The 137,171-nt window shown below is 37.7% G+C and overlaps 3 protein-coding genes and 4 long non-coding RNA genes across 16 annotated transcripts; 5 read left to right on the forward strand and 2 right to left on the reverse strand.

Annotated features, from left to right (window-relative positions):
* The first annotated feature begins 26,508 nt into the window (after positions 1–26,508).
* Positions 26,509–61,588, forward strand: LOC130215797 (uncharacterized). Of its 10 annotated transcripts, none has more exons than XR_008835744.1 (6): positions 26,516–26,683; positions 35,635–35,860; positions 37,304–37,388; positions 38,600–38,687; positions 60,828–60,894; positions 61,239–61,588. XR_008835744.1 is itself a non-coding variant. In XM_056447638.1 (5 exons), the coding sequence occupies exons 1-5, from the start codon at positions 26,622–26,624 to the stop codon at positions 61,259–61,261; spliced, it is 342 nt and encodes a 113-aa protein (XP_056303613.1). In that variant the 5' UTR covers positions 26,511–26,621; the 3' UTR covers positions 61,262–61,588. The 10 variants fall into 10 exon arrangements, 1 of the variants encoding a protein (XP_056303613.1); XR_008835745.1 differs by lacking the exons at positions 60,828–60,894; positions 61,239–61,588 and adding exons at positions 45,507–45,547; positions 51,820–51,970 and having other exon boundaries at positions 26,517–26,683; XM_056447638.1 differs by lacking the exon at positions 35,635–35,860 and having other exon boundaries at positions 26,511–26,683; positions 60,828–60,911.
* LOC130215799 (uncharacterized) lies at positions 27,994–30,833 on the reverse strand. The gene is made up of 5 exons (XR_008835746.1): positions 30,460–30,833; positions 29,168–29,229; positions 28,805–28,879; positions 28,667–28,725; positions 27,994–28,110 (listed from the first exon to the last, which is right to left on the reverse strand). It is a non-coding gene; the product is annotated as an uncharacterized LOC130215799 (long non-coding RNA).
* A 2,472-nt stretch (positions 61,589–64,060) lies between the features above and the next one.
* Positions 64,061–78,330, forward strand: LOC130215796 (interferon-induced very large GTPase 1). The gene is given in 12 exon segments (XM_056447637.1): positions 64,061–64,329; positions 65,640–65,719; positions 65,825–65,941; positions 65,944–66,051; positions 66,054–66,121; positions 66,123–66,256; positions 66,258–66,399; positions 66,401–66,422; positions 68,943–69,010; positions 73,268–74,511; positions 74,513–76,689; positions 76,692–78,330. Coding segments are annotated over 12 exon segments (5,529 nt in total). The 5' UTR covers positions 64,061–64,267; the 3' UTR covers positions 77,999–78,330.
* Positions 78,331–84,067: 5,737 nt separating this feature from the next.
* Positions 84,068–92,063, reverse strand: zmp:0000000606 (interferon-induced very large GTPase 1). Its single transcript, XM_056447618.1, is given in 5 exon segments — positions 84,068–89,357; positions 89,528–89,571; positions 89,901–89,902; positions 91,242–91,806; positions 91,896–92,063. Coding segments are annotated over 5 exon segments (5,400 nt in total). The 5' UTR covers positions 91,945–92,063; the 3' UTR covers positions 84,068–84,617.
* A 3,605-nt stretch (positions 92,064–95,668) lies between these two features.
* LOC130216174 (uncharacterized) lies at positions 95,669–98,561 on the forward strand. The gene is made up of 3 exons (XR_008835772.1): positions 95,669–95,905; positions 98,295–98,335; positions 98,414–98,561. It is a non-coding gene; the product is annotated as an uncharacterized LOC130216174 (long non-coding RNA).
* A 22,780-nt stretch (positions 98,562–121,341) lies between these two features.
* LOC130216528 (uncharacterized) lies at positions 121,342–124,014 on the forward strand. The gene is made up of 4 exons (XR_008835813.1): positions 121,342–121,620; positions 123,234–123,274; positions 123,353–123,679; positions 123,809–124,014. It is a non-coding gene; the product is annotated as an uncharacterized LOC130216528 (long non-coding RNA).
* Positions 124,015–126,896: 2,882 nt separating this feature from the next.
* LOC130216196 (uncharacterized) lies at positions 126,897–130,323 on the forward strand. The gene is made up of 4 exons (XR_008835773.1): positions 126,897–127,167; positions 128,780–128,820; positions 128,899–129,219; positions 129,349–130,323. It is a non-coding gene; the product is annotated as an uncharacterized LOC130216196 (long non-coding RNA).
* The last annotated feature ends 6,848 nt before the right edge of the window (positions 130,324–137,171 follow it).

The following is a 137,171-nucleotide window of genomic DNA, read 5'->3' on the forward strand; positions in this document are numbered from 1 at the left end:
GGTTAAATAAATCATAAAAATATTTACTAACAATATTTGCTAAAATCAGATGATTTTATCTTTAAAAGAGTTTTACCGGTGACCTTGTGGTGCAATATATCCTTGTGGATCTGAATTTCACAATTTTATTCACAGTGCACCATAAAATGTCTAGTGGCAAAAAGTACATACAATATTTATGTAACCCCACGCCAGCAGAGGGAGCCCTCGCCCGACTACTGACTCAGCTCCGCTCTCTCTGCAGTCACTTCCTGTTTGTGTAGTATTTTAGCAAGAGCTCAGGCCATGCTTCCTGGCGAAGTACTGCCAGTCTACCTGCACTACCAAGCATTTTCCAAGAGACTTTCATGACTGCCTGCCTGTGTATGAACCTGCCTGCCTTGATCAAGTACGTTATCTGTCTTTGCCTAGTGGTGGGCAAAGCGAGGCTTTCGTGAAACACTGAAACAGTTGAAGCAAATGTGTCGAAGCTTCGAAATGTTTCGAAACCCCACTCTACGGTGACACCTAGTGGTCATTTTTATGTATTGCACTGGAACAGCTTCAGCAAAGAACAATTGAGCAGATTGAGGTATTAAACCCCACTTTGTAAGAATGAACCCTCAAGTGATATAGTGGAGTGGTTAGGGTTCCTGACTACCATGCGGGGATTGTTGGTTTTAATCCAGGCTGATATAGCTGTTTTGAAATGCTTTAATATCAGTTTGAGATGCTTTGTTCGAACATCATTTTGTTTCAACATTGGTCTGACATCCGAATAAACACTTTGTGAATAAATGTGGCTTGTTTTGGTCATAAAACAGGGCTGTTGATAGATCATATACAGTTGTGGACAGAAGTTAACAAGAATTATTTATATTTTTCATTAAATTTCCCATTTATTGTATTTTATGAACGTCTACCCCAACCCTAAACCCAACCATCACAGTACTGTAAAAATATTAATTATTGTTTTACAGTTACAAAAAAGTTCGCTAAATTGATGGCGTATCTGCAGCTGTATCATATCTAGAGTACACCATAAACAGTAACATGATTAAAATCCATAAAATCATTATTTTGGAGTATTTGTACAAGTCGGGAATCTAACCCAAAAGTCATTTGAAGTCTGTAACAACACGCACGTGCACGATCCACTAGGCCATACAAGACAGACATTTTCAACTGACCCTGTCAGTCAAATGCAGATTCTCCAGGTCTCAAAATACTTCTGAACTGATCAATGCTTTGAATCGCTTTAGTCACGTAACCAGGTGTTTCGAAACATTTTAGTCATGTGACCTGGGTGTTTCGGATCATGCTTTGGTACAGTGTTTCGAAACACTTGCGCTTCGGGATCTCTACACTGTGTCGAAACATCAGTTTCACATCAACTATCCCTATCTTTGCCCCCTTGCTCTGTTTTGGACTGTTTGTTGTTATACTGAACCTCTGCCTGCACTCTCACTACATCGTCTGGATTTGCCCCTGTGTTTGTTGACTGGATAGGACTGCTTTTGTGCTGCCGACTTTCCACCTGTTTACTCACTGATGTCTCTGCCTAAACCCTTTAATAAAACTTCTGCATATGGATTCTAATACTGTCTCAGACCCCACGTTACAATACAATAATCCAGCAGAACTTTCAAGCCTGTAAGCTACATAAACTAGACTCAGCCATGAACTGTCTCAAGGCCAGAGGACAATTGAGCTCTATGTTTCTGATTTTTGTGAACTGTTACCAGGTGGATTTTAATGAAGTGGTGTTAAAGGACATTTTTAGAAATGGACTTAGTGAACCATGGAAATCAAGCCTGCCATGGGGAAAAATACATTTTTCACTGGCCCAGTACATTGACTTTGCGTTATTGATCAGTGGTTCTTCTCTCACTGTGGGTCCAGTGGAAGAACACGGCAAAACCTCAGCTCCCACCACGCCAGGGCCTGCTCCAGCCACGACAAGGCCTGTTCAAGCCACGCCATGGCCTGCTCAAGCCATGCCAGGGTCTTCTTCAGCTCACAAAATGGCCATCTCCAGTCGTCCAGCTCACAAGATGGCCGCCTCCAGTCCTTCAGCTCACAAGATGGCCGCCTCCTGTCTGCCAGTTCACAAAATGGCCGCCTCCAGTCCTCCAGTTCACAAGATTGATGTCTCCAGTCCTCCTGTTCACAAGATTGCTGCCTCCAGTCCTCCAGCTCACAAGATGGCCGACTCCAGTCCTCCAGCTCATAAAGTGGCCACAACCAGCCCTCCAGCTGACGCATGGGTAAGCGCTAATCTGCTACTAGCTCACAAGATGGCTCCCTGTTCCAAGTCTGTTCCTGCTATAGTCCAGTCCAGTTCATGTTCCTGAAATGCCATGACCTGAGCCACCAGAATGGCCACCACAACCTGAGTTGCCAACGCTGCTGCCACCACCAGAGCTGTTGCTACCAGTACTGCCAGATCCGCTGCCAGAGCCACTGCCGCCAGTACTGCAAGAGCTGCCAGAGCCGTTGCCGCCAGTACTGCCAGAGCCACTGCCAGCTTCCTGAATGGCCGCCACCGCCGCCTGAGCTTCCTGAATGGCCAGGGGTATGAGACCCACTCGAGTCCCACGAAAGGCCAGAGCAGTCACCTGAGTCCCACGAAAGGCCAGAGCTGTCACCTGAGTCTTACGAAAGGCCAGAGCCGTCACCTGAGTCCCAGGAAAGGCCAGAGCCGTCACCTGAGTCACACGAAAGGCCAGAGCCATCACATGAGTCCCACAAAGAGCTAGAATTACTACCTGAGTCCCACAAAAGGCCAGAGTTGCACCTGAGTTCCACAAAGGGCCAGAATTACCACCTGAGTTCTACAATTGGCTGCCAGAGCCATGTGACTTCCCAAAGCTGCCTAAACTGTTTGAACCCAAGTCCCCTGATTCACTGGGGTTATACAAACTGCCAGTGTCTCCTGAACCTAAGCCTCCGGACCCACTGGAGTTAAAGGAACTGCCAGTGTCTCCTGAACCTAAACCGTCTGACCCACTGAAGTTAAATGAACTGCCCTTGTCCCCTGAACCCAAGCCTCCTGACCCACTGGTGTTAAATGAACAACCAGTGTCTCCTGAATCCAAGCCTCCTGACCCACAGGAGTTAAAGGAACTGCCAGTGTCTGCTGAACCTAAGCCTCCTGGCCCTCTGGGGTTGAATACATGGCAAGTGCCTCCTGAACCTAAGCCTCCTGACCCACTGGGGTTTAATGAACTGTCAGGTCTTCATGAGCTTGGGCCTCCTGACTCACTGTAGGTATAGGACACGTCTATGCCTGCTGAACCAAAGCCTTCAGACATATCTCAGCTCCACTCATCAGGCCTTCCGCAGCTCCAGGCCCTCTGCAGCTCCACTCTCCAGGCCCTCTGCAGCTCCACGCTCCAGGCCCTCTGCAGCTCCACACTCCAGGCCCTCCGCAGTTCCATGCTTCAGGTTCACCTCTGCTCCACGCCCCAGGCCCGCCTCTGCTCCACGCCTCAGGCCCGCCTCTGCTCCACGCCCCAGGCCCACCTCTGCTCCACGCCCCAGGCCGCCACGCCAGCAGAGGGAGCCCTCGCCCGACTACTGACTCAGCTCCGCTCCCTCTGCAGTCACTTCCTGTTTGAGTAGTATTTTAGCAAGAGCTAACACTGTAACATAAACACTGTTTAATTGTTGTTTATTGTTTTATTATTATTTTTTACCAGAAAAGCTTTATAACAAAACAGATTACTTTAAAATCACTATAATAAAAGCAAACAGAAGAAAAACAAAATAGTGCACATCAAGCTAGGCCTTTTAATGAATAAAAACTTTAAATGAAAAAGCTTTAAATTAAATAACACGTTTGTGCCATAAAAGCTTTATATCAAATAGGGCAACTGTTCCCAATAGATTTTGTGTCAATAAAAAAATACAAAAGCCACAGAGCCTAATGAGCTTAACAAATTGACTTTAGAATATTAAAACAACAGTGCACAACAAGCTTGGCTTTTTTTAATTTATTTTTTTATAGAATTAAATAAGCTTTAAAGGGTCACGAAACACCAAAACACATTTTATGAGCTGTTGACAGTCATATATGTGTCTCATGCGGCTAAAAACACTATTAGGACACATATATTTCACAAAAAACGTGAAAATTGATTGTTTTTGCGTTATTCCAAGCAAATTCAATCTTCCGGTTTGAAACTAATTTTTGAAGCTGCGTCACGCCAATTAGATGCTTGCGTGTATTCCAGCGTGTAGACTGGCTGTCTGTACCTGCGAGTGCATCGTGATGTCTCTGAGTGTGCTGCATTCATTCATGAGAAAGACTTGGTTCAAACCAATCAGCGCGCTCTATTGTGTATGCTGTGCAACTTCATTAATATGCATGATAGCTTCGAAAACTGTTTGTACCTGTACAGTGTTCAGACAGCAGAGAGATGCCCAGTGTTGCCAACTTAGCAACTTTGCTGCTAGATTTAGCAACTTTTCATACTACTCTAGCAACTTTTTTTTATTTCAAAAAGAACCTAGCAACAAATTTAGCACTTTTTAACATTCGTTTGGCTACTTTTAGCAATTTTTAAAAAGTTACTCAAAAGAGCAGTGGCTGCAGGTTTCACTCAGTAGAGTAAATGGCTAGCTCAGATTGTTTTTCATAACTGTTAATTTACTGATATTTGTTAACAAGTATAATTGTTGGTAATTTAGGTAGCAATAAATTCCAATAGTGCTATCATTGTTCTCACTTTCACAAATGTGTTAATTTTAAGTACACAAGCTGTGATTGTTTAAAATTTTTCATTAAAAGAATGAAAAAAATTCTTATCAAAATGTGTTTGTATTACTTTTACAAATAGTCAACTCTATTTTTCATACAAATCTAAATGGACATATTTTAAATACTGTTTTTGCTAAGATGGCCAGTCAATTTGAGAAAACAATTATTTTGTATACTACATAAATATGTAGTTTTGAGTTGCGATTATGCAATGACGTTATTACGCAAAGTAATATTGTTATTTTTTCTTTAAAACTAAATAATTTTGATTGAATAATAAAGAAACAAATCTAACTCCATAATCTAACGGCCGAAACCTTCACTCAAAAGCAGACTTGAGGCACACTTGGTTTTAAAGAGCCCATATTATGGATTTTTGGAAAATGCCCTTCCATGTAGTGTGTAACATAGCTCTAAGTGAAGTGAAATATCCAGCTAAGGCTTAAATTTGTAAGTGTACAGTGTTTAAAACTATTGATTCATCATTGACTCATAGTGCTTTAAACGAGTCGTCTTGATAACGAGTCATTAGGTGTTTCGTGATGACAAGGCTATGAAACACAAGTAGTTGCACGCGCAAACCCAGGACATTTGAAACCTGCGGCCCCGCTCACTAACACAATGAAGTCAAATAAAGTCGAATGAAGTCACGCTGTGCAGATGGATATAGGCCGTAAGGTGAAGCAGCTTTTCGTTTCATTCCGTTCCCATATATGGGGCACTACATTATTTTTATTCCAATAAAAGGGTCAATTGGTAAAGAATAAAAAAATAAAATTTCTTTATGTAAAATCCAGCAGTTCTTTTTTTACAAGTGTTTAAAGTCGGCAATAGTCCCATCCTCGCGTAATCATTTTTTAATGGTGAGAGATGCGGCTTCGCATCACGTGCTTCCCGCTAGACCAATGAAATGGCTCAACGTCGGAACGACATGTAAACATAGTGCAATATGGCAGCACCCTTGTCGTCACTATCGAGTAGCGAAGAGGACGAAATTACGGTCAAACCTCCACCGAAAAGCAGTAAAAGAGTTTATAAACAATGCTATATGCATCTTACTTCAATTAAGAAAGAAGAAACTAAGGATTTTACATGCACACGGTGGGATACGTTTAGAAACAGCATCAAACGGTGGCTTGGCTTGCAGGGTGAGAGTCAGAAAATCACTGAGACATACAAACATTGTCTAGATATCGAGTTTGACAGTGTGCTCGAAGACGCTGGGTTTCACTCGACAGGCAAACGCCAGAAGGACCATCTTTCTCAAGCAAAGACGCTGTTATAAATAAATAAGGTATAAATAAACAAAGCACACATAATCACACATTTGAACTTTAAAGTTACATGCCATATGCTGAGAACTTTCACATACATCAATATTTACATTACATGTACATTTTAATGTTAATTGTACAGACCGTTTTTGCATACACCTATGCCTGAACAGTCAAAACTTTTTTTTATCTTAATACATATTTATTTACAACTTTATTTAATTAAATGTCTGTTTTTTTTACAGGTCAGTTGCTCAAAGCAGCTGAAATGAAGGAAGACACCAGCATTCTTGTGCATATTAAAGACAAAGACTGTGTGTCTCTGGAAGTACGATATCACAAGACGTGTTACAGACAGTACACCAGGTTCTTGACAAAAGGTACTGTAACAGATACACAGACCTCAGAAGAACAGTAAGTTGTTATATTGCATTTTAAAATAATTTATAATTGATTTGAATGATTGCTAATTTCAAATGAAAACATTAATCTACATAGACTGCATGTTACAATAATTCAGCATAATAAAATGTCTAGTCATTTGTGAGGGTAAAAGAATCTTGAAATAATTTACAGTCAAAGTATTTTCTTTCTGGAGAATTAAAAAACTATTAGCTTGGACAGTTGCTTTTAGTTTGTACATGCACACAATGTATGCATTCCAAATATAGAAGCCAATGTAATATTTACAGAACATAAAATAATATTTATGTTTTTTTAATAGAAATGAGCCTGCCTATGATGTCAGCTACAAGATCTTTTCTGAGAAAATCATACGCCATCGAATAATTGTCAACCAAGAGGTCTTGACAATGACACAGCTAAGAAGAATCTTTGTAAATATTGTAAAAAGCCATGAAGATATTGATGCTTCAAACTACAGGTAATTAAAATAAATTAAAAGTGTCTTTTGCAGCTTTGGAATGAACATTTATGCAATTTTCTTTTTTTTTCAGAAAAATGTTATAAATAATAATAGTCACATAATCCTATTTTATCATAATAATAATAAGACAATGCTTTTTTGGGTTTTATTTATATTTTGTGATTGTGATAATCATTTACTGTTTTTTTTTTTTTTTTTTTTTTTTTTTTCAGGCAGGATAAATTGAAGAGGAGGCTTTCCTGTGATTTCCCCTAGCTGGTGTTTTACTCTCCTAACAAGCGCAATATCAGTGAATTGGTTTTTGGTTGAGACACTTTCTGCAGATAAGCTGGTAGACAGAATACCTCATCCATCAGGTACAGAAACAACCGAGTAAACTGAGGCAACTAGTCAAAGTGACGGTGAATGCACAGCAAGTAGAACAGCTTGCACTACAGAAAACACGAGGACACTTTATAGTGCGGCATTGATACTAAAGAGAATTCTAGATGATTCACCTTGTATGACATGCCCATGGCCGCCCACATCAGATGACTTATAGGTTAATGCAGCAAAATCTGTTGTGCCATTCGAACTGTACAATTTAACTTCATGGATTATTGGTGCAACTGAAGAACCAGCACTGGCCGATTATGTTGATATTTCAGATGATTTGAACCTAAAAGTGATCTATATGTGTCAAGACATTGTGTATCTTGCATCTAAGGGCCGGAAGCAGACACCTAAATCATTGTGTCTGGGTCTAACTGTGCGCCATTTAACAGGCTCATCACAAATTCTGTCACTTCTAAATAGACTAGGACATTGTGCATCAAGAGACACAGTTGTCAGTCTAGACACTAGCCTTGCCCAACTTCAGCTGGTTGAGGGCAGAGACAAAATACCAAAGGGATTCTCAAAGAAGCTTCCTACAGTACTTGTGTGGGACAATATTGACTTTGGTGAGGAAACACTGTCTGGTCGTGGAACTACCCACCACACATATGGGATTATGCTGCAAAGTTCTGTCACTATAGCCGAAACCCTAACAAATAGACAACCACTACAGAAGGGAGTTACCTCATTCAAAGCACCACCTAGCATCCCTGTTGAACAGTATCATCAGTCTAAAAGACAAGGACCACAGAACTTGTTTCATCATGAAAATATTCCATTACATGCAGACAAATACAAATTAAACACAGTGTCTGCTGCAAAAACTGAACTGGCATATGTTTTTGTAAAGGCCATGGATGCTGAAAGATGCACAGTTCCAAGCTGGACAGGCTTCCATACATTAATTCAAGGTGACAACACTCTGCAAAAGTCAGCACTGTATTATCTTCCTGTTATTGAGGCTTCACCGACAGAGATGTCAACAGTGAACACGATTCTAAAGAGAAGTGTCCATATTGCTGATCAGCTAGAATTGGATCATATAGTGTTAGTCTTTGATCAAGCTATATATGCCAAAACTCAGCAAATACGCTGGAAAAATGATGAATTCACTCAGCGTGTAGTGATTAGATTGGGTGAGTTTCACACATGCATGTCTTACCTGGGCATTCTGGGAAAAAGGTTTGGAGATGCAGGGATGCAAGACATACTTATTGAATCAGACGTTGTTGCTCCAGGATCTATCAATGAAGAAATCAGTTATGAGTGGTCATCACTATAACCGCAGCATGAGGGCACACAAACTTCTGTATGAGAGTCTGCAGCGCATTAGATTTCTCAGTTTCTTAGACTCTTTGCCACATCAAGATCGAGATGAGTGTTGTAAGTGAGATCAAATGTGCATTCCCGAACAGGACAATGGACATTTTGAATGAAAATGAGAAATTTGACCAAATGTGTTTTCAATATGTAGATTTTGTGGAAAGAAGAAGTGTTGAAAACCCAACCTTTGCCGTCTGGAGTTCGTACATCGACATGGTACAGATTCTCCTCCAGATTCTCCTCCTGTTTGCAACACGTGAATCAGACTGGCAGCTTCACCTGTCAACAGTGTGCTTGATGATGACCTGGTTTTTTGCATATGACCATGTAAATTATGCTAGGTATTCAAACCTTCAAACTGGCTGGAAATGACAATTTGCCCTTCACACATCCTTCTTGCCACAGAGAGCTCAGTGTTAAAGGCCAGTGGACTGTTCAGCGTCAAAGTGTACATGGATTTGCCTCGATTGCTTGTGACCAGGCCATTGAGCAAACATGCAACAGAGATTCCAAGACAAAGGGAGGATTGACAGGATTAACACAGAATAGAGATGCAGTACATCGCTGGATATTGTCTCAACATGAAAGGGCTGCCATAGCAAGACAGTGTGAGGCAATGGCTGGTAAATCACCTGACATAAGGAAACGAAAAGACCTTGACACCACACGCATTCATGGTGATGAAAAAGCTGTGACTAGAATAATTTCTACCATAGATTCCATGCTAAATCCTTTTGACTCACACCAAGATGGCATTGTGTGTCTTAACTCTGGAGTAGTTGCAGCTGAAGAAATTATGACCGATTTGCTCACAGCTCCTGAAAAAGGGGAAAGTGCTGTTCAGGAATTTATGGACCATAGATTGCTATCACCATCAGTTGACATATTTGCCCCCATCAAAAAACTAAAACTAAAGACATTCAGTGATCAAGCCAAGACAAAGAGGAAATCTGCAGCAGACAAGGAAGTAATTTTACGTGCAGACAAGAAGCTTTTCTCCAGACTGCTCATCATAGGTCAAAGAAGAAAGATAGACCTGAGGGAAATTCTCTCCTACTCCTTGGGAACTGTGTCATATCCTTTATCCAGTGCTGATGGTTCTCTTGCAAAAACAAACAAATCAGCTCTCATGGATGTATTGGAAACCAAAGGTGGAGACTGTTTAGTTGACAAAGTACCAGTAAATGGAGCTATACTTTTTGATGGCATGGTAGTCATTCAAGCCATTCGGTCCATTCCAAGTACCTTCGGGGAGCTTGCTGACAGCATACTACAGTACTTAGTCAAGCTTGCTCTTAAGCACAACTGTACACGGATAGATTTTGTGATAGACAAGTATCCAGAAATGAGTATTAAAAATGTAGAACGATTACGCAGAGCTGGTGGTGGCACACAACAGGTGAAAATTTATGGACGAGATCAAAAGACACCAACACAATGGAAGAAGTTTCTGTCGGATGGAAAAAACAAAGAAGCACTGGCAGAAATCTTCTATGTAATGTGGCAAGATGCTGATCTTACCATTTTAGGTAAGGACTTGCATTTATACACATGGAGACCTGTGTCACTGCGTGGCTGTAACAGAGGGCTTACAAACTGTCAGTGCTGTTGAAAATCTGACATGTGATCATGAGGAATGTGACACCAGGTTGTTTTTTCATGCAAAACATGCTGCACAGGAACACCAAACTGTAGTCATCAAGAGCCCTGATACTGATGTGGCAGTGATTGCATTAAGTCTGCAGCCAGATTTACCATGCAGATTGTATTTTTTCACTGGGGTTGGCAACAAAACGAGGATCATTGACTTATGTAAGGTGTCATCAGCTCTTGGCAACAGTGTATGTTTGGCACTTATTGGGATCCATACCTTTTCAGGCTGTGACTCTACAAGTGCCTTTTATGGCAAAGGGAAAAAAAGTCATTTTCTGTTGCTTGTGAGAAAGAGGAATACCTGACTGCATTTAGAAATCTGGGTAGCAGTTTTAATTTGGACCAGTTTAGCTTTGAAGTGCTTTGCAAATATGTCTGTCACCTATATGGCCAATCATCTGCTAAAAGTGTGAACAATGCATGATACAAAGCATTCTGCATGGCATCATCAGCTTTGCCAGAACGATCCATGCCTCCAACAAGTGATGCTTTGTAAAAACACAGCAAAAGAGCAAACTACCAAGCAGCCATAATGAGACGTTCTCTTGAAGGCAAAATGTGTGCCCCGTCACCTGTTGGCAATGGGTGGCACCTCGAGGATGGGGAGTTAACAGTGACGTGGATGACTAGAAATCCAGCCCCTGATGGTGTGTTACAGGTTGTCCACTGTAGTTGCAAGCAAGGCAAATGTTAGACTGGAAGATGTTCCTGCATGTCTGCAAACCTGTCCTGTGCAGATTTATGCCAGTGTCTCAATTGCACAAATGTTTTCCAGGAAAAAGAGGAACGAGCTGTATGTGAAGATGGTTCTGATGAAAGTGATAAGGATAGTAGTGATGAGTAAAGGTGATATGTGTCACATATTAGTCGAATTTGAGCTGTAATGAAGCTGCTGTGAAATGTGTCATTTTGGCGCTATTGAAAAATTTGTACAGCAGTCCAGCATTAAAGTCATTTTAGTCAGCTTGGACCTAAAACTGTTTTTATTTTTCATTTTGTGTGATTTCTAAGTGCCTACTGAACATTTTATGAATAAAACATAAAAAAAAATTTTAAGTTCAATTGTCTTCTTCAGTTTTATTTGGTGCCAATCTGTGAAGTTGAAGTCCGTTTTAAAAAAAAAAATGCTTTATTTCATGGTCATAGTTCAAAATTGAGTAGATTAGTGCACCAATACTTGTCTTATATATGTAGCTACATCTATAAATGTGAATTTGACATATGTTTTGTGTTGATAAAATGCATTTTAATAAAGTTATACTGCAAAAACTGCAACATTTTTTATGGAGAACTTTTAACATAAAATCCATAAGGGTGTTGTCTATGTAGAAACTCATTAAAAAAGTAGTGCCCAGGTGAGGGAACGAAAATCAATTTCTAGACACTTTTTCTAGGTTCACCTTATGGCCTAATATTATTGACAGTCTAATTAAAGATGAAACCTCAGTAATATAGCCCAGCCTTGAGCAGTTCGAGTGCTTCTGGAAATTACATGCTTAAAAAGAAGACTTCATCGGTTTGTTAACGGAAGGATCAGCAAAGACTGTCTGAACATGGATCAGTGCATCATGAATCAGTTTCTACCCCCATTTCACAAGTGTAAGTACGTGCGATTAAAGTTGTTGCCTCGTTTACTCTAGCTTGCAAATTATGCATTTAGTTATGTTTTGTTACTTGTAACCGCGTGTACTGTATCAGGTTAACTCTTTATTTTCTCATTTCGCGTGTAAAACCACGTTGAAAACGCGACTCGTGCCGCTTTGTTTACGGATCACCAGCTATTCCTACACACATGCAGCAGTCAAGTTACAAAATATTTCAGCTCAGGTTCAAGGGAGCTGTTAAATTGCACCCAGTAAGCTGAACTGGTGCTTTAGTCTAGGCAAACGGTGTGCGTGTGTGTGCGTGTGTGTGTGTGCGTGTGTGTGTGTGTGTGTCTGTGTAAAAAGAGCAGGTAGACTGTGACGGGCTCCTCGCCAGTTCTTGGAGGTTTTGCTCAATAAAATAGTTTGTCGTCTGTTTTTTTAAGTCCATCGTCTGTATTTACATTTACCCACTGGCAGCCAAAATCCACACCTTACACTATAAAGCATGTATGCACTGTGACTACTTTTATATTTTTGATTAGCTGCTGGGCATTTCACTCTGTCTCGCGTTGAAGGCTGTCAGTTTCGACCAATCACAACAGGCTGTCATCGGTCCAATCAGCGCAGATTAGCTTCGCGCTGAGGACGGGTTTGGGTACAAATGAATCGCTGAACGAATCATATGGGAGTCGCTGGGATAATTAGGTAAAAATAAATGCAGATTATAAGACCATGAAAGTGTTTTTTGACCTTGAATGCATATTAGACTGTTGTTGGAGACCCTTAAAACCTAAATATGACTCTATTTCATGTATAATATGGGCTCTTTAATTCGTACACCCACCTCAACCCTAACCCCAACCCCCAGTGACATTACTCGTAGAAGAAGCGCAAGGAAGGAGGAGCTGGAGCTCAGCTATGCCCAAGTGGCTCTGCTGTGAGCACTATTATGAAAGGCCGTTAACAAATGCGTTTACATGTTATTACGTGTTAACACGTAATTTACGTGTTAACACATTTTTTTTTAAACTACACTGTAAAAAGTAAAGGTGCTTCAAGTACCCTGTTGAGTACTCAAGGAACTTTAAAATGTATTTTAAGTGCCTCAAAGCTCTTTCTCTCAAAATGGGGTTCCTTGAGGAACCACTGACAGTCTTTGCAGTGCTTGCAGGACCCTTTTGCAGTAACTGGGATCCTACAAGCACTTTTTGTCAATACTGAGGTTCTGGAGTCACTGTTTCCTTACACTGACCTCAAAGCACTTTGAAAGTTATTGGAGGAAGTCAATTTTCAAAAAAGAGTTACTGAAAGATCTATGAACTTATATAATGTTTCCTGGTGGATCTCTCCTCTAAAAACTAGCACTTAAAGGAACCAAGAGATTTTTTTTTGTCATAATTAAATAGACAATTGTGGAGACCAGAAAATGAGATGGATGTTCATTTACTTAATATTTACTTAGTTATTTGTGCTTTTAGAATGATATGAAATTTGGTGTGTGTTTTTCTTTTTTGTGTGGCACTCACCGTGAACATAAGAATATCAATGATTAGAGTCTAAATGTTAACTTGATTGCAGTTAGGAGACTCACTGGGAAATTGTGAAAAAATTAGAAAATGTAAAAGTAATTTTGGAGGATAAAATACAAATGAGCCACAACAGAGGAAAAAAAGATACAAAAACATCCACAGGCATGTACAAATATGAAAATGATAATTATTATAGGGGACTAATTAAATTTTCTGTCTCTTAACCTCATTAGACCCTTGAATTTTGACATTTAAAACAATAATATTAACAACAACAACTGCTGCAATAATAATATTAATAATAAAAAAAATATTAAGCTATCATTATTGTTATTTTTATAAAAATAGAACTATATAACACAGTTCTTCCAAAGTCCACTCATGATAAACATTTCAGATATTACTAAACTTAAGTATATAGGCTATGGGCTCTGGTTTATTAATAAAAAGTATTCAAAAGTATTCCTCCAGTTTGTTTTGATAAACCAACAAAGATAACTTGCTAATGAATGCACTATTTTGTACATTTTTATTTTTCTGAATTAAATGTTTTTTTTTTTTATCTGTTTCTTGGATTAATGGAATGGAATTAATTTTGTTGCCAAAAAAACAGAAAAAAATTAACCGGAGCTAATAAAATAATATAAACATGACGCGGACGCGCACACTTGGATCTCACCAGTCATCCTGCACGCGCAGGTGCAGATCACAGGAGCGTTTTCAAATAGCGCTTTATAACGGCTGCTTTCCTCGATTTTGTGACTGTTGTCATCTCTAACACACGGAAGGTGAGTATGTTAGCAAAATAAACATACAAATTAGATACGATTTGCACACAAATATCTACACTTACACGCATTATTATGTTGTGTAACCTGTTTTAGGAACATCCCTCGAAGCGATTGCTGTTGTATAAGATTGGGTTAATGTTATTATTTTGCGATAATAACAATCGGCTGGATATACATAATCACTCAAATTACACGTCTACCTCACACAAATATAAATAATTTGATGTAAAATATTGATTTATGTCGAAATATTTTATTGTCATTGAACACAAAGCTTCCATGAAAGCCATTGCAAGCGACCGTTAATTTCAAACTAAACAGATAACGTTATACATTCGTACTGCTTATTAGACGGCTTTTTTCCACAAATATATTAATTTATTTATTTATTGTCTTCCCTTACATATACAGTGTGTAGCAAGTGTCTTGAGCAGGGTTGCTATATGATTTTTTTAGCCGCAATGCTATCTAATATTCTTTCCTTATATTGTTTGTGAGTAATATTAAGCATTTGTTATTATTTGTTATCATTTTCTCATTTGCTTGTTCCCTCAGACTATGCAGAGTCACTGATTCGATCCAAGACCAACGACGAGATGATCTCAAGGTTTCCATATCCTGGATCAGGCCGTATCCTGAGCAGCTACTGTGGTGGTCATGAAGGAGTGGGGAACATGAGACTGATTCCTGTGACGCTCCAGAGACAGACGAGTCTTCGCTGAGGCCAGCTTCCAGCCTCCGCCACTGAGACTGCAGCTCTGCACAAGATGTTTGGCCAGCGGAGAAATTAAAATGGTCATGCCCAACTGAGTCTGGTTTCTCTCAAGGTTTTTTTTCTTCACTTTCGCCAATTAGTGAAGTTTTTTCCTCTCCGCTGTCGCCACTAGCTTGCATGGTTTGGGATCTGTAGAGCTGCGCATTGTTGGATTTGCTCTTCAGTATTGGACTCTCAGTAGTGATTTTTAAACCACACTGAACTGAGCTAAACTGAACTGAACTTAAACACTACAAACTGAACTACACTGTTCCTATTTACTATGACCTTTTATGTGAAGCTGCTTTGACACAATCTACATTGTATAAGCGCTATACAAATAAAGGTGAATTGAATTGTTTCTGATGTATCCATATTAGGTGTAAATCATTGTGACAGATATAGACTAGAAATTTAAAGCTTGCTGTATCAAATCCTGGTAGCAAAGGGACTTTAGGAGCCAGGTTTAAAAATGTCCGACGCACTTCACTTGCAATGCAGATCATCATTTCTGGACAGCTTTCTACTTACTGCTGTGGACATGAAAGGTTCAGAAGACTTTTTGCTCTGAATGAATGGCTATTTACATGGTGTGAAGACCAAAATCTGCTCTTTATTAACAATTGGAATCTTTTCTGGGATCATCCTAGGCTTTCCCATGCTGATGGGCTGCACCACAGCAGTACTGGAGCTGAATTCCTGTCGGACAACATCTTCAGGATGCTTTGACTAGTAAGTGAATATCCACATTTTAGCCATATAGACTCTTGCTCATCCCACTTTAATCACAGTAATGCATATCTGGCTAACTCCATAGAAACTGTGTATGTTCCTTGTATTATTAAATCAAGAATTATATTTTCTATGTGTTCTAGAAAAAATCTATTAATTTAAATTAATACATTTAAAATTAATAGTTGTTCAAATAAAATAATATTTATAAAGTGTCCACCAAATTATACTTTTTTACAGAGTAGTGAGTTTGTTAATACCACCTCACAAATAAACATGGTTTAATGTAAATTAAAATTTTGTCATCATTTACCCACCTCTAATATGTTCCAAACCTGTTTGATTTTCTTTCTTTAGTTGAGCGCAAAACATTATATTTTGATTGAAGCTGAAAATCTATAACCTTTAAAAATAAATTATAACCATTATAACAAAAGTATGGATTGTGGTTATAGGTTTTCTGTTTTCAGTTCAACAGATGAAAGAAACTTAAACAGGATTGCAACAAGTGAAGGTTGAGTAAATGATGACAGAATAAAATTTTTTGGGTGAACTGTCCCTTTAAAGTGGAAGTGAAGCACTCAGTCAAGTTTACATTAATTTGTAAATTGATTTAGTAAAAATATATTAAACAAACTCGATTAATGTAACCATTATTGAAGAAAAGAGCATGTTTTACAATAGTTTATATTTTTTAGAGCTAAGGTGCAGCTATTTTGGAATATCACTGTCTGACGTCACGAGGTTGGTTCTGTTCCCTCAGCTGAACAGATACAGTGGAAGTAATGGACTGAACACGGAGACTGGAAAGCCTAATTTAACACAAGTTTTGGATGTGCATCACAGAGCTGGTGCAAATACAAGCATTACATTTACAGTTAAAGTCAGAATTATTAGCCCCCCTTTGAATTTTTTTATTTTTTTAAAATATTTTCCAAATGATGTTTAGCAGAGACAGGAAATTTTCACATATGTCTGATAATATTTGTTCTTCTGGAGAAAGTCTTATTTGTTTTATTTCAGCTGTTTTAAAAATTTTTAAAGCCATTTTAAGGTCAAAATCATTAGCTCCTTTAAGTTATATTTTTTTGATAGTTTACAGAACAAACCATCGTTATACAATAACTTGCCTAATTTCCCTAACCTGCCTAGTTAACCTAATTAACCTAGTTAAGCCTTTAAATGTCACTTTAAGCTGAATACTAAAAATTAGGAAATTAGGGGAAAAAATAAACAAGGGTGCTAGTAATTCAGTGGGGCTAATAATTCTGACTTCAACTGTATGTCCGAAATATAAAAATACATTTATACATTTTTAAATTTTTCTTTTATTACCGATCGATTGATGTGCTTTGGTCCACTCTCTGTTTTACGATGCCTGATGGCCCTCAATGTCTTTAACAAGATCTGGTACCTGACGTAATGGAGGCGGGTACTTTCACTTTTCACTATACAGCCCCTCACTTCTGTTCAAGTTCAAACCAAACTAAGATCGGTGCAGTTTTTCACATGACAGGTTTTTTCGTCCTTCATATTCAATATTGAAAGATTATTGTAATCGTTGCATTAGTCTGTATGTAAATCACCATGTCAGGCAGCGCTGCACCAGTGTGAGAGAGTAGACAAAAGCGCATCAAATGAACAAGCGAACATATAAAAAATTTTTATCAATTAGACACATGTCTAATCCTTATATTTGTACCAGCTCTGCGATGCATGTCCACAACTTCATGCATTGTGTTAAATTAGGCTTTTCAGTCTTCATGTTCAGTCCATTACTTCCACGATATCAGTTCAGTTGACCCCAACCCCGTGACGTCAGACACAGCGACATTCCAAAATAGCTGCACCCTAGCTCTAAAAACTACAGTAAAACATGTCATTTTCTTCAAAATGGTTACATTAATCAAGTTTGTAATATATATTTTCATTAAAGTAGAAAATAATTCGCAAAATAATGTAAACTTGACAGACTGCTTTACTTGTATTTTTATATTTAAAAAACAAGACCAACTTTATATTAAGGCACCATAACTACAGTACTTAAAGTTAAATTAATAATATGGTACAATGCACTAATTAAGTACTGTATATACATGTTTTTACATTGTACTTTTTTAATCATCTGCATGTAAATGCATCTATATTAATTTCTGTATTTCAAAGGCCACTTAAATTTAGTCCAAAATCAATATTTGACCATAATTTATTAAAATTTTTAACTCATATAATTTTCTCTTTATTTAATGTGTTTTTAATAAACTAATGGCTAATAACTACAACCTGAATAAAATAATAATATCACATATGCAGTACACTCAAAATTATAGTGCATTATCTGTGTGAATGAGTGGGAAAATATGTGGGGTGCACTAAGGAGAGAGTGGTTTCAGACACAGCTTTTGTGTTGTCTTATTTCTGCTTGTGCTTAGATATTTGATAGGTTTACATTCTATGGATTTTGCCTTTATTGATGTATATGAGCACTCTGCAAGAAGTGAAAAAAAAATCTTTTTATATAAATTGAGACAATTCCTAACTTTATTGATGTTTCCTTTTGTTATTCAGAATGTTCTGCATATGTTTTGTGAATATGTCTTGATAAGTTAAAAAATGGCTCTGGGAATATTGTGAATTTCCTTTGTTTTCATAAGTTCTCAGGTTAACTATTTTTTTTTACTTTTATAGGGACACCTCCAATGTGAAGCAGTAGACAGCTAAAGATGTTGCTGGCTGTTATTGCTAGACATTATTTAAATTTTATTAATTTATTAAGATTATTTATGGAAAATGCGATTGTATTTTTAAAAAAACTATGAACAGATTTTTCCTTGGTTACTGTAAGAGCTTGTGTGTCAAGCGCGGACGGTTTTCCCACACTCCTCGTAAGACAGGGAGAGGGGGTGGGACTGGACTACTGATTTCCAAAGAATGGAAATTCACTCAGAGACCGTCCCTGCCAAAAATTAGCTCCTTTTAATTCCATGCAGTCACCATTATCCACACCTTCTACATAAATGGGGTTGTCATCTACCGCCCACCGGGTACATTAGGTCCCTTCTTAGATGAAATGGATGTTTTTCTCTCATCTTTTTCTGATTATGACACTCCCTTGTTGGTGTTAGGCGACTTCAACATTCACATTGAAAGACATCAAGCTGCTGACTTCCAGACTCTGCTTGCCTCTTTTAAACCTCAAAAGAGCACCTACTTCTGCTACTCACAAATCAGGTAATCAGCTAGACCTTATTTACACTCGACATTGCTTCGCTGATCAAACACTAGTAACTCCACTACAAACATCGGATCATTTCCTTCTGTCTCTCAACATCCACATTACTTCTGAGCCACCACACTCTAGTTGCCTTTCGCAGAAACCTACACTCTCTGTCACCCAATAGACTATTCACCATTGTTTCAGACTCTCTTCCTCCATCTTGCAAACTCTCTGCACTAGATACGAACAGTGCCACTGATACACTCTGATCCACACTAGCATCATGACTAGACAGACTATGTCCTCTTACATCCAGGCCAGCCTGTGCCAGTCCTCCTGCACCCTGGCTCTCTGATGTTCTCCGTGAGCATCGCTCAAAACTTTGGGCTGCAGAGAGAATTTTGCGAAAAAACGAAAAATCCTGAACAGCTCATAACATACCAAACTCTTCTTTCTTCTTTCTTGACTGAGGTTACTTCTGCAAAGCAGACATACTTCCATCAGAAAATCAACAGTGCCACCAATCCTCACTTACTTTTTAAAACATTTTTCTCCCTCCTCTATCCTCCTCCTTCACCCGCATCCTCCACACTCACTACTGATGACTTTGCTACATTCTTTTGCACCAAAACTGCAAAAATCAGTGCTCAATTTGCTTCACCTACAACAAACACGCAAGATACACCACCAACACCACACACACTCACCTCTTTTTCTCAGCTCTCTGAGTCTGAGGTGTCCAAACTCGTGCTATCTAGCCATGCAACCACCTGTCCGCTTGATCCCATTCCCTCTCATCTCTTGCAAGCCATTTCTCCTGCAGTCATACCAACACTGACTCACATAATTAACACATCTCTTGACTCTGGTTTATTCCCCACTTCATTTAAGCAGGCTAGGGTACCCCACTGCTAAAGAAACCCAACCTGGATCAAACGCTACTTGAAAACTACAGACCGGTATCCCTGCTTCCATTCATGGCCAAGATTCTGGAGAAAGTAGTGTTCAATCAAGTCCTGGACTTTCTTACTCAAAACAACCTCATGGACAACAAGCAATCTGGTTTTAAGGAAGGCCACTCAGACTGCACTGCTCTCGGTCGTGGAGGATCTCAGACTGGCTAAAGCCGACTCTAAATCATCTGTCCTCATCTTGCTGGATTTATCAGCTGCTTTTGACACTGTAAACCACCAGATCCTGCTATCTACGCTTGAGTCACTGGGCGTTGCAGGCACTGTTATTCAATGGTTCAGATGTCTTGGAGGGGAGAGGTGTCCAACCTACAGCATCTAAACACTGGGGTACCTCAGGGCTCTGTTCTTGGGCCACTTCTCCTCTCCATCTACACAACATCTTTAGGACCAGTCATCCAGAAATATGGATTTTCCTACCACTGCTATGCTGATGATACCCAGTTATACCTCTCTTTTCACCTTGATGATCCCTCGGTTCCAGCTCGCATCTCAGCCTGCCTGTCAGACATTTCACACTGGATGAAAGATCATCATCTTCAGCTTAACCTCGCGAAAACGGAAATGCTGAAAGTTTCTGCCAACCCGACTCTACACCATAACTTTTCAATACAGATGGATGGGGCAACCATTACTGCATCCAAAATGGTAAAAAGCCTTGGAGTAACAATTAATGACCAGCTAAACTTCTCTGACCACATTTCTAGAACTGCTCGATCTTGCAGATTCGCACTCTATAACATCAGAAAGGTCCAACCCTTCCTATCTGAACATGCAGCTCAACTCATTGTTCAAGCTCTTGTTCTCTCCAAACTGGACTATTGCAACTCTCTACTAGCCGGGCTTCCAGCTAACTCTATCAAACCTCTTCAGCTGCTTCAGAACGCAGCAGCACGAGTGGTTTTTGATGAACTGAAAAGAGCACATGTCACTCCGCTACTCACACATTTGCACTGGCTGCCAGTTGCTGCTCGCATCAAATTCAAAGCTCTGATGTTTGCTTACAAAGCGACCTCTGGCTTTGCTCCTTCTTATCTGCTCTTACTTCTGCAGATTTATGTGCCCTCCAGAAACTAGCGTTCTGTGAATGAACATCGCCTCGTGGTTTCATCCCTAAGAGTGAAGAAATCACTTTCCCGATCTCTCGAATTCAATCTGCCCAGTTGCTGTCTTCAAGAAACGACTAAAAACTCAACTATTTAGTTTAACTATTACTCTCTGGGTAAACCACTAACTGTACTCTCTCAAAAAAATTAAATAAATAAATATTACATTACTATTGCTTTGCTTCTTAGACTTTACACACCTGAAACTTGCCTATAGCACTTATTCACTGTTGCTCTTATAGTTGTGTAAATTGTTTCCTTGTCCTCATTTGTAAGTCGCTTTGGATAAAAGCGTCTGTTAAATGACTATATGTAAATGTAAAATGGTGCTTCAAAGCACTCAAGGTGGTTCCTGGTCATTCTTAATAAGAGGGTTCCTCCAGGAAACCTTGAAGTTCCTCAGAGAACTGCCCCCTTTGAAATGGTGCCTAGAGGTTCTTTAGAGGGTTCCGCCGGCGTGGCAATGTGAAGAACCTCAAAAAGTGCCTCCAGGAGCCTTTCATTTTTACAGTGTTAAAAAGAGGGATCCTCCAGGAACCCTTGAAGTTCCTCAGAGAACTGCCCCTTTTGAAATGGTTCCTCTAGGAACCTTTAATTTACTATAGTGTCATTTTTTAAAGCATTATCATTTAATAATTTCTCCAACCTGCTCATTTTAAAATGTATATCAGTCAATGCAGTCAATGATCTGTAGTAGATATTTTGTATTATGAAAGGCCAGACATCTTCTGCAATGTTATGTTTGATGGCCAGGAACATTATAATTCTTGTCATTCAGCTGCTGAGATTTCTTTGAAAAATGTGTCCAGAGAAATCAGTATGAGCTTTATTTGACAAGTGTGGGCAAACACACAAGAAATGTTTTGTGTTTTTTTTTTCAGGAGCACAGGATACATACAAATCAACACTAGAACACAGAATGACATAAGTGGATATAAAATAAAAAAAAATAAACATTTTGGTTAAAAAATCATAGACAGTAAGGGTTGTGTACATGTATGACCATAAAAAAGCAGGTAGCAACTGATCTAATAATAAAGATCTATAGAGATAAAGATGTGTAGAGATCTGAAGGTTGGGCAGGTGCACAGCAATAATCCTCTCCGCCGTCCTGACAGTCCGCTGCAGTCTTCTTATGTCTGATTTGGTGGTTGATCCAAACCAGACAGTAACTGAAGTTTTGTTAGATGAAGTGGCTGCAGATTGTACATTCTCATACTATATGTAACAGGTCATTAATAACTAAACACATCTTCACAGTGCAAAGTTCTGCAAACAATAAATATATATTACAAGCATAAATGTATAACATAAAATTATAAAGAAAAACAGTATTTCTATAATATGTTAGTTTTACAATATGTGCATTATTTGCAGACATAAACCTCACCAAGATAGATTACTCTGCATTAAATCATTTATGTGTTTAGCAATTAATGACTGATCATTGACTGTAAAACATTTGTGATTTAAGTGAAATGACATTATACATTTTAAAATGAGCAGGTTGGAGAAATTATTAAATGATAATGCTTTAAAAAATGACACTAGTTTAAAAAAAAAAACGTGTTAACGTAAATTGCGTGTTAACGTAATAACGTGTAAATGCGTTTGTTGCCAACGTTTTGGCCTTAATGTATGGCGTCCGGAATGGGTCAATAACCTGACGCTGCATCGTGCACTCGTCTCACCGAACGTCTCACTGAACGTCTCACTGACGTCTTAAAAAATATTTTTTTTGCTATTAAATCCATGCAATTTAAGACGCAGACGTGACGTTGACATCACGTTGACGTCACGCAGACGTCACGTAAATCACGTGTGGCAGTGAAGTGTCAAGCCAGACGTTACGCGTGATTCACGTGTAGCAGTGAAGTTATTTATTTATTTTTTCGCTAACACGTATCAACACGGCTCAGTGCAGTGTGTGAGCCAGTGCACAATTTTCTTGCCCTTCATACATTCCTCTCAATGGACGTGACATCAGCGTCTGACTTGTTACATGACGTCTGCGTCTACCTTTTTTTTTTAAATATATATTTTTGAGCAGTTTTTAGTGCGGCTGTTAGCTTTTTGCCGGCTATCTTATACAATATTCAATAATGTTCTGCAAATTAAACATAAATATATTAATATATAGTGATATTTGTTTTCAAGATAGCATAAAAACGTATAAAAAATGTATAAGATAAATAACAAATGTCTCCGGAAGTAAAGTTTAGGTTGTTTATTAGTATAATCATGTCATTTAGTTCCTTTTTAAATCCTTTTTTAATTCGTTTTACATTTGAGTCTTATTGTGTTTTCTTTTTTTACATGTTTAATGTAGCCTACAGCATATCAGTGATGACCAACTCATCGATCGCAATCGCCTGTTAGATCTGATACTTTTGCTGTAAAAATATTAGAAAAATAGAAAATTACGTTAACCATTATTGTGTTATTTTTAAAGCACCTGTCTTCATTTTACGTTTAAAACGTAATAGGATTCTTTGAAGAAAAAAACAACTTATTTTATTATTCTTTTTTTTTTCTTTTTAGAAAGAAAATTAATATTTTTATTCAGCAATAATGTTATGTTGATAGTATTTATTTTTTGATAATAATTTGCCAGGATTCAAATCAATCAATCAATCCTGTAAAAATATAATTGAAAAACTTATTCAATAGCACAACGTTAATCCATTGAATTATCAGGCGACATAAAAATGTTAAAAATTAAACTTTGCATCACATAAATAAACAAAGTATATTAAACTAGAAAATAATAATTTTAAATTGTAATAATATTTTCTATTAACCAAACCCCAAAATAAATAACCAAAACAGTGTATAATCCTAAAACGTTAGCCTACTGTTATTTGAAATATATATATATATATATATATATATATATATATATATATATATATATATATATATATATATATATATATATATATATATATTATTATTATTATTATTATTATTATTATTATTAATATTATTATTATTATTTTTTTTTTTTTATTATAATTTTTTTGTGTGTGTGTGTGTGAAAATGTGCTTTTAAATGTTAAAGTAAAATCGCCTGTAGGCGATTTAAACGGTTGATAATTCAACACGAAACAATGTCATATTGCTTAGAGGCAAAACAGCGCCGTGGCTGTGTTTGCAGTTTGCTAAAAAAAAAAAATCTTTTTTTTTTTTGATAAATAGAACATTGATAAATGAACCCACTTTTCATTTACTAGTCTGTTATAAGCCATATCACACCACTTAAGTTTTTTTGTTACTTTTTTTGAAAATGTAATTTTCTGCATGTCTTCAAAACTGAAAATATGATTTATTTTCTAGAGTGAGTTGTTATGCAATGTGATACAAAGCTACAAACATGTTGGACAGAGTGATTACCTTAGGTGTGTTGTCAAGATACTGGAATATTTTAATTCAATACCATGCAAAATATTGATATTCAATAGGCTACTCTTTTTGATATAATAACAACTTTATAAAAAATAGTACAAAAAATTACAATAAAGATCTATATGCTAAAAATATGTTTACTACAAATTACTTTAGAGGGATTTTTTTTCAGTTTTCCTCAAAATGGTTGATGTGGGCATTGTAGCACTTTAAATACATGTAATGCCCGTTTCATTCATACTTGAGCAGAAATTATATATGCCTCACAAAGAAGATGAACAGTCCAGGAAATCCCTAATATGGATGAAGGCATCAGCTATTGCTGTAGTTGAATAAAAATAAGATCTGAATAAACATGACAAAACTTTGATCATTTACACGACTGCGACAATGAATGTTTTATACAGAATTATTATCCCCCTTTGAATTTTCTTTTCTTTTTTAAATATTTCCCAAATGATGTTTAACAGAGCAAGGAAATTTCCACAGTATGTCTGATAATATTTTTTTCTTCTGGAGAAAGTCTCATTTGTTTTATTTCAGCTAGAATAAAAGCAATTTTTCATTTTTAAAAAAACATTTTTAAGGCAAAATGATTAGCCCCTTCAAGCTATTTTTTTTTCCCAATAGTCTACACAACAAACCATCACTATTCAATAACTTGCCCACCTACCCTGCATTTAAAGCCTGTAAATGTCACTTTAAGCTGTATAGTCTTAAAAATGTCTAGTCAAATATGATTTACAGTTATAATGGTAAAGATAAAATGATTCAGTTGTTAGAAATTAGTTATTGAAACCATTATGTTTAGAAATGTGTTGAAAAAAATCTCCGTTAAACAGAAATTAGGCTAAAAAATTAGGGAGGGGGGGGGGGGGGGGGGGCTAATAATTCTGAGTTCAACTATATGTGTTCTTACAGCCATTTTAGGTATTTTAATAAGAAAGTCGATTTATAATCCCCTGCTAACTGACATAGCATGTTACAGTAGAATGTAGCTATAATAAGCTAGATCCATTAATTCACTGTGATTTAATTACAGAAACAGAAGTGACTGGCCATATCATATCTCGATAACTATGCCTAGATATCTACTTCATATTTAGAAAGCTAGTACAATTTAGATTTTACTGACTAATGTATTTACATTGGTATGATCGATTACAGTTATTTTATTTCAACAAAACTTTTATACTGTGGAAACAAATATTAAGCTTCATCAGTAGTTAGAACTATTCACTTTCGCAAAAGAGAAAAAAAATATTATTACCTCATCAACTTTTGCTCCTTAAAACAATGAATAAATGAAGTGCAGAAGCGGAGTTTTTTAAAACCATGTGACAACAGTGCCACTCCCACCTGCCGGTAGAAACAGGTACTGCTGAACAGCTGATGATTTAATTACCCGACACAAACGCGGAATGTTTGTGATGTATGTGGTAATTTTCAGTAACGTTACTTAGATAAAATAAATGTGATACAACATATTTAAGTGCAACACATTCCAAATCAGGGGCCTTTGTCAGTACATCAGGGGCTGATTTTCTGCTTTTCCTGCAGGTGCTAAACACACTTGATATGTGATGATATGGGAGAATTAAGAGAAACCTTGACTCTAAAATGTCGATTCCCTTCCATGTTTTCTGTACCTGTTAATATAAAGTTTGTATGTACCTGCAAAAACATTTAGGCTATAAAAGTACAAAATAATAATAATAATAATAATAATAATAATAATAATAATAATAATAAAGTGAGCATGCTCTTGACTTTTGAGGTGTATTTTTTTTTGTATAATTATGTCAGAACACCTGTCAGTCAAAACTTGACAAACTGTACAACTACATAAAATTATAACTGTACGAATATTGTTTATGTTATTTAAATTGACATTTAATTATGGCATACCAAAATGTTTATATCATTTGTATAAATATTTATAAATATATACCAGTTGAAATAAAAAGCTGTGAGTAAAAATAACTCAATTGCAAATTAAACATAACTGAAGATTTAAGTGAAAACAATAATAGAGAACTAATAGGTAAAATAAAGCTGGAATAAGCAGCGGAACAGTAAAGTGGCAGACGACACGCAGACGTCACGTTCAGGCAGCTGAACATTAAAGTGGCAGACGCAGACGTCACTTTCGGCAGACGCAGACGTCACGTTCGGCAGACGCTGACGTCACGTTCAGTGAGACGAGTGCACGTTGCAGCGTCAGGTTATTGACCCATTCCGGACGCCATACACGACTGTCTCCTTCGTTCGGTTATCCATGGCACTATCCACTCGCCATAATAGCACATCCCGTGTGATATCCTTAAATATGACACCCAGGTAGGCTACAATGTTTATGTGATATGAATACCAGTAAAGCTTGCTGTTTCACTTTATTATGCTCGTTTCTGCAAATCAGTAGTTATGTCTGATTGTTTGTTCAAATGAATAGGTCATTTGAAACCATCAAAACTGCTTGTCTAAGCTTTTCTAATTTATGATCGCACTCAATTTTGACGCATTGGAAATTCTCATGTCCTCCTATCCCAGCAAACATTTGAACGTCCGATGGCTGTTGCGTCATTGAAAAATATATATTAAAAACGCGAATTAAAATGACGTCGCGGACATTCTTCTGGACATGAATAAAACGTATTTTCTGCACGTTATCTGAACCTGTAAATATGCCATATTCTGGTTGTTGTGATGCTGCATAATTTAAGTGTTTTAATAGCCTAATGCATATAAAATAATCATACTTAATATTTAAAGCTGTGAACGGCAATCGGGTTCTTAAAGGGTCCGATTTCGGTCCAGTCAGACCTGAACGTCTTTTATAACGTTGTACATCATAATTACATTATTTGAGCGTTTATGCTATAGTGTTACAATTTAGCAAAAGTATTTATTGTGCATATTAGAATAGTTATAACATAGTGACAGATTTACATCACTGTTAAACAGACACACCTAATAAGTTAATAAAACATCAACAAAACACAAATATACACAACACAAGTGAAATTTTATTTTATAGTCTTTTATTTCTAACATCCTCCAGCTCTTCCTAGAATGTGCTTGCTGTGTGTCTGTAGCATCTAGACTGCATCACTTCAAAGCGTCTGAGGGAGAAGAATAGGATGATCCTACAACTAAAAATTTACAATAGATCAAGGATTATTGTCATGATTTATGAATGAACAGCAATGAGCAGAGTAGCAATTGTATCTAATGTCAATACATACACATTCCCATACCACTCATCATTTTACAAGTGTCCATATCCACATATTTACCCATATCCACAGTTTTGTGTTAAGCAAAGACTGTCATTTATGGCTTACACTGAAATTATAATTTAATTTAATATTTTCAGTCTGGCTGACAGCCTGAATCTGTACAAACATTTTAAAGCATCTGAACATTAAAACAGCTATGTATATAAGGAGACATACAGTAAGGCATAACAGATAAAATACAGAATTTAAATAATGTTAATAATAAGTGTTAACTTTTGGGGTAGTAAAATATATTTTCCTGAAATATTATGCAGAAGTAAATACAAACAATGCAAGATAAATATGTACCTGTTCATTACATTTTTACCTAAATGTGACACCAAAATCACAGTCAGAGCAATCCCACTAGACAGAGACACACATTCTGTCACTTTTCAAACTTACACAGACCAAATTCTTCACTTCAGCTTTGATGGTCACAGGATCTCGCTCTCAGAATCCAGCCTCTTTACAGAATATGCAGACCTGCTGGATACAGACCAGTAGCTAACATCAGGCTTATGATGGCAATAACTTTCCAAGTTGCAATTATTTACTAAAGCTTTTATCAGGGTATGCAGTAATAATATCACAATATTCACCATAGGTATAAAAACTACTTTGTGTATTGCTATATTTTATACAAATGTTTAAAAATGTAATTGCAAATGGATTACAAAATACAGCTGGTAACACTTTATAATAAGGTATAAGTAGTAAAGTTTAGTTATTGTGTTAAAATCAACAGTGAGAAACAGAGATTTATTGCAGTTACAATATCAATGCTAGTTAGAAAACAAGTACATTTTATCAGTTATTAACCTATAATGTACAATAAGGCTATAATTAGAGAATTTTCAAGTAATTGATCACGCACGTCACAGGCCAGATTAACATGAAAATATGAATGTTTAAAAATAACAGATGGCTAATAATCCAGTTTGTGGTGAAATTGTGTTTTTGTGCGTCGTTTGACACTAAAGGCTCTAGGTTTGCAAACATGAAATTCTGAAATACACTTTTAAGCATTCAACAAGTTTCTCACCTACACTGGCTGTTCTCAGGGAGTGGGATGACAAAGGATCATTTGCACTGGAGACAATTCTACATAGACAAACAAAACAACAATTAAAAATTTAATAATGAAATTATTTAAGGAACAACAAATAAATAAATGCAATACCTTATATTGTTCTGCCAGTTGACCCCAAGAAAGAGTCTTGAATTCTGTCTGACAGATGACTGACTGTTATTGACCCTGCAAGACAAATTTGAACCTTAATGCAGTTTAATTAATTATAGTACAAAAAACATTTTAATAGAGCAGTTTAAAGAAAAGTGTTAGACTTTAACTGCTAAATCTCCACGAGCAAATAACATCTACATAAAAATGTAACATTTTATATTAACTGTAAGAAACTTTTTTAGGTACGGATTCATAAGTTTTGCTCTCGTTGTTAATAACAGCCTTTTAGCAGACTAATGTTAAACAGAATCATTAATACTGGTGAATGCTGAAAAACATATCTACAATACTTGTACTTACACGGTAGCAGATTTGTAATAATCGTCCAATTTTTTGCCACGTCCTCATATCCTCTTGTGATGCTGGACAATAGAGGAAAAGATTTGAAAAGTACACTCTTGATAGGATCTCGCGAGATGACATTAGTCCTATCGCAAGATTTGTTTGAATTTGGTGCAAAAATGTTATTAGAAATAATAAATTTCAATTATGGTTTTAGAAACAGTGAGTTTACATTCACTTAACCGCACAAGGCACTTTATGAATGTATTTTGTCACTTGACAAGATGTAAATATGTATTTCATAAAGATATATCTGCTTTTAATGGGTCTTGAGATGTTTGAAGTCTCTCCACAATCTTTTAAAACTTACTTGGGACACGTACACATTATATTGTACACACGTGCAATATATTTTCATATTTCATAATCTAAACGAGGGTAATGATGGACTATAAATGCACGTGTAAAGGGTGTAGCTTGTGGACCTAATCATGACGAGGTATATATTGAACCTACATTAGAACTGCTGGCTAAAATGAGAATCAAGATTTTTTGCTTAAAATAAAGATTGCTATTTTCTCACGATTCTGTAGATGTAAAACAAAGGTTAGAGTTGGCTATTATTATTGTTATTACTCAAACATATGGTAAAAAAAACTTTATTATGTGTGGGTCTACTGTTGGTTAAAATGCTAAATTTTAAGACTTGAAATGGTGAACTTGAACAGACATTAAATTGATCCTGGTCACTAATTCACAGTAAAGTGATGACATCAGAATACAGCTATTCACATTTCTGAAGTTTAATTATTATGTTTGAGACATATGCTTGCAATCTGTCATTGACAACATTGTTAGACCAATATTTTGTACTGGTAAAATCAGACATTTGTCATTATCAGATTACCTTTTGCATTATATTCAACATTATATAGGGTAGAGTAGTTGTACTGACACTGTAATTTATTTATTTTCATGCATAACACTCTGTGTTCGCTAATGCCGAGTTCAGACTGTATGATTTTTAAACTAGTCGTGTCACGGATGTTTTCACACTGCATGACTGTCTGGGCTAGCGATCTGTCGGTGCTTTGTTTACACTGCAAGATTTATCGACGACAGGGTGGTTCACACTGCATGGCTTTAAAATAGGAAGAATCGCTGACAACTTTGTCCAAACTACATCTCACAGCCAAAACACGTGAGAAGACATGGAAAAAACGCGAGGTCACGTAATATATATCTCGTTATTAACTACATAATGAGAAAAAAGCCTTTAGTGGGCTAAAAAATGTACTTATTTTGCTCACCTGGCTTTGAAGAGAGCAATTTCTCTTAAACTTGTTTTATTCCTCGACCCGGTTGTGCGTATTGCTCAGATGACATGTCAAACAGACACAGGTGCTCCTGGCAAATGTCCAGTAGTTTTTCCTCAAATTCTTGGGTCCAAATAAACTGAAAAGGAGCGCTTTTAACTTTTCCCCCAGCCTCCCACTGGCTTGCAGGAACCCACAGTAGTGAATGCTGCTCTCTCATTGGCTGTAGGTGATTGCCAATGATATTTTTAATCAGACCTCGAGCCGACAGCTCCAGATATTTAGCATGTCAAATATCTCACGGGCATCGGCGACTCATCTGGATTCTCTTTGATAGTTCATACTGTGTGATTGTTATTCGCGTGAACGAGCACCGATTTGCCTGTGATTTCAAGCATTTGTCGGTGATTTCTCAAAACCAAGTCAAAATTGGGGCTAAAATCATGCAGTCTGAACTCGGCATAAGAAAGAATAAAAAACATATCAAATGCTTTTCGCAATCATTACTCTATAATGCAATATGATTATTTAAATGATGTGTGTGCTTTTGGTTTCATTTTCACAGCTAAGTGCGGTTCATACTTTCCGCGCGGCTCCCAAACTTGGTGCAACAAACTGAATGTTATTTACAACTTTATCACCTGTTATTCACAGCCTATCCAGATTCTGTTCACTAAAGTAGACTTCATTCACATGCACACGCCTGCCCTCTCTGTGGTAACAGGTCACGGTCAGCTCATGTCACGAGTGATTTCGCGGCCGCGAATACATCATTACATTAGGACAGAAATGGCATTTTTGAGAGAATTATACCTTATAAATACAGTTTGTGACTCTTTCAACACTATTTCAGCACCATTGGTGTCCACGTTGTTGAACAATGTATGTAAAACAATGGGAAGACTTGTGCGGCTGACCTTTGCTTCTCTCCTGAACCTGAAAAAATGATTAGCAGAATCGTAGAAATGCTGGATCAAGATCGTCTAGGGGGTCGAATCGAGATCGTGATCTTTTTACGAATAAAGATATGTACAAATGTATACATATAAGAATTTGCATGACGATTTAATAAAAGAAAATATTTGGTTGTGTTATATATATTATATATAACAAATTATGTTTAAACTATATGTTGCTGAGCCTCAAAGTTACAAAATATGTTTTGGGTGTATTTAAAATACACGCTACCACATATTTAAATGTTTAACTAATGCTACTCCTAATAACATTTGGACCATAAGTTAGGCTTGAAAGCATACCTATAGTTGAAGTCAGAATTATTGCCCCCACCCCCGCCTGAATTTATTTATTTTTTCAAATATTTCCTAAATGATATTAACAGAGCAAGGAATTTTTCACAGTATGTTTCATAATATTTTTTGTTCTGGAGAAAGTCTTATTTGTTTTATTTCAGCTAGGATAAAAGCAGGTTTTAATTTTTTTAAAACATTTTAGGTTAAATTTAGTAGCTCTTTAAGCTATATTTTTTTTGATAGTCTACAGAACAAACCATTGTTATACAATATCTTGCCTGATTACACTAAACTGCCTAGTTAACCTAAATAACCTAGTTAAGCCTTTAAATGTCACTTTAAGCTGTATTGAAAAAATATCTAGTAAAATACTATTTACTGTCATCATGGCAAAGATAAAATAAATCCGTTATTAAAACTATTATCTGCAGAAACATGTTGAAAAAATCTTATCTCCACTTAACAGAAATTGTGGAAAAAAATAAACAGGGGGCGTAATAAATAAGGGGGGCTAATAATTCTGATTTAAACTGTAAATGTGCTCCATGCAATAATATGGTGATTCTAGCTATTTTAACAAGCTTCAAGAATTGACATCCAGTCTGAATTAATGCCTTAGCAAAGGCACAACACATGATGATTTGGATGTTTAGGAACGATGCTAAATGCTTATTGGCTGTGAGTGAGAGCGGTCTTGATGGAGAGGAGCAATAACGTCAATGGGCTCTATTTTAACGATCTAAGCACAATGTCTAAAACGAATGAAGCAAAAGCACTATGTGTGTCCGAATTCACTTTTAAGCATGGAAAAATGTATGCCATTGCATGGTCTATAAAGATTGTGCTTATTCTCTTAATGAGTTATGGGTGTGTTTTGAGCATAACCTGCATTAAAAAATTAGAGTCTCATCTCACATTCCCTTTAACAGTCAGTTGTGTCACGCCAAGGCAGACTTTGTAAGTGGAAAAACTGAAAACTTCACTAGTGAGAAAACAACAATTAAACAGATCATCTGTGCAAGGATAAAAAAATCTAGTCTAAAGAACAAGCTATTCTACCTCTTTACTTTCATGTAGTAAAGAAACGGTGTTGGGCGCACTCTACTGAAGACATCCATTAGTCTACATATTTAATTTCTTAATTTTGTTTGTTAAGCGCAAAGATTTGTATTAAAACTATTTTTAAATTCAGTTCTAATTTCCAGCAAACGAATAAATGAACAATAATGAGGTGTGGTCAAAAAACATTCTCTTTTTTGCTCTTTTTTTGTCATTCTTGCTAATTCTTCTTACTGATCAGCGCGCACATGCCTCGCTGCACCTGTTACCTGTCTCCTCTAATTTCCTTGCTATTTAAGCTCTCCCTTTTCCACTTTCTAGTTGCTAGTGTGTCCTGTCGTTATTCAGGCTATCTTGCTATTTGCTGCGTTATTTTGTCTTGATTCCTGTTGTTGTCATTCATTGCTTCATGTTTTTGATTCTGTTTTTCTCTCTGCCCAGTTTTTGCTTGGTTGTCTGTGATTTTTCTTTGTTTTCTCTCGGATTCCTCCCGGCCAGCCACCTACCTTTGACTTTGACTTTGCCTGTCTGACCCTGAGCTGGCCTGTCTTCCATTGTTCCATTTGCCTCCCGATCAATGCCCGCCTGCCTGACTTCTTTCATGACTGCCGATTTGAACACAGGTTGCTTGGTTGCCTTTCGCTCTCGCCAAGCGATCACATCATTATCACTTTTGAGACACAAGCCTTGGCTCATTGTTGTTTTTAATCGTAAAAAATCCTTTGTTTTGACAGCATTTGCATTTGGATCTTTCTCTCTGGGTGTGACATTACACACTAGCCATTATAGATCCTGAAGATGTCACGATATGCTCAGCAATGGAGCTTCAAGGAGGTATGTTGGACCGCCATGAAGAGGAGCTATTATAAGCTCAATGAACAGTCAGTGGAGAATTAGAATGCCCAGGTAGCAGAGCTTACGGAGGGACTTCACCATCTCAGTCAGAGGCTGATCTACCCGCGTCCACGATGGCCTCGCCCACTGCAGAGCCACGAGTCAATAATCTGCCTGTCTATGCCGGTGAGTCCACCCAGTGTCGTTTTTTCATTAGCCAGTGTTAGGTGGTGTTTTCCCATTAGCTCACAACATACTTTTCTGACTGTTCAAAGGTGGCATTTGTTATCTCACTCCTGACTGGTTGGGGCACGTGACTGGGGTGTGGCAGTATGGGAATCCCAAGACTTGTGCTGCTTAGATTTTTCAGCTTTTAAGGAAGAGATGATTAAGGTTTTTGATCGTTCTTTTGATTGGCTGCTGGCATCCCTTAAACATATGGCATCTGTTGCGGGGTGCGAGATTTTTCACAAAGTTGGACCTACAAAATGCTTACCATCTCATCCATATAAGGGAGGGTGATGAATGGAATACCGCAATTAATATGCCTACTGGGCATTTTAAATATATTGTTCTGCCATTTGGTCTCACCAATGCTCTAGCAGTCTTTCAAGCACTCATCAGTGATGTTCTCCGAGACATGTTACATCCTTGTGAATATTTTTCACACTGTTTGTCTCCTGCAGAATAAAACTATGATGTTGGCAACTGGGAACTGTTGCCAGTCCAGTTGGCTTTGGGGGAGTGGTGCCACTGGCTGGAGGGGGTGGCAGTACCCTTTATTGTGTGGCCTGATCATAGGAACCTGCAATACTTACAGAAAGCTAAATGTCTGAATGTCAGGCTGGCCTACTGGGCTCTATTTTTTGAGCGCTTCAACTTTACCTTGTCTTATAGACCGGGCTCCAAAAACACCATACCTGATGCCTTGTCTCGCTGTTTTGGTTCTCCAGTAGGTCCTTCTCCTCCCAATACCACCATACTTTCCAGATGTGTGGTGGGGGGCGGTCTACTGGGAAATTGAGGAGCGTGTCAAACGAGCCCAGTCTGGGGTTGAGGTGTCGGGTGGGTGCCTGGCGAGTATGCTCTTTGTTCCTGATGCAGTTTGCACTGCCATTCTCCGGTGGGGACCACTGTTCTAAAGTCACCTGCCACCTGTGGGTCAGGAGATCACTGGCTGCCATCCGCCAGCGGTTTTGGTGGCCCTCCAAAGCTAAGGATGTTCGTCGGTTGTGGGGGCATGCTTGGTCTGTGCTCAAAACATGTCCTCCAATTCTCCATCTATTGGTCTATTACAACCTCTCCCCATTCCTTCCCGACCCTGGTCACACATTGCCATGGACTTTGTGGTAGGCCTCCCTCCATCTAATGGCAATACAGTGGTTCTCACAGTGGTGGACCACTTTTCCAAGGCAGTCCACTTCATTCCCCTTCCAAAACTTCCATCTGCTAGAGAGACGGCTTGGGAGGTTGGACCACGTCTTTCAGATTCATCGTTTTCCGGAGGATGTGGTCTTTGACAGGGGGCCCAAGTTTGTTTCCCATTTCTGGAGGGAGTTCTGCCGGCAGATTGGGTCCTCTGCTAGTCTGTCATTAGGCTTCCATCCACAGACCAATGGCCAGATTGAGCTTGTCAATCAGGATCTCGGCCGAATGCTCTGTTGTCAACCCCTCATACTGGAGTCAACAGCTCACATGGGCAGAATATGGCATGCCTGGGGGAACGGAGGGGTTGTCAGGACACTGGGTTGATCTCTCTTTTTCCCTCACTCTCTCTCTCCTTGTCATCCTTGCAGCGTTCACTCAGCTGACCGCTATTACTGATCAGCACACACATGCCTTTTCGCACCTGTTACCTGTCTGCTCTAATTTCCTTGATATTTAAGCTTTCCTTTTTCCACTTTCTAGTTGCTAGTGTGTCCTGTCGCTATTCAGGCTACCTTGCTTTTCCCTGTGTTATCTTATCTTGATTGTTGTTGTCATTCATTGCTTCATGTTTTGATTCTTTTTTTTCTCTGCCCAGTTTTGGCTCGGTTGCCTGTGATTCTTCTTTGTTTTCTCTTGGATTCATCTCGGCCAGCCACCTACTTTCAACTTCGCCTGTCTGACCCTGAGCTGGTCTGTCCTCCGTTGTCCCATCTGCCTCCCGATTGATGCCCGCTGCCTGATGACTTCTCTCACGCCTGCCGATTTAGACATTTGCGTTTGGATCCTTCTCTTTGGGTGTGACACAGACATCTCCAAAACTGGTAGTGTTTTTTTATAATTATGTAAAAAATAATAGTTTTTATTAATATTCATTTTATATTAATTTATATTAATTTAATATTAAATTTATTAATATTAAATATTATAATCCTTTAATTTAGTTCATATGTAAAGATATTTGCTGTACACCCTATATGTATTAAGCAATGTGTTTGCAGGTTTTGGACCTGCATAGGTGCATAACTAACATGCTCTTTAAATAATAAAAACTCTGCACAATTTACTTTAGACCAGCATTTAGTAGATTAATAGCGCAGTCTATTTCAGTTGCCTTAAAATAGCAAGGCGCCAACGTTTTAGACCAGCATGCCCTTGAGTGCTTCAAGTGGCACAAATCAAATGATAGTTGTGCTAGGTCTGAAAATAGCAACAACAACAAAAAAACATCTGTGCCACTTTTAGAGGAATTGCTTTTTTTAGGAGAATCATAAGAACTGCTCTGTGTGATCAGTACTCAGAAGATGTGGCTTGCTTTTAAGTGAAAAGCTGAAGAGTGACTCCTTTTAATTGTATTTTTTTAATACTGTTGGCTAGTTTTACTTCAATAATTTGCCATTTGACTTTAATTATATAGTTAAACAAGTGATAAATAGCATGGAACATGCTGGATAAATCCTGGCTGTGCTTGCGCCCTTTTTATATTTAGCATTTGACATACTTGGACTGTATCTAAAAGCGTAGGCCACTGACTTTATATTTAGCATTGAACATACTTGAACTGTATCTAAAAGCATAGGCCACTGACTCGCTGCCTTATAAGGTGATGAGTTATAGGCCGTGTCTATGAGTCAAGTCACAAAACTTGCGACTGACTGAGCGAACATAACACTTTAGTGATAGACAATAAATTAGAGCCAGAGCTTTAGTGATGATTAAATGAATATTTAATCACTACAATATTAATTTCTCAATAAACACAGCATCAAACATGAAGGGAATATGGTTAAAAATGTTCTTTTACACAAAAAAATTACCACCAAATAATGAAATAAAATATTGGTAATAGCTTTTGATGCCAACTATTGGTCAAAAAATTGTGAACTAATAAATCAGTCGTAATGACTTCATTATTTTTCATCTATATTGATTAAAATCATCTTAAAATGTCTGCAGATATTTATTGCAGCATGCTCTGCGATACTGCTCCTCATTCTAAGGGGGTCATGAACTGAGAAATCAAACTTTTCTTGATTTGTTTTTATATATACTATTAAACACATTCTGTAAGATTCCCTTAAACTCTGGCATTACAGAAGACTGCCTATTTATCTTCGCCCATTGATTCACACTGTATTAGGTAAAAAATAAGGCAAACACAGGTCCCCCTATTAGGGAAATCCTAGACCCACTACTTGCTTGTTATTTATTATTATCATTACTACTTGATTTTACAGTGTATTGTTTGATCAAATGTTACAATTCAGTTCCAGATTTTCAGAAAGATTGAAAGTAAAAGATGATGCTGTGCAAAGAATATTGGATCTGATAGTAATATTGCACCACACAAGTGTAAGTAACAAGGTGTTTTTAACTCTTTCACATTTCATTTTAAATACTCCAGGGGCCTCATGTACAAACACTTGCGTTGAATTAATACTAAAACATTGTGTACGGACAAAGCTGTAAATGTGCGTACGCAGTAAAAAAATCAGATATATGAAACACTGCGTACGCCGAATCCCACGCATATTCTCTTTGTACATCCGAATTAGAATGAAATTGAGAGCAACATGCACAAGTGCAAAACCCCTCCCTGCCTCCTCCTCCTTATAAATATGGCAATGACTGCACTTTGGCAAAACCAAATTAAAGTCAATGGCAAAAGCAAGCAAGAAGAGAAACTTCACAGAATGTGAATTGGAGGTGCTCCTATCGGAGGTAGACCGGAGAAAAACTGTGTTATTTGCAAGTTTGTCCTCCGGAATAATAAAAAAAGGATAAAATAGAGTGGGAGAGTTTAGTTGACACGGTTAACGCACTGGGGTCTGAACATTGCACTGTGAGTGAATTAAAAAAGAAATGGTCCGATGTAAAGGTGCAGGTTAAGAGGAGAACAGCGGCGCACCATCAAAGTGTGGACCGAAGAGGCGGGGGAACAGGGGATGCTGAGCTAACACCCTTTGAGGAGAGTGTAGCCTCAATTGTGGGTGACACTTTACTGTCTGGAGTAGTATCCGTATCTGTGGGAGACACAGATGTATTAGAGGAACACTTTGATACGGCGGTAAAGCAGCACCCCTCCGCTCTTATCAAGGCAGCACCACTGGCATTTCAGCTGCCCAATCACCCGCTCTACAACTGATCGAGTGCGAGAATGGGCATCATGTATCTGCGCTTTTGGTCAGTTTGTGGGTTGTTGAGGGGGGTTAACAGCCACGTCTGGATTTGGGGCGGACCAACGCACATTCTCATGTTAATTTCATCGCTAGTAAATCCAAACGTGAGTGTGAAACCTGGCGTACGTAAAGTTTTTGTGCGTACACAGCATTGATACATGAGGCCTCAGGTGACTAACCTGCATGAGTCATGAATCACCAGCAGCCCTGACGATTTACAAATATATAACTTTTTGATTCTTTTTTCTCTTGTCTGCATTTATTGACAACATCCTAAATTTATTGTGAAATATCTCATATTCTGATTCTCAAATATGTGTACGAACACATATACATAATCATATAGACAGCTTAATAATGATTGTATTATTTGATATATGACAGGTGATGTGTGGTGCCATGTTAGTGGTGAGATCAGAACTGCTGGATTTACAACATGCTAATTCATCAATGTCTCCTGAGTTGCATAAAAGTAAGTGGCTGTTTAACTGGGGGATGTAATGATTGTGTATATTTTTGTTACCTATACAAGGTAATCATATCATAAGCCGCGTTTCCACTGACGCGCCAAAAGCAAGAAAGCCAGGGCCAGTCGTGTTTCCACAGTCACTTCCGGGGCCTGATCGGGCCAAAGCAGGGCTTCCAACGGCCAGCCTTTTTTGGCTTGCTGAATACCTGAGCCAAAGTGAGCCAGCTGGGGCTTCATGGCAGAGTGAAAGTAAGGCGGTCTGGTAAAGATGGTGTGCCGCCATTACACTAATTGTCCAATCACGCACATAGGCTACATGAGGCAAAAATAAATACAGGCTAAGGGAAAAACAGGCAACTACTACAAAAAAAACATAGCTACTGGTCAGTTTAAGATATTTCATAAAATCTTATAGGCTGTTGGTCTTTTTTCATTCTTATGTTTCCTTTTTAAATTTAAGAGTGTTAATAAGGGATATTTCTTTGCTGCATCCTCCTTGATGTTTTAATAGCACATAATAATCTTTACACCACATCTCATTCTAAAACGCTGCTGCTCCGTCTCAGTGTTGATGGGAAAAAACAGAGGCATCTGAAAATAGAGGCAGGGCTGCAGAAATTCTGATTGAAGCTTTTTTCTCAATATTAAGTAGCCTACACACAGTTCAGTCTTGCATCCTCGCCTTGTAAGTTCAGATTTTGCAAGTTTGATATACAAAACAAACTCCAGAGGACACGTCGGGTAAATCTTCAAAGGGAACAGTTTACTTTATAACCTCATTCACATCACCCTGGCTATGCTGTTTCACTATCTTAAAAATAATATGAAAGCATAATATAAGGAACTGCCTATTTTCATTTTGATATTAACAACTTAACAGACACTAAATTTGTTAACTGCATATTTATATGACCGTCATCTTCACTGTATGCATATTTATAACAAAACACAGCCTATAACATAACTGCCGCCTTTCATTTTTATTGAAAATATGAAACACCCTCTCTTTTGCTGAATATCAGTTTTTATAATCAATAATGGTCATTATAAAAGTATAACGTACAATAAGTTTATACAATATAGGAAATAAAGCTAAGCAATCGGTCAAATGTGCAGAATCAGTGTACGTGGTTCCCCTTCAGATGGGGAACTTCAATGCTATAGTGGATTTAATCCACTTACGGGAATTTTTTTCAGAAAGCCAATTGTCTGAAAGAGTAGTAAACGGGCCAATGAAATGCCAAATTAATTGGCAGCGTAAGCTTGCGCACCTGATGCTTGTTGCAATCAATTTTGCAATAAAAGCACGGGGAAAGCAAGGAGATGCATCCTTTTCGCTTCAGAGACTTCTACAGCCTTCTGAGAGAGTCGATGAGGGTTCCTCCTGCTGATATCCAGCAAATTCGAGCAAACGAGAGCAGTCTCCTGGTCCAGAGTGTGTACACACAGCAGCAAAGGTTCAAGCTGGGCTTCTCCCTTACCTGGCTTTCTTTAGGTCTGGTCCTCCAGAGCGGTGCGTATAGTTGCAAGTTTCCTAAAAGAGCAACACAGTCGTGCAGCACGTCCTTTTCAGGGTGGCGCTCCGACTGTGTGTTTCTGGATGCGGTGGTTTCCTGTCCCCGAGCCATCCACATCTGCTGCTCCTCGCCAAGGGCACCCACCTACGAAAGCTGCCCCGCCCCCGATTGCGCCTCCGGTGAAGCGGGCGCATTGTGCACTTCGGAAGCAAGCAGCCCAGAGCGCCGTTAAGTCAGGTAAACAGACCGAGAAACGTCCTGAGACAGGTCATCCGGAGAAGAGAAAATTTGCTCTTTTCCCGCTGGGAAAAGCAGGAAGAGAAGAGGGGGAGTTCACCCACTCCGCGCTGCCCCACTGCTGGTACTTCAGCGATTGTAGCAACAAATCCATTAGCGAGAGCTCTGCCTGCCTGGTTAGCGCGGGCCAGCCCTTCGTGGTGGCTCATATGCACAATCAGACTCGGCTATGCGATTCAGTTCGCTAAACAGCCCCCCAAGTTCACTGGTGTGTATTTCACCAGGGTCAGGCCCTGTCCACCCCTGACTTGCAAAAGAAGATTGCTGTCCTCCTGGCGAAAAATGCAATCGAGCCGATCCCTCCAGCCGAGATGGAGAGCGAGTTTTACAGCCCGTACTTCATCGTGCCCAAACAGTGGTGGGTCACGGCCAATCCTAGATCTGTGCTTTTGAACCGCTGTTTGCACAAGCTGCTTTTCAGAATGCTCACACAGATTATGCACAGAGACAAGGTGCTCCGGCACCTCCACCTGTTGGGGCTTTAGGTCAACCGAGAAAGGAGCAAACTCGCCCCCTTGCTCGGACTCGGTCACCATGACAGCGCACCTCTCCGGAGAGCACGCTCAGCTAATGCTGAACGGTCTAAGAGAGTTCGACAGCAAAACAGTGGTCCCACTGAAATTATTTAAGAGGCTCCTGGGGCATATGGCATCCGCAGCCGCTGTCACGCCGCTCGGATTACTCCATATGAAACCACTTCAGCACTGGCTTCACGATCGAGTCCCCAGACGCACACGGGCACACACCGAGTCACTGTTACTGCACTGTGTCACCGCGCCCTCAGCCCTTGGAACGACCCCTCGTTCCTAAAAGCCGGAGTGCATCTAGGACAGGCGTGTTGTCCAGTCATGTTGTTGTGTCAACAGATACTTTCCACCGTTTTTTTACGGTGCTGGAGCAGCAGCACCTGCTGGTCAGGATGGACAGCACGGCAGCGGTGGCGTATATCAACCACATGGGGGGTTATTTGCTCACGCCGCATGTTTTCAGCTCGCCCGCCGTCTGCTCCTCTGGAGTCATACGCGGCTGAAATCGCTGCGCGTCATTCACATTCCAGGCGAGCTCAACCGTGCAGCCGACGCGCTCTCACAGCAGACTTTACGTCCCGGAGAATGGAGACTCCACCCCGAGTCTTTTCAGCTGATATGGGCGCGATTCGGGGAAGCCCAGATCAATCTGATTGCTTCCCCCGAGAACGCCCATTGCCAGTTGTTTTTTTCCCTGACTGAGGCATGGATGCACTGGCCCACAGATGGCCTCGGGGTATGCACAAATATGCATTTCCCCCAGTGAGCCTGCTCACGCAGTTACTGTGCAAGATCAGGGAGGACGAGGAGCGGGTCCTGCTAGTTAAACAACAAAACACCACAAATGGAACTACACTGCTCCTATTTACTGTGACCTTTTATGTGAAGCTGCTTTGACACAATCTACATTGTATAAGCGCTATACAAATAAAGGTGAATTGAATTGAATTGAATAGTTGTGCCCCTCTGGCTCAACCGGATCTGGATGTCAGAACTCTCCCTCCTCGCGACGGCCCTCCCCGGGCAGATCCATTTGAGAGAGGACCTATTCTCTCAGGGACAGGGCACCATCTGGCACTCTCGCCCCGATCTTTGGAACCTCCACGTGTGGTCCTTAGACGCAAGGAAGACTTAGGTAATCTACCGACTGCAGTGGTTTATACCATCACTCAGGCTGGAGCCTCTTTCACGAGGCACGCCTATGCCCTGAAGTGGAGTATATTCACTGAATGGTGCATCTCTCACAGAGAAAACCCCCGAAATTGCCAGATCAGCACTGTGCTTTCTTTCCTCCAAGAGAAGCTGGACAGCAGGCTGTCGCCCTCCACAGTCAAGGTGGCTGGCAGCAACGGGAAGGCGTAACCTCTTCATCCGGTTCCTTAGAGGCGCTAGGCGGATTAATCCACCCCGCCCCCCTCTCATGCCTTTTTGGGATCTTGCCCTTGTCCTCACGAGCCTGCGCACAGATCCCTTCGAACCACTCGACTCAGTATCTTTAAGATTTCTGTCCCAGAAGACAGCTCTGCTAGTCGCGTTGGCATCGATTAAGAGGGTCGGGGACCTGGAGGTATTTTGGTCAGTGAATTGTGCCTGGAATTTGGGCCGGCTTACTCTCACTTTGTCCTGAGACCCTGCCCAGGATATGTGCCCAAGGTTCCTACCACACCGTTTAAAGACCAGGTAGTGAGCCTGCAAGCGCTGCCCCCGGAGGAGGCAGACCCAGCCTTACTTTGTCCAGTTCGCACTTTGCGAATTTATCTGGACCGCACACAGAGCTTTAGATCATCTGAGCAGCTCTTAGTCTGTTATGGTGGTCGGCAGCAGGGAAGTGCCGTATCGAAACAGAGGTTGGCCCACTGGATAGTGGATGCCATCGCCCTCGCTTACCAGAGCCAGGGCAAGCCAAGTCCCCCTGGAGTGCGTGCGCTCTCCACTCGAAGCATCGCATTCTCTTGGGCGCGTGCACGCGGCGCCTCTCTAACAGGCATCTGTAGAACTGCGGGCTGGGCGACACCTAATACATTTGCAAGGTTTTACAATCTGCGGGTGGAGCCGGTTTCCTCAAGGGTATTAGGTAGCCCTAGGTGATTGAGGAAACAACTCGGTTAAGGTGTTGAAACACGCTTGCTGCGCCATTCATCCTAACACAGAGATACGCGCGCTTATTCACTCTGTCAGTAAAGTTCTCCGCTTAGATGAGCCCTGCAGAGATTCCTCCGAGGCCCCCAGCACTGACTCAGCGGAGGAATCACTCGCTGGCCCATTACGCCGTAGGTCTGCCCTCTGGTCAGCCCGTGTTTTGGGTATAGGTGCCTACTATGCGTGATCTCATTAGGCGATCCCATATGCCTGTTCAGCCATGGTGCAGTGTTCAACAAGTGGCCTCCGCAGCGTCCTCCCTATCGGGACTGCACGCTTTCCCAACGTACGTACGTCGTATTTAAATTCCTAGAAATTATCTAGATGCTTGCGGCTCCTGAAAAATATATCTAAATCCGTAAATCTTCTATTGAAGTGGGATAAGTAAGGGCCAGGAAACACGTTGGAAGACTGCATCTCTCTATGATGCAGGTGCGCTCACGCTTGCCTGGCAAACCTCTCATCGAAGAGGCGGAGGTAAGGTGCAGTCATTATGGCGTTTTCCAGACATTTCCCATAAGTGGATTAAATCCACTATAGAATTGAAGTTCCCTATCTAAAGGGGAACGCTCTGGTTACTAAGTAACCCTCGGAAATGCTATATTGTTCCTTAGCTGTGAGTATCAGTCTCTTCAGCTTAAAAAACGATGCATCTCTTTGCTTTCCCCGTGCTTTTATTGCTAAATTGATTGCAACAAGCATCAGGTGCGCAAGCTGATGCTGCCAATTCATTTGGCATTTCATTGGCCCGTTAACATACTCTTTCAGACAATTGGCTTCTTGAACGAAATTCCCGTAAGTGGATTAAATCCACCATAGCATTTCTGTTCCCCCAAACCCTCGGGGAACGAGGGTTACTTTAGTAACCAGAGCGTTACTTTAGTAACCAGATTTAGTAACCAGATGTGCGTTTCCAGCAGTGTAATGTGGACAGAGAGTTGTTCAGAAACGCTGGGTGAATCGCTAGTGTGGACGCGGATCATTTTCATTCTAAAATGCCATTTTAAAGCTAAAACGTATTAGTGTATATGGGCCTAAGGCCGGGCTTGACACTGCACTCTGACCACCAGCCACCACCACCACCCCCCTCTCTCTTTTACTCTCTGTCTCTCTCCTGATGAGTGGAATAACATGAACTAGGGTGTCCCTATGAGCTCAGAGCCCACTCCCCGGACAGCATACCAAATATGCCCAGAATTTAGTTGATTATCTGTGTGGAAGCTCTTGAATTAATGTATTTACTAACATGAACTAATTATGAACAATACTTGCACAGTATTTATTAGTCATTATTAACAGTTTCTAATGCATTATTAACATCCAGGGCTGTGCAGTGGGTAGTGATGTTGCCTCACAGCAAGAAGGTCGCTGGTTTGAGCTCCAGCTGGGTCAGTTGGCATTTCTGTGTGGAGTTTGCATGTTCTCCCTGTGTTCGCATAGGTTTCCTCCAGGTGCTGTGGTTTTCCCCCACAGTCCAAAGACATGCGCTATAGGTGACTTGGGTAAGCTGAATTGTCCGTTGTTCATGTGTGTGGATGAGAGGTTATGGGTGTTTCCCTGTGATGGGTTGCAGCTGGAAGGGCATCAGCTGCGTAAAACACATGGATAAGTTGGCGGTTCATTCCACTGAGGCGATCCCTGAATAGTAAAAGGACTAAGCCGAAAGAAAATGAATGAATGTATTAACATCCAAATTCATGCATGTTAACATTGATTAATGCACTGTAAGTTAATGTGAACTAACAATAAAAAATATTATTACTATTAACTGACGTTAACTAATATTAACTAATACAACCTTTTTTTTTTGCTTTAGAACTGAATAACTACAATTTTTTCTACAAAGAGAAAAAGAATAGAGTAAATGTTCTAACTACATAAGCAGCATGTATCTAATGTAAATAACGCACATTGTCAGATTATGTGTAGAATTATTATTATAGACTAAAATATTACCCTGTATTTTGCAACTAAAATGATTTGCTGGTACTTTTGTGTATGTAAAAGCATGTGTATGAAACATAAAATAAATGTTTTTTGTTTGAAAACTATTACATTAATGACAAGCACCACACACCTCTTTCTCTGGTTCAGTGCCAGCCTTTAGAGGAAAGATTTTAAATCAGCAGTTGATCACATCATGCATTGAACATTGAGATCACACCAGTGTGATAATATGCGTCAAATGGTTAATCTATCTATGAAGAATAAAAAACCAGTTCATGACTCCTTAAATTGCAACTTGCTTTATGGTGCATCATTGCTGCATTGTTGCTAATATATAGCAGTAAATAGATATATATGTTATAAATGTAAACATATTAATTAATAATGTATTACAGGTACTGCTATATCTTTGTGTTTGCAGCATTGATAAACAAAGGTGAGTATACTGTACATGAACCACTTTTATTTTTAATTTTCATTGAGTGGTGTCAACATACATATAGTCCTGGAGAGTTTTTGCTCCAACACAAATCAAACAAGATCACTGGAAAGCTATAGGCAAGTGTTTGATTAGAGTTAAAGCTAAACTCTGCAGGACGCTGGCAAGTGTGCCATAAGCCTGCTTTAGAGTGAAGGTCTTGGCCGTTAGTTCGCCCCCTGGGGGCTGGCTGCAGTACAAGTCATAAAGCCCACCTCCTCTGTGTTAATGAAGGAGACTTGAACCAAAATAAAAAAATGTATAACACTTGCACTAAAATGTCCCGAAAGATGGTTCTGGTAAATTAAGGCACTGGTTATCATGCTGATGTAGGTGCAGATCTTCATTTTTGTAAACAGTTTTGTTTTTAGCAGTAATTAATGCTGGGGCGTGGCATCGTGATTGACAGCTGTGATTGACAGATTCTCAAAGCAGACCGTCTGAGCTTCGGCAGGAGACTAAAGTGTTATTATTCAATTTCTGTGTTATTTTACTATGATAAAATGAGTTCAGCAGTAACTATACTTTCTGACATACAGGATCTGGTGGAACACTATTTATTCTGTAAGGCCAAGGCTTTTTTCTGGCTTTATTAGTTTGCTGATACACGCCTAACCACCCAGATAGCAAAAATACACTCGGGCAGTTCCGGCTAGATTGTCGCCTGCCAGAGACCCTCGGCCCTAACTCCGTCTGCTGGACCTACTTGGGCCGGATTCCTATAGAACTTACTGCCCGATTCCGGCCTGAGTTAATGGGGCCAGATGCGGTGGCCATTAGCGAGCCGAAAGTTGCACACCAGCATCCGAGCCGGAATCGGCCCGCGAGCAATGTGCACTGCGGCCCCGGAGCTGGCGTGATTAAAATCTTCATTATTTAAAACCTCACCTTTGTTAACGTTAGTACAACCATTTGTGTTGATATAACAGCAAATGCAGGCTACTATGTAACCTTGAATAAAATGCAAACAGCATACATATATATCACAAATAATCAAATAAAGGACAAAATAATAATAATAAATGTTTATTGATTGCACAAGTATTAAACAATAATAATAATATTGAACAAATTTGTAGTGCACAAGAATTAAGAATTTCAATATAAAAAATACAATAAAACTGCACAATAACGACACATTGTAAACAAATTTAAAGGTGTAGTAGGTGATTGTCTCCAGAAACATGTTTGTTGTGCTGGTTTAAAGTTCACAGTCCAATAGTAATGATTAAAGTAAATGATATAAATATGTTTATATGTATTTTTATATTCTGGGTAAGGCATAAAACTAAAAAATGTTCATCCAATTAAATATTGTTGGGCTGACATCTCCCATAATTCCGATAAGCAGCCCAAACTGTCTGTCAGCAAATGCAGATTCTGACTTCTGCGCATCTGTTCACGCGTGGCTGTGTGCATGAGCGCTGCATGCTCACGAGACAATCACAGATGCGGTGAAATCAAATGCTGAAATCAAACCCTGAATCAATAATGGAGTTACTTTTGCACGCTGGAGGAAGGATGACACCATAGCTGAAGTATTTCTGTTAGACAGGTAATGTTTTGTTTTAAAACTATTTTAGTCAGGCTAAGCTGATGTTAGATGTGTTGTGTTATGATGGCTTATGGCCCGTTTCCACTGAGTGGTGCGGTTCGGTTTGGTACGCTTTATGGCCGTTTCCACTGTCAAAAGTCATACCGAACCATACTGTACCACTTTTTCGGCATTCTTTCGAAAGACTACCAAACACGAGAAGGGTACCAAAAGGCGGAGCTAGACGCGCAGCTGAACGCTATTGGTTTAAAGAGGGGCGTCATTCGCTTACGCACAAGCCAGAATGAAAACAAAAAACCCGCCATGTTTAAAATACATGCACAGCCAAGAGATTACAGCGGAATTATATATACATATAATAACGAGCCATGGTCGAGGTCCGGGCTCAAATAAACCTCATCGTGTTGATGAACAGCCGCAAAGCCATGGAGTAGAGCAGAATCTACCCTGTGCCTCGTAGTTTTTTACGAGGCAGTCTGAAGCGCGAGCGATTTCTCTTTCTTCCTTGCGTTCACTGTGCGTCTATATCTGAAATAACAAACTTCTTGAGCTGATGATAATAACCAGCACTTGATTATTGACGTGCTTTTGAAACCCGATCCTGTCAGACACTGACAAATGCGAGAGTGAATCGTGAAAAAACAAAGGAGAAGCCGAAAAAAAAAGAACACATTTTTCAGCAAACATGAACAAAATGCCATGTATAACTATTATCTTCACCTTTTGGACTAATATGAACCGGGAATGATGATGAATTACTATCTAACAGAGGCTACATGTGCTGGTGAAGATTACAGACACAGATTTTTTCACAGGTTTTCACTCACTGTAGGCTATATTTTGTGTTGTTTTTTAACCTAAATACGGACTAAATGTATGCTGTGTGTAGTTCTTCTGTAATTGATAACATGTCGGAGACTGTAAGGGGCTGTATATGTTTATATATTTTCATTTATTTATTTATTTTATATAATTACAGACGTTACAGTAGGCTGTTTCGCACTGTCATTGATCTGCAGTTATAATCAACTCATGTTCATAGAAAAGTTAGGAATAAACATTTCTACAGAAGTATTTATGTGTAAAGCATCTGTTTTGTGAGAAGTGCTTCTCATATGATATGTGAGCGACCAGCACAGCTTTACTGTAGACATTTCCTCGAGCGAGAATGACGTCGACTTAAACTATCTGTCATACACCACGCCCACCAAAAGGGTACCCTTGTTAGTGGAAACGCAAGCTTGATAAAGGCGACCCGTACTGACCCGAACCGTACCGTACCATACCAGTCAGAGGAAACGAGCCTTTAAATGCACAGACGTGTTGTTCAGCCACTGAAATTGATGCGAAAGATTGATGTGACTTTCAGTTTTATAAGGGATCTTTGACAGCATCATAATGTAGATTTTAATGTAGATTTTAATGTAGATATAATGTAGATATTTAGTTTAACAACAAAACATCATTAAATAGCGGTATTCCGCCTAACCTACTTTATTGAGTTGAATTTGCTTTTATATTCACATTGCTTCATTTTTGAACAATGACAGCCTTCCTATATTGTTTACCATGCTACTCTGAATATTCGCTCTGAAATAGCATGTAAGTATGGCTTAGTAATAAATAAAATCCTGCACGCTGCTGGCCAAACACTAACTAACTGGCGAATGACATGAACAAGTGGGTTGTCTGCTGTTGTGTCAGGAGGCGTGGCTTTGAATCAAAGTCCCTCCCCGCCGTCCAAAGATAATGTTAAGCGGTTAGCATTTTGGCAGATCACCTACTGCACCTTTAAGTAACGATGACGGGGAAAATACAGGTGATCTCTATCTAGCAGTAATTCTCTTTATGGGTCTAAAATAATAATTAGGAAGACAAAACTAATGTTAGCCGATCTCCACATTGATCCCTGTAAGGTTTTTTGAACTTGATTTACAGGACGTCTCTGCGTTTTGAGTTTCGGCATGTTATCGAGTTAATCTACTGAATTTGCTGTTATAAAATATTAATGTTCTAGAAACCGAATTTTATATAACAAATAGATCTGTAAATGTTATAATTATTTACATGTATCATGTATCGATGGCTTTTTATTTGAAAACTCCTAATAAACATTAAAATAAATGTAAATTCCTCTTTGCCAGATATAATGAAGGCATCGAATAAACCAAATGAAAGGCAAAAAATAATAAACAATACACCAGCAATGTTGCAGCAGCTGAGAGACATCAGTTGATGTCTTAATACTGCAAAGTTTATTGTACAAATTGACGAGGATTATTTTCTAATTGCAGGGTTGGGATGTGTAGGGCCTAAATATCCTGTTTTGAAATCTTGCTGTAATTATCTCTTAAACATATGCGCATGGTAAATCGTTATCTATGGTGTGTATATTTTGGGTCGAGTTGATTACTAATTAAAAATAAAAACCTTTCTAAAAATGTATGTGTTGTAAATTGTTCATATTTTACAAGTGTTATTTCTACCCCTATGAAGGTAACAAATACCAACAACCCTGTTATAAGAGAAATATTTTTTTGTGCTCATATTAGTCTAACTCAGGCTAGAGTGTATGAAAGATCATTTATTTTTGTAGTCCAACATGTATAGCCTTTATTAAATTATAACAGCTTACATCACACAGTTTTTAAACCGTATATTATTGCATGTTTTAAATGTAAGTGCTTATATTTACATTAGTGAGCCTTTGTTGTAGTGCAGATAACGGCAGTCAACTGAGAAGTTCGAGGGGCGTGGTTGATTTTATATCAACCATTTGGTTGGAAGCTCAATTCCGCAGCTCCTCCTCTGGCTCCATCAGTCAGTCCTTCTGCGCATGGCTCCAGTTTCAGTAGTCTTTTGTGACACTTTTGCCTTCAACACGTTCAATGGGAAATGGCGCTGTTGTGTTGTCCATGTTTTATACAGTCATTGAACACTGGACCTCCAGGACCAAAGCTGCCCATAAAGAGCCCCTATTATGCATTGTAAAAGGTCATGTTTTGGTTTTCTGGCTCTCCAACAACAGGTAGATTTGCATGCAAGGTCAAAAAACACTTTCATTATCTCATAACCTCCTAGTGTCCACATATGTGGACAGCACATTTTTAGCTCTTAAGTGGCTATTAAAAATACTTTGAATGTTTTATTTTTTTACAGACATACACTGTCATCCTGCAACTGTTTTGCAGCATATGAAATGTCCCAAACCCTATTTTCTGTCCAAAATGGGGGGGGGGGGGTTGTTTTTAATCTCTGATAGTCAAAGCAAGTAAAAAAAAAAATTCTATGTTAAATATGCATAAAAATTAAATTCAGGAAAAAGTGTTTCATGTAAATTCGGACCACGAGTTTACATATATGGACATCATTTTTCTCTAAAAGTACATCATCTCAAAAGTTAATACTCAGATTTTTATTCTAATTAGATTCCAATAAGCCAAAATAACAAAGAAAAATTTAAAAAATTCATGTAAAAAAAACACCTTGGGCCTTAAGAGGTTATTTTGCATGTATGTTTTATTAATTATCCCAACAACTGAAATATAATTTGTTCAGCGATTCATTTGTTCCAAAGCCCTCCTTTGTGTGATGCTAATCTGTGCTGATTGGTTCGATGACCCAGTCTGTCGTGATTGGTCGACTGCACTCAGCGCGAGATGGAAAGAAATGCTCACCACAGTTATGAAGTATCCAGAGTGTGAACCCAAGGCAGTTCATCACCAGCATATTGCTCTATTCTTAACCATAACCCCAAGTAATAACAATGACACACATTCAAGCGACATAGCAGCAAAAGTTGAACTACTTTAAAAATTGACTGTGGCCTCTCTGTGTAAGAACAGCTGATTGTGGCCATAGCAATGACAGATGCCAGGGAATTTTCAGTTTAGAAATGCAAAAAAATTGGTAAAGGAAGTGACACGCATCTTGTTTTTAACACAGTTTAAGACGGAATATGTGAATAGCCCATAGAGAGTTAACCAGAGAGATACAGTACAAGCAAAGTGATTACAAGTTACAAAACAAAAATAAAAACATATTTCGGAAGCTACAGAAAGCAAGGAGGCAACCGTTTCCATACTTACAGGTTATGCTCTGAAGGGAGAAGAAACTGGTCCATTTATGAACTGTTTACTGACGAGGTCTGACAAAATCCTATACAGTATGTTAATAGTCTTTGCTGATCCTTCCTTTAATAACAGATGGTTAGCAAATCCCGTGCTTAAGGGTAGGTTATATTAACCATCAGAACAATGACAGGCACAAACACAGCACAACTTTGGCTTGGCTATACAGTGATATTGTTGTGAAAATGAACTTTAATTATGCTCCACAACCCCGAATCTGTGGCCATCTCACAGTGATCTTTCTTCAGTCATGATGCAATCCCATGCCCCGTGTTTGAATGCAAGGGCAGGTTCAAGGGTGGATCCGGCACCTCATATTTTGGAAATGTTTATTGTCGACCTTTTGATTTGAACTTTAAACGGTGCACTGTCAGATTTAAACCTCAGCTGAATGTTTTCAATCACTTAAAGGTGTGTTACACACTGCATGGGAGGTCATTTTCAAAAACTCATAATAAGGGCTCTTGAACAAATGCGCACTTATGTAATTTTTATTTAAAATGGGTTGGAGCTACTGTTTATTAAAATATATATCTCATTTTCAGTGTGTCTGCAGGCCACAGTTGAGGGTAATCTTGGAGGTTCTGCAGTCCTGCCTTGTTTTTCTAATAAAAATGATTTCAAACAAGAAGATATAACAGTTTACTGGAGACATAACAGCAGCATAAAAGTTTTGGCATTATCAAGGGGAAGCCTTCAGTACACTGTAAACCCGAATTAGTTGACTTTACTAGATTGTTGCGTGGAAACCCGTTGCACGAAATAAGTTTAGTTTTTACATATTTTGAACTAAACAGGTTAAGCTGTATTACAAGAAAACCTTTAGTGGGTGTAGCAAACAAATCAAATTTGGATTAGTAGTCTTTACTAAAAATCATTAGTTAACATTACTAATTTATTGAGGATATGTTTTGTAAAATAACTATTAAATAAAACATCATATTAATGCTTCAAAATGATTTTATGCTATAAGAATTGCTATATTTAAGTAATTAAAAGAAATAACATGATTTAAAATACTACTGAAGTTTTACAATGCTTTTAACTTTAAGCACAAAAAAATCAGACAACAATTTCTCAATGTTTTTTTTATTATCGTTGAAGTTCAAGGAACATTTCTTTCTGGCATTACCAAACATTGATAATTGTATAAAAAATGAGGCAAACCTCTAAAGCCTTCACAACAAGAAAACAAGTGAATATCTTAAATGATTCATTGTGTATTGAGAACTCAAAACTAAGCTTCTAAAGTTTTTACAGTGAATCAAACAGCAATTTGATTCTTCAATGTCTGGAGCTTGGGCTTTAAGACACTGTGGCCCAATGTGAGGAGAACTTGTTGGACGAAGAAAAAAGTGTTCTTCATTGACTTGGGGTAGTTCAGATGCAGGGCATAAGCAAGTCCAAAGAGAATGCACACAGCTTTTGGCAAGTCTTTAATGTCGTCCAGTTCTCCCTCAATGATGATCTTAACTGAGGCTTCTCCCTCAACAAGCAGGATTCCAGGGTGGTGGAAAGACTGATCATCAGAGTCCTACCAACAGAGAAGAACAGTTATGTTTCTTTTTAAATAATCATCAATAATGTTAAACTAATAGACTTGTAATGACAGAGCCACATAAGACAATAAATGAATTGTTTTGACTGCTATAATAACACTTCCTCAAAGCTTTAATTCATTCTACAATGATAATTTTACTTAGTAACCCTCATTTCAAAATATTTATTTTTCTCCCTATTTAAAGTCACAAAGCCAATTTATCTTTAAACTGAGGTTGGAGTTTTGAAACAAGGACACAAAAAGTCAGAATTCATTAAAAATACGTTAAATTGTGTTGAAGCTTTATCATTTTGTGGGTTGAGTATATAACATGTTTGGGAAGATGTTTTGCTACTCTTAAGTTTCAATGTTTTAAACTAAGTGTAAAATTTTAACTAAATGTTTAATAAAATAAGGAAAATTCATTATTAGAAAAAATGTTGTCACTGTCCTTTATAGTGGAAATGAAGCACTCAGTCAAGTTTACATTATTTTGTACATTGGATTCCACTTTATTAAAAATATATTAAACAAACTCTATTAATGTAATCATTTAGCAGAAAACGGCATGTTTTACTACAGCTTTTAGACCTAGGGCGCAGCCATCTTGGAATGTCGCTGTGTCTGACATCACAGGGTCGGTTGCGTTTCCTCAGCTGAACAGAAACAATGGAAGTAAAAGAGTAAACATGGAGACTGTAAAGCCTCATTTAACCCAATGCGTGAAGTTGTGGACGTGGAGCTGCTGCAAATACAAGCATCAGATGTGTGTCTAACATGAAAAGTATATATATATTTATTCTGTTTTTATTCTTTCCTCTTTTAATTACAGATCATTTGATGCGCTTTGGTCCAGAATAAAAACAGAATAATATATATACTTTTCATGTTAGACACACATCTGATGCTTGTATTTGCAGCAGCTCCATGTCCACAACTTCACGCATTGGGTTAAATGAGGCTTTACAGTCTCTATGTTTACTCTTTTACTTCCACTGTATCTGTTGAGCTGAGGAAACGCAACCGACCCTATGATGTCAGACACAGCGACATTCCAAGATTGCTGCGCCCTAGGTCTAAAAGCTATAGTAAAACATGCCGTTTTCTGCTAAATGCTTACATTAATCAAGTTTGTTTAATATATTTTCAATAAAGTGGAATCCAATGTACAAAATAATGTAAACTTGACTGAGTGCTTTATTTCCCTTTTAAGATAACCTCAGAGAAAATAAGTTACTTACAAAGCATGGCTTAAAGAAGTCTGCAGGCTTGTCCCCCAGGATAATTGGTAGCCCTTTAAGGACCAAGGTCCTAATAGCTGTAGGCTCTTGCGTCTAAAAAAATGTAATTGTAAAATAATTATGATAATTGTATTAGACAACCAATATAGTAACCCTTGTAAAATTTTCAATAATTTAACTGTTAAAAAATAATGCAACTGTATAATGGATATGAACCAACCTTGGTTTGCTGTAAAAGCTCTGACAACATCCCTCCGACATTCCCCCTCTTCGATCGAAAGATCTCAATTAAACGCAGACTGTGTCGATCAATGCTTTCATAAAATTCCTGCTTGAGGTTCTTCCCCACTATTCTGCTGAACTCCAAGAACACCTGCAAAACAAGAGGAAATACAGAATATGAATATTTCTAAACTGAATCATTAAATGACAAAAAATGGATACTTCACACAGAATTAAAAATAGGTCATGTTTTGCACAGCTTTGCTATACCATACATATATAAAATATTTAAAGTGACACATGAGATAAAATAATAGTAGAAAAATAAGTTATTACATTCTTAAACATACCTGATCTTCTGTGAAAAGTGCAGGCCAGCGTTCTAGCATCAGGCTAATGGCAGGCTCAGACTCCACCACTTCTTTTCTTCTAAGCGCAAACGTAAGGTCCATCTTCTCTTTTACAAGTCGTAGATTGGGTGTTCTTTTACGCATTTCATCGACCAAGACCTCCCGTGCATTCTCAAGACCTGTGTGATCAAATCCATCTGGGAAGTTGGGTAAGTAGTTGAGTTCACCTTTCTTGGCTTTCTTGATGTTCTTGTTAGCAGGTTCTCCTGGGGTTGAATGCCCTCCACGCTTACCAGCATTTACAGCAACATCAGGACATCCTAATTGTCTGCGCTTTGATCTGTAATTAGCCATTTTGTATTTTAAGCTGTTCTTCCAGCCACTACAGCGACTGGTTGAGCCTTTTTCTTGGAGGCAGGGGTGCTTGTTGATCAGTGCAACTGCAACACTTTCAAATTGCCCATTGTTTGGATATGCTGTAAAGCCATACATGCACTCCGCCAATTTTTCAAGAATTGAATGTTTAAGATCTTTAGTTACTTTAAGCAGGGTTCCATCACGAAGATACAGCAGATTAGCTTGCCTGAGCCTATACTCCACGTCAACAGAGAAATATGGAACATCAAATGGCTCTGGCCACTGTTCTTGTCGCTCTTGAGATGATTGTGAGAGGATCTCTGTATCTGCTGAACTGAGGTTTTCATCTAAGCTCTCCGCATATGTTGGGGCAGGAACAAGCTCAAGTACAGGGATGACTTTGATTGTTGGTTTTTCTGGAAGATCTGCAATATCTGACAGATTGCATAGTTCATTATTAAATTCTGGATCTTTGTACTGGAGACTGAATCTATACTCTATTTCCAGCAATTCTTTAATATTGCTTGTCAGTTCCTCCACTGTAGCAGGCCTCGTGTTCAGGGTGACCTTTCTTATATCGGCCTCAGTAAAAATGACCCTCAATGTCATCTTCTGATCTGCCATCTGCATCACATAAAAAGCATGTTCAAATGTACACATTTCCATACTTAAATAAATGAGCAAAATGTATTGTAAAAAAATTTACAGAAATATTTAAATAAAAAAAAAAAAACAGGTGTAATGTGACCATTTAGGCAAAAAATGACTGCAAATGCTACACTTGTTGCTGTTTAACACTGAATATAGCGCCTCAGTGTCAGTATTAAATTGTCTCCAAATTTGTATGCTGGGAGAGGGAAAACATCATTAAGCTCATTTGGTTGCACAACAGACAGAGAGGGGTTAGTGCTGTCACAGAGCTCAAATGATCTGAAATGCTCATGGTACCATGCAGTCATCTCTTTACAAATAAAGAGGATCTCAGAGTTGATTGCCACAATTTTTTTGATTTGCTTGAATTTTGGGAGGCCTGAACATGAACCCACAGTGACCATCATATCAGCACAATATCTTATTCCATCTAAAGAGACTGAAGATGCAACAAGAACTGACGTGAGCTGAGGAACTCTCTGGCAGAAATTTTGTTGGATATTTGGCGGGTAAGATGTAATCAATGATGAAGTAACCCTGTCCATTTCAACTGCTGGCTTGAAAAATGAGCTAGAGTCTAAAAAGTAAGCCATCATTTTCTGATGCTTAACAGCCAATGTAAGTGCTACATTTTTAAAATTGTGCGCATTCCGAATCACTTGTTTAAAAAATTTATGCTTTCCCTCAAAGCGCATTGTCCAGACATCTGAGAGAGGACCAAATGCCCTTATCATCTCAGGGTAATGCTCAACAAAGTGGTGTTTTGGGCGTAATCGGAAATCGGAAAATGTACTTTGCAGTAGTTCCCTGTGTTCTGACAATTTGCAATCAAGAAAATGGATTGACTCTTCAGTGTGTTTTGTTGCTACCACCAACTCAACAATGTCTTTGAGGAGCAACAGAATGTTCCATGCATTGTCTCCTTCAGGTATTTTGTGTCCAATGAGAATTGGGAGGAGTCGGATTAGAGCCCAGTTCTCATGCCCATTTCCCCCTATGGTCCCTTTGGTAGAGAAGCCATGGACAATGGGCTGAGGCTGGTCTGCGGCATCATTAAAGGCATATGGAAATGTCTTTATAGCACGGTTTAGTGTTTCCAAGCTGAAATATTTCTTAGAAATCAGGTGTGAAATGCAAAGTGATAACTCCACAGGAACAATACCTTCCAAAAGGTCGTGCAGAATGTCAGGGGGGTACCCATTCACAACATGAAAGTGCTCTAGACTGCTTGTCAAGACACATTCACCTTTCACACCGTACTGTTTAGCTAAATTCGGATCTTGTCGTACCTCCTGTATGTGCTGATTGTGACTTTCTTTAGTCCTGGATTGAAAGGTGCCTGAGGAAACTTCAATGTCTTGGATGTCACTCCTCGCTGCTAAGCAGAACCTGCAGAATTTGTCCACTGTAAAGCTTTCAAAGAATCCTGCCAAAGAATGAGCAGCCAAGTTATCAGCAGCCACATATGACACTGTGCCTTTAATACAAGCCCCCAGCTTCTCAACATAGATCCCATGTTGCTCTAAATAAACCAAATCTTTGAGGAGAGGATGGAAAATTTGAGCAAACCCATATTCCTTTACATAGGAAACTTTACATAAGAGAGCAAGCTGAATGGAATGAAGAGTGGATCTATATTTTGATGGCAGATTAGCTAGCACCCAATAAACTGCACTCATTTTATGTTTCTTTTTTGATGTTCCTAAAGGATTGGACACTTCAAAATCATCTGTATAGAGTCCAACAGCAATTTTGAACTCATCTCCTTTAAGCAGGTTGTTTTCTTTACAGATTGAACCATCGATGTATGAGTTGTACTCATGTGGCACATGATTCTGAAGTGGTAGAGCTTTGTCTAAAATGTCTGCTCTGTTCAACATTTTCTGGAGCATTTCATTTATCGGAACATATACAAGGCTAGATTTTTTTCCCTTGCTAATAATATACTCCACTGGCCTAATCACTGTAAAATTCTTGCCCAAATATGCTTCTCTCCTTTTAGTGGTTGATAAGGTGCCTTCCTTTCCACAAAATCTTGTTAAGACATTGCTGTCTAAAGCAGCTTTGACTAACTGTCTTACAGTTGAATCATCAATATCTGTGTATTGGTGTAGAATTTCTTTTACTGAATTATGGAGCAGTGGCCGGGACAGTTCACATATCTGTACAAGCTGTTGTATGATCTCTTGTATTGAACGCTCTGGAATGTGAAGCACAGTTTGCATCTTTAAAAAAACCGGCAAGGTTGTGCTCCAACTGTGTCTCCCAAATCATACACCTCTTCACAGGTGGAATCCTCACTGTCCTCTAAATCGGGGGGTCATTTGATGGCGTTTGTTCAGGGGCCATTTCATTACCAGAATTATTTACTCCACTACAGAGTAATTCTGTTCTGAACATACTCCAATTGTCTGTTCTGTGGTTTCTACTTCTGTGTGCATTGAATGTGGTGTACACATTAGTATTAAAGTCACAATCTTTATATGGACACTGGACTCTGTGGTTCACTTTTAAATGTGCATTGCGCAAGTGAGTGAACAAATCCCCTTCTGTACAGGGTACAGAAAAATCACATAACTCACAGTGAAAAATTACCTGGGCAGTTTCACACGGTTGAGTACCATGGGATTTTGAGTGAATCTTACACAGATGTACTTTAAGTGCATTAATAGAGTGAAATGTGCATAAGCAATCTTGATGTAAGCAAGGGAATGGAACAGTTCTGCTGTAACTTCCATGTTTTAACCTATAATGTTTTAATAGGTAACCACGTTTGTCACATGTAAATTCACAAAACTTACATTTCCATTGCATCTTCACAAGAACCTGTAAAACAGAGCAAATCAGAAAAAAAGTTAAGAAAAAGCTGCACATACAATTAAACTGAAAGTTATTAAATTTTGCTAGTAAACTTTACTTATAAACAGTATAAGTTACTTATGTAAACTAGCCCCTCATAAAAAAAATAATAATTCACTCCTGTAAAACTTTTAATGTTATCAAAGGTTTATATTTAGCATTAGCCGCAAGCATGTGAGCATGCAGAGGACACATGCTAATATGAATAGAGACACATGTAATAAAACGTTTAACAGGGAACATGCTTTAGAAACGACCCTAAATTGGACAGAAAAGACAAATGTAAGCCTATATGATAACATACACTATGAACTGACAGAAAATAACGCTAACCGACAGATTAGTCTTAATATTTTGCTAATATGACTCGACACATCGTGTAATAACACACGCGTTTTACAGGGAATATGCTTTAAACAGCGAACACATGGAGAAACACCAGATAACGTTATAAACGGCGACTAAAGTTAGACTAAAAGGGCAAATGAGGCCTATATGATAATGTGCACTTAGAACTGACGGGAAAAATAGCGCAACCCGACAGATTAATCTTTTTATTTTGCTAATATGACCCAACACATCGTGTAATAACACATATTTTACAGCGAATATGTTTTAAACAGCGAACATATGGAGAAACACTAGATAACGTTACAAACGTTGACTAAATAAGACCGAAAGGTAAATGTAAGCCTATATGATAAAATACTCTGTGAACTGACAGAGAAAATACCGCGAACCGACAGATTAATCTTTATATTTTGCAAATATGACCCGACTCATCGTGTAATAACACACGCTTTACATAGAATAACGTTATGTTTTAAACAGCGAACAAGTTACAGAGAAACAGGAGAATGTAAGCCTAACATTAAATGATAATATGCACTACTGTGAACTGACAGGGGAAAAAAGCGCGAATCGACTAATTAATCATTATTTTTTGCTATTATGACCCAACACATTGTGCAATAACACACGTTTTTACAGGGAATATGCTTTCAACAGCGAACATACGGAGAAACACTAACTTAGATGACGTTATGAACGGCGAATTAGACAGAAAAGGCAAATGTAAGCCTATATGATAAAATACTCTGTGAATTGACAGGGAAAATAGAGCTAACCGACAGATTAGTCTTTACATTTTGCTAATATGACTCGACACATAGTGTAATAACACATATCTTCCAGGGAATATGCTTTAAACAGCGAACATACGGAGAAACAGGCAAATGTAACATTAAGCCTATTTGATCGCACTGTAACTGACAGAGAAAAAAGCGCGAATCGACAGATTAATCTTTATATTTTGCTAAAATGACTCGACACAATGTGTAATAACACACACGTTTTACAGAAAATATGCTTTAAACAGCGAACATACGGAAAACACTAGATAACGTTATAAACGGCGACTAAAGTTAGACAGAAAGGGCAAATAAGGCCTATATGATAATATCCACTGTGAACTGACGGGGAAAATAGCGCAACTCGACAGATTAGTCTTAATATTTTGCTAATATGCCCCAACACATCGTGTAATAACACATTTACAGGGAATATGTTTTAAGCAGCGAACATACGGAAAAACAATAGATAACGTTATAAACTGCGAGTTAAGACAGAACGGTAAACATAAGCCTATATGATAAAATACACTTTGAACTGACAGGGAAAATAGAGCTAACCGACACGATAATCTTTATATTTTTAAATGATTCAGCATCGGTCCGGATTTTCGATAATCCGTTTTGTCAGAAATATATTAACTAATTATAAGCTTTTTTGCACACTTACCGTTTCATGTCGCTTTCAAAAAATCCGCGGCAAGAGAGCCTTCAAAACGCACTCACCGAGTCACGTCAGCACCTAAACCAATCAAGGCCCCTCCCCCTCAAACAAAAACGAAAGAAACAGAGTTTACTTTTCTTATCATGTCTAGTACACTCATTTTATCTTCTGATTAGTGCAAATAGCTAATTTGATTTAGTAATGACAAAATTTCTTAAAGAACAATAAAGAATTAGTAATGATCACTTAAAATGTTTTATTAGCACAAAATCCGGGTTTACAGTGTAGAGGAGCAAGGCCTGGATTACAAAGACAGAACCCAAACCTTCCCTAATGAGTATCTAAAAGGAAACTTCTCACTCAGACTCAAAGGTCTTCAATATAATGATGCAGGAACATACGTCTGCTACATCACAATGACAAATGAAAATCCAAGCACACAGCTTTTGGTCAAAAGTATGTGAAATATAATTAATATTTTTAAGTAGGCATTTTATGAAAACTAAGCATTAAATATTTCTTTTTTTTTTGTGATGCAGAAAATGAAGAGAGAAAAAACCATGGATCAGAAACAAGAGCAGAGAAGACTGTGCCTTTTTTAATCCTGTTTGTATTCTGCTACTGTATGTAATTGAACAGAGGAATAATGAAGTGTATTACCTGGAGGTCCAGTGTCCTGCAGAGTTTAGCTCCAACCCCAATTGTACACACCTAAACAAGCTAATCAAACTCTTCCTAGTATTACAAGTGTCCAGGTAGGTGTATTTAGGCAAATTTGACCTAAACTCTGCAGGAGATTGGCCCTCCAGCACCAAGTTTGGGCACCCCAGCACTAGATTATAACTAAAAGACAGAAAACAAATGCACTGCATAAAGCTACTTTTAAATGGCGAACTACCTCTTTACTAGCAAAAAAAACTCTTTATGTTATTACATATGTGTCTGAGCAGCTGAAGAATTTCTGAATGGCTGAAGAATTTCTGATTGGCTGAAGAATTTCTGAATGGCTGACGTATTACTGAATGGCTGAAGAAAAACAAAATGAAGACAATGGCCTCTTCAAAGTCCTGACCTGAATCCAGTTAAGTTGCTGTGGCATGACCATGAGAGGCAGTTCAAGTTTGAAAACCCTCCAAAGCGGCTGAATTACAATTCTGCAGAGATGAGCAAGCCAATCATCCCACACAGTGCTGTAACCGACTCATTGCAAGCTATCTAAAATGCTTGGTTGCAGTCACTCAGGGCTATGTAGTTTTAAAATTTGTTTCCCCTTATAATAAAAACCTTAATTTAAACTGCATGATGCATTTACATGTGCTGTCTTTAACTAATATTTAAATTTGTTTGATGATCTGAAACATTAAACTGTGACAATATGTGACAAAAATAAATCAGTAAGGGCACAATCACTTTTCCCTACCACTGTACATTTTAAAAAAGGTCCTGGAAAAGGTCAAAAAATGTAAAAAGGAGCTATCGTGTGCTAAAGTTTAAATAATAAATGTAATTTTGGTTCACCTACATAAGCCAGTACCTACCATACAGTGAATACAGTACCTAGCAAACAGTACCATACCTACCAACAGTGAATGCTGCTGTACTTATGACAGGTGCAGTTTCGTAGTTTGGTGACTAATTTCAATAATTTGGCAACCATTTAACATTGAATGGAAAACATTTTGAATTTCCGGTTAGTAAAAAATGTTAGTGTTTCATTTGGGATGACACAAAACTCACACTCTGTATGGTTGATTGTATAATCATTTGGTAGACAACTATATTTTATTTACAGTTTGTTTGTTTTAGTCATTTGCAGTGATTGTTTTGTTGCCAAGTTTATTATTCTGACCTACTAATTAGATAAGTAAGCTAAGTAAAACAAGGAATCAATTTTTGGAGCATCTAAAAAGATTCTCAAATTATTATTATTTTTTTATGTCTGTACGTATGAGTGTTCTGCAGTATTGGAATGCTGTAGGGTATATGAGTCTGTCTGAGTCTTAAAAAAAAGTTGATGAACCAGACTAAAATCTGTTCAAAGATATTAAGAAACCTTTTTGAGAAATTATACTGTAGGACCGTTTATATTACAAGAACCACACAAGGCTGGCAAGGAACCATTTCGAATCTTAGTCAAGTTGAATCATGAATTTACACCTTTTAAAGTCTAAGCATTTATTTAGAGTCCCAAATTGTAATAAAGTGAAAATTACAAAAGTTATTTGTACATCAGGTTGTCTTGGAGCTGAATAAGGTATTATTGTATTAGTCTTTGTCTCTTTGTAAGGATAATTTATGTATAATGCCGTTATGCAAGAAAAAAATGGATGCAACTTTGACAAGAAAGATTTTTCACTCTTCAGAATCCTTTATTCTGAATTGGCCCTTTAAAGGTACTGTGTCTAGTTCTGATCACTTTAGTTTCTTTATTTTGCAGCTTATACTTTGCATGCAAAATATTTTCCTCCTAAATCTGTTCGCCTCTGATTAAATCTGAAGTATCAAGGTGAAACCATGCAAACACATAGATGTTTTTGAGATTTTTTAATTAACTAATTATATGTTGTTTTTATTGTTATTCTTGTTATATTTACATAACCTTCATAGTTTCCTCCTTTTCATTTCAACTTAATGTAACGTCTGGCTGTCCATGCACTGTTGGATTTTTCCATGGTGAGAACACGCACATCTTGGTACACACACATACAGTGCCAAGGTATTTTCTTGGGTTTTTTTTTTTTTTCTTTTTTTAACTACCAGTGTCAGTTTTATTGAAAATAATTATTATAATGTAAAAATTAAATAAAATATTATTAAGACAAAAGTATTCTGAAAGAAGGGAGGAGTTAATATATTACACAGGTATGGTGTAAATAAGCAATCATTTTAGATTCATCATCAGCAACAATAAAAATGGTTGGTTTTCAAAGGATACCTATTCAAATTTGAAAGACTTGATACAACATACATAATGTCTCTATGAAATACGAAGCAAAACCCCAATGGAAGATTTACTTTGTTTAAAAAAATAATAAAAAAAAACTATTTTTGACCTTTGAAGATGATGGCATCCATTATCTTATATAGGTGGGCAGTGGTGGTAAAAAATAAATAAAAAATCTATTAACGATTTATTTTTTAACATAAATTATTGATGCATTTACATTATTATATTATTTATTTATTTTTATTTTTTTTTGCTGTGGCATGTCAAATTTAACAGTGGGACCGAAAGTTTGATATCCATATAAGTTTAATAAATGTAAACCCTATTTAGCATTTTCAAACAAATAAAATTTGAACATCTAACAAGAAAGCTATTAAAACTTAAATAATTTGAGCTTTGCTTAATCTTCATTAATATTTATTTTGTTTCATGGTCCCTCTCGTTTACTCTGTATGATAAAAGTAGTCTGTAAATAGTAATCTCTGTATGATTTATATATTTTGAGTTTGATTTGTATATAGGCTGCTGTAACTCTTCCCTTATGTATTTTTTTTTTTTTTTTAGCTTTCCACAGCTTTATAAAATAATCATTATTATTTTATTGCATATGAACACCTATTACAACAAATACAATTCACACAATAAGTCAATCGTACATACTATTACAAGTAGAGAAAATAACATAAATAAAAACAGCCAGAGAAATAAAATTTAATTAAAATTAAGAGAAAAAAATTATGATATTACAGTTTAATTGTCCATTTGAATTTACATATAATAGAGTCCTGAGAGTCATGATTATTATTATTATTATTTACATTATATACCATATTGCAGTACTGTGTCTTCTCTTGCTAATGCAATAACAAAACTCATTGACCACGCCATGTAATCTGCCTTGACTGCAGCAAACTACGGGAACCCGAGAGTTTCGGTTTCGGCTCAGCCTTCGGCTGCGCTCGGCTCAACTCGGTGACCGTCGACTGTTTACGTCGAATACACCTGTCGCTATAAAGAGTCGGCTCTTAATAAATGCGACTGGTTCGCAAACGACACATCACTTATGGCATGAAAACTACGACGACGTGGACAAGGTAAAACACACACACACACCGTTTTGTTTTTAGCACAATGTTTTTCTTTTTCTTAAAATAAAACGGAATAAATTTTAGAATATATATATATATATATATATATATATATATATATATATATATATATATATATATATATATATATATATATATATATAATGGATTTTAACTATTTAGTTATAACAAAAAAAAAGTTAATTTGGGTAATGATTCTAACAGCATTAAATAAAGCTGTCATAAATGATTGTTGTCATTTGTCATAACTGAAGATTATGTTGTTTATTTGCTCACAAAATTCAGTACACACCAATCAACTTCTCAGTTAAAATTGGTGAACTGTTTGTTGGTTACAATTCGTTAATGTTGAACTTTAAGATGCTTAAGTGTTAAGTTAATGATGAATAGGCTTTGTACTGTTATGCAAATTACAAAAGCGAATATGTGTACTGTCAAAACAGAGAAGCATTTTCACTTTCACACACAGTACTGCGGATCACATGACGATTCAGGAGAGATGACACACCCAGTGAGAAAACAGATTATTTTTTTATTGCTTTGTAATGTATTTTTATGGCTTATGATTACCTTTTAGTGTCTTAGAAGTGAAATGTCAAAGTTAAATAACCATATTTGTCATAGCTTGTAAAGGTAAAACACAAATGGCAAATTTAAAAAATATTTCAGTAAAAATTCTGAAGAACAAATTTCAGAATGATTATTTATGGTTCTGCACCTAAAAAGATTTATTTTCTGACAGAGAATTACATGATACAGATTGTTGGTATTAATAACAAAAGCAGCCTTTAGGGTTGTGTGGAAAAAAGTAAAATAATAATAAATAGAGTACAAGTACACTAAAAATGTTGTTCTGCACCAACCAAATGTTGTTGTTTATTAAATAAAATAAAAATTCAATAACTGTTGAGTTTGTCCATATTTTACCCCACGTTGGGTTAATACAACCCAGCATCATTTAGCATGTATGTTGTACTGTACCTAATTTTCTTTTAGTGGTAAGCTAGTCAATACAGATACAGATGTATTTGGTCAGCTGTTTTTAGAAAAGATGCCATGTGATTTAGTAGAGATCATCAGACTGCAGATCTTGTTAGACTGGATTTTCACCAAACAGGAAAGGTTAAAGTCTCTGGAGTTATGACCTGATACTCATATAGTAATCAAACGGTGAACACAAGCTAGTTATCTGGAAAGATACACTTTGAACAGAATTCAATTGACATTATACTGTATACATTATCTTGCACACTTTAATACCATGATGGAACATTTGTAAACTCTATCCTTTTCAGAATAATGAACAGCTTTATCTTCAATCATGATGAGCAGGGCACCTCAAGTGTCTCGACTCTTCTTTCGCTCAACAGTATGGGTATGAAAATAATATCTAATTATTTGCATTTGCTGGATAGTATAAGTTTTCTGTTCTGATATTGCAGTATATTAATGAATCATATAATGTTTGTTGTGTTTATAGATAACAATCTTACCATTGTGTTATTTGGAAACACTGCGGCAGTCCAGTTTCAAGATGACAATATTCTAGTTGGAGATACACAACCAAATGTTGGAAATGTAGCAAGATCCAGAAATGTTCTTTGCAGAAGATATTAGGACGTCATGTGTCTGTGATTAATCTGATTGGTTTGCATGAATCTGCACATGGTTCTGGATCCAATTGCAGGTCAAATTGTAGTGAAAATAAATAGTGGCCTTCATCTTTGTTGTGCGACTGGGACAGTTAACAGATGCAGGTCTTATGGCTATTGAGTGGCCTTCAAAGTGTTTTGGGGGACAGAGTCCATAAGTTTGTGATGATTCTCTTCACCTACGAGAACGAGAAGAGTCCTGACTCTATAATCGATGACCTGAAGAAAAACTCGGCTCTGGAGCAGCTGATCGAGAATGTGGAGGAAGCTACACACCTGCAGCAAGATCATGAACAAGAAGTCAGACATTAGAGACCTGATGAAGAAGATAGAGCAACTGATTATTGACAATGACCAGCAGTTCTACACTAGTGAAATGTACAACACTGTGTTTAGACAAGGCGGGGCACAACAAGACATCTCAAGGTAGAATTCAGATTTGGTTTAATTGATTGATGTTGGTTATATGTCATGTTTATTTTGCTTCTCACACTAGATCCTAGAGTTTTGAAATATTTAAAATTCCTCACAGAAGTGCTTATTAAAAGTTCAAGACACCCTTGATACTTTTAATTTTAACAGATTTGTGTATTAAGCATCAGGTGTAAGACAACTTTAGCTTAATTGTGGGGAAACTGGATAATTTTAAGCTTTTGTCAGCTAATTTCATCTTCAGAGTTTGAAATAAATTTGGGGCGGGATCAAAATCTGTGATTTCTCATTATTTATAGCGGAGTTTTCTACAGCTTCGGGAGAGCTGTATGAGAATTGGAGAATGGTGGACTTGTCTTTTATCAGTTGAGTTCATAACCATTCAGACACATCACTTATATCCGTGCTGCTGTGTTCACCTATGTTTAATGGTGTGAAATAGATAGGGCAAGAGACCTAGCGGACTATTGTCCACTGTGTCTGCGTTTAGACCTGGGGATTCAGGAGGAGTGAAGTACTCCTCATTTAGTGTTTACATGATTATCTTATGATATGTATGTATATAACAAACTGTGGGTTATGTGTAGGCCTTATGAAATTTCGAATAACATATGTAGCAGGGCATTCAAATACTTACTGTTTATTTCTTGCATTTTAACTTTGTAAATTATAAAATCATGGTTCTCCTCATTGTTTGTGTCTCATTTGTGAGCCAACTGACAACAGTTGTTTGCTCCCTTCTTTTCCCTCTGCTCTGCGGGCCACACCCACTCCTCCCTCTGCTCGCAGTGCTTCATGCCCATCTCGAGGTAGACTTCAAACAAAAGAAGGGGGTTTCATGACCCTTCAATAAAATTTTCTGTTGTTTTTGAAATTTTAGTTAGTGTATAATTGTTGTTCCATTTAATTTTTTTATTAGTGTTTTGTATATTAGGATAGGACAATATATTAAACAGGAAGCAAAGTTGAGAGATAGCGAGGATGGATCAGGAAAATGTGAGCCAGGATTAAAAATTGGGACACCCGAGGGGCAATAGCAATATATGTCTGCACACTCGGCTGTCCCAATTTCTAATCCTGGCTCACAGACTTTTTCTGATCCCATCTCCACTCTCTCTCTTCTCTCTCTCTCTCTAATGTCGGCCACCTATTAATTAGAGAAAGTAAGAACAGAGAAAAGTAACACAGTGGTTCAGGGGTTTAGAATTGTCCTCCTCACAGCAAGAAGGCTCTTAGTTGAGTCCGGCTGGGTCAGTTGGCATTTTCTATGTGTAGTTTGCATGCACTTGTGGGTTTCCTCTGGGTGTTTTCGTTTCTCCTTACAGCCAAAAGACATGCAGTATCGGTGAATTGAATAAACTAAATTGGTTGTGTGTGTGAATCTGAGTGTATGAGTGTTTCCCCAGAACTGGGTTGCAGCTGTAAGGTCATCGGTTGTGTAAAACATATGCTAGATAATTTGGCAGTTCATTCCACTGTGGTGAGCCATGATGAATAATAAAGGGACTAAGCCAAAAGAAATTTAAATGAATGAACAAAGAAAATCAAGAACATCCAGTATGAATGATACGTTTTGCAGAAATGCCAAATCAAGGCACAGGAAAAGACTAAACACAGGAATGAACTGAAAATAAAACAAAACACTTTTCAATTCAATTCACCTTTGTAATAGCGCTTTTACAATGTAGATTGTGTCAAATCTTGTGTCAAAACTTCTTGTGCAGAGCTTGCAATTTAGGCGGCTGGAGAGGCTGGAGACTCATCTGTCCCCCGGAGCATCACAAGAATCAGGAATGCTCTCCATTCCTCCATGACCACCACAGCAGCTGCTCAGGATGCGGCCTGGTCCCAATGATTATGGAAACCTTGGGATCATCTTGTCGCTGGTCTTGGATCCATCAGTGGCACTGCATAGTCTCTGAGGGCCTCGGGATGAGTATCCCCAGGTGGAAAAATAAAGAATAAAGAGAATAATTAGCGTAGCTGCTGTTCATAGTGTATATATACGAGATGAAGAAACCTGTGTGGGGCACATTCATGTCTCATACCGCTAAGTGATGCACTGAGTGTATGCTTTACTAAAAAGATAGGCCTTTAATCTAGTTTTGAATTGCGAGAGTGTGTCTGAGCCTTGAACATTATCAGGAAGGCTATTCCAGTGTTTAGGAGCCATAAATGAGAAGCTCGACCTCCTTTACTCGACTTTGCTATTTTAGGTACTACCAGAAGCCCAGAGTTTTGAGATTTTAAGAGCGGGTTGGGTTTGTAGCGAGACAGAAAGTTGGTTAGATAATGAATTATTATAAGGAGATGAGAATAAAAAGGCAAATGAGAGGGATATAAAGCCACCAACTTATTATTAGATTACAATATTCTGTTTTTGGTTAAATTACGCTACTGTGCAGGATTGTGTTTGTTCAAAATATATACAACTATTTATATTGTACATACTCTGCAGATTGTTAGATTAACACTTCAGTGCTTTAAATATCACCTTTTCTGTTCTGTGCCAAGATCAAACTACAAGTACTGAAGATAGTATGGACAACATCTCGAACACAGTAACAAAACAGAGACATATGGTAAGTGTTGGGTGTGGCATAAAATAAAAATGGAGCAGGAAGTTAGAAAGAATTCTATTAATGTGGACATACAACTTGCTTCTTAAAGTAGTTTCACTTTACCTTTCATGGTTTTTGTTGTTTATTTTGTATATTTTAAGGGCACCTATGGTGAAAAATCTACTTTTCAAGCTGTTGGTACAGACATATGTGCATGTATGGTGTATAGACCGTCATATTGGGGTGATATAAACCACACCCAGTCTTTTTTTTTTCAATTTAACAACATAAAACAGTGGACCAATTGGAGCGGTTTTCAGATCGACCGCAACTTTACGTAGGAGTGCAGTCCCCCCGCCCACCAATTGATTGACAGCTGCACGTATTAACATGTCCCGGTAGTCACGTGTATAATCATATAAACAAGACCAGACGTGCGCAAAGCAACCGGGAAATAAAGGGTGTTCAGTTTGCTAGGTTCATCAATCATCATCAAATGTGATCAAAGAGTAAGTTTCACATGTTAAAATGTTTTAGAAACAGAGCATGTGTGGAATGAAGTACAAGCGAGTTTAGCTTAGCTTTACTTCATCAGCACAGCCGCGTGTCAGAACAATTATACAGGAAGACGCTTCAATCCCGGTTTGTGGACGTTAAATCAGGTTTAATTTGTACATTAATATAACATATATCCATACAGCAGTGGAGATTAACCTGTATCATGTCACATTTGCGTGCAAAAGAGTGCAAAGCTAAACGGGCGCTCTGTCTGTCTGTGTGTGTGTGGTGTGTGTGTGTCTACTGCGGTGTGTGTGCGCGCGGGTATCTGTGTGGGCGTGCGTGAACTTGTGCGACTCTGCCATGCAACTGCACAATAAATACTCATTGGTAAAGTTCTTACTGTAGTATTTCTCACAAACGCTACTTGAGATCTGCTTCCTTTAAGTCTGTCTGTTGTCTTGACGCAGCCTAGGGAGGAGATTAAGGCACGTAGAAACGGTGGGCGGGGAGGACTAGCCTTAAAGGAGCGGTACACCAAAAACCGCCACCCAGTGAAAAATGTATAAATAGGAATTTAATAAAAGGTGTAATAAAAAATCTGATGGGTGTTTTGAGCTGAAACATTACAGAAACATTCTGGAGACACAAAACACTTATATTAAATCTAAAAAAAAGGGCTAACCTAGGTGCCCTTAATGTTAGGATGCCTTCACACCTGTGGTTTGGTTTAGACCAAAGGAAACAAATGGTACACAGGTAGAGTAAGGACTCAACATAAGAGTAAGGTACAACACAAATCCTCAGAAGGGGTTTACTTACAAGAACTGAGGTGAAGTGTGCATGTGCTGAAAAACTGATACTGTAAATGTCCAGGTGTGGGTGCAGTTCTGTGCTCTTGTAGAAATGTAGTAAACGGCAGTAACCCAGACCACAGGAACAGGAAGCTAGCATCAGGCATTGGTTTCTGTATCTGCAGATGGAAAACACCTGTCAGAGACTCGATGTGGAGTTGGAGCACACCGTCTTCTGTGTCTGAGAAGGTTGATAAGTGAGAGTCTTAATTGTGACTAGCTGCTGACTAACCATTGCAATGTTGAATCTGGCACTGGGCGGCTTTCTACACTTCAGTTGTGACAGCACAGTACCCAGTCAAGTGTTGGAAGCGATCATTTGTATTATGAAGGGGCAGCCGAAATCTGGAGAATGCAACACTAGGGACTAGGGACTCTTTTTAACTGCCCCTTCTTAGACAGGTATGTTAAAGGGCTGGCTACAGAGGAAAGTTGGATATGAAACACCAGTAGTAACCTGCTAACCCAAAAAAACAGTCAAGCTTTTCCCTCCTTAATACCAGGAACTTTACAGACAATCCAGATGTTCCTCCCAGCTCAATAATGTGAATTTGAGTGAATGATGGTGTCATTGAGGTATGAAGCAGCCAGTACTGCCAGTGGTTGCTAGGGGGATGCTAAAAGCATTTTCTCTGTGCAAGCTGCACCAAGAGTGGTCACCTCAGCGTGGCATCTGACAATCTCCTTGATGCCATCGCTGGGTGAAAGAGAGATCCCAGAGAGCCTGTGAACAGATGGGAAGATTTGTAAGAATGGTGTTTGAGCTAGATGGTTATTTTCTCACTCCTTTTTGCCCACATTCTCCACCCGCTTGTACTGATGGAGTGAGGACACCAATACAAGAGTAAAGGCCCGTTCACACTGGGATACTTTTTGCTTGTGCTTTTTTTTTTGTTGAATTTAACCCCCCATGACTAAAGTGCAAAATGCTCTTTTTCTAAAAGAAACACCTCATGCTCATTTTTTTGTTTAGACACGCTAAGCCAAAAACTTTTACACCAATCAGATTGTCATTTGTTTTCATATGACTGGAGCTGCTTAAGTTAACACCACTTGGAGGCATTCAAGTGCAAAACAGTTGAAATGATCCCTATTTCACTTTCATTCAATGAAGAAGACAATGCTTTTTATCACTGGTGTCTGAACACAAAGACTGTATTATGAACACAACAGCAACTACAGTAATGTCAGTAAAAGTGGAGAGTAGCAAACATAATTCAAAACTTTTCTTACCTGACTTGCAAGTTCATTAAGTGCCATCTAACATCAGGGTGTGATTTTGCATGTTCGCTGTGTTCATTGCAGATGAAAATTGCCTGGGTTTGAATGCAGACAAACATCTCAAAAAGTCAATAAATGTAAGTGAAAAGCGTCCCAGTGTTTATGAGCCTTAAAAGGCCGCTAAACCCCCCTGTCTCAGCAGAGTGTTTTCATACCTTTAGTTGAAAAAAGTCAGGAAAGTGGGTGTGTCCAGCTCTGTTTTGGGGCAGGTAAAGAGGGAAAGTTTGCATGAAAATGGGAGTTCAGTTTGAGCACACACCTGATTTTCACAGTGGCAAAACAAACACTGTGTTTACATGGACATCAGTAATCAAATTATTTGCCAAATTATAAATTTTTCGACTGAAACTGTAGTTTGGCACTTTCTCTTTATTTCAGGAACATGTCATGCATGCCCCCACGAAACAAATATATTGTATGTGAAAATTTGTTTCAAACCAAAAGAACAAATATGCTCGAAAGAACACAAAACAACCAATTTTCACTTTTTTGTGAGATATATGTGTCCTAATAGTGTTTTTAGCAGCGTAGGACACATATATGACTGTCAACATCTCAAAAAATGTGTTTTGGTGTTTCGTGACCCTTTAAAGGTTAAACTAGCTGTATATACTGCTGGAGGTTGTTTTTTGCTGATTTGCCTTTGAACTGAGGTTAATGGTGCGTGTGTAGAAATCTGCTGTGCAGGTCCAGGTGTGGATGCAGTGCAGTGCTCTTGTGGAAGTGTTCAAAGCTGGCATTAGGCACTGGCCTCTGTAAATGCAGAGGAAAAACACCCATTTGAGGCTGCATGTGGAGTCATGGCTCACCGTCTTCTGCATCTGGGGCACAGGGACCACAGCAATGCTGGTCTGGCACTGTCGCCACACACCACAGTGATTGTTCTAGACTGAACCATTTAAAACTAACCAAAATGCAGTCATCTGACAATGTCATCATCATGCATTAGCCAGATGTGTTATTGAACATAACACAACTGCTTTTTGATTGGTCAGGTATAACATATTCATACGGAACTCCTGAAAATAAACATAGAGAGGAAGACAAAGTCAGCAGAAAACATGACGCTTGTTTGTATGGAGTAATGTCTGGGCTGGCTGATTGTATCTATGGCCACAGTGTATTTTATAATTTGTATACATCACTTCAATGTAAACTATACATTTCAAAAATGTAGATCAGAAGCTATAAACAAATACTTGCTCTCGTCCCATAATAAAAAGAGCAGCTGACTACAACAGCTGGTTGAGTCCAAAGATGTGCCACCGATTTTTGCAGTTGTGCACCTCTTCAAACAGGTCTTGGTGCACTTGTTTTCATCTGCTTTTGCAGCAAATTCAGTTGCTGCATTCATATCAGCTGAAATAAATCACACAAAAAAATAAACTCTCGTGTCATTCAACCAAACTAACCAAGGCAGGTGTGAAAGCATTTTCTGTCTTCACAAGCATACCTATATTCTAATGTAAAATTTGTGGTTTTGCATATTTGATTTCTAATATAGATCACTTTAACAAAGAAATCAAAAAATAAGCACACACATAGTTTGCTAGTTTTGTCGCCAGCAGTGTAAGACAGAAAAAGTTCAATTTTTTTTTATTTCTGAAAATCATGCATTATTTTAAATGTGCTGTTTATTTCTCAGGCAAAGAAGCCACCAATGCATGGTGAAAGACTGAATCAGAAGAAGGAAATTGGAAGGAGTGATGAAATAAAGCAATTGTTTCATAGACTTCAACTTAACATTGACGAAATTGATCCCAGTAAACTAAGAGCTGAAGATGTTCTTCAACTATCTACACATTCATCACTGTCATTAGAGTCTTGTGCTGAGGAGGAGCTAATACATGTTTCCTACAAAAACTACTGATGATGAAACTATAGGACAAGATACATTAAAACTAGTGAGGCTGAAGAGCAGGATGATGAACAACAAAGTAATTATGACGCATCTGAAGAGAGTGATGTTGATTTTTTTGAAGAAAGTCTCTTTATTCCTGAAAAGACAAACACGCAAGATCATTTTCATCCAATGGATATTCAGATGGCTGTGTTTCATTGTGCTGATAGATTCTTGAAGCAGCTGATGGTCACTAAACTGTCTCAGTGTCAGTATGCTCTGCCCCTGCTTGTTCCTGATCCATTCACACAAGAGATTGAGTTTCCACTCTGGACATTCAGACAAATCAACAAGAACTGGAAGATAAAAGAAGATGCCAACAATGAAATCATCAGTACAATTCAGCCAGTATGGAAGGCAGAAACACCAATGGTGTTCTTCTTCAGGTTTGGGTCAGTGTCTTCATCCAAATCTCAGCTAATGAACAATCTGATCAATGAGAAACACAACACATTCTTCCACAAAAACTGCTCAGGAAGCATAAAAAACAGATTATTGATGAATGGAGTGGTTGAGATCGCCTGGTACTGTCCTTCTGGGAAAGGCACTGATAAATTTACTCAGTGTGTTGCCTTTTGTAACCTTCATGGAGATGCAGGAGACCATGAGAAACAGATGCAGATTCTCACTGAAATGGCCTCAGTCAATGTTATTATTCTACCACAGCTTGACAAGAATGAGAAGAGTGCCTCGATGATTCGGGCACTATTGAATGACAAAAAGCCACTAATTTGTCTTTTAACTAAGAACGAATGTGGTTTAACTGAGGCAAAGAAAGGAAAATCTAAAATTGGATTAAAGGATAGAAATCAGTCAGATGTATCTGAAGAACTTGTTAAAGCTATAAATAAAGGTCTCTCATTCACATCATCTTCAATTTTCAGGCTTGAAGATGTTTCCAGATACTCAGGAATCAGCATAGATGAGGAACATGATGTTGAATGTAAAAGAGGAAAAGAAGCAGCGCAACACTTGATGAGTTACTTACAGGAAGAATCTGACCAGAATTAAAGAACTATTTCTGCCCTGTCAGGGAAAACTGTGGCATCAGTGGTGTCAGAAGAACAAAGAACTACATCGATCTAGAGGAAATGAAATCGACATGAAAATAAAACAAAACGAAATGAAGAAACTCCGTCAGGAGCAGCATAAATTGAAAACTGGGGATTTAATGAAGTATTTTATTGAAGAAATGTATTCAGAACTTTCGAATGACAAGATGTTTTTTCTTAAATGGCTCACGATCCTCCTGGATGAATATACCTCAGCTGACCTTTCTACTCTACATTATGAGTATGATAAAATATGGACAAAAGCCAGAGCTGAGAAAAAAACAAAAGACAAAAGAGCTAAGCAACCGACAACAGATGAACATCCAGAACTTCTTAAGATATCAAATGAACTTCAAGCTGCAACCTTTGGCTTGGAGCACATCCTGAGAGAGATTGGTCAGATCTATGAATCATGTATATCAGAGAACAAGAACAAGCAAGGTCTGCCCTGTAGTTTTACTTCTCTCCCAGGTCTTGCTGCAGACATGATGATCTCTGGATTTCCTCTGGAGCTGATGGATGGGGATGCTGCTCATGTTCCTGTGGTCTGGGTTACTGCTGTTCTTCATGAACTCATTCAGAAACTGGGAGACCAGAGAGTCTTTGTTTTGTCAGTTTTAGGGATTCAAAGCTCTGGGAAATCAACTATGCTGAACGCCATGTTTGGACTGCAGTTTGCCGTCAGTGCTGGCAGATGCACCAGAGGAGCTTTCATGCAACTGATCAGAGTTTCAGAGGAAATGAAGATGAAAGAACAGCTGAAGTTTGACTATATTCTGGTTGTTGATACTGAAGGGCTTCGTGCTCCAGAATTCGCTGGAAGATCAACAAGACATCAGGACAATGAATTGGCCACATTTGTTGTTGGTCTTGGTAATTTGACATTGATCAACGTTTTTGGAGAAAACCCATCAGAGCTGCAGGACGTTCTTCAAATTGTTGTTCAAGCCTTCATGAGGATGAAGAAAGTCAAACTGAATCCCAGTTGCATGTTTGTACATCAGAATGTTTCAGAAATTTCAGCAAGAGAGAGAAACATGGAGGGAAGAAGACGGCTTCAGGAGACTCTGGATGAAATGACAAAACTTGCTGCTAAAGATGAAGTCTCTGATGCAAAGTCTTTCAATGACATCATTAATTTTGATATTCAGGAAGATGTGAAATATTTTGCACAGCTCTGGGAGGGCAGTCCACCAATGGCACCACCAAACCCATCATACTGTGAAAACATCCAAGAGCTAAAGCAAGCATTTTTTGGCCATGCTTCAAAATCAAATGGCTTAGAGCTGATACACCTAAAGAATCGTGTTCATGACCTCTGGGAGGCTTTACTGAATGAGCGATTTGTTTTCAGCTTCAGAAATTCTCTGGAAATTGCGACGTACCGAAAGCTTGAGACAGAATACAACAAATGGTCATGGAGTCTTCGCAAAACTATGCTGGATGTAGAGAACAAACTCCATAATAAAATAGAAAATGGAGCACTTCATGAAGTTACTCAAATAGATCTTCATGGAAAATTAAAAGTAAAAAGTGGAGAGGTAGAAAAAACAATGTCAGAATTTTTTGAAAATGATGAAGATAAAGAAATACTGATACAGTGGAAAGCATCGTTTGACATCAAAATCAAAGAACTTCAGGAAAACATTGTTAAAGAAACAGCAAGAAAATTAAATGAGATTCTTCAACAGCGAGAGATGAAGAAAAAGATTGATGAACAGAGGACACGTCATGAAAACACTCTCTTTGAAAAGAGCAAAGAACTTGCAGTAAAACTCAAAAACAAAGCAAATGATGAAACTATCCTCAAAAGAGAGTTTGATTCCTTTTGGAAAGAGTGTGTTAAGGAGATTACCAAACAAACTCCTCAAATCCAAAACATTGACATATTAAATGACATGAAACAACTCCTTAGTAACTATGAAAGTGTTTCTGTGAACGACTGGAGAAACAGAGATATTTTCTCTGTGCAAAGCTATTCAGATTATGTACAGTTAAAGAGATCTGGTGGAACTACAGAATCAGCTAAACTGAAGTTTGAGGCTGAAACTCAAATTAGAGCCTTTGTTGATGACATTGCTCATCAAGCAGATTCAAAAATAATTTCATATAACATTGCAAAATGGGCTACAATAAAACCTACATTCAGGAGCTCGCAGATTATATCAAGGCCAGAACAGAAGATTATGAGCAAGATTGCAGAGAATATGTGTTCCAGAAAGAATTTTTCTTAGATTTGGTCATTTCCATTTGTGATAGAGAGAACAAGTTTATCACAGACCAACATGTCAAATTCAGGGAAGCCAATGATCCTGTTTTTTACTTTGAAGAGAAGCGTGAAATTTACTACAGTATTTTCCAGAAATTCTGTCAGGGTGCGACATCAGCTGCAATTTTTGGTGAGATCATATGTCAGAAACTGAAAGAGCCCATTCAAAAATGTGTCTACAAAGACACTGCCAGAGATTTGGCCAATGAAATTCAGACAGACTGTGAATCACTGAATGGAAACCGATCTAAACTTGAAAAACACATTCTCAAGGCTCTGGCAGAAAAGGAAGATTTTGACAAATACAAAAACTACATAACCAATCCCAGAGACCACTTTAAGAGTTTCATCAGAGATGAAGTCAATCAGTACATCACTGATAACTTTAGAATGAGTGTTCGTCCCAAGATGAAGCAGAACATTGAACACCTCAAGAAAAAGATAGCAGAAGCAGCTCATAGAGCGACTACACTAGTCATCAAGACCAGTAGAGATGTTCCGAAGTGGTTGGATGTATTCACAGAACAGCTCTCGGATATGCTTATATTTTCCGTAAAGGACTTCAGTGGAGTGAGTTATGATGGAGTTGATGATCTCAACCTATTAGAAGATGTAATAAGCAAATTACTTGATTCATTATCAAATGAAATACAGCATAAGTTTACCACAGAGATGCTTCTAGAAAACCTGGAACCCAATGACAGACCAGATCAGGTTCTGACTGATCATCTCTGTCAGTGCTGTTGGGTTCAGTGCCCGTTCTGTGGTGCCACCTGCACCAACACAATAGAAAACCATACTGGAGATCACAGTGTTCCACTCCATCGAGTGAATGGACTAATGGGATGCTGCTATGATGAAACAGAGCAGCTCAGTACAGATTTTTGCACAACCTTAGTGAAATCTTACAAAAAGTTCTACACAGATCAATGGTTTTCATGCAAAGAATACAGAAGAGCAGGAGGTGTTTATGCAGAATGGCACATCACTCCTGACTGCTCTGATCTGCCATACTGGAAGTGGTTTGTCTGCAAATTTCGAACTGATCTGCAAAATTACTTTGGGAAAACATTCCATAGGTGGGATCAGATTTCAGAAGGATGGAACGAATTCACAAAAGAGCAAGCAATCAATAGTTTGGATAAATACATATGATGACAGAATTAGACATCTAGGTCTACTTTCTAGTACACTCTTTGTTTTTAATCCATTTATTGTACAGCATAACACTAATAATTTAATCGCATTTTCCAAAACATTCTCAAAACAAACATTTGTTTTATTTGGGTTAAATGACATTAATATACAGTTTTTTAGCTACTAATTATAAAGATTAAACTATACATTGTAATGTCTGTTAATAACATTTTAAAAACTGTGTGGAAATCAGAGTATACAAATAAACTCAAGAAATTGGTGAATATGTAAATACACTGAATATGACATGCTTCGTGAAGAACAATAAATAAATCTTAATAAACTCAAAATGAATGATCTAATGTTTATGCTTTTTCTGTCTTAACGAAGTATGTTCAATGTGTCATTTTAGCTGATGTTCGTAGCCAAACTTAATAAAATTTTAATGCAATCTTTAAAATTCTTTTAACGCAGTTGCAGTTTCAAAAAGCACTGAATTTCTTCTTGAGAATTTTGTAATTATTACTACAGAATGGATAAAAGGAATAACCAACTTTCGAATGTTAATGCTTCACAAGTTAGGATGTAATGTGTTTACATTCCATAGTGCACAAAAAGGTCCTTAACCTTTTTTACTAAAAAGCCAACCTTCTTCTTCATTCAATTTTACAAGGCCCTGTTTGCCTGAAAAATTTGAATACATTTTACCAGCTGAGAAAAGTGTATACCCTAACCTTCAAGGCATTCATCTCCACAATAAACTGCCCAAACAGAAACAGAAAGATAAGCAGGTCTGGAGTCTCTCAAAGGCAGTCTGAGTCTGAGAATACCACCGAAAGGGAGTCCTAGTGGTGATAAGAGCCCTCAAGGGGGCAGCAATTTATCAATAGTGTTCCTAGAAAGTATATGATAATATTTAAAAAATCATCACTGCATACAGAGACAAAATTGTTTAGCATATTTATCAGCACATCATTGACCAGGCCCTAGAAGACAGCCGGGGCATTCATCAGCCCAAAAGGCATGATCCAGTACTTAAAGTGGCCAGCGAGAAGCCTGTCTTTCACTTATCCCCCTTTAGGATGCAGACCAGTCAGTAAGCATTGCAGTCATCCAACTTTGTGAAGAATCCTGCCTCCTGCAACATCTTAGGAAGAATACATTAAGGGAAGGGGGCACCTGTTTTTAACTGTAATACCATTCATCTGTTTTTCTTCTACACAAAGAAAAATCTGGACTTTCTTGAGCAGAGGAGAGTCAGATGAGGCCAGCATATGTATGTGCCCATGGCTACATGCTCAAGACTTGAAATGGAGCATACCCTGCACCAAGGAGGAGAGGTTCCAGGGAGCAGATTGATTGAACATTCGTAAGGTATGTAAAGAGGGAGAGATATGACCCAGAACTTGCTTAAGACCAGACAAAGATCATGGTAGGTCACTGGAATACCAGAAAGATCAGCCTCCTCCTGCTGAGGAATAGAAAACCAGAGCCAGGAGACGAGGCAACACATAACCATTATTTTAAACAAAATGGACTCCAGGACAGGACAGATTTTTTTACCAAAAGGTCAAAAACCAAATAATGCCCGCAGCAGGTAAAAGGATGATTAAAAAAATACTTGCAGACTTGCTGCTACAAATGTCAGAAAAGACAGAAATCCAGAGGATAGAGCCTGAAGAGATTGTCTGATGAATTTCAAAAATAGGCCACTGGACTGGCCGATATAATAGAGGCAGCTTGAAGGGGAATCCAAAAACAGTTTGAAACAGGCCAGGGCAAAAGGACTTCAGGTTCTCATTGAGGCAAAGACCAGACAGGAGACAGACAGGTCCAATTGGAAGTATCTGAGAGGAAACCTCTCCATTAAACTTAACACACTGATGCTGGAAAATACACCTGCTACAACAAGCCATCAAAATAGAGCTGATTATCAAGGGTATGTGAACATGCTTTATTAACATGTTTTTCATTTTAAATGATAAAAAATGTTATTATGCTATTTTGATCTTTCTACAATCAACAGCAGACAAGGAAAACATATCAGCCGATGAAGGAAACTGACAAGAAGTAAAGGGTCCAGATGTGGTGACTTTATACTGGGTGTGTATAGTAGCAGCTGTAGTAGTTATACTGATAATCGCCATAATCGAAGTATGTATGTCATTGCAGACAATACAACAAACATTATTTAATGTGTTCCTCTGGATTTTTGTTGTTTTTGTTTTGTTTTTCAAAATAAACACCTATTCCAATTTTGGTTCTTGCTATACATTTTTTAAAAAGTTGGTATAGTAAAGAATTTATCACTTTGTAATGTTGCCAATCTTTTTCACAACACTTAAAAGACATTTAGGAACTGAATGCATGGGCGTACCTGGAAAATAAGACAGTGTACTCTGCTCTAAAGTCTCTATGAACTTTTCAGCATTAATGGTGCCATCTCAGATGTGCCAGTTAGTGGACTTGTTGCTAGTAACAGTCTGGATGATCCTTTCTTTTTTGGTCCGGAGCAAATAATGTAATGTAATGTGCATTTATAGAGCACATTTATTGTATGTGGCCATACACCCAAAGCGCTTCACAGTTATGAGGAGGGTCTCTCCATTCCACCATTAATGTGCAGCATCCACTTGGATGATGTGACGGCAGCCACAGGACAACGGTGCCAGTGCGCTCACCACACACTAGCTATCGGTGGAGTGGAGAGAGAGTAATAGAGCCAATTCAGTGTATGGGCATGATTGGGAGGCCATGATCTGAAGAGCTGATGGAGGGAATTTGGCCAGGACACCGGGGTTACACCCCTACTCTTTCACGAGAAGTGCCATGTGATTTTTAATCACAGCAGAGAGTCAGGACCTCGGTTTAACGTCTCATCCAAAAGACGGCACCCACTGAAAGTATGGTGTCCCCTTTACTTTTTTACTGGGGCATTAGGACATCACACAGACCGCAGGTTGAGCACCCCCTTCTGGCCTCACACCACTTCCAACAGTAACCTAGTTATCACATGTGGTCTCCCATCCAGGTATTGACCATGCTCAGCCCTGCTAAAGCCTAGTTCACACTACAATATTTTAAACATCGGCAGATCGCTGTGCTGTTCACACTACATGACTTGATTTTGTGTCTTTTAATCTCTGTGGTGTTCACACTATGCAACACCACGTAAATGATCCACAAGAGGGGGGTCACACACTACAAGATCTGACAAAAACTCAGCTCAGTCAAGCTACCAAACCACAGCCAATGAAATGTTGAGGGAAGAGTCGTCAGAAAAAGCTGAACTAAGCTTGTGTGCTGATGACATCACTGACAGCATTCAAGCTTTCAAGAAAGCATTTAAAAACATTGTCAATAAGCTGATGCATCAGCGGATCAATCGCTCATCTGCAAGGTTCGAGTGGATTAACACACAGCGAGTTTTTAATTTTTGTAATTTAATAACTAACATAAGTATAAATAAAAATAAAACTAACATAGTTATAACACCCTGACATTTCCTAAATATCTGTGTGTTTCTTTCTAACATTGTTATATTTTTAAAATTACATAACAGTAAAGAACTGAGCATTTCTACCTTTAATTACCATATTGGTCAAAATGACTGCGTGCATGTCTGCTACTTTTCGCTGTGACTTTAAATATGCATGCATTTTTTGCCTAGCAACTTCCTGCTAACTAAAACATAACTTTTTGATACCAAAACGTAAATTTACTTCAGATATATTTTTCAAAACAGCATATTCTGTGCAGGGAAATAGCTCCTGTTTGATAGTGAAAATAAAAAAGCAAGCCCCAGACCTTTGCATTGTTCTATCTTAACTACATATTTATAGGTTGTATTACCAAAAAAGATAATATTTTTAGGGTAATTGTGTCATCAAATATGATGACAGACATTAGAGCTTAATTTTAATATCTCAGTAGAAGCTTTGAATGTAAATATGATGTGACAATATGATGTTTTACATGAGAATGGTCAGAATGAGCAGTATGGTAATCCTAATAGTTATAGAATTCTAGTTCCCCTGTTAATATAGCCTACTCTTAGTGTTAAGGCAGAATAAAGCAAGTGCGTCTATGCCCATTCTAGCCAATTAAAGACGTTTCTGTTGGGCTCCTGAGCACACAGGCATTCAGCTTATGCTGATATGCTCTCTCATTGGCTGCAGCTCGTCACTACATCTGACCTCACGTGGGGTCAAGTCGGCCGACTGCTATGGAATATTCAGCATGCTAGATATTGGATTTCCGTTTGCGAGGTGTCAGTGACTATTCAGCGAGCCACTTTGACGCGTTCTTCAGTAGTTCACACATAAAGACTGGCGAGCTTCCAAATTTTTAACTTCCAAAATCAGGCTCAAATCAGGCTTAAAATCCTGTAGTGTGAACTAGGCTTCAGCTTCAGTGAGTATCCGGTCTCGGGCTGCAGGGTGACATGGCAAATAAGAAATAATAACAAAAATAAATAAATCTGTCAACGCGTGTCCTAATGTATCATTGCCGTCATCTATGTGGATGTTGAAATCTCCTACATTTAGTATTTTATCAGTTTTAACTAGTAAGTCAGAAATAAAATCTGAAAACTCTTTTAGAAAATTTACATTGGGTCCTGGGGGTCTATATATGGTGATTATAGAGAGAGATGACATATAATTTTTTCTGCATATCTCTACATATTTTCTGCATAATTCAAACAAAAGTCTGTTTCTCTGATTAACATTAAGAAAATCAATAAGACTGATGCAACTCCACCGCCACGACCAGTCTGATGAGGCTCATGCTTATAAATATATCCCGAAGGAGCGGCTTAATTTAAACTAAAACAGTCATTTGTTTAAGCCAGGTTTCAGTAAAATTATTATTTACAATAAGTCCTTTAGGTGCAAGTGACCTGATGTTTGGAATACCAAACTTTAAAAAATGTCTATTTTCACATATTTGCTGTTTATCTAGTTTGATCATTATTCGTGTTTTTTCTATAACACAGAGTAAATTTACTTCTTGATCTAATACGAGGCACAGTTTCTATGGGATGAGCCAGATATTTGCACTAGAGATGTCTTTACTGGGCTATTTATTTAGCCTAACAAATTTAATGCTTAGAACATCACTACATGGGCCTTCGTGATTTTGTCGCTTGCTCACTCTTGTCTCAATAATTTCCTCATTACCAGACATCAAGTCAACATTATGGATATGCAGGAGGCTCCAGGAGACACTAGATAGGGGTGATCTTTCCGCTCACATCACAGCAGCTAAAAACACAACAATGAATTCAACAAAGAGGTCATCACTCTTTTAGCTGCTGCTACTTGACTGCAGTGGTCACTCACGCCACAGACATCAGCCAGGTTAGCGTGTATCCATATAGTCATGAATTGCATTTTCGTCCAATATCAATCTCTGGCCAAACAATCAGTATTTCTAGTAATTAACCAAATTACATGCTAGAATAAATCTCAAAATGAAGACTCACTGGTTTAAGAAAAGAAAAATGATGAGGATGTAGAAGATCTCAATAAAGATATTTATTCAGCATAGCAGTCTCAATGTACATGGCAGTACACTGAGTTTAGTCAAAAATGAACCCTGAATATTCTTATACTCAAATTTTTCGTACAGGTTTAGTTTACAGCATTTAAATGTAAATAAAGTTTGTTTCTTGACTGTCGTCACAGCTGTGCTCTGTATGTTAATGCAGTTTTGACACCCAATTGTCTGAGAAGGTTCACAGTTTTCCTTTCCCATCCCCATTCAACAATCGATAACCATTTGCTCAAGATGTGGTCATCTCAAATAGTGTAGAGACAACAAATATTGACTTATCTTCTCTATTATTTGGCTCTTTTGGGAGCATCAACACACAACTTAGAGTGGAAGTTGAGTCAAGGAAGACTAATTTCTTACACTGAATGCACTAAACCCTTCAAATGTTTATTTTTCAGTAGTGTTCGTAGCTTCTATCATAGTTTATATATAATATTAGTCATTATATATATATATATATATATATATATATATATATATATATATATATATATATATATATATATATATATATATATATATATATATATATGCATTAATGGTTACAGGTTAACAGACAATAAAGGGATTGTTCACCCAAAATTAAAAATTCTGCCATCATTTACTCGCTGTTCTCTTGTTCCAAACCTGTTTGAGATTTTTCTGTTGAACACAATAAAATAAGTATCAATAAGTAAAAATAAAATGTTGGAAACCTGAAACCATTGACCTTTATAGCATTTTTGTTTTTTTTTTTGTTGTTGTTTTGTTTTTGTTATGGAAGTCAATGGAAACAGGTTTGTAACATATTTCAGAATGTGTGTGTGTTTAACAGAAAAGGGAAACTCATACAGGTTTGGAATCACTTGGGGAGAGGACATGGTGAATAAAAGTTATTTTTGGGAGAACTATCCCTGTAATTTCTATTTAATCATCATTTTTAGTAGGCAACTTGTCCTAATAATGCCCTTAAATCCCTTTTTCAGCACACGTTGATTAAAATATATATATATATTTATATGGAAAGAAAACAAACTCAATTTTAGACACGTATTACTGTGGTCTATGACATGGAGATGTACACATAACTCATTTTCATCTTTCAGATAACATATTCATCCAAACTGGCAATAGCTTGCTCCTTTGTGTATTGACTCCATTCATGTGAAATCACATTCCACTTGTCAAATTTCATTTCAAAGTAATTTTCCAGCTCTGTCTGAAATCTGCACACAAATCACTTCCAGTATGGCAGTTCAGAGAAGTCAGGAGTGATGCTCCACTGGGCGTAAACATGTCCTGCTGTTCTGTAATCTCGACATGGAAACCACTGACCTATATAAAACAGTTTACTGGTTCTTACTAAAGTTGTGCAAAAATCTGCACCGAGAGACTTTGATTCATCATAACAGCTACCCTTGAGTCCATCCACTCGATGGAAAGGAACACTGTGATCTCCAGCATGGTTTTCTATTGTGTTGGTGCAGGTGGCACCACAGAATGGGCACTGAACCCAACAGCACTGACAGAGATGATCAGTCAAAACCTGATCTGGTCTGTCCTCATGCTCCAGGTTTTCTGGAAATGCCTTTGTACTAAATTTACATTGTATTTCAGATGCTACTGAACCAAGTTCTACTCTTATCACATCTTCCAGGAGGTTAAAGTCATCAACACCATCATGACTCACTCCACTGAAGTTCTTTACAGAGAATATAAGCACATCGGAGAGCTGCTCTGTGAAGTCGTCCAGCCACTTCTGAACATCTTTGGTTGTGTTGTCTGATGTTGTCGCTCTATGAGCTGCTTTTTTGATCTTCTGCTTCAGGAGTTCAATGTTCTGCTTCATCTTGGGACGAACACTCACTTCAAACTTATCAGTAATGTACTGATTGACTTCATCTCTGATAAAACTCTCAAAGTGGTCTCTGGGTGAGAAAATGTATTCAATATACTTGTCAAAATCTTCCTGTTCTGCCAGGGCTTTGAGGATGTGTTTCTCAATTTTAGATCGGTTTCCATTCAGTGATTCACAGTCTGTCTGAATTTCATTGGCCAAATCTCTGGCAGTGTCTTTGAAGACACATTTTTGAATGGGCTCTTTCAGTTTCTGACAGATGATCTCACCAAATATGGCAGCTGATGTCGCACCCTGACAGTATTTCTGGAAAATCCTAAAGTACTCTTTGCTTTTCTTTTCAAAGTAAAAAACAGGATCATTGGCTTCCCTGAACTTCCTGTGTTGGTCTTTGATTAACTTGTTTTCTCTCTCACAGATAGACATGACCAAATCCAAGTACAATTCCTTCTTGAACACACAATTCCTTGAACGTTGCTCATAATCTACTGTTCTAGCCTTAATATAATCTGCAAGTTCTTGAATGTAGATTTTGTTGTAGCCCATCTTTTCAATGTTATATGCCATGATTATTTTATCTGCTTGATGAGCAATGTCATTTACAAAGGCTCTAATTTGGGTTTCAGATTCAAACTTCAGTTTAACTGATCCAAAGGCATGTCCTGTAGTTCCACCAGATTTCTTTATTTGTATGTATTCTGAATACCTTAGCGCAGAGAAAATATTTCTGTATCTCCAGTCGTTCACACAAACTCTTTTATAGTTACTAAGGAAATTTTTCACGTCATTTAATACATCAATGTTTTTAATACGTGGAGTTTCTGCAGTAATTTGCTTAACACACTCTTTCCAAAAGGAATCAAACTCTCTTTTGAGGATAGTTTCATCATTTGCTTTGTCTTTGAGTTTTACAGCAAGTTCTTTGCTCTTTTCAAAGAGAGTGTTTTCATGACGTGTCCTCTGTGCATCAATCCTTTTCTTCATGTCTCGCTGCTGAAGAATCTCATTTAATTTTCTTGTTGTTTCTCTCACAATGTTTTCCTGAAGCTCTTTGATTTTGATGTCAAACAATGCTTTCCACTGTATCAGAATATCTTTATTTTTGTCTTTATCAAAAAAATCTGACATAAACCTTTCAACTTCTCCAACTTTCACACTTAGTTCATCATGAAGATGACTTTCTGAAACCTCATGAAGTGCTCCATTTTCTATTTTATTGTGGAATTTGTTCTCTACATCGAGCATGGTTTTGCGAAGACTCCAGGACCATTTGCTGTATTCTGTCTCAAGTTTTCGGTATGTTGCAATTTCCAGACAATTTCTGAAGCTGAAAACAAATCGTTCATTCAGTAAAGCCTCCCAGAGATTAATAATATGTTTTTTTAAGTGCATCAGCTCTAAACCATCTGATTTTGAAGCATGGCCAAAAAATGCTTGCTTTAGGTCTTGGATGTTTTCACAGTATGATGGGTTTGGCGGTGCCATTGGTGGACTGCCCTCCCAGAGCTGTGCAAAATATTTCACATCTTCCTGAATATCAAAATTAATGATGTCATTAAAACATTCTGCATCACAGACTTCATCTTTAGCAGCAAGTTTTGTCATTTCATCCAGAGTCTTCTGAAGTCGTCTTCTTCCCTCCATGGTTTTCTCTCCAGCTGTGATTGCAGAAACGTTCTGATGTACAAACATGCAACTGGGATTCAGTTTGACTTTCTTCATCCTCATGAAGGCTTGAACAACAATCTGTAGAATTTCCTGCAGCTCTGATGGGTTTTCTCCAAAAACGTTGATCAACGTCAGATTACCAAGACCAACAACAAATGTGGCCAATTCATTGTCCTGATGTCTTGTTGATCTTTCAGCCAATTCTAGAGCACGAAGCCCTTCAGTATCAACAACCAGAATATAGTCAAACTTCAGCTGTTCTTTCATCTTCATTTCCTCTGAAACTCTGATCAGTTGCATGAAAGCTCCTCTTGTGCATCTGCCAGCACTGACGGCAAACTGCAGCCCAAACATGGCGTTCAGCATAGTTGATTTCCCAGAGCTCTGAATCCCTAAAACTGACAACACAAAGACTCTCTGATTTCCCAGTTTCTGGATGAGTTCATGAAGAACAGCAGTAACCCAGACCACAGGAACATGAGCAGCATCCCCATCCATCAGCTCCAGAGGAAATCCAGAGATCATCATGTCTGCAGCAAGACCTGGGAGAGAAGTAAAACTACACGGCAGACCTTGCTTGTTCTTGTTCTCGGATATACACGATTCATAGATCTGACCAATCTCCCTCAGGATGTGCTCCAAGCCAAAGGTTGCAGCTTGAAGTTCATCTGATATCCTATCAAGTTCTGCATGTTCATCTCTAAAATTAGTTGTCATTTGCTGCTCAGTAATGTCATTTTTTTCTTTCATTTTTAGGATTTTTGACCATTTTTCATCATATTTGCAATGTAGTGCAGAAAGGTCAGCTGAGGTATATTCATCCAGTAGAACTGTGAGCCATTTCAGAAAAAACATCTTCTCATTTGGAGGTTTTGAATCCATTTCTGTAAAAAACAACTTCATGAACTCACCAGTGTCCAATGCAAACTGCTTTTCACGAATTTCCTTCATTTCCTGTTTCTGTTTTATGTCCACATTCGACTCGTGAGATCGATGAAGTTCTTTGTTCTTCTGACACCACTGATGCCACAGTTTCCCCTGACAGGGCAGAAATGATTCTTTGATTTCTGTCAGATTGTTTCCCGTCAGTAAGTCCATCATCTGCTGGGCTGCCTTTTTTCCTCTTCTACAGTCACCATCATGTTCCTCATCTACTCTGATTTCTGAATATTTGGAAACATCTTCAAGCCTAAAAACTGAAGATGATTTTGGAGATGATAAAGAAAGACATTCATTTATAGTTTGTATTAGTTCTTCAGATACACCTGACTGATTTCTGTCTTTTAAGCCAATTTTATATTTCATTTTTCGTGTCTCAGTTACTCTATGTTTATCCTCAGCAAAAAGACAAATTAGTGGTGTTGTGTCCTTGTAAAGATTTTGAATCAGTGTGGCACTTCTGTCATTCTTGTCAAGTCTAGATAGAATAACTATATTGACAGAGGACATTTTAGTGAGGATTTGAATCTGCTTCTCATGGTCTTCTGCATCACCATGAAGGTTACAAAAGGCAACACACTGAGTAAATTTATCAGTGTCTTTCCCAGAAGGACAGTACCAGGCAATCTCCACCACTCCATCCATCAGTAATCTGCTTTCACTGCTGCCTGAGCAATTTCTGTGAAAGAATGTGTTGTGTTTCTCATTGATCAGATTGTTCATTAGCTGAGATTTGGATGAAGACACTGACCCAAACCTGAAGAAGAACACCATTGGTGTTTCTGCCTTCCATACTGGCTGGGTTTCACTGCTGGTTTCACCAGCTGCATGTTTTATCTTCCAGCTTCTGCTGATTAATCTCAATGTCCAGAGAGGAAACTCAATCTCTTGTGTAAATGGATCAGGAACAAGCAGGGGCAGAGCATACTGACATTGAGACAGTTTAGTTACCATTAGCTGCTTCAAGAAACTATCAGCACGATGAAACACAGCCATCTGAACATCCATTGGATGAACAGGATCTCTCTGGCTTATCTCTTCAGTAAACAAAGGCATTTCTGTGAAAATATCAACATTACTCTCATCTTCAAGTAAGTCATTGTTCCTCTGTTGTCTGTCATGTTGTTCAATGGTATATTCAGTTTTAATGTATCTTGATCTGTAGTTCATCATCAGTAGTTTTTGTAGGAAAGTCTGAATAAGGTCCTTTTCAGAACAGGACTCGTGGGACTGTAATGAATAGGTATTTTGTAGAAGAACATCAGCAGCTTTAAGCTTAAAATGGCGTCTTATATCAAGATGGAGTCTTTGAAACAGATGCTCTTTTTTTTCACTGCTGACGATTGCACCATCCTCTAAATGCTTGTCCACTTTTAGCTGTGAAACAATACAGTGCATTAAAATGTTTTCTGAGGATTAGTTTACAGAATTCATAACAAATTATTAAACTCTTCAAAGTCACAGAAAATAATATAAACTGTATCCATAAGAGGCATATATCAAAATTCTTCTCCTGTTCTGTTTTTGAACTTTAATCAAAAGCTTACCTTATGTTTCTCTTTGATCCCCGGTGTTGTGTATTCCATACCTGCTTCTTTTAACACAACAAAAGAGGGAATATTAATATGAGTTGATATTTTAACCTAGCTAACTTGTAATTAGGCAGTCTCCAGACAGCAGAATACATGCATGTGTCAAACAGTTTATTTGAAGCAATGTCAGTCTATTTGCCTTGAAAAGTGCTTTTCCATTGCCATTGTTTACCTCATTCATAACTTGTTTGCCTGATTATCTTGACCTTGTTCATGACTGATTATTATTGTTTTGCTACTCTCAAATGCCACCATGATTTATTACATTTGCATACATCGAATACAACTTTTATCTTTAAGATTTGATCAATCTAATCCTTGTTATTACATCTTGTTATTTAATTTAACATAACAGTTGATTTACATATACCACCAAATTTTAGATTAAAATGGCAGGAATGTTGCATCAACTGTGAATGATCTACATACTAAAGTAATTAGAGAATAAGTTCAGGATCTTTCAAATTACTATTGCCATGACTATAAATTATCTTGTCAGTCGAGGTGTAACAAAGCTGGCATTATGAAATGGTAATAAATTATGTAAAAATGATTGTTTTGCATATAGTTGTAATTTTCTGCAAATCTGTCGCATTTCCAAAACAATCTGGTTAAGTGAATCCACAATACTTGTTGTTCAATTGTCATGTGTGCTCTGTTTGTTATATCCTCATTCCTGTTAGTGTACATGTTCTCATAGTTTCGTTTGGGCTTTGGGGATTTCATGCATGCAGTTCATAACCAATTGTAGCCCATGAGAAAATATCAGCTAATTACCAAAATCACATTGTTTTCAATGCAAACTCATTTGATTAAATCAAAGGAATATAAAACTTCAACTGTAAATTTTCATATTCTTAAAGAAAAATAATTAATCTCTAAGAAAAAAATTCAATCTCATTGAAAACATATATTCTTGCACTTTATTAGGCAATGTTTCATTTGTTTTTGTCGTGGATCATTTGTACGCACACTCATATAATTAAGTAAAGGTTATTTATAAACTAATTTTGAGAGGATCACGTGCTTATGATTGACCACGGCTGGTCCTGCATTAGCTATCACATGATTTACCTGTCAGACGATTCCTAACTCACTATACATAACCAGTGTTTCTTACCTCAGTGTCTTCATCTTGAAGAATACCCCCTCCCACCCCTACTTCCCCCTTCTACCCCTACTTCCCCCTTCTTTTCTAGTGGGCAATAGGGCGGTTAAGTGGTTAGCACTGTTGCCTCACAGCAAGAATGTCACTGGTTACAGTCCCTACTGAGCCAGTAGACATTTCAGTGCGGAGTTTGCTTGTTCTCCTGGTGCTAGCATGGGTTTCCCCCGGGTTCCCTGGTTTCCTCCCACAGTTCAAAAACACACGACCTAGGTAAATTCAACATGCTAAATTGGCACCACAGTCAAGGTTTTAGTAAGTTGTATATTTTTCTATAGCCATCCCTATATCTGTCATTAGCCAGAAATAAGTTGGGGGAGTTCTTGAGATCTACTTTAGCTAATGGGAGGGAGCCCAGGGCTCTAAGATTTTATAAGCTCAGGGTTCTCACTCGGGACAGCATGCCAAACAAGCTTTATAATCAATCATCAGCTAAGTGTAAACTCTTGAATATGGTACAATTAAAAATGAATTAGTGTTATGAAAACAAATCAGTGTTCTTACTTTGACACATCTTCACTAGTGTAAAACTGCTGGTCATTATCAATAAACAGTTGCTCTATCTTCTTCATCAGGTCTCTAATGTCTGACTTCTTGTTCATGATCTTGCTGCAGGTGTGGTAGCTTCCTCCACATTTCTCGATCAGCTGCTCCAGAGCCGAGTTTTTCTTCAGGTCATCGATTATAGAGTCAGACTCTTCCTCATTCTCGTAGGTGAAGAGAATCATCACAAACCGAAGGACTCTGTCACCAAATACGCTCTGAAGCCACTCAATACCCATTTTATCAGCATCTGTTAACTGTCCCAGTCGCACAACAAAGATGAAGGCCACTATTTTATTTTCATTCACGAGTTGACCAGCAATTTGATCCAGATCAAGCGCAGTTTCATGAAAACCAATCAGATTAATCACAGACACATGACGTCCTAATATCTTCATCTGTGAAGAAACAATCCTAGATCTTGCTACATTTTCAACATTTGCTTTTGTTTCTCCAAGTAGAATATTGTCATCTTGAAACTGGACTGCTGCAGTGCTTCCAAATAACACGATGTTCAGATTGTTATCTAAATTAGATACAGGAGAACTGTTTTCAGATTCATCAATAAATCTAATGTAAAAGTGTAAAAAAAATCTGATATTTTTATTTTCTTACCCATTCTGCTGAGTGATGGATCAACAGTCAGATCTGGTAGTCCATTCATCAGATTTGAACCCGCCTTGTTCTGCTACAAGTCTTTAAGCATGCAAAACAACATTTTAGAAAGATTTTTTAGAAGAATCTACCTTTCTTGGCAGTTCATTATATAGTAGGCATCGTTCACCATCCAAGTGTGAGGAATAATTATGTATGAAGTATCAAGTCTCTTCCTGTTTATGTACACTAGTTGTAGATCCAGTCTAACAGGATTTGCAGTTTGTAGAAGCAGTCTGATTTCTCATAAATGACGCGGTGTCCTTTTCTATACTCACTGGACCAACCACATAACTTTCGATTTTAGCCCAAAATATTTGGCCATGAGCTAAGTTCATAGTTGCCATTTTCCTTATCCCTTATGTTTTAGTTATACATTACATGCAAGCAAACAACCAAATAAAGGAACTTTTTAAGAATTAAAAAATGGAATTGAATTACCTCCAGTCATATGAAGCTTCAACTTCCTACCTTTACAGTAATTCAAGGATGCAAAATGATGGCAAACCCTCCCAAATAAAAGCAATTTCTATGTAACTAAAAATGAATTTTTTTGTATACTTTTTGTGTAAAAATTTAAATTTAAAAGCAAATGCCTTTTAAGAGCATAAATCATTAGAAATTAAGTAATCTCTTGTTAATAAATTAATAAATAAATAGTATTGGTCTTGTTTATTTCCCGGTGTTGGGTTGCAGCTGGAAGGGCATCCGCTGCATAAAACATATGCTGGATAAGTTGGTGGTTTATTCCGGTGTGGCGACCCCTGATTAATAAAGGGACTAAGCCGAAAAGAAAATTAATGAATAAATAAATGCTCTTGTTTAATACTTATTTGCTTTCATAACATCCCATCTAAACATAACCCTTTAACTAATATATCTACTGTAGTCTTTTGATGCATAAATTGATACACAGCAAAACACTCTAACAAACATCCAACAAATGAAATTCTAACTAAAGAAATTCTAACAAACATTGGAGTAACATAGCAGGGGCTGATGTAATTATTATCTGCGATCTTGATATAAAGGAGATTTAGTGGTAGAAACAGAAATCTCCATATAATTTACCCAATGCAGAGCACATGTGTGTCTTCTCTCAAATTACGAGTACAGGGAGGAACACAATTTCTGTATTTCTTTTCTGCTATGCTTTGAAAAATATAAGTGTATATTCTTCAAAGTATGTAGGGGAGAGAGAGAGTGTCACACAAATGCTTGTAAAGACAAAAGAAGTTAAAGCTGTATGACAAGCCAAGGCTTTATAAAGTTTTTTTGATATGACGCCACGCGTTATGATATGAATGATTGTTTTGTTGCTGACCTACAAGCTACTTAAGTAAGCTACTAAAAACTTAACTTGTGCTCTTCAGAATCCTTCATTCTGAATAGGTCCTTTAAAGACACTTTAAATTTGATCACTTCAGTTTCGAAAGATTCTTCAATAATTCGGCAACCATGAATGAAGCAATAAACTGACTTGAAGCGGAAGTTGCTTGTTGTGGCACACATCTGAGTGAAATGGTTTTTTGAAGCAATATAGAAATCTTCATTTCAGCTTATACTTTGCATGCAAAATATTTTATCCTCTTAAACCTGTCCACCCAGCCTGATCTCACGAGAAAACGTAAGTATTTTACGTCATGTCAGTTTAGTGGCTAATTCGTACAAGTTCAGTCGTACGAAATTATACGATTTTAAAAAGGAGGCGTGGCACCTAAGCCCACCCCTAAACCCAACCGTCATTGGGGATGAGCAAATCGTACTAAAATGTACGAATTAGATCATACGAATTCATACAAAATAGCCACCAAATCAAAAAGTTACGAACTGCCGTGAGATTTGGTTGGTCCACCTCTAGTAAAAAAAGTATCAAAGAGAAAGCATGCAAACATAATTTTTTATTTAACTTACTAATTATTATACATTGTTATTGTTTGTTATTGTATTTATATATCATGTAATATTTGGTAGAGAGGATTGTTATGCTTATGTTTTCTGATCAATCATAATTTCCCATTCATTTCTTCTTTGGGTTGTTTGATATATATACATAGTCTGCATAATTTCCTCCTTTTCACAATTTCAATTTTACGTAATGTCTGGCTGTCCCTGCACTATTGGATTGTTCTTGTGGTGAATTTTCACTTGTACACACACATACATCCCAAAGTCATTTCTAACTATCAGTTAGTTTTCACTTATTCATTCATTCATTTTCTTTTCAGCTTAGTCTCTTTATTAATCTGGAGTTGCCACAGCGGAATGAACTGCCAACTTATCCAGCACATGATTTACGCAGCGGATGCCCTTCCAGCCAAATACTGGGAAATACCAATTCACTCTTGCATTCACACACATACACTAAAGACAATTTAGCTTATTCAATTCACCTACTATATAGTGCATGTCTTTGGTACTGTGGGGGAAGCCGGAGCACCCAGAGGAGAGCATGCAAACTCCACACAGAAATGCCAACTGACCCAGCCAGGGCTTGAACCAGCGACCTTCTTGCTGTAAGGCGATCGTGCTACCCACTGCACCACTGTGACACATTTATCAGTTAGTTTTATTGAAAATAAATAATTAAAATTAAAAACATTTAAAAATTGTGTTGTATAAACAAGTGCTGAAGGGGGAGGAGTTAATATATCACACAGGTTAGTGTAAGCAAGCAGTCATTTTAGGTTTATCATCAGCAGCAATAAAAATTGTTGTTTTTTTTTAAAGGGTACCTATTTAAATTTGAATGGATTGATACAATATGCATAATGTCTATGAAATAGGAAGCATAAACTCAATGGAAAATTTACATTGGTTAAAAAACCAACAATTATTTTTGACGTTTGAAGATGATGGCATCTATTGTCTTATAAACATCTGTAGATGGAATTTATTGCATTTACATAAATTATTGATGCATTTAAAAGAACTGTCAGATTGGAAAGTGACAGTTGTATCTGGCTCATTCTCTGAAGTATTGCTCACTAATTTTGGTAATGTCTTTTTGTTCAATTTATTTTATTATTATTATTAATGTGTATGATTTCATTATCCAAAATATTTCTAATGATTTCTCTTATTATATTACAGACACATTGTTTTGATGTTTTACACTAAAGAAAAACATTTTATTTGTGTTTTGTTTTTTTGCATAAAGCTCGTTATTTATTTATTTATGGAAACTTATGGAAGGTTTGGTGTAGCTTAATTTAAGTAACAATTTACACTATGAACTACAGCTATACTTGACTATTACCCACCTAAGCAGCTAATTAGTTGAGCTAAAATTCTTAGTTAATGATTACAAATTGATGTTTGTGAGTTTAGCACTTTTGCTTTCTCTCTTTGATTCTCGGATAAGTGAGGATGTACTACAAGATTTAAGGTGTTTTTTTTTTTTCTTTTTCATATGTTTATACACCATCTGATCAAGAATCTTCAAGACCTAACCCCCTTCTCTTAGTTCACAAGCATGCAAAGTGGTATGTATTTATTTATTGTGCATTTACACATTTATACATGTGTATATGTGTGTGTGTTCTCTGTTACGTTAATTTGTGTCTGATGTTATTATTTTATTCATTATGTTTATTTAGACTGTGTCAAAGTGCATTTAACTTCTGTAAAAGGAACTTAAGCCATTTTGAGTGGTCAACATCAGCTGACTCTTCTTCCTATTTCCATCTATCTCATAGTTTCCCCAAAGCATTTGTTCAGTCTGTAAGGTGGAAAACAAGAGGGGAACTATGAAATGTCATTTTTGATTTACATTTGGAAAAACACCCTATTTCTCAGTTGGTTAAGTGTTTTTTCTGATTTTATTTTGTAGATCAGAATAAGCTTAGCATTCTTGTCAAGTTTTTTTTTTAAAGTAGCAATATAAAAACTTAATTTAAGAGATATTTCAGTTCAGGATACAGTGTTTTCACACAGGAGTCGACAAAAGGATTCTTCAATCACATATTCGCGTAAGTCACTTTAACACATTTAATTATGTGCTCATTTATCTGTTTACAATGGTCCCAACATATTTCCTGTTTTACATTTTTAATTTCTAGAGCTTCTGAGAATTCAAAAAGAGCCACATATTGATTAATAATTTTATGATAGCTGTTTTAACATTATGATTGAATTGCTATTGTTACAGTTGGGAAATAACTGATAACTTGATAACAAGCAGGAAATGTTCATGGGCCAATGACATGACCACACTGAAATGGTTTATTCATAAGACACCGACAAGTACTTGTTTAAAATGTCTTATTTTATTATAGAAATCTATAATTTTATTTCTTACTTTTTATTTATTTTATTTTTGTGTTTAGCCAAAGAGGAAGAGAAGTGCATTTCATATTTTGTCATGTCTTTTATTGAGGAATGACAGTTGCCTGAAGAATTAACTGTGATCAGAAATATGTCTGATATGAATAATAGTAAAAATGCAATAAAGTCAAGCGTTAGTGTACATGAAAAAAGCTTGCATCCTATAGAATAAACTGAAGAAAGTTTCACAAGGGTATAGCAAGCATTGATCATTACTCCTTCCGCCATTGCGTCGTTACGTACTAACTTTGACGTTATACGTTTTTCTGCATGCTTTTCCTGTATACGCTTTTCTGCATATCGTTTCGAGTATAGTTTTAAAAAAGTTATTTTTTTTAACACCTTAACGTCAGAAATATTTGTTTGCAATACCAATTTGAACAAATATATACTAATTATAGAGGATCAAGATGAAATGCAGGTATGTAGAGTGAATTCTAAAGGAAACGCTGTTTGAACAAAGGCTACACACTGAAAGCCGATGCTTGTGTGCTCATATGTTTGACCTGCTTTGGTTGTTAAATGCTAGAAAAAGATAATAATTTTATGCCTTATTGATACATTAGGTATGCAATAAAGATGCATTGTTTAGTTAATGACTATAAGGTTTGTCCTTTGTAGCTATTATTTTGATTTAGCTAACAGCAGTTAGCTTTAGCAAGCAGTGGTTCAATGTTCGATTGCTTACACGTGCATGTACAGTTTTAGTGAATAGTGTTTGCTTTGAATGGTCTCGTGGCGAATTTAAAAGTTCATCTAGAAGGTCAGAGTGTGGGAAAAAAAAACGTTTTGAGAACATTTACTGCCAAACGGAACCTTTTAACTAAACTTTAAGGCCTGTGTGATGATGTTTTTATGATTAAGTTTGTTAAATGTAAAACAGTACAATTTTGAAAAGTTCTGTCAATAAAAGAAGGCATTAAAAATAAAAAATAAACATTAAATGCTTAATATAACTTTTGATGTAGTTTAAGGTGATCATTGGTCTAACATTTAAATCTTTTGTGATCTTATAAATGACTTTATCATCTTTTTTTGATCCATTTAAAGCATCCATGCTAAATAAAAGTCTTAGTTACAATATTTTATTTTTTTAAAAGACTATGAGTGTGTTGTTTATTATTTTATTAAAACTTTAAATTTCAGATAAATGTTGAGCTCTAGATCTTTCTGTTCATCAAAGTATCCTAAGAAATAATACTTAACTGTTAATAAATATTGATGATAACAAGAATTAGAATAATATTATTAATAATAATAATTACTTTATGAATATTATCATTAATGTTTGTGAACAGCAAACCAGCATATTAAAAAGATTTCTGAAGGATCATGTGACTGGCGTAATGATGCTTAAACATCAGCTTTTAGTATCATAGGAATAAATTACATTTTAAAATGTATCCAAATATACAATTATTTTAATTTACATAAAACATACTGATTTTGGATCAAATAAATGCAGGCTCTTTAAGCAGAATAAACTCTTTAAAACATTAAAAATCTTACTTTTGATTGGCAGTGAATTATTAAGTGGTATAATTGGAAACCCATATAAATTCATACAATAATGATTACTGTATATTAATTAATACGATTGACACTGACTATGAATTGTTTCTCTACAAAAGATTTTTCACACTTTATTTTAATGGTCCGTTTATTGAATTTAAGTTCAACTAATTCTCATTATATTATTAGTAGACTGTTAGTTTGGCGTTATGGTTGGGGTAAGGGTCAGTGTAAGTTGACATGTACTTGCAAAGTTTCTTATAGTGAGTTAAATGCCTGTTAAAGGAGCAGTATCAACAGATACTAAGCAAAATAAAGTGTTACCAAGACTTTTCTTTACAGACAGCATGAGCTGCACAAGGACATCATATAAACATGGGTTTTGATAAAGATATTATACCTGCTTACAGTATTAATCAGTTATGATAAATAATATATAGTAAATTCATGCAAAACAGGACTGTAAATTAAAAGGACAAATGCGCGCCAGACATTAACGTGTACTTTTGGTTATTTCTGCAGCTTCTGTCTCATCTGTGTATTCACAGTGCTGATTAATCAAGGTGACCACAAACACGATTAAAATATAAATGTATGCCATATCCTGTGTAGTTTCGGTAAATATATATCTGTCCTTTCAGGATTTCTTCAGGTCACAGTTAAGGGGGTTATTGGTGGCTCCACTCTTCTGCCATGTTCTTCAACTAAACATGATCTAAAACCACAGGAGGTGCACTGGAGATACAACGACAAGGAGAAGGTGTTTGACATTATTAATGGTGAAGATTCACTAAAGATGCAGTACCAGCAGTACAAGAACAGAGTTGAATCTTTCCATGATGAGTATCTGAGAGGAAACTTCTCCATCAAACTAAGCAATCTTCAACAGACTGATGCTGGAAAATACATCTGTTACATCTCACACACATCTGAACGGCTAACTGTAAACCTGACCATCAAAGGTGTGTGAATCTGCTTCATTAACATGTTTTTTATTTTTGTTAAAGAATGTGTGAAATGTGATAATGTTTAGCAAATCTGAAAGCTATCTGAATGATGAAATCTGTTGTGATGCCGTTTTTATTTTTCTGCAATCAACAGCTAATGAAGGAGCCACGAAAGAAAACCTACAAAACCATGGAGAAGGAAAAGGTCTAGATGTGACTTTGTGCTGGCTTTGTGCTGTAGCAGCTGTAGTACTGTACTTATATTGATAATATTTATATTTTGTTTTAGGAAAAAATTATTGAATCTGCTTTGTTCCATTTTATAGAACAAAGAATTGTGACTGTTCCAGGTGTGTTTTGTGTAGGGCTTAAAATAAACAAAAAATCCATTCGGTTTACTCTGAACAGAATTGATATTTTAACGTTTCTATTTTTGTGTTCCTTATTAAACAATACATTCTGAAAAAAGATTTTTTTAGAAAAAAATACTGGTTAATAACATTATTTTATTACACTGCACAAAAATATTAGATAGATATGTTGTGTCACAGGAGAAATATTGATGAAAGAGATTTTATTTATGGTGATCCATCTAAAACCAATCGATAATTTATTTTTGCAATTTTAACAAGTTTTAATTACAATAAATTAAACATACCTTTGTACCTGAGATAGCCAGGTTATTGGTAACCATTAAGACAAGCTCATCGCATCAGAAACGACTCTTGATTATGGCGTCTGCTTTGCGGGCATTTCATGTTGTATGCGTCACCGTCGCATTTGTAAACACAATTTAAATTAATGCTTTTTGTCTCCCAAATTGATAATGAGAATAAAATAAGGTTATTAACCGGTTAATTGTAATTTCAAATAAACGTTTCAGTTCAAAAAGATTCAATTTGTTTTCGTTTTTGTTCCTTTAACCAGTTCAGTGCCCTGGTTTTGTGTAAACTGTCAGGAACAGGGTTTGAACCTGGGTCTCCAGTGTCAGATTGCTTAAACACTCAGCCACAGGTGGATAATGTACCCAGAAGCGAGACGGTACTTGCAGTGTGAGAAATTTATTTACAAAAAACAAAAACCCATATTTGGAACAAAAAATGCAGAGATAAAATAGGACTGTGTTAACGGAGGAACAAAAAGGCCAACAGGCAAAATATCTCTGAAAAAACTAGAACAGGAGAAACGCATCCAAAAAAAAACAAGGAAAAAGGCTAAGTCGCATAGAACTCTGTGATAAACAGACTTTAAGAAAGCAGGACAAGACTCGAAGGACGATAACGAAGGGCTACCATCAACAATAACCAAGCAAAGAAACATGGGAACCTAGACAATTTAAATACACATGACATAACAGGAACAATCACGTAATTACTGAACTTAAACACATGGGGAGAAATGAGGACATCTAGTGGAGAAACAAAATCATTACATGTAAAAACTAAAGTCATAAAATGACAGATCCTGACATAAAAATGTTTTTCCTTTTTCCCCCACTCTCCTGTCCAGCACAGGCTCATTCTGAAAACATAGTCCTATATTTGTTTCTGGAGACTGCAAATTATGTAGTCAAAGGTACGTATGGCTGCAATAGATTTTTTTAAACAAACTCTCAGGGCGGTATGACGCCATTCCTTTTTGGGCTTACCAGCTGACCACTTACCTCTGTGTGGATGGCTTTCCTGTGGAAACCAGTTTGTCCAGTTAGCTCACCATGTACGTTGGCAGATTTAAGACGCAGAGAGGAGCTGACCACAACGATGGGGTTTGAGTCTGGTGAAGAACGGTTCCAGAAAGCGTGCAGGAAAAAAACAGAATCCAAAAAATAAAATAAACAAGTAAACTGGTTGAGAATGTGGTAAAATCTGAAAACGTGGTAAAAATGAGACGAGGACTTTTCTTTATCTGGATTGCTTTTGAAAATTGTTGGTTGGGTTTAGGGAAGTGGGTGGGCGGGTCAATCGATTAAATTGGTTGGTTTAGGGAAGGAGGAGGGTGGGTCAGTCGATTGGTCAGTCATACAGTCAGTCAACTACAGCCTCTGGCCTCTCAAGCATTCGCGAAAACAAAAACTGTAAAAAGCAGCCATTTATTATGAGGTCTGAATCCATCCTGGATATGCTGACGTGCTCTCAATCAATCCCACAATGCACCTTAATAATGAGTGTACAACCCAAGTTCATTGTGAGAGTTTGCACACTGACTTAATTTCTGCATCTCACCACAAGATATCATCCACAGCAGAATCGTATTTGTGTTTTAAAATACACCATTAATTATTTAAGTTTGTATACATGACAGAAATCAAAATACTTTCTTTTTAAAAGAGCTTGCTAAGTGTCACAGGGTCTGAAAAAGATCTTTAAAATTTAATCAATCTGAGGCATTTATCAACAATTCACTCACTTTCCTTCAGCTTAGTCCCTTATTTGTTTAAAGTCGCAGAATGAACCACCAATTACTCTGGCATATGTTTTAATGCAGCGGATGCCCTTCCAGCCACAACCCATTTATCAACCTGCAAACACAAACAAAACAGCATACAGTCCCATGTACTCAGCGCTCAAATACACTCACTTGTGTTCATCCAATTATTTAAGTCAGGGGTGTCTAAACTTGGTCCTGGAGGACCAGTGTCCTGCAAATTTTAGTTCCAACCCCAGTTAAACACACCTGAACCAGCTAAACAAGCTCTTTCTAGGTGTACAAAAACTTCCTGGGAGGTGAGTTGAAGGACGTTGGAGCTAAACTATGCAGGACACCAGCCCTCCAGGACCAAGTTTGGACACCCTTGATTTAAGTGGACTATATTAGAAGACGGGCGGCACGGTGGCTCAGTGGTTAGCACTTTTGCCTCACAGCAAGAAGGTCATTAACAAAGTCTGAAAACACAATCATTAAACACATTATACATGTGCTTATAAGTCAGGAATACAGCATTTGTAACTGTAGTTACAAACTGCTTACTAACATCTATTAATGTAGGGTTAACAAATAATGATTTAACTATTTGCTAATGCTTAATTAGGTGGCACGGTGGCTCCGTAGTTAGCACTTTTACCTCACAGCAAGAAGATCGCTGGTTTGAGTCCCGGCTGGGTCAGTTGGTGTTTCTGTGTGGCATTTGCATGTTCTCCCAGTTTTGGTGTGGGTTTCCTCTGGGTGCTACAGTTTTCCCCATAAGTCAAAAGACATGAGCTATACTGTAAGTGAATTGAATATAAACTAAATTGGTCATAGTGTATGTCTGTGTGTGTATGAATGAGTGTGTATGGGTGCTTCCCAGTGTTCGGTTGTGGCTGGAAGGGCATCCGCTGTGTAAAACATATGTTGGATAAGTTGGTGGTTCATTCTGCTGTGGTGACCCCTGATTATGCTCCAAATATTTCATTTGTTTCACAAAAGTTTAATCTTTGGATTTTAAAAGTCTTATTTACAGATTCATTCTTTGGTTAGTGATTAGTGTGAATTTGTCCTGGATTCTACTTGAATGAGTACGCTGATGTCTATGGTAAATTTACCGCATAGTCTTTTGTGCCCTGTAAACAATCAAGTCCATAGAGGTGTTTTGAGCTACTCAAGAATGACTCTTGTAACCATTTGTTTATTTAAATATTTGATATAATTGGAATAGTTTGTGTTTCGATTTGGTTAACACTGCTATTTTCATTTGTGTTAAATATTGTTAACATTGTTCTTACTATTGGTTATTTGTATTTTTTTCATTTTTTTGGTATAGACTGCAAAAACGTATCCATGTGTTATTTCATTACTGATCCATCCAACACAACATTAAAGGTGTCACTCAGAAATGTTTCGATTTCATCCCTTTTAAAGGGCACCTATGGTGAAAAATCTACTTTTCAAGCTGTTTGGACAGAAATGTGTGTAAGTATAGTGTAATATAAACTGTCATATTGGGGTCAAATAAACACATCCAGTCCTTTTTTTTTTCAAATTTAACAACATAAAAACGGTGGACCAATTGGAGCAGTTTTCAGATCGACCGCAACTTTACGTAGGAGAGCAGTCCCCCCGCCCACCAATATTGATTGGCAGCTGTGCGCATTAACATGTCCGGTAGTCACGTGTATAATCATATCAACAAGAGAGGACGAGCGCAAAGCAGCCGAGAATAAAAGGTCTGTTCAGTTCGCTAGGATCATTAATCATCATCAAACGTGATCAAGAGTGAGTTTCACAAGTTTAAAATGTTTCAAAACAGAGCATGTGTGTAATGAATTACAGCGATTCACTTCAGATTCACTTAATCAGCACAGCCGCGTGTCAGAACAATTATAGGAAGACACTTCAATCGCGGTTTGTGGACGTTAAATCAGGTTTATTTAGTACATTAACATAACAGATATCCATACAGCAGTGGATATTAACCTGTATCATGTCACATATGCGTGCAAAACGAGTGCAAACCTTAACACGCTGTCTCTTTCTCTCTCTCTCTCTCTCTGTGTGTGTGTGTGTGTCTGCTGCGCTATGTGTGTGTGTGTGTGTATGTCTGCTGCGCTATGTGTTTGTGTCTTCGCTGTGTGTGTGCATGAACTTTGTAATGACATTGTGTGTGGCTCATTGTTGCAAAAAAATGCATCAAATACTGATTGTTAAAGTTCTTACTGTAGTATTTCTCACACACGTTACGTGAGATCTGCTTCCTGAGGCAGCCGAGGGCGGTGATTGCTGACAGGCATGTGGGAATGGTGGGCGGGGAGGACTTGCCTTAAAGGGCCATACAAAAAAACAGCAAAAACTTTTTTCCAGCTATAATATAGACACTTCAAACAGCTATAATGAATAATCTGATGCGTGTTTTGAGCTGAAACTTTACAGACACATTCTGGGGACACAAAAGACTCATATTAAATATGAAAAAAGGGGTAACCTATGTGCCCTTTAAACATTAATGATGTAACATGATGCAGAGAATAGCCCATAAAGTAGAAATAAACCTGGAGCTGCCTTAACAATTCTCTAAGTGATGTTGCATAAACTAATTTAGGGAAAAGCACACTCAGATAGTTAACACGAACTCATCATTTGCAATCACACCAATCCCCCAATCAACATTAAGTGAAGTTTATTTATAAACTAATTTCGAGAGGTGATTATGATTGAACACGGCTGGTTCTGCATTAGCTACGTATGATCCACCAATCAGGCCAGTCCTAACCCACTATAAAGAGCCAGGGTTTCTCACTACAGCCATCTTCAATTTAAAGAATCAATCGCCAGCAAGCAAACACTTTGCAAGCAACTCTACTACTACTACAGCAACAGCTAAAGCAACAGCTAAAGCTAAAACATCAGAAACAATGACAACAGCAACAATAACAACTACTACTACTACCACTTCATCTTCAACAACAACAAATACAACAACTACATCTACAACATCTACAGATACTATCTCATCAAAATGGACATCAACAACAACAACGGCAACAGTCCAAGCAATAACATCAATAATCCAGAGGACAATAATCCAGATCAAATCACCTTCTCAGAAGAGCCCACGGCACTCATACTCCGCACGGCACCGCGAAGCTCCCAAACAGAGCCACAGGACGCCGTAAGAGGCCGTCGATCCACCCGCTCAGCTACCAGGCTTCTACGCACCAGATCTCCTTCTCCATCCACATCCAGACCTCAAGTCACGTCTCCTACCTCATCATACGTATCTGCTTCCTTCTTCGTTAACCCACCCAAAAGAATCACCGTAACAGAACTCCGCAAACATCTCGCAGATCTCGGCATTCACGCCCCAAGGATTCTAAATAACCCGGAACTGCTCAAACTTTATTCCAACGCCACTTCAAAGTCCCACCAGACACTCAGCCCTCGTACAAGACCCAACACCAGGAATACCAGCCCTAGACACACCCCTTACCCTCAACCCACCCGCACTCAACCAGGAAAAAGGAAATCCAAAACAAAACACGTACCTAGCATCTCACCTACAATGAATTAGATTCTTTCAGGTGCAGATATAGACCTCATCACACTCCTGTCACCAATTTCACCTCCCGCAGCAGAACGTCAGGTTGATCGCGGCAAATTCATCTTCACTTTAAAACAGTCATCCAACACACAGTCACGCATCCTATCACTAGCTGAGTTTACCATGGCATTCGCAAGATACACAGATGTCATCTGCTTCACCTTCCCCCATAGGAGGCGAGAGTTAAATGACTACATGGCTATCATAGCCGAGCTCGCGCTCTCCTACGGGGGTACACATTTTTACACTTACCATAAATAATTTTCTGCTAAATGTGCAATTCGGGTAACCTAATGGAATCAAAGGATGTACTAGGGGGCCGTGGACTTTAATCTCCACAATCGGGTCTTTTTAGGATGCTGCAATCTAGCCTGCGCGGTCTGCCGCTCCAGTCTTCATGTCACTACAGCCTGTCCTTTCATCTCTCCTTCCGCTAAAGCAGATCAGTCCCCGAAATCCACTAGTTACCTCGCCCATCCAATTTCAGTATTCCTCCTCTTCTCCCTCCTTCTTCTCTCCCCTCCTCTCCTTCCAATAACATCTGCAATAATTTTAACATTGGCAGATGCCATAAAAACCCATGCAAAAACCTACATATCTGTCTTTCTGCGGTGGGGCACACGCAAAACTAATCTGCCCGATCTTTAGATCAAGTAATAAAAAATATAAAAACTACCTGTCGACTCCACTGAATATTCCTCATCTCACTTCTGAACTAAATAATCACCCTGATACTAATTTCTCTGATTTTCTAATTTCAGGTTTAACTCATGGATTCCCTCCAGGTGTTTCAGCCTCTCCCTCATACAAACTCTGCTGTCCTAATCTTCTATCTGCAAACACCGAACCCGAAACAGTCGATCAGCTTATCTAAAAGAAACTGATATCGACTTTATGATCGGGCCTTTCACAGCCCGCCGTTTGACATATATCGCATTAGTCCTATAGGCGTCGCAACCCGAAAAATTTCTGGTAAAAAACGGCTCATAATTGATCTTCGCCACATAACTCTATTTTTCCCAGCATTAATAGCACTATCCCGCTAGACGAATACTCGGTCCACTACCATGACATAGACCAAGCCATATCCCTTATCAAAACCGCCGGCCGCCATGCCTGGCTAGCTAAAGTTGACATTACATCCGCCTTTAAAGTCATGCCAATCCACCCAGACTACTGGCACATTTTTGGGATTCGTTGGCGCTCCAAATTCACTTCGCTGTCCGGTTAACTTTCGGCTGCAAAAGCAGCCCTAAAATTTTCGACATGCTCTCAGAAGCTGTATGTTGGATATTTTCCAATAATTACGGAATTAATTACCTTAAACACATGTTAGATGACTTCCTCATCATCTCTCCTCCGTCGTCACCTCCAAACAAACATTTAGTGATCACCCAAAAAGTTTTCGCTGACCTCTGAATTCCTCTAGCAGAGGAAAAAACATCCGGTCCTAGTACGTCCATCGAATTCCTGGGCATTAATTTAGACTCTAAAAAATTCCAAGCATCTCTTCCAAAAGAGAAAATCGACCACATCACATCTCTTTGCCAAATCTTCCTCAAATCAATCATGTACCAAAAGCAAATTCTCTCCATTCTTGGTCACTTAAATTTCGCCAAACGTATCATCCCCCAAGATCGTCCGTTTATTACGCACCTCCTTCAACTCTCCACAACAGTTCTTGGTTTAGAAGACACAAGCCTTTACTCTAAACCCAGTCGAAATGTTCACCCTCCGCCTATGCAGCAGCCGGATATTGCATTAATCTTCTTTGCCTTTTGGGGGGTTTTTCAAATACGCGGCTGCTGTCCCGAGCGAAGCATTTTGGGGAGTTGTCGAGATCTACCTAAGCTCAAAGCTCCCCTCTCGCCCTGCAAACGAAAGGGAGCCCAGGGCTTAAGGACCTTTTGGGCTCAGGGCTCTCTCCCGGGACAGCATGCCAAACTTGCTTATAATCGACCATCAGCTAAGTGTGAACTCTTGAAAGGGCCATGAAACCCTAAAACACATTTTTTGAGATATGCAGTTGAAGTCAGAATTATTCGCCTTCCTGTGAATTACTTTTTCTTTTTCAAATATTTCCCAAATAATGTTTAACAGAGCAATTTTTCACAGTATGTCTGATAATATTTTGTCTTCTGGAGAAAGTTTTACTTGTTTTATTTCGGCTAGAATAAAAGCAGTTTTTAATTTTTTAAAAAACATTTTAAGGTCAAAATTATTAGCTTCCTTAAACAATATTTTTTTTTGATTATCTACAGAACAAACCATTGTTATACAATGATTTGCCTTATTACCCTAACTTACCTATTTAACCTAGTTAAGCTATTAAATGTCACTTTAAGCTGAATACTAGTATCTTGAAAGATATCTAGGAAAATATTATATACTGTCATCATGGCAAAGACAAATTAAATGAGTTATTATAATTTAGTTATTAAAGCTATTATTTTTAGAAATGTGTTGAAAAAAATCTTCTCTCCGTTAAACAGAAACTGGGGAAAAAATATAGGGGGGCTAATAATTCTGACTTCAAATGTTTATATACACAAATAGGACACTCGTTGTCCTTTCAAGTAAAATTGGTTATTTTTGTGCTGTTTAGAGCAAATTCGTATTCCAGTTTGAAAATAAATATAGAAGCAACATCACAAGCCACACAATGAGCATTTTGGTGCATTAATGAGAAGGAGTTGGTTCAATTCAATCAACTCACACTAATATGAATGAGATGTACAGTATGCAACTTCAATATTGTGCATGAGAAAGTTTCGTCTGATTCTTCTGTTATCGTTATATTCTGAGACTTGGTTTGTCAGGGCTCCTTTTTAAAGTGTGTTTCTGCTTCCCTGCAATGTGAGCAGAGATTGGATGTGGGTGCAAGCAGTTAGCTTGCTGTGGAGGAAAATTTGTTTGTAAGGTATGCTTTTTTTACACAAGAGTATTTTTGGTGGAATCCAGATTTGCCAGTCAAAAAAAATGACATTCCAGTTCATGTTGAGTCCCCAAATTAGTTAGTGTATGTTTATGTGTTTTTATTTATGTTTATTCAGATGTCTATAAGATATTATTGCAAGCATGTGTTTGTGTATAAAGGTCTCACTCAGCTCTCAGAGTTGCTCTCCATCTGCCCAGTGCATGCGTGTTTGTATTGCTGCTGTGCAAATCAGCTGTTTTTATGAACATAATGAAACTCCTGTTTTTATAAAAACCCTTCCCTCTTTTCACACTGCTGAGACCGGGAGGTTTTATGACCCTTAAAGAGAATAAAGAGAATCCCTATAAATAATCTTTATTAATAGGTAAATCAATAAATAGTCAAACCTCCATCATCTCATCAACTTTGCATCACTTCGCCATCCTAACTCTACACTTTTAACAAAAGTGGCAAGGTTATAATAGTTTTGGATTTTTTTGTTTTCAAATTTAGTTAGTTTTAATTAGTTTTAGAGGGAGAAATACTAGTTTTTATTAGTTTCAGTATTAATTTTAGTTTTTTTTTTTTCTAACTGAGGATATTTGTTAGGTGCAAGATTCAAAATCAACAGAATAAATATTGTATATTAAAAACTCAACCATACATTTTTTCCCAGGTAGCAAAGAATTCTGGCCCAGTTTTGGCATAAATCTGGCACAGCAGGCATTTATCCGGCACTGGCATACAGCATGTGGGCCAAACTTGGCCCTGGTTTGGCAGAGGTGGCACCGTCTTTAAGGTGGCAAACAATACTCGGGCCAAAAGTAAAATGTAGTATTTGGCCCAGATGTTAATACTTGATATGTGGGCCATGTAAGTTTGGCCTGTCCTGACCCACATTTAAAATACATTTTTGTTATTTTAAAATAAAGAAAAAAATTCTACCAATCAGGTCGCTTTGAGAAAAAAGCTCACCCATAGCAAGCCTAAATTGCAATGATTTATGGCTTTATCATTTTCATTGCAGTCGTGACACAACAACATATCTGGCCCATTTTAGGCTCAGTTATGGGTTACTAACTCGGCTGAGACTTGGCCCAGATATGGTCCGTGTTTGACCATTGTCTGGAAGCCAGATATGGTCCAGTCATGTGCCGTAATTCACTGCGGCATGTGGGCCAAGCAAAAGCTGATTGTGTGGGCCAGAGCTGGGCCAGAGATATTTTGCTATGTGGGTTGAAACCTGTATTTAGAGGACACATGAACATCATCTACCACTACCATCTACCCATCCTCAAATTCAAATACAACAGTCCACAAGACAGCAGCCTTAAGTACAATATGTGTGCAAGGCTGATTCTGATGTTAGATACACAGTAGTGATGGGAAGTTCAGATATTTATTGCGGATGTTAGGACTCAACATTATGTAGTCAGCAATAGTAATTTCAGTCAAATTAAACATCACCATGATCTGAAAAATGTCTTACAGTAAAGTTTTGCAACCCAACTGAAGCATGATTCACCTATTTAAACTCCATTACGATTTTCTTTTATGAAATAAACTTACGTTTCATGAGATCCTCTCATTTACGCCCTCGATTTACCCGCGCTGCAGTTGTTGAAGTTTAGTTCAGTCACAGCAGGCTGTCATGTTCTGTTTGTGCTCGGTTCACTGAATCACGCATGCGCAGTTTTATCGGTTAACCGCTTCTCAAATTTGATCTTAGTGTAACGTCACTGTTCTAATAACTGAATAAGTGTATATATTGGATTATTTAGAGTTAAAGGGGGTATTATTAGGCTTGTTAAAAAGTAAGTAGTTTGTGGACGAGTGCTTACTGGAGACGCGAATCGTTTTAAATGATTCAGTTCGATTAGGTGAACTAGTTCAACCGGTTCACTTAGAAGATCCGGTTAAAAAGATTCATTCGCGATCACGATACAGAGATAAAACCTATTATTGGGCACAAACGTGTTAAAGTAATAGTTTTAAATCTCTGTATTTAACGCTGTTACTGTACTGCTGTGATGTCCACACGTTGTTTTTGTCGCGGAAGCAACAGCGAGGACTGGAGGAGAACCATTTCGTTCTGGCCAAGCGGCAACCTCCCGCTCTCCCTCGGGAAGCCAATACGAAAGTAACTGAAACTGCAATTCATAAAAATTCCGCTAGTCCTGGCTCCATAATAGAGCAAATTGCAATTGAGCCCACTGTTAGAATGGCCAACTTTACAGCAGAAAAAAAGGTGTTTACAGCCTGGTACAAAGAACGATTTTGGTTCATATAGCTTTTATTACCCTCCATAACAACTGTGAGGGGGGTCATTTTTTTTTATAACTCATCCCTTTCCTTTATATTAGGTTATATTAAGTTTGCATAATTAAGGGCGTGGCCACTTGAGTGACAGCTAGGTCTCGCTGGTCGCCGTCACACCTCAGCTGAATCCGGCAGATTAGCCACTGATCTCGGCATATTCATCATATTTTTGTTTTGTTTTATGTGGCTTTACACAGTCAGCTGCCTTTTGGACTTATTTCTGTTTTGAATTTACGTTCGCGCACGTTTACCATAGAAACGTAAGTTTATTCACAGCGCTGCACACATGCATTAATCGAAACATAGAGTTTTTATTCTTTTTTTCTCCAATAAATTACAATAACGAGGGAATTGTATTTGTATTTTCAATAGGAAACTGATTTCTTAGTTATCTGACGGTTATCTTTTTTTTTTTTTTACTGAAAAATATTATTTAAGGGAGACAGCAGGAGAGCCACGTATTTTGGTCAAAGAGCCACTTGTGGTTCATAGGTTCCTGACCCCTGATCCAGAGCAACAAAAATGTCAATAAAGGCTGCATTCTGCAGGCCAGGCCAGTAGGTGGCGACATAACTTTAAATAGAATGCAATTGAGCCCACTGTTAGAATGGCCAACTTTACAGCAGAAAAAAAGGTGTTTACAGCCTGGTACAAAGAACAATTTTGGTTAATATAGCTTTTATTACCCTCCATGACAACTGTGAGGGGGGTGATTTTTTTTTATAACTCATTCATTTCCTTTATATTAGGTTATATTAAGTTTGCATAATTAAGGGCGTGGCCACTTGAGTGACAGCTAGGTCTTGCTGGTCGCCATCACTTCACCTCAGCTGAATCCGGCAGATTAGCCACTGATCTCGGCCTATTCATCGTATTTTTGTTTTGTTTTATGTGGCTTTACACAGTCAGCTGCCTTTTGGACTTATTTCTTACAATTATCAGTGTTGTGCAAGTTACTTCCAAACTGTAATACATTACAGATTACTTATTACTGTGATTTAAAAGTAATCCCTTACCTTACAATATTACTGTCTCAAAATTGTAATATGTTACATTAAAGATGGCGCCGATGACGATGGCAGCCTCCGTGTCGTACTCTGCAGTAGTGTTTGTGTTTTTGTTAGTTTGTCCTGTCTCGAGTCATTTTCCTACAATTAGTTTCACCAGAGACGAATTGTTGGACATTCGGGCACATACACCACCGAATATTTTTCCATACCTGGATTTATCTGATGTTCTGTTGGACATTGTAGTCGGCGGAGCCGCGGTGCTACTCAAACGCTTCCAAGCGCGCAGACGAGGAAAGCGTGCAGGCGCGCTGGTGAAACTCAGACAGCGCGGATTTCGGACCGCGTTGCCTAGCATCCATCTAGCAAATCTCCGCTCTCTACCCAACAAAATAGACGAACTCATTCTGCTCTCTCAGACAAACAAGGATTTTCTGCATTCAGCTGCTCTGTGTTTCACGGAAACCTGGCTGAACGACACCATACCGGACAACGCGCTTCACCTACCGGGCTATCAGCTGTTCAGAGCGGATCGCGACAAAGAATCAACGCGGAAATCGCGCGGTGGCGGGACGTGCTTTTACATCAATGAAAGGTGGTGTACAGATGTAACAGTTTTAAAGAAGATGTGCTGTCCAGATCTCGAAGCACTGTTTATTAACTGTAAGCCTTTTTACTCACCGCGCGAGTTCTGCTCGTTTATCCTCGTCAGTGTTTACATTCCTCCGCTCGCGCACGCGAGTCTGGCGATACAGAAACTAGCTGATCAGATCACGGTGTTAGAGCAACTACACCCGGACTCTGCTTTAATCATTCTCGGGGATTTTAACAAAGCAAAACTGTCCCGTGAACTGCCAAAATATAGACAGCATGTTACATGTCCCACAAGAGACAGCAATATTCTGGATCACTGCTATACCACAATAAAGGATGCATACCGCTCCGTCCAACGAGCAGCTTTGGGACACTCTGACCATTGTTTGATTCATCTCATTCCAACCTACAGGCAGAAACTGAAAACAGCCAAACCTGTATTAAGATCTGTGAAAAGATGGACTAACGAAACAGAGCGGGATCTACAAGCCTGTTTCGACCTCACTGACTGGAGTGTTTTTGAAGCTGCTGCAAACGATCTGGATGAGCTCACAGAGACTGTAACATCTTATATCAGTTTCTGTGAAGACGTGTGCATTCCTACCAGGACTCAAGTCACATACAACAATGACAAACCATGGTTCACTGTAAAACTCAGACAGCTACGTCAGGCCAAGGAGGTTGCTTACAGGAATGGGGATAGGGCCTTGTATAAGCAGGCCAAATACACACTGGAAAAGGAGATCAGAGTCGCAAAAAGGAACTATTCTGAGAAACTAAGGAGTCAGTTCTCTTCCAGCGACTCAGCATCCGTGTGGAAAAGTTTGAAAAACATCACAAACTACAAGACACCATCCCCCAGCACTGTAGACAATGAACGACTTGCAAACGACCTGAATGAGTTTTACTGCCGGTTTTAGAAAACCCCCCACACCCACTCTGAACTGCTCTTCATGCCACCATTAACACCTCCACCACCCCCCGTCTCCCTCATACCTGCCCTACAGTTTAACGAAGACGAGGTGCGCCAGGTCTTCCGGAAACAGAAGAGGAAAAAAGCACCAGGCCCAGATTTTATAACACCAGCCTGTTTAAAATCCTGTGCTGACCAACTGGCCCCCATCTTCACCCTGATCTTCAACAGATCACTGGAGCTGTGTGAAGTGCCCTCCTGCCTCAAACGCTCTACCATCATCCCCATCCCAAAGAAACCCAAACTTACAGGACTAAATGACTACAGACCAGTGGCACTAACATCTGTGGTCATGAAGTCCTTTGAAAAACTGATGCTGGCCCACCTGAAGGACATCACTGAACCCTCACTGGACTCTCTTCAGTTTGCCTACAGAGCAAACAGGTCTGTGGATGATGCAGTAAATATGGGACTGCATTATGCTCTGCAACACCTAGACAGACCAGGGACCTATGTGAGGATCTTGTTTGTTGACTTCAGCTCGGCGTTTAACACTATCATCCCAAAACTTCTCCTGCCCAAATTAACTCAGCTCTCTGTGCCCACCTCTGTCTGTCAGTGGATCAACAGCTTTCTAACGGACAGGCAGCAGCTGGTGAAGCTGGGAAAATTCTCATCTAGCATCCGCACAATCAGCACTGGCGCCCCCCAGGGATGTGTCCTCTCCCCACTGCTCTTCTCCCTGTACACGAATGACTGCACATCAAAAGACTCCTCTGTGAAGCTCTTGAAGTTTGCAGACGACACCACACTTATTGGCCTCATTCAGGACGGTGACGAGTCTGCTTACAGACAGGAGGTTAAGGAGTTGGCTGTCTGGTGTAGCCACAACAACCTGGAGCTCAACACGCTCAAAACAGTGGAGATGATAGTGGACTTCAGGAGAAACCCCCCTGCTCTCCCCCCACTGAGCATCATGGACAGCATTGTGGCAGCAGTGGAGTCATTCAGGTTCCTGGGCACCACCATCTCTCAGGATCTGAAGTGGGACACTCACATTGACTCCATTGTCAAAAAAGCTCAACAGAGGCTGTACTTTCTTCGTCAGCTGAGGAAGTTTAACCTCCCAAAGGAGCTGCTGAAACAGTTCTACACCTCCATCATTGAATCAGTCATCTGCACATCAATAACTGTCTGGTTTAGCTCAGCTACTAAATACGACCTCCAAAGACTACGTCGAATAGTTCGGACTGCTGAGCGAATCACTGGTACAACCCTTCCTACTCCCCAAGAACTGTACTTATCCAGAGCGAGCAGAAGGGCTGCCAAAATCACTCTGGACCCCTCACACCCAGCACACTGCCTCTTTGAACTTTTACCTTCTGGTCGACGCTACAGAGCACTGCGCACCAGAACAGCCCGACACAGAAACAGTTTCTTCCCTCAGGCAATCCATCTCATGAACACTTGATGATAATAATTGTGGAACCAACATCACTACTTGCCATACACTTTTATACACATATACACTTATTTAACAACACACTTTACATGCCAATTTGCACATAACAGCTGCACATATAACGTTGTATATAGTAATAAACATGTACATACACTTGTCAATCTGTATATTTGCACTCACTACTTCAATTTTTTTTAAATATATTTATTATCTGTTTTTTGTCCTGTCTCTGTAATGCTGTTGCACTGTAGAAGCTCTGTCACGAAAACAAATTCCTAGTATGTGTGAACATACCTGGCAATAAAGCTCTCTTTCTTTCTTTCTTTCTTTCTTTATTACTCTTATATTACTTTTTAGTTACTTTCACCAAAACAACTACAGAATTAGAACTTAACATTCTAAAATGACTAAATGTACTGCAGAGCATTTTACATCCAGTAGAAAGCGATATGATGTAGCAGAATGACGGTGACCTATCCAGGCTACTAACAATATAGTATATATTTGGCAACGTGAAGGCTCAAGACAGTGCAAGAAAGGATAAGAGCCAGAATCACAAATGATCAAAGTCTGTTGAAAGTATGGTAAAGGTAAAGTGATTATCTGGCAATATCTGTGAATAGCTTGGCTATTTTCATATTAGACACAACAGGCCTATATGTAAACTCCAATGCCATGACAAGATGCATTTTTTTCTTAATCTAGCCATTATTATATTCACTTTAAATTCAGGTTCACAACACAAAACTGTCATGCACAAAGTGAGCATGATAAACATAGCTTTCTCAATATAATGCTCGTGCACCGTTTTCCTCTGTGGACAAAACTGCTTGTGAGCTCTCAAATATACGCTGGTCGCGTGCAAATTTTCTCATGCTCTCTCAAATATGCACTGCTCACGCACAAAATTTCTTGTGCGCTCACAGTACACTACTCGCTCAGTGAGATTATATGCAGACTCACAATTTGTGTCTTGTGTTCCCTCTTCCTTTCATGCTTTTTGATATAATTTATATTTGTACATTATTTATTAACAATAACCAAAATACTAAAATAGACTTATATATAAAATTTTTAATCTAATCCACTATAACCTTTTTTGTTGTTTGTTATATGATGAAATATTTCCAATTTCAAACACTTAAGACACAGAGAAAAGAAGTTAAATGCAAAGAATACATTTTTAAAAAACTGTTATTAAACATCCATAAGGTGCACCATACTAATCAAATAAAACAACATTTAAACAAAAATATAATGAATGCAAGCAGAAATGTAACCGATAAAAATAGGGGAAAACTTGATGAGGTATTATAGCCTACTGAACTATTCACTCCTCAAATAAATCTCACTATCAATCCCATTTTATCATGGCAACTAAAATAAATTGAACACGTCTCTGTTGTCTTCCATATTGCTGATGAGATTGTGGAAGACATTTTCCCTGTCATGTACAGTGTTTTGAACAGTTCTACAGTAAAGTACTTCAATTAATCAGTTGTGCTAATACTAGTTGCTATGGTAACACAAGCGTAATATAAACAAATTACCCAGTGCTGTAGTTTTTTTTTAACAATATAGGGTAAAGTTAAACTACGCGTTGTATTTCATTTTATCAGTTCACTATTCTTAATACTACAGTATCCTGAAGCATTCATTAACAAATTGTAAATAATACTAGCCTAAAACATAGGCAGTATATCTAACACTCAAAAACACAAGTGTTTATTATAGAATTTATCATAACCTTTTAGTGTTTCGTGTATTGCTAATAAATACTGTAGCAATATATAAACCATATCAACATTCTTGGGATAACCAATTGAACAGGAGGATCTCTGGAGAGCAAAAGCACGAAAAGAAGAGGAAACATGAGGCACAAAATGTGAGTCTGCATCATCTGACGGAGCCAGAGCAGATCATTCGCACGTGAGCAGCCGTGTTTTGAGTGCATGCGACTGCGAAAAAAAAAATTGCGGTCGAGTTGTCCACGAACAGAGAATTACATGAATGCGCTCTTGTAAAACTGCGCTTACGACTGTTGTCAGTGAAATAACGCCATATGCACATACGTCCATCTCGCGAATGTACTGTCTTCTGCTCATCTATTTTGCCGCTCTTTCGCTGCACGTCAGGGCTTGACCTTACTGTGAACCGGGCTGAGCCAATAGCCTCGGACCTCGAGCTCAGAGGCTGAAATCATTCCGCGTTCAAAGTAAAACAGTTCCAATAGCCAGAGGGATATTAATGACAACACGCGCCTATATTCACTAACCACGAACAGAAAATAGAACTTACTTGCGGTATTTTTTATTTGGTAATGTCTTGCGGGCGAAAAGTTTGTTGTAACGCACACGTTACTGAACATGTACCGAGTAAAATATTACTGAAAATGTATAAGTAATGCCTTACACTACTGCGTTACAGGAAAATGTAATACATTACTGTAATACATTACTTTTGTAACGCATTACTCCCAACACTGACAATTATTAGATGATATGGGATGCTGTGTGCATTTAATTGTGCTTACAAACCATTCACGTTGCCTCCGTTTCCCATGTGAGTTATATACTTGTATACCATCTCTATAAATGTATTTGTTTTATTTAAGATTATTTATCATTAATATATTTTTTTAGACCCGTAAAGCACTCCAGAATGTGACAGATTGATTAGCTGTAGGCTCTAGAACAGTCATCTGAAGCGTTGTCATACAGTGTTATGCTGGACTTCATCAATAGTCTTGCATTTACTAACACACACTATATCTGAAGTGTTTGGAAGTAATTCGTGCTTTCCTCCTGTAGAAAAACGTCATAAGAACAATGCTTAGTGGCTCAATGTATTACTACAGTGTTTTTAAAAGTCTAAACACTTTATTGATATAGTGTACAGCCAAGCACATGTGGTCAGAACACAAACAAGTCGCAGGTAATAAAGTATCAAGTGTTTCTCCTAAAGTAAAGTCTGTCTGCCAGGTCTAAGCAAAGTGCCAGCAGGTGTCTGTAGCTCCGCTCACTCTCCGCCTCTTTGCCCTTGTTTGGTATCCCGCCATGGGTGCGATGACGCGCGAACAAAATGGCGATGGTTGGCTGCGCCTACTTGTAGCTTCTTTTGCAGTGTTCAGAAACCTATGGGTGACGTCACGGATACTACGTCCATATATTTTACAGTCTATGGTTCTGGCCAACGGCAGCAGGACTACAGACTCTGAGGTGCCGTTTGGGTCAAACAGCTGCAGCGCGGAGTAAATAGATTTACTTCTAAAAGGCTTACAGTATTTTAGTTAATGACAATTATTTTACATTTTAGTTTTCGTTTTTTCGTTCGTTTTCGTTAACTATAATAACCTTGGTAGGTGGAACATTCCCATTTATCTAGAGCAGGGGTCGGGAACCTTTTTTCAGCAAAGAGCTATTTCTGATTTGTTTTGGCAAATGCATTTTCTTAAAGAGCCACGTGATGTTTTTTTGCTGACTTTCAGATCACTTTGCGTCTGTCTCCTGATCCATTGACACAGTTTCATCTTCTCTTGATCAGGCGCATAATCAGATTTAACATACTCATATTTAAAATATATAAATGCTTGACTGCCTCTGGCATTTTGAAAACACGGTTATTATTTATGTAGGCCACTATGCCATTATTTATTTTCGCTGCTCACTGCGTGCGAAACAACTACCACCACCAATGAGAGTGATTGTAAATGTAAGAAAGCTGATTGGTCAAAAGTGACTACGTGCACATACACACTCAACACAGCTTTGCTGCTCGCAGTTTTGCACTCGGACTCATTCTAGTGATGGGAAGTTCGGATCATTTTACTGACTCGGATCTTTGAGTCTCGTTCATCAAGATGAACAAATCTTTTTTCGAGTCATTTCGTTCATTTGGTTCAATTTGCCAAAATGTTATTAAAATGTTACGAATTGCTACCAAACACATCTACAACAAGCCAAAAAGGTTGATCACACGACAAATAAGTCATAAATAGAAAACTATAAGAAGGAGAAAATAATAATTCAATGTTTACCTGCTCTTTTGTCTATGAAGGTATTTTTGTCTCTTTGCTCAGCTCACCTCTTCATGTCTTCAAATGTCAGTAGTTCGTTCACGTTACACTGACAGTCACATATAACCTTAACCAATGTACAGTCTGAGCCGATAGGAGTCATGATGATTAGTTCACTTTTCGAGTCTTCTGGTTCTTGAGTCGTTCGTTCATCACATGATAGAATGACTCAAACCCGAGGAGGTGAACGGATCAAATCTCTCAAATGCTCTAAATGCATACGATTGGCTTCTGTCTTTCATGTGATGAACGACTAAAGCTGCGGTCACACTGGGCTTTGTGTGTGCGAAATTCTGTCGTATGGCGCTGTTAAAGGGGCGAGATTAAACAAGACGATAAGACATTTTAAGAAGCGAGGGATTGCTCTATGTTTTAAATTTCTGTCTAGAGAGTTCCTTTTTTTGATCCTCGATCGGTCTCAAGTTGCGGTCACACTGTGCTTTTCCTTCCATAGACTTCCATTCATATGCACGCGAATGTGTCAGACCGGAAACGCAGGGTCATGCGCCAAGTTTCGCATGTTGCTGCGGTGCAAAGTTCAAGCTTGGTGAACTCTCACCTGCGAAATCCCATCACTTGACTCCGTGAGAGCAATCGAGGATCAAAACAGGACTTATCTGGGCAGAAATTTAAAACATGGAGCTATCGCTCGCTTTTTTTAATGTCTAATCATCTTGTTTAATCCCGCCCCCTTTCGCAGCACCATACGACAGAATTTCGCACACACAAAGCCCAGTGTGACCGCAGCTCCATGCAGTCAAGTGATGCGATTTCGCAGGTCAGAGTTCACCAAGCTTGAACTTTGCACCGCAGCGAACTGCGAAACTTAACGCATGACCCTGCGTTTCCAGTCTCACGCATTCGCGTGCGTATGAATGGAAGTCTATGGGAGGAAAAGCCCAGTGTGACCACAGCTTCAGACCGAGGACTCGAGATGAACGGATCAATTCTCTTTCCGGCTCTAAACGCATATAATTGGCCCGTGAGTAACGAATGACTCAAACCTGATAGACGACTTGAGAGATAAACGGATCAATTCTCTTTTCGGCTCTAAACACAAATGATTGGCTTCTGCCTTTCCGCGATGAACAACTCAAAAGACTTGAAATGAACGACACCACCTGCACAAATGTGCGCAGTCTGTGCATGCGTGGATGAACGAATCACTCCCTGAGAGGACTCGTAGTTCCCGAGTCATACTGAAGATTCGTTCAAAATGAACTAATCGTTCAAGAACGACCTATCACTCATTCACATTCTCTCTCTCTCTGTGTCACACTCACAAAAATGCAGGTATTAAACACTCATCAGTTAATGCCGAATCAATTAAAATAAATAGCAGAATGCAAAGCACGAATATCTGACATTTCCCAGAGCAAGATCAGCTCAAAAAGACTGCTGCCAACAGTTCATTAGCGTAAGTTACTTAACACACAGGACTTATTAGCCATCTGTGAAAGGTTTCCTTTGCCTCGCGATCTCCAATGAGGCAAGCACAAGCAGAACTCGCAGCATTCAAACTCCAAGATGCTCCTGTCCAAACTCCCGTCCTGCCCCTGCTGTTTTTGTCTTCTGTTTTGAATTTACGTGCGCGCACGTTTACCATAGAAACGTAAGTTTATTCACAGCGCCACACACATGCATTGTTCGAAACATCGAGTTTTTATTCTTTTTTCTCCCAAAAATTACAATAACGAGGGAATTGTATTTGTATTTTCAATAGGAAACTGATTTCTTAGTTATCTGACGGTTATCTTTTTTTTTTTTTCTGAAAATTATTATTTAAGGGAGACAGCAGGAGAGCCACGTATTTTGGTCAAAGAGCACTTGTTGTTCATAGGTTCCTGACCACTGATCCAGAGCAACAAAAATGTTAATAAAGGCTGCATTCTGCAGGCCAGGCCAGTAGGTGGCGACATAACTTTAAATAGAAACACCACATCTACATTGTTGTGTGTGTGTTTGATGTCATTTTGGGGTTTATGAGAAGGCTGTGTGCCACTGACTCTCAAAGTACTTAAAATAATAAGCCAGAATGTGAATAAAGCGATGTCTTTCAGACCGGTTTACTTGCTTTACTTCCTCTCAATGAAAGCACAATGTCAGTGCAGGCCAGTATTGGAGTGAGGAAGGAGGACAATCATGCTCTCACTCGGTTCAAGGGAATCATGCCTAGTGAGTGCCAAGGGCCGGCAAGAGCCTGAGAAAAGATAAGGTAATCTGTCTTGAATCTCTCTCTCTCTCTCTTAGGACATTTGAGGCTCCTGTGTGCAGCATCTTTGGCTTTCAATACTAGCACACTATTTCTAGCCTTTCTGAAATTGCATACTCTATTTTTAAAGTTGTCATGAAAAACAATTACAGGTCTTATTTTTATATGAAAATACTATTGTGTAGTGTTTATTATAAATGATTAATCTGTGCACTTCATAATTTAAAAATAAAAAGTTTTTATTCAACTACCTTAATCTTCCCTCCCGCTTGAAACTACTTCACTTACTGTTATGTGCTATGGTGCAAAGGTGTTGTCTATGCTTGTTTGTCACCTGGTTTAACCTGATTGTGTCATGTTTTGTCCTCCTAAACATCCTCATACCATAATTGGCTTCATTACTCTCCTTTTCACAATACAAAATGGCTGCCATTGCATTATCCAGCTGGTGCTGCAGACTGGTGGTGGATGAGGAGATTCCCCCCAAATCTGTAAAGCACTTTGAGTGCCAGGAGAAGCGCTAAATAACGGTAATGAATTATTATTTTTATTTATTTATTTTTTTTATTATTAGCAGTAGTATTATTATATTATTCTCCAGTATACTAGGAGAAAAGAAATGTATACAACATTTAAATATTTAGGCAAATGAAACCACACATAGCCATGTGAATATGCTAATATGCTTACATGCAAAGTTTGAAAGGCAAATTGATGATTGTGAGTTTAGCACTTTTGCTTTCTCTCTTTGATTCTCTGCTGATCTGCTAAATGAGGATGTACTAAAAGAATTAAAGTGTTTCTTTTTCTTTTTCATATGGTTATACATCATCTGATCAATCATTTTTAATATCTAACCCCCTCTCTTAGTTCACAAGCAGGCAAAGTAGCATGTATTTTCTGTTCATGACTTCAAAGTGTTTTTTCTCTGTTAAATAAATATGTGTCCGATGTGATTATTATTCGTTCTGATTATTTAGTCTATATCAATAAGTGCTTTTTTTATGTCTGTAAAAGGAACTGAAGCCATTGGGTTTTCAAGGGGTTGTACATCAGCTAACTCCTACCTCCTATATATAGCTCTTCCCATAATATCCAACAGCACCTGTTCAGTCTGACTATGAGAAAACAAGATGAACTATTAAATGAAATTGTTGATTTCCATTTGGAAAAACACCATATTTCTCTGTGGCCAGTGCTCTGATTTGATTTATTTTGTAGGCCAGAATAAGGGAGTTACTAGAAGATCTGCATTCTTGTCTTGCTTACTTTTAAACTGATTTTTAAAAAGCACCAACATATAGGAACATATTTTGAGAAGAATTTCAGTTCAGGATACAGTGTTTTCACACAGGAGTGGACAAAAGGATTCTTCAATTACATATTCACGTAAGGCACATTAACACATTTAATTATGTGCTCATTTATCTGTATGTACATAGAGACACCAACAGCTACTAGCTTAAAACATCTTATTTTATTGTAGAAATCCATTATTTTATTACTTATTTTTCAGTTTATTTTTGTGTTGAGCCAAAGAGGATGAGATCTTATGTCATTTCTTTTATTGATGAACTAAAGCCCAGACAGTTGACTGAAAAAAAAAAACTGATCAGAAATATGTCTGATTTTAATAATAGTACAAATACAGTAAGGTCAAGAGTCTGAGTGCATGTACAAAAGTCAGCTGGCATCTTATAGAAGTAAATTGAAGAAAGTTTCACAAGAGTATAGCAAGCATTGGTGATTATTCCACCTAGTTACTCCTTGCGTCATCGCGTTGTTACGAACTAATATTGTCGCAACATTATACGTAGTGTCATGTGGGTTTTCTGGACGCCATTTTGAGTATTGTTTTGAAAAAGTGCAATTTCATCGCTTTCATTTCAGAAGTATTTTATAAAATACAAATTTTAACACAATATATACTGCTTATAGCAGGTTACCATGAAAATCAGGTATGTAGGGGAAATTCTGAAGGAAACAGTTTTTGAACTAAGGGATGCGGCACACATTCAAAGCCGATCCTTGTGTGCTATGTTTGACTTGCTTTGGTTGTTAAATGCTAGAAAATAATTATTATTTTCTGCCTCATTGATACATTAAATATGCAATAAACCTACATTTAGTTAATGACTATGAGATTTATCTTTTGTTGCTGTTATTTGGAATTAGCTAACTGCAGTTAGCGTTATCATGCTGTTCAGTATTTGATTGTGTACACGTATTCATTCAATTTTAATGAGTAGTGATTGATTTGCTTAGTCTTGTGGTTAACTTGTGGTTCATCTAGAGTTAAAAAGGGTTAAAAATGTCAAATAAAAAAATGTCAAATTTTGTTAAATGTAAATAAGTACAATTTTAAATTGTTTACTACTGTACTTTGAAAATGTTTTCTATTTGAATATATAAAACAATTTATAGAAACCGGCTTAATATAACTTTGATGAAAAAAGTTTGTTTAAGTACTTTATTGTTATTAATATTGATGTTTTTGAACAGCAAATCAACATATTAGAAAGATTTCTGAAGGATCATGTGACTGGAGTAATGATGCTCAAACTTCAGCTTTGAAATCACAGGAATGAATACAATTTTAAAATATATCCAAATATACAATTATTTTAATTTAAATGTAAAAATACTGGATCAAATAAATGCAGGCTCGGTGAGCAGAAGAGACTCTTTTTAAAAACATTAAAAAATCTTACTTTTCATTGGCAGTAAATTATTAAGTGGAATAAATGGAAACCCATATAAATTCATACAAAAATGATTACTGTATGTTAATTAACAGGATTGACTAACTGACTATGAGTTGTTTCTCTACAAAATACTTTTTCTTACCAAACAGCATGAGTTGCACTAGGTCATCCCATAAATAAAGGTTTTGATAGGGATATTATACCTACAGTATTAATCAATTATAATAGTAATTGCTGCAGAGCAGGACTGTAAATTAAAATTGTAAATCCTGGACTCACAAGGTTGTGTTTCCACAGTTTCTGTTCCATCTGTGTATTCGCAGTGCTGATAAATCAAGGTGAGCACAAAAACAATTAAAATATAAATGTATGCCATATACTATGTGGTTTGGGTAAATATATTTCTGTCCTTTCAGGATCTCTTCAGGTCACAATTGAGGGTGTTATTGGTGGCTCTGCTCTCCTGCCATGTTCTTCAACTAAAAATGATTTTAAAACACAGGACATTATTGTGCACTGCAGATACAACGACAATGAAAAGGTGTTTGACATTGTTGAGGGTAAAGATTCACTTGAGGAGCAAAACCAGCAGTACAAGAACAGAGTTGAAACTTTCACTGATGAGTATCTGAGAGGAAACTTCTCCATCAAACTAAGCAATCTTCAACAGACTGATGCTGGAAAATACATCTGTTACATCTCTCATACATCTGAACAGCAAACTTTGAAGCTGATCATCAAAGGTGTGTGAATCTGCTTCATTAACATGTTTTTCATTTAAAAGAATGTGTGAAATGTGATAATGCTCAGCAAATCTGAAAGCTATCTGAATGATGAAATCTGTTGTGATGCTATTTTTCTACAATCAACAGCTAATGAAGGAGCCACGAAGGAAAACCTACAAAACCATGGAGAAGGAAAAGGTCTAGATGTGACTTTGTGCTGGCTTTGCGCTGTAGCAGCTGTAGTACTGTACTTATATTGATCATCTTTATATTTCATTTTAAGAAAAAAGAATTACATCTGTTTTGTTCTTTTAAAGAACAAAGGATTGTGACTGTTCCAGGTGTGTTTTGTGCAGAGCTTTAAAAAAAAATCTATTCGGTTTACTCTGACCAGAATTGATATTTTAATGTTTCTGTTCTTGCTTTCCTTATTAAACAATTCATTCCGAAAAAAAGGTTTTCTAGAAAAATACAATTTAATAATGTTATTTTATTACATAGCACAAAATATTAGATTGTTAATATTGTATTCTTAGCCATTAAGACAAGCTTGTCGCATCAGAAACGACTCTCGCTTATGACGTCTGCTTCGTGGGCATTTCACATTCTATGCATTACCGTTGCATTTGTACACACTATTTAAAATATTGCTTTTTGTCTCCCAACTGTTTATAATAAAGAGAACAATAATATAACGTTATTAACCAGTTAATTGTAATTTCAAATAAGCATTTCTTGTTCAGAACGAAGGCGTCATGGTGGCGCAGTGGGTAGCACGATTGTTCATTCCGCTGTGGCGACCCCTGATTAATAAAGGGACTAAGCTGAAAAGAAAATGAATGAAAGTTTGGGTGTGCGTTTCCCAAACAACAACGTAAATCGCGGCTGAAATATCGTAGTACAATGCATTATTTGGGAAAAGAATGATGTAGTGATGAGTGTTTCCCATAACCCGTAAGCCCATAATGATGCTCTAAAAAAGGGGGGGGGGGGGAGTAACTACTTAAGAGAAGAACCCCATCATTTCTTTGTGCAAATTATATTGTTACACACACACACACACACACACACACACACACACACATGCATTTAAATCAAGATTCAACATTAGTTTTGCTAAAAACATGTACTCGTTTTATATTCATTGAAATATATGTAAATGGCACATTTCCTTTATAAACATTATTGAGAACATTACATAATCTATTCTAAAACATAAAATCACTTAAAAAAGCTAACACCTATTCTAATATCATATATAAATCATATAAATGAATAAATAAATAATTAGGCTAGTTATTAAAATAAACTTAATATTTATTAGGAAATGAAAAAAATCTTACTTTAATAATATTGATGATGATCATGATCATGATGATGACGATTATTATTATTATTATTATTATTATTATTATTATTGTTAAGTAGGATATATATTATTTTATTTGATTTTTTTTTAAGTCTACTTTTATAATTTGATACATGCAAACCACTGCAGAAATGTTCTAACCAGCAGGCCCATGTCATATAATGTACACTCTCAGAAATAAAGGTACACAAGCTGTTACTGGGGTGGTACCTTTTGAAAAGGTACACATTTGTACTTGAAGGGCACATATTGATACCTCAAAAGTACCAAAAGGTACCTCAAAAGGTATTAATATGGACCTTTTAGGTACAAATTTGTACCTTTTCAAAAGGTACCACCCCAGTGACAGCCCGCGTACCTATTGTCTCTATTTCTGAGAGTGTACAGATACTTAATAAATAACCTACTATAAATTAAAAGCATTAACATAGGTTATGTTTTTGTCACAAGCTTTGGAGATGTAACGTAAATTCCGCATTTAAATAATAGGTCACTTATAGCTTTCATCATGAGTCATGACTGTGTTCAAAATGACATCAATGTTTTCAAAGTGCACTGCGAAGGGAGCGCAATTTTAAACATGAATGTTTAGTAAAACTGAACTTTAAAAATGCTTTAAAAGCAAATTACACTAAGAGTGATGACTTTAATGCTTTTATTTTAAAAAATCATTCCAAGTTTATATGTTAGAATGTTCTAAACGAATAGGGCATAGGGGGTATAACTGGGAATAAAACTCAGACAGGAACTATGTTTCTAACTACAGCTCCAGAGATGTAGTTGTAAGCATGGAAGGTTGCGACACTGTTTGCGAATGTTCGATGAAATGATGGATTTGGGAAATGCCAAATCAACGAACTATGTTTGTAACGACGGAACTTGTGACCTTAGATGGCTAATGAATAACACTCCATTTTGTTTTTGTTCCTGTTAAATGTCATTTGTTTCCATTTTTCGTTTTTGTTCCTTGAACCAGCTCAGAGTTCTAGTTTTGTGTATTTTGTTTTCCTTTTTCCCCCCACTCTCCTGTCACTGTGTTTATTTTACCCCACAATTTATAATTGCAACAAACTGTTTGGAAACATTAAAAGTGTCCAAGAACATGTCACAAACATCCTCATACCATAATTGGCTTCATTACTCTCCTTTTCACAATACAAAATGGCTGTCATTGCATTATCCAGCTGGTGCTGCAGACTGGTGGTGGATGAGGAGATTCCCCCCAAATCTGTAAAGCACTTTGAGTGCCAGGAGAAGTGCTAAATAACGGTAATGAATTATTATTATTTTTTTATTTATTTTTTTATTATTAGCAGTAGTATTATTATATTATTATATTATTCTCCAGTGTACTAGGAGAAAAGAAATGTATACAACATTTAAATATTTAGGCAAATGAAACCACACATAGCCATGTGAATATGCTAATATGCTTACATGCAAAGTTTGAAAGGCAAATTGATGATTGTGAGTTTAGCACTTTTGCTTTCTCTCTTTGATTCTCTGCTGATCTGCTAAATGAGGATGTACTAAAAGAATTAAAGTGTTTCTTTTTCTTTTTCATATGGTTATACATCATCTGATCAATCATTTTTAATATCTAACCCCCTCTCTTAGTTCACAAGCAGGCAAAGTAGCATGTATTTTCTGTTCATGACTTCAAAGTGTTTTTTCTCTGTTAAATAAATATGTGTCCGATGTGATTATTATTCGTTCTGATTATTTAGTCTATATCAATAAGTGCTTTTTTTTATGTCTGTAAAAGGAACTGAAGCCATTGGGTTTTCAAGGGGTTGTACATCAGCTAACTCCTACCTCCTATATATAGCTCTTCCCATAATATCCAACAGCACCTGTTCAGTCTGACTACGAGAAAACAAGATGAACTATTAAATGAAATTGTTGATTTCCATTTGGAAATACACCATATTTCCCTGTGGCCAGTGCTCTGATTTGATTTAATTTGTAGGCCAGAATAAGGGAGTTACTAGAAGATCTGCATTCTTGTCTTGCTTGCTTTTAAACTGATTTTTAAAAAGCACCAACATATAGGAACATATTTTGAGAAGAATTTCAGTTCAGGATACAGTGTTTTCACACAGGAGTGGACAAAAGGATTCTTCAATTACATATTCACGTAAGGCACATTAACACATTTAATTATGTGCTCATTTATCTGTATGTACATAGAGACACCAACAGCTACTAGCTTAAAACATCTTATTTTATTGTAGAAATCCATTATTTTATTTCTTATTTTTCAGTTTATTTTTGTGTTGAGCCAAAGAGGATGAGATCTTATGTCATTTCTTTTATTGATGAACTAAAGCCCAGACAGTTGACTGAAAAAAAAACTGTGATCAGAAATATGTCTGATTTTAATAATAGTACAAATACAGTAAGGTCAAGAGTCTGAGTACATGTACAAAAGTCAGCTGGCATCTTATAGAAGTAAATTGAAGAAAGTTTCACAAGAGTATAGCAAGCATTGGTGATTATTCCACCTAGTTACTCCTTGCGTCATCGCGTTGTTACGTACTAATATTGTCGCAACATTATACGTAGTGTCATGTGGGTTTTCTGGACGCCATTTTGAGTATTGTTTTGAAAAAGTGCAATTTCATCGCTTTCATTTCAGAAGTATTTTATAAAATACAAATTTTAACACAATATATACTGCTTATAGCAGGTTACCATGAAAATCAGGTATGTAGGGGGAATTCTGAAGGAAACAGTTTTTGAACTAAGGGATGCGGCACACATTCAAAGCCGATGCTTGTGTGCTATGTTTGACTTGCTTTGGTTGTTAAATGCTAGAAAATAATTATTATTTTCTGCCTCATTGATACATTAAATATGCAATAAACCTACATTTAGTTAATGACTATGAGATTTATCTTTTGTTGCTGTTATTTGGAATTAGCTAACTGCAGTTAGCGTTATCATGCTGTTCAGTATTTGATTGTGTACACGTATTCATTCAATTTTAATGAGTAGTGATTGATTTGCTTAGTCTTGTGGTTAACTTGTGGTTCATCTAGAGTTAAAAAGGGTTAAAAATGTCAAATAAAAAAATGTCAAATTTTGTTAAATGTAAATAAGTACAATTTTAAATTGTTTACTACTGTACTTTGAAAATGTTTTCTATTTGAATATATAAAACAATTTATAGAAACCAGCTTAATATAACTTTGATGAAAAAAGTTTGTTTAAGTACTTTATTGTTATTAATATTGATGTTTTTGAACAGCAAATCAACATATTAGAAAGATTTCTGAAGGATCATGTGACTGGAGTAATGATGCTCAAACTTCAGCTTTGAAATCACAGGAATGAATACAATTTTAAAATATATCCAAATATACAATTATTTTAATTTAAATGTAAAAATACTGGATCAAAAAAATGCAGGCTCAGTGAGCAGAAGAGACTCTTTTTAAAAACATTAAAAATCTTACTTTTCATTGGCAGTGAATTATTAAGTGGAATAAATGGAAACCCATGTAAATTCATATAAAAATGATTACTGTATGTTAATTAACAGGACTGACTAACTGACTATAAGTTGTTTCTTTACAAAAGACTTTTTCTTAACAAACAGCATGACTTGCACTAGGTCATCCCATAAATAAAGGTTTTGATAGGGATATTATACCTACAGTATTAATCAATTATAATAGTAATTGCTGCAGAGCAGGACTGTAAATTAAAAATGTAAATCCTGGACTTACAAGGTTGTGTTTCCACAGTTTCTGTTCCATCTGTGTATTCGCAGTGCTGATAAATCAAGGTGAGCACAAAAACAGTTAAAATATAAATGTATGCCATATACTATGTGGTTTGGGTAAATATATTTCTGTCCTTTCAGGATCTCTTCAGGTCACAATTGAGGGTGTTATTGGTGGCTCTGCTCTCCTGCCATGTTCTTTAACTAAACATGATCTAAAACCACAGGAGGTGCACTGGAGATACAATGACAAGGAGGAGGTGTTTGACATTATTAATGGTGAAGATTCACTAAAGATGCAGAACCAGCAGTACAAGAACAGAGTTGAATCTTTCCCTGATGAGTATCTGAGAGGAAACTTCTCCATCAAACTAAGCAATCTTCAACAGACTGATGCTGGAAAATACATCTGTTACATCTCACATACATCTGAACAGCAAACTGTGAAGCTGATCATCAAAGGTGTGTGAATCTGCTTCATTAACATGTTTTTCATTTAAAAGAATGTGTGAAATGTGATAATGCTCAGCAAATCTGAAAGCTATCTGAATGATGAAATCTGTTGTGATGCCATTTTTCTACAATCAACAGCTAATGAAGGAGCCACGAAGGAAAACCTACAAAACCATGGAGAAGTAAAAGGTCTAGATGTGACTTTGTGCTGGCTTTGCGCTGTAGCAGCTGTAGTACTGTACTTATATTGATCATCTTTATATTTCATTTTAAGAAAAAAGAATTACATCTGTTTTGTTCTTTTAAAGAACAAAGGATTGTGACTGTTCCAGGTGTGTTTTGTGCAGAGCTTTAAAAAAAAATCTATTCGGTTTACTCTGACCAGAATTGATATTTTAACGTTTCTGTTCTTGCTTTCCTTATTAAACAATTCATTCCGAAAAAAAGGTTTTCTAGAAAAATACAATTTAATAATGTTATTTTATTACATAGCACAAAATATTAGATTGTTAATATTGTATTCTTAGCCATTAAGACAAGCTTGTCGCATCAGAAACGACTCTCGCTTATGACGTCTGCTTCGTGGGCATTTCACATTCTATGCATTACCGTTGCATTTGTACACACTATTTAAATTATTGCTTTTTGTCTCCCAACTGTTTATAATAAAGAGAACAGTAATATAACGTTATTAACCAGTTAGTTGTAATTTCAAATAAGCGTTTCTTGTTCAGAATGAAGGCGTCACGGTGGCGCAGCGGGTAGCACGATCGTTCATTCCGCTGTGGCGACCACTGATTAATAAAGGGACTAAGCTGAAAAGAAAATAAATGAAAGTTCAGGTGTGCGTTTCCCAAACAATGACGTAAATCGCGGCTGAACTATCGTAGTACGATGCATTATTTTGGAAAAGCATGATGTAGTGATGAGTGTTTCCCAAAACCCGTAGTTTCTCTGTCGCAGATCCATCGTTTGAACTAAGTTAGTCATAACGTAAAATGCCCATAATGATGCTCTAAACGGGGGGGAGTAACTACTTCTTAAGAGAAGAACCCCATCATTTCTTTGTGCAAATTATATTGTTACACACACACACACACACACACACACACACACACACACACACACATGCATTTAAAATAAAATTCAACATTAGTTTTGCTAAAAACATGCACTCGTTTTATATTCATTGAAATATATGTAAATGGCACATTTCCTTTATAAATATTATTGAGAACATTACATAATCTATTCTAAAACATAAAATCACTTAAAAAAGCTAACACCTATTCTAATATCATATATAAATCATATAAATGAATAAATAAATATTTAGGCTAGTTATTAAAAAAATAAACTTAATATTTATTAGGAAATGAAAAAAATCATACTTTAATAATATTGATGATGATGATGACCATGATGATGACGATTATTATTATTATTGTTAAGTAGGATATATATAATTTAAAAAAAAAATTTAAGTCTACTTTTATAATTTGACACATGCAAATCACTGCAGAAATGTTCTAATGTTCAGGCCCATGTCATATAAAGTACACTCTCAGAAATAAAGGTACACGAGCTGTCACTGGGGTGGTACCTTTTGAAAAGGTACACATTTGTACTTGAAGGGCACATATTGGTACCTCAAAAGTATATATCAGGTATTAATATGGACCTTTTAGGTACAAATTTGTACCTTTTCAAAAGGTACACCCCATTGACAGCTCGCGTACCTATTGTCTCTATTTCTGAGAGTGTACAGATACTTAATAAATAACCTACTATAAATTAAAAGCATTAACATAGGTTATGTTTTTTGTCACAAGCTTTGGAGATGTAACGTAAATACCGCATTTAAATAATAGGTCACCTACAGTACAGCTTTCATCATGAGTCATGACTGTGTTCAAAATGACATCAATGTTTTCAAGGTGCACTGTGAAGGGAGCGCAATTTTAAACATGAATGTTTACAAAAACTGAACTTTAAAAATGCTTTAAAAGCAAATTACACTAAGAGTGATGACTTTAATGCTTTTATTTTAAAAAATCATTCCAAGTTTATATGTTAGAATGTTCTAAACGAATAGGGCATAGGGGGTATAACTGGGAATAAAACTCAGACAGGAACTATGTTTCTAACTACAGCTCCAGAGATGTAGTTGTAAGCATGGAAGGTTGCGACACTGTTTGCGAATGTTCGATGAAATGACGGATTTGGGAAATGCCAAATCAACGAACTATGTTTGTAACCACGAAACTTGTGACCTTAGATGGCTAATGAATAACACTCCATTTCGTTTTTGTTCCTGTTAAATGTCATTTGTTTCCATTTTTCGTTTTTGTTCCTTGAACCAGAGTTGAGCTCAGAGTTCTAGTTTTGTGTATTTTGTTTTCCTTTTTTCCCCCACTCTCCTGTCACTGTGTTTATTTTACCCCACAATTTATAATTGCAACAAACTGTTTGGAAACATTAAAAGTGTCCAAGAAGATGTCCAAAATCCTTACACGCAACGAACCAAAGACTGTTTAGATGCATGAGAAGATGACGGATGTTTACTGTATGATGACCGAAATGGCCTTAAACACCCAGCAGACACAAGAGGTCAACATGATGTCAGATTGACAATGTACCCCAATGTCGTGGGGACGTTGTATTTTGTTTGGAAATGAAAATCGGGTTGACGTCAGAACTCAACGTCAGGCCAAAGTTAATGTCCAACCTAAAACCAACCAAATATCAACATCTAATGATGTTACAGCTTGACGTTGTGTGGACATTACCACTATGACGTCTAGCAGATGTTGGATTTTGGCTGACAAATAAATGTCAGTATTTGGCGTCAATATGACATTGGTTTAAGATGTGGCTTGCGTTTGGATTTTGGTCACTTTCTTACAACCTAAAATCAACCAAATATCAACATCATTTGACGTCGTTATTGGACATCAAAATAATGTTGTCCTTAAACGCTGGCTAGCCACTGAATTATGGTCACCCGACATCACAACCTAAATCTAATCTAATATTAATGTCTTATGACGTTGTGTGCCTGCTGGGAAATAACTCAATGCAATACAGAATGTTACGTTTACACACATCCACAAATGACATGTAAACGCATGAGCTTTTAACAGCGTAATACTCACTACTCTTGAGTACATTTGAAAGGGCTACTTTTTACTCATATTTTAAGTAATATTTACTACAGATATTTTTACTATACTTGCACTACATTGCACTAGGCAAGGAATGGTACTTTAACTTGAGTGATTTTTGATTACTCTTTACACCCCTGGTTAATGTACATTGTTTGTTTTTCCTGCCAATATAATCATCTCTACTATGTTGACTACATTTAAACACCTTGGCTTTATCTGAAATCACCATTCTATACCCTTAAATAGTCACCCACAATGCACCTTAATAATGAGTGTACAACCCATGTGCATTGTGGGACCGCAGCCGAAGACCAATTTGTGAGAGTTTGCGCAATGAATTAATTTCTGCATCTGACAACAAGATATCATCCACAGCAGAATTGTATCGGTGTAAGTTTTAAAATACACCCTTAATTTTTTAAGTGACGTTTGTATACATGACAGAAATCAAAGTACTCTGTTTTTTAATAATGTTTAAATGTTTTTTTTTATGTTTTTTAATAATAATAAACAGCACACTAAGTTTTAAATAACCATCACAGGGTCTGGACAAAATTTTTAATGTCTATGTTAAAACTGAATCAATCTGAGGCATTTATCAACCATTCACTCACTCTTTATTCTTCGGCTTAGCCCCTGATTTATCAGCGGTCGCTACAGCAGAATGAATCACCAATTACTCTGGAATATGTTTTATGTGGCGGATGCCCTTCCAGCTGCAACTCATTCATTAACCCGTAAAGTACAAACAAAACAGCATACAGTCCCATGTACTCAATGCCCAAATACACTCACTCGTGTTCATTCAATCATTTAAGTGGACTATTTAAGTGGACTAAAGTAGGGAAGAGTGAATAAGTGTGTTGACCTTATTCTCCATGTATGAGTGGGCCATTGCAATCTTTTTGGCTCGTGACTTCCGCTCTCATTCACTTCCATTGATTTCTAGACGATAAAAACATGTTTTTAAGCCGCTTAATGTTGAAAACTGATTTTCTTTTATTATATTATTTGAATTGTTATGTATAGTCATGAACAATTTTGACCATTTCTGCCGTTTATTATTTTTATTCATTTCTACCATAGGCAACTGAATCGGAAGTTCAAAAACAATCGTAAAAAAAACGAGCGCACTTACGCAATGGAGAACGAGGTCAATAGGGTGTGATTTCATATACAGCATATGAGACTACTGTCTGGTGTACACCACGCCAGCCTACCTCATACACCAAACATGGTTTTCTGTCAATTGTTTTTGATGCTTATGTATCTTAGCTTGAATCTTTGGTTTTAAAATTTTTATTTTAGATAAAATTTTTGGTTAGTGATTAGTATGATTTTGTACTGGATTGTACTTGAATGAGTACGCTGATGTCTATGTTAGATTTAGGGCGTACTCACACTATGCTATCCGAACCGTACCCAGGCTCGTTTCCCGGATCGTTTGAAAAGTGTGAGTGCTCTGAATCGGACTCAGACGAGGTTCACTTGGTCGGTTCTGGCCCGAAGAGGTGTGCAAAAGCGCGGTTCACTTAGGCTTTGGCACGGTACGCTTGTTGTGTGACTGCAAATCGCGCCTGAGCCCAAAACTGAAGACGAGACGTGACTTTTAGAGGACTTTTTCATGTGGATTCATTAATCATTCTTAATGTTCAATGAATGCAAACCATCGTAGATTATTAAAGACGCAAACCCCTCACTGCATGACAGCTGCACCTTTAGCAAACCTCCTAATTCCTGCAGCACGAGGACTTTATGATTGTTTATGAGCATCAAAAGTGGCTGATCTGTTCAGCGAAATATCTGACTGCGTGTCACTGCATCTCAAACCACTAAAACTATATAACTAAATAAATCTCCACTGTGCTGAGCAAGAGCGCGTACTGAACACCGCATCATCGATGAAGTAAGCGTGCCCAGGCCTGAATGTAATGTGAGTGCGGGTCGTTGTGGGAGATGGGAGGGGGGACAAGCGTGCTTCGGCCTGGTTCAAGGCAAGTGTACATAGTGTGAGTACACCCTCATAGTCTCTTGTGCCCTGTGGACAGTCAAAAGCATAAAGGTGTTTTGAGCTACTCAAGAATGACTCTTGTAGCTATTTTTTTATTTAAATTTGCCTATTTGTCATAGGCAACGTGGTGGCGCAGTAGGTAGTGCTGTCACCTCACAGCAACAATGTTGCTGGTTCAAGCCTCGGCAGGGTCAGTTGCCGTTTCTGTGTGGAGTTTTCATGTTCTCCCCGCATTCGTGTGGGTTTCCTCTGGGTGCTCCGGTTTCCCTCACAGTAAAAAGATATGCTGTACAGGTGAATTGGGTAGGCTAAATAGACCCCCTATTAATAAAGGGACTAAGCGGAAAAGAAATTAATGACTGAATGAAGATTTTGTCATTCGTTTCTGTTCTTTAAAAAAAATGTATAGTTTTTGTTTTTCTCAGAGAAGGACTGGAGTGTTTTGTCAGCTTTCACTTTTGTTTCTTTAGTGTAATTTGTTTAGGTCTGGTGTTGTATATGTGTTAATTTCTTTGATTTGGCTAACTTTCCTACATTTAAAAAAAGTCTCAAAACAAATGAAGTTAAACATTACTAAATGTAATTTGTTTGTTTAAATACAGCCCATATAAATTGTTTACAACCACTTATCTTAAAAAAATTGTAAATCCAATAAATCAATTTTTCCAATGAATCAGTGTATTTTCATTTGTGTTAAATATTGTACACATTGTTTTTACTATTGATTATTTGTATTTTTTCTATCTTTTTAATAAAGACTGCAAAAATGTATCCATGTGTTATTTCATTACTGATCCATCCAACACAACATTAAAGATGTCACTCAGAAATGTTACAATTTCATCTCTTTTAAACATTCAAGATGTAACATGACGCAGAGAATAGCCCATAAAGTAGAAATAAACCTGGAGCTGCCTTAAATTGTGGGAAAACCACGCTCAGGTTTTGACATAAACATGAACTCATCCTTAGCAATCACACCAATCACCCAACCAACCAATCATTAAAGGGCAATGAAACCGTAAAACATTATTTGATATGTTGACAGTGATGTGTAGCACTTACCTAAAAACACAAATAGAACAAACACATTTCACTATGAAGTAAAAAAATGTATATATTTGCTTTTTGGAGCAAATTTATTCTGGTTTGAAAACAAATTTTAAAGCAGCATCAAAAGCCATGTCACAAGCGTTTTAGTCTATTATTCATGAGAAAGAATTGGTTCAATCCAATCTACGTGCACTATTTTGAATGAGATGTAACTTCATTATTATGCATGAGAAAGTTTCTACTGACTCTGTTGACCCTGTTGTCATTTCATTTAAGGGTGTAGGTCTGCTCCTAATATTGGTTGAGACCTATGTATCCATACCCCCCCCCCCCCCTATAAATCCCCCATGGACACGACCCCTCCATCCATGTTAACTCTAAGCCCCTGCTTTCATTGTTTAGTTTCTTATTTAAGTGTGTTTCCATTTCCCCATGATTGGCTTGCTGTGGCCTACTAACACGAAAGGAAAACTTTTTTGTTCCAGAATGAACCGGCATATGTTTTACAGAGCAGATACCCTTTCAGCTGCATCCCAGTGCTGGGAAACACCCATACACTCTCGCAATCACACACACTCATACAGTACAGCCAATTTTTAGTTCATCCAATTCACTTATATTGCATGTCTGAAAAAAATCTGAGCACCCACGCAAACACAAAGAGGACATGCACACTCCACACAGAAATGCCAACTGAACTGGGAATCGAACCAGCGACCTTCTTGCTTTGAGGCAACAGTGTTTAACCACTGAGACTTTTTGGGAAAAAAAGACGTTCTAGTTCATGTTGATTTTACTGGCTCCACAAATTGGTAAGTTTGTGCTTATATGTTTTTATTTCTGTTTATTCAGATGTCTATTTAAAATCCCACACTCGTGTTTGTGTACAGAAGTTCCAATCGATAAGGCAGTGGTCCTCCATTTCCACACAGCTTTCAGAACCGCTGTAACTGCTGCTTTCAGAATCGCTCTCCATCTGCATCTATGTTTGCGCTGCTGGTGTGCAAATCACCTGGTTTTTTTGGACATGATAAAACTCCTTTTTATTAAAACCCTTTCCTCTTTCCACACTGCTGGAACAAAGAGGTTTTTAAGAGAATCTCAAATGCAGTAATTAATATAGTAATGAAAGTCAAGAAAAACAGCATTTGCAGCTGTATTTACTGTTTGCTAACGTCTATTAATGTAGGGTTAACAAATAATGAATTAACTATTTGCTAATGCTTAATAAGGCGTCTCTCAGTGGTTAGCACTGTCACCTCACAGCAAGAAGGTCGCTCAAGTCCCGGCTTGGTAAGTTAGCATTTTGCATGTTCTCCTCATGTTCGCGTAGGTTTCCTCCGGGTGCTCCAGTTTCCCCCACAGTCCAAAGACACGCAGTACAGGTGAATTAAATTAGCTAAATTGGCCGAAGTGTATGTGTTTGAATGTGAGAGTGCATCGGTGTTTCCCAGTACTGGGTTACGGCCATACCTGCCAACACTCCCGGGAGTCCGTATTTCAGACCCATCTCCCGCCCACCTCCCGTATTGCTCTGTCTCCCGGAAAACTCCCAAAATTCCAGTCCCCATGTGCTTTACCCCCACTGAACATGATTTGGGCATCCGTCCAATCCGTTTTTACAGATTTTGTTTTACAGTGTATAAATAATCAAGCATGCCCAACCTCCATCATCTCATCAACTTTGCATCACTCTACCACCCAAGCTCCCTACTTTTAACCAATTCATA

Source organism: Danio aesculapii, chromosome 22, assembly GCF_903798145.1.
Source record: "Danio aesculapii chromosome 22, fDanAes4.1, whole genome shotgun sequence".
Lineage (NCBI taxonomy): Eukaryota > Metazoa > Chordata > Actinopteri > Cypriniformes > Danionidae > Danio > Danio aesculapii.

Bases quoted from the DNA above. Each gene is read 5' to 3' on its own strand.
- LOC130215797 (XM_056447638.1), top strand. From the start codon at position 26,622: ATGGCACTATCCACTCGCCATAATAGCACATCCCGTGTGATATCCTTA. The intron at 37,389-38,599 runs GTAAGTAACAAG...GATATATGACAG, and splicing joins TAATATTGCACCACACAAGT to GTGATGTGTGGTGCCATGTT. The intron at 60,912-61,238 runs GTATGTAATTGA...GTGTCTGAGCAG, and splicing joins CCTGTTTGTATTCTGCTACT to CTGAAGAATTTCTGAATGGC.